Genomic DNA, 144,179 nt, shown 5'->3' with positions numbered 1-144,179 from the left:
TTTTCATATGTACCCGCAATATCTTACATTTATTTACGTTCAGGGTCAACCGCCAGAGCCTGCACGATTCATCGATTCTCTGCTGGTCGTTCTGCATATTCTTATCATCTTCTGGCGTTGCTACTTTGGTATAGACAACTGCATCGATTGCGAATAGCCTTAAAGAGCATCCAACGCTTTCTCCTAGATATATTATATATTTTGTAACCAGCAACGGTCCTATCACACTTCCCTGTGGTACTCCAGATATTACCGTTACATCTGACGAATTAGTTCCGTGAAGAGCGACATGTTAAGTTCTACTTGCAAGAAAGTCTTGAATCCAGTCAACTCCGATACTCCGTAAGCTCTTATCTTTCATTAAACGGCAATGCGGGACGGTGTCAAATGCCTTACTGAACTCAAGGAACACAGCATCAAACTGAGCGCCGTTGTCCATTGCGCTGTGGATTGTATGGAGGAACAGAGCGAACTGAGTTTCGCAGGATCACTCTTTGCGAAATCCATGTTCATTTTTATGGAGGAGATGTTCATTTTCCAAAAACATCCTTGTTCTTGAACGCAAAAAGTTTGCCATAATTCTACAACAAATTGACGTCAATGATACAGGACTATGACTTTGAGGATCTGTCTTATGGCCTTTCATAAAAACGGGAATAACGCTTTCTTCCAGTCACTGTCTACCTTTCGTTGCTCAAGCGATCTACAATAAATTACAGCTAGAAGAGGAGAAAGTTCTTTCGCATAATATTTATAGAATCTGATAGGTATCTCATCTATTCCTGACGCCTTTCCGCTACTAAGCGACTTTAGATGCTTTTCAATTTCGCGATCGGTTATCTCAATATCTGCCAGGGACAGTGTTACGACCTTTCGCTTTGAAACAACTTGGAGAGACCGAATTCGTATTTCGGTCTTCTCTCGTTTATCTTAAGATTCGGTGCCAGGGTGCTCGCTGAGAGAGTTAATAAATGATTATGGCCGATTTATTGATTTTACATACGCCAAACCTTCTTAGGGTTTTTACTGAGGTCGGTTGACAACGTCTTAGTTTCCAAATCATTGAAGGCTTCTCTCATTGCTCTCCTTACGCTCATTATCGCTTCGTTCAGCTTTTGTTTGGCAGCTAGGTTTTTACTTCTCTTTAATCTGAGGTAAGGTTCTCTTTGTTTATGTAGCCCTTTTCTAACACGACTCTTAAACCATGGTGGATCTTTCCCATTCTTTAAAATCTTGCTCACGACATACTTGTCTAGGTAATATTGAACGATGCATTTTAATTTTTACCATTTGTTCTCCACATCTTCGTCCATCACCGAATATTTAATGCTGACTGCTGAGATATTCTGAAATTTTTATCCTGTCACCCATGCTGAGCAAATGTCTTCCTTTCTTAAGTTTCCTTGTAGGATCTGTCGACATAGATGCTGTCACTGCCTTATGATCACTCATACCTTCCTCTGAGTTGACCGATTCGATAAGTTCAGGTCTGTTTGTTATCAGGAGGTCTAAGACGATACCTCACTAGTTGGTTCTGTAACTATCTGCTCAAACTAATTTTCGGACAAGACATTCAGAACAATGCCACACGAATCCCTGTCTCTGGCACCAGTTTTGATGGCATAACACTCCCAGTCTATACCTGGCAAGTTGAAGTCACCCACTATTACAACGGCATGAACAGGAGAATTACTAATGATATTCTGCAAGTACTATCTGAAGCGCTCTACAACCAGAAATCCTGAGACAGGTGGTCTATAATAGCATCCGATCACCATTTTTGACAGTCCTTTGATGCTCAGTTTCATCCAGATTAATTCACATTCAGAATCCGTGATAACCTCGTTATATTTTTTCGAAATTTTTTCTGCAATAAACAAGCCTCCACCATTGGCGACCAATTTATCCTTACGATAAACATTCCAATCTGAACTTAGGATTTCGTCCTCATTGACGTCTGGTTTCAACCAGCTTTCTGTTCCCAATACTACCTGCGCATTATAACCTTCAGTAAGCGATACTAATTCTGGGACTTTTCCTTGGATGCTACTGTAGTTTACTAAAATCATATTAATCTTTTCTATATCTGATCTGCGGGGACCAAGACTCTCTGAGGTCACTGTGGCTAATTTAACGGACAAATCCAATTTGATCCCAAGGGAGAGTTTCTCTAACCCAAAAATGCCCCCTGCGCATGCCACACGTATTTTGCTAGCTGCGTGCTGTGCAAGCCTGACCTTTTAAGTGGAACCTTTCAATTCTTCATCACACAGCGGAGGTCAAGAAATTCTCATCCGATGTCGTAGCAGAGTCGTTTCAGGCTCTGATTTAGACCTGCCACTCTGCTCCAAACCAGATGACCGCGATCATTCCTGGATGCGATGCTACAAATAGACAGCTTCGTCTGCACCCCGCTTGCGATCTTTATTGCCTTCACCAAAATCAGTCAGTCGAGGAAAGGAGCCTACGATGGCCTCAAAACCCAAGCGGCAGGCGTTATTCGCGCCGACATGTGCCACTTCATGCAGCCAGTTGAAGCCAGTGCGCTCGATGGCCGCCGGCAGGGCGTCCTCCATATCACGGATGAGACCTCCCAGCTTTCATTCGGAATGCACATTGGACTTCCCCCTCCCACCCCCGACCCCCCCGTGCCTGCTATATCCCTGATGGGCTACATCGTCCGCCTAACATCGGACCTCCCAATGACAAGCTTACCCACCCTCTGTACTTGTCCGCTGTCTCATCAGGAGAGGCATCCCGTGCGGTAGCACCTCGTATATGTTGCTAAGACGTAGGGACCCAGCTGCACGGCCTGTTCCCTCATTCGCCTTTGCCCAGTGACACGTGAACCCACCATTGCTGCCATCCGCCCTGGAGGGAGGACGGACCCATTCCAGTGGCACCAGAAGTGTCTCAGGTCTCGTCACTGCCGCCACCACGTCACCGCAACTTTGAGCATTAGCTAGAAGCTCGTCGACGGTAGCCAATGCAGCTTCCAGCGGTTTACTGACAGCAGCTAACTCTCCTTGTGTCCGCTCACAACAATCAGTCCGTAGCCATATCTTACTGTATACAATAGACATAACGTCTGAAATGGCGCTACTGAATTTGAAACGTATACAAAATATACCAAAGGAGAATAAAGTAATACTAAAAATTGCTGTGCATATGTCTAACTGCACTATGAGACGGCAAGCTATTAAAGAGAAATAAATGTCTCTACTGAAGTTGATGTATTTACAGATGCCAGTTATTAGAAACCCTATTTACCGAAAAGTTACTGCATCAGATAAATATTCAAAGTAGAATGATCAAAACTGTATGCTGTATACTAGCACAAAAATAACACTTTGTGGCTTGATGGAGTTTATGGCGACGGGAAAATTTACACTAAGAAGCTGCCCTACGGAAGGATATTCACAAGACTTGCGCAAAAACAAAAACCACGATTAATTTTCTAACCACTAGTCTATAAAGTAAATTACACACCTATAATTCACTTATCTGCAAGAGTACGTGAAGAAAATAGACTAAATTAATTTACTGTTCATCAGACAACTGCTGCAGTTTGCGGCGCTGCTGCGCGCCCTCTCGGCTTGGTGGCTGCCGCTACACTATGCCACTGACTGTTCCTGAGGTCATGCAAAAAAAAAGGCTCAGAGCAATATGGGACTTAACACCTGAGGTCATCATAACTACTTAAACCTAACCAACTTAAGGACATCACTGAACAGTGAATTTACTTTCAAAACTTTTCTTAAGAATTTACTTTATTTACTAGCGATTCATCAAGAACATAAACACATTTAATCACATTATGAAGGGTCGAAGTAGTTGCCAGTGGGTAACTGAAGAAAACAAATCAAATTTCTTTCAACAAATGGAAATTTTATTCCTGAAGCCTTTTCTTTAGAAACAGATTTAAAAGTATAATCAGAAAGCAACCTCTAAATATCAAGTTACAATTTATTCAGAGGCAGAAAGAACAAATTCTTGACTGTATTAGCTTTCGGGCTGAGAACCTTTCCGCTCCCTTTTGACACGACCGCTCACAACAACCTCTGAATGACTACACTGGTGCAAATCTGCAACACACCAGATTACTTTCAACTAAAAATTTTAACAACTCACTCAAGCACATAAACTATTTACCCCGTAGGAGGGATGGAAATGGTAAAAAACACTAACATTAAAAGATTAACTTGCCGCCGAAGGTGCAACTTGATTTTAAAAAGTCTTACAGTGGAAGGGTAGCAACTTTATATATTAAAATTACCATTTAAATAAAACTCCATGAAATGCAGTCTTCTAATAAACTGCGATGCCTGGCGAAGACCTGGCGCAGCATCCCCCGATACGCTCTCCCGAACCGTCCGCTGCCAGCCCCTTCAACGGACGTAGGAAGGCGCGCCGATCTCCCGTCTCACGGCGTCGCATCTCGCACCGGCCAGACCGATGTCGTGGGTTGGCTCCTGTAGCTCTCGTGTCGGCCGCGAAGCCGCTACCTCCCGCTGTACGGCGCGGCCCACTGGACTGAAGTGGCGACCTCACATGCGCCGTCGCTAAAGACGGACAAGTCATCTTGTGTCCCAGTGCGTGACCGACCAACCGATCGATCCAACCGCCAATGACCATTGCCTGAGCAAACTCGAGCACACTGGCGGCCTAACACATACTAGCACTCCGGACGACAGAGAGAAACTGACTGCCCCACACTGACTCGGCTGACCAACTGACCACACTCTCCACCTAGCGAGCTCATAGCGCCCCTTAGATGCACGTGGACAGGCTACCTTTCCCCTTTCCCACCAGAGGGACCGGGGGGACAATGCAGGAGCCTCCACGAAGATTGCGTTCACCACACGAACAAAAAGCAATCGGGCGTCCCCGGGAAACGACCTAGTCGGCCAATCCTGCAAACACCGGAGTACCAAAACCAAAGATGCCAAAACAGCTCTTCGAAGAGCCTCAAAAGAGGCCTTTATCCAGACCATCACTAGTGACAACTTCCTGCAATATTGAAGGCTTATCTGCAAATAAAGAAATTTTATTGTTTGACATGTGCAAACGAAACAACTGTGATGTTTTAGTGTTACAAGAAACACACAGAGCACCAACAAGCCATAGACCAAAAATACAGGGCATGAAATTAGTTCTTGAGAGACCACACGAAATGTACTTGCTATATTTGTGAAACCGAACTTAGACGTATGCTCCTGTGCTTTGACCTGCGAAGAAAATACAGAAATTTTAACTATTGATCTGCATTTATGTACTGTAACATCCGTGTACAAACCACCCAGTGCGAGGTTAAAATTTACGAAGCCTGGGAATTTCCATTCAAAAAACATTAAAGTTGTGTTAGGAGATTTTAACTGTCATGGTCTCGCATCGGGCTATAAAGAGACAAATGACGATGGCGAAATGCTGGAGATCTGTGCAGACCTGGCTAAACTGAAATTGATACATGACCCGAGAAAATCTCTCGACGGCGCATACCTAGAGGGTGCCGCACTCAGTATATTTCTGGACTCAATGGTAGCAGCAAGGAAGCTCTGAAAAAGTATGAATAACTTTACAATGAGGACCCCTTCTCAGAGGAAACGATCGAGGCAGGTGAGGTACTGATGTCTGGCATCTCCGAAGCAAGAAAGGAAAAGTGGTGCAACCTCCTACAAGAGACGGACATGAAGCACAGCAATAGGAAGGCATGGAAACTGCTCAAAAGTGTCAGCAACGACTCAACGAACGACAACCAAATTACGGTGAAGTTACACCTGATCAGATAGCTCACCAACTACTCATGAACGGAAAAACTAAAAGGAATTTCAGGAATGGCAAAATCAAAAGAAAACTGAACGAGGAGATTAGCTTTCTAGCTCGCCTGTTCTTCATTCAGGAGCTACAAGACGCCATCAACGATTTGAAAAACAATAAGGCCACTGGCCTCGACTATCTGAGATCTGAGGAAATTACACGTTTAGGACCGAGAGTACAAGCATGGATCCTAGAGCTAATGAATAACTGTATTATAACAATGCAAATTCCTAAACTGTGGAGGAAAGCTAGGGGTGGTTGTGTTACTGAAACCAGGGAAAGACCCAGCTAAAGCTAAAAATTTCCGGCCTGTCTCACTACTTTGTCATCTATTTAAGGTGCTGGAGCGAATGATCCTCAAACGCATAGCTGATTATGTGGACAAAGCCCTCATTAACGAACAAGCTGGATTTCGACCAGGAAAATCAGGCTGTGGCCAAATCCTTAATTTCACACAGTACATCGAAGACGGTTATCAGAGAGAAGTAACTGGGGTCACATTCCTGGATCTCAGTGCCGCATATGACACAGTTAACCATAAGTTGCTTACCCAGAAAGTGTATAATGTCACTAAGGACTTCACCCTTTCTATGTTCGTGCAATGCATGCTACAGAACAGACGCTACTATGTAACCTTACAGTCTAAAAACAACCTATGGAAGACACAGAAAAATGGACTTGCACAGGGTAGTGTCTTGGCTCCAATATTATGTAACATATATACGAATGACCTTCCCATCAGCCACCAGATACGAATGTTCATTTATGCCGATGATGCAGCAGTGGCCACACAGGATAAAACCTTTGAACAAGTGGAGGAGAATCTCACAGGAGCCTTAACAGAACTTGCTACCTCTTACGAAGGCAATAATTTCAAACCAAACCCAAGTAAATCTCAAGTATCCGCTTTCCATCTTAGAACAAACAAGCCAAACGGAAACTCCGAGTCATGTGGCAAGGGGAAGAGCTGAAACATACAAACAGCCCAAAATACCTAGGAGTAACAATGGACAGAGCGCTTACTTTTAAGCAGCACTAAAAAAAAAATGGCTCTGAGCACTATGGGACTTAACATCTATGGTCATCAGTCCACGAGAACTTAGAACTACTTAAACCTAACTAAGGACATCACACAACACCCAGCCATCACGAGGCAGAGAAAATCCCTGACCCCGCCGGGAATCGAGCCCGGGAACCCGGGCGTGGGAAGCGAGAACGCTACCGCACGACCACGAGATGCGGGCTTAAGCAGCACTGTCACAACACTAAAAAAAGGTCTGTGCCAGGAACAACATACTACGGAAGCTAACAGGTTCATCGTGGGGAGCTCAACCACACGTTTTGCGCACCACGGGTCGGCGGTCTGGCATTGAGTATCTCAGCAGCGGAATACGCGGCGCTAGTTTGGAGGAACTCTGCTCACACTAAGCACGTTGACGTCGCTGTAAACGAGACTGTACGTATTGCCACATGATGCCTCAAACCAACTCCTAAAGACAAAATTTATCCCATCATAGGCATAGCACCACCCAGTATCCGCAGACTAGTAGCCGCCGAGATCGAAAGATCAAAACAAAAGAATGATCGTCGACACCCGATGCATATGCACCGAAAACAACGTGTACCGCTGAAATCCTGCTGGAGTTTCATTGAAACTACTGAAGAGCTTGCCACCAAGCCCGTCCAAAGACGGATATCTCTTTGGGAAGAATGGTGCCACACTCCACAATGGAACTACTTGAGGAGGAATCTGCAGGATTCCAACTACCTTTTACAACTTGGAGGTCATTAAACCGGCTGCGCACTGGAGTAACTGGGTGCAAATTAAACGTATTTAAATGTGGCTACAGTGATAGCAATAGGTATGAATGCGGAGCAATACAGGACTTGGACCACCTATTGATTTGCCCAGATATGTCTATAACATGCACTAAACACGATATTTTGAAAGTTATTAACAAAGCAACCTACGTTGCTAATAACTGGAGAGGGAAGGTATAATTGGTGCATCCGGATACGGAAGAAGAAGAAGAAGAACCAGAGGGAGACACCAAAGCTGTGATTGCTGCAGCGGCGCCACCGCCAGAAGCGAAGGGCGACTGCTTCACACTACGCGCTGCGGCGCGCTCTTCAAAACAGCAGTTTTTACCACGGCTCAATCACACACATCCATGTCCGAGGCAGGGTTCGAACCTGCGTGAGGTCATGCAGCTCCGCTGTATGTGTCAATGATGATGGCACCTTATAGGGTGCAATTTTCTAACGGTAAAATGAGCACCCACTTGAAGCTCCGGGTATGGACAACTCAGGAGGATAGTGACATTAGAAGAAAGAAAACGAGCATTCCACAGACTGGACCATGGAATATTACAACTCTTATTGGTCATTTAGAAATTTTAAGGAGAAAAGAGGATGGTCCGAAGTTAGATACAGTGCAAATTTGTGATTGTCGTTGCCAGGGTTATAAGTACAAAATTAATTTGGGTAATACTGGAGTAGGTTTTATATTGAATAAAAATGTGGGAACATACTGCTATGAAGAGAATAGTGAACACATTATTGTAGCCAAGACAGACATAAAGTGATCATCTACAGCAATAAATCACATTTACATGCCTATTAGTTCTGCACCTGAAATCTTTGAAGAAATATTTTGAGCTGTGTTACATTTTATCGATGATGTGCTAGTTACACTCTTTGGCTTTACCCAGCTATAGCCCCGTGCGTGGTACCTGTGAAGTAGTGCGCTGCGTCTTCCGAAGCTTTTACAGGAGTACTACTCTCACCTGGAGGATCCTTTGACTGGCTGTCAAGAAGGTTTGATCCAGGTGCCAACATGGGCACTGAGTCCATTGCGAGCAGAGCTGTATGGACCCCTTCAAAGTAGTGCGTGGCCAAGAACACGACACCAGCTTCGTTGCCTATGTGAGCGTGTGGAGGTGCAAAGGGCGGTTGTACATTGGGCAAAGTTATCGAAAAGTTATACGTCATGGCAAAGGAAGACTGGTGTATCTGTAACTGTGCTCCTTTGCTGAGGAGCTGACTTTAAGATACAGTCCTCTCTGTTAGTTGCTATTTGCAATAACTTCAATCCCCGATTGTCTGCAGTCGGTTTCTTACTTGATATTTGTCACTGCTTCCGATAAACCTGAGAAACAGTTCGTTATTGATTCTTTGCTGTAAAATTGCTTCTTCCTGTTTTGTTATTATCTTGGGATTAAATGTTATTTGCCCTAAGCTCAAAAAACTCATTCATTCCTTTGTGTAATGGGGTGTATGTGGAGGACCGATTTGAGTGTTAGTAGTGATCTGATCACGCTCAGTGAGTGCGTCCAATTTTTAAGACCTGTATTATGTGAATATTGTAACTCGCTGTAGTCGATACTACACGTTCGCGTAGTCCCGTTAGATTAGGCTTCCGTCATCAGCACTGTCAAGTTTCCACCATGGTTTATTATGCTTGTACTATGTTTACCATGATTTTAAGTTGTTGGTATATCATTCAAGAGTTAATAGCTACTGCCATTAGATAGAAGCACTATTGTTTTCAGTTATTCTTATTTAGGAGCTTTAAGCTTTTTATTTGTATTTTGACAGGTTATTTTAAATATATTGTAATGGGTGCTTTGTCAAATGTATTCTGTCTGTATGTTTTAGAGGTATCAGCGACTGTGCTTCTTGGGAAATGTCCTACAGAATGGCGCGTCCAGTGCTGTGAACTAGTGTTGGGTTTGAGTCTTGCCCACATTCGGCTGATTGTAAAATTAAGACATACATATCTGTATGTATTGCAAACCTTTGGCCAACGTTTTGTAATTTGTTACTCATGAACACAGTGCTGGTTTATTTTCATGACCTCGTTATTTTGTGAATGATGTTTATTTGGTGGCCAAGCTCTACTGCTCCCTAAGCGCACAGCTTACTGGCCATTCAAATCGTAGTAGAGTGTAGCTCTCTGGGATTTAGGCAAATTAACAAATTCCCTTGTGAGGTTTGCTAGTTCCGCCATCGGGCGCCTCCCCAGGTGGCGGATAGGGGACTGCTCTCTAGATATAGAGGGTACAGGGGAAATAAAATAACCGGGGTGGACCAAAACTAGCACGGGCAGGAGAGGCTCGCTCAGCTGCGGTGAAGGCAACCCTCCTAGGGGTAGAGTAACCCAAAATCAAGAATCCTGGTCCTCCAGGTTTGGGGGTTGTGCAGAAGGCTACCAACCCACTCACGTAAAAAAAAAGAAAAAATAAAAAACGGTCAGGATACTCAATGCCAGCCTCGCAAACAGGACAGGACTTACTGGAATAAAAACTGGCAAAACTACAAGGATTTCTCGTTCTTATCATGGGATATTAGGAGACTGTATCGTCCTGGAACCGCCCAAATACTAGCAAACGAATTAAGAAAATATAGAGTGCAACTGGTAGCTCTCCAAGATGGCAGGGAACAGGTTCACTGAAAATAAAAGACGGAACAATAATTTATGGAGACTGTGGTCAGCGCCATGAATTTGGAACCGGTTTCTACATTCATAAATCATTAGATGACTCAGTAAGGGAGTTCAAACATGTTAATAACCGTATATCATACATCACTATTCAGACGCAGTGGTTAGACGTAACATTTCTAAATGCACACGCACCCACAGAAAATAAGGATGACAACACGAAAGATGAATTCTACAGACAACTGGAACAAACGTACAACTAATTAAGTAACCACAATGTGAAAATAGTGTTAGGAGATTTTAACGCCAAAGTAGGAAACGAAGAAATCTACAAGCCAACCATCGGAAATTTTAGCTTACACGAGGAGTGTTCAGAGAATGCTGTTCGACTTATAAACTTTGCAATGGCAAATGGCCTCTCGATAAGGAGCGCAAAATTTCAACATAAACGCATTCATATAGGAACATGGATATCACCAGATGGAAAGGTAGTCAATCAAATAGATCATGTAGCTATCCAGAAACGATTCCAAAACAGCATTAAAGATGTCAGAACCTTTAGAGGAGCGGACTGTGACCCATACCAGACGTTAATTGATGTGTTGGCAAATGTGCCAACACCTTGTAGATAGAGGAGGCCGAAATGCACGCTATCTAACGCAGACGGGCGTGAATTCTGGAACAGGATAAGTAGTGAATTCTAATAAGAAAAGTATGCAGCTCCTCGAATACTTAACTTTATTCCATCCTTGTGGTACATCGCTCTTGATAATACAAATAAGACTATCTTCAGATATGGTTAATGACGCCTTCCTAGGTAGTAGTCATGGACTTAGTTGAAGGCTATTCTTACTGTCTCTCGGCAACCGAGAAAAAGGCTTCGTCAGTGTAGTCGCTAGCAAAGTCGTCGTGCAACTGGGGGGCGAGTGCTAGTCCGTATCTCGAGACCTGCCTTGTGGTGGCGCTCAGTCTGCGATCTCACAGTGGCGACACGCGGGTCCGACATGTACTAAATGGACCGCGGCCGATTTAAGCTACCACCTAGCAAGTGTGGTGTCTGGCGGTGACACCACATTCCTCCCCCGCAAATCGGCGAACGGTCGTGTGATAAGGCTTCCGCCCGCCGTGGGGAGGACCCCATGTTGACGTATGCGATGAGGTGGGGAGCCTAACAACAGGCGAGGCTGTGCCACCCGCACCCGGCCATTCGGTCCGAGGGGAGCTAGGAAACGCCTGAAAACCTAGTCCAGGGTGCACGTCAACGTGCGGTGTATGCGCCCGTAAAGAGACAGGAGGGGCCGAAGGGTCGACCTCCATTGCGTCGGGGTACCCGACGCACGATGACGTCATGTGGTCCGGAGCGGGCAAGAGTTCCATGGCGGAGGACAGCTGGTCACAGGAAGCGATCGGCGGCGCGTGACCCAGGGAGGCGCTAGGCGGCTGCAGCGAGGCGTCCACTGCGGGCGGCGCCGGCGGGAGAACAGGCGGCTGCGGCGGCGCGTCGCCATGGGGCAAAATGGAAGGCATCGTCGGTAACACCTGGGGATGAGGCGAGCCAGTAGATGGGTCCCCAGGGCGCTGACCGGATGGCACCGTCGCTGAAAGCAGACGGGGAGCGGCAGAACCCGTGCGACGACAGAGGCGCAGCTGATTGAGATGCCGAAGCACCTCACCAGAGGCCCCCAAAACCAAATACATCGCGCGGCCGAGGCAGCGAAGAATGCGCCCTGCGAGCCAACGCCGTGAACCTCGATAGTTGCGATAAAATACAACGTCGCCTGGAGCAAAAGCAGGAGTCTGCCGCTGCACAGGAACCTGATGCGGCGGATGCAGCAAAGACATCAAGGTTCGATGAGGACGACCGTGGAGCAACTCAGCCAGCGAGCGACCATCTCGGGGCTGAGAGCGATACGAAGACAAAAAGAGCAACAACGCGTCCTCCCGAGAATGCGACTCTTTCAACTTCAACATCTGTGACTTGAAAGTCCGGACCAATCGTTCAGCGGCACCGTTCGACTGAGGCGAAAAAGGCGCGGATGTCAGATGTTGAATACCATTGGCCTTGCAGAATGACTGAAATTCTGCGGACATGAATTGTGGGCCATTGTCGGAAACAATAGTCTGCGGAAGACCTTCAATGCAAAAGATAGCAGACAACGCTTGGATGGTGGCAGATGACGTCGTGGAAGACATCCGGACAACAAAAGGAAAATTTCTGAAGGCATCTACCAGAACCAACCATTTAGCATTCCAGAATGGACCAGCAAAATCGATGTGCAAGCGTTGCCAAGGGGAAGTGGCTTTTGGCCATGCAAAGACTTTCCGCGGTGGTGCGGATTGTCGTTCGGCACACGCCATGCAAGAAGAACACATATTCGTAATCGCAGCATCGATTCCGAACCAAGTACAGTGCTGACGAGCAAGTTGTTTCGTTCGCACTATACCCCAATGTCCTTGGTGAAGAAGCCGTAAAACAGAGGACTGTAACGAACGTGGGACCACGACTCTGGACTGATCATTATCAGAACGCAACAACAAAACACCACGTCGAACAAAAAGTCTCTCCTTATGAGCAAAAAATCGGCGAACCAACGGATCCTCGATCCGAGACTTTGACAAAGGCCATTGTGTAGCAACAAAACGCAAAACGGTAGCAAGGACAGGGTCAGCAGCTGGGGCTGTAGCTACACGACTAAAATCAATCGGAAACGATTCGACCACTTCATCGGTTTCCGCATCAATGAACATGCAAGCAAGTTCGGAAGAATCGAATGCTTTATCCTCAGCAACAGGCAAACGGGACAATGCATCGGCGTTTCCGTGCTTAGCAGTGGACCGATACAAGATATCGTAGCGGTACTGCGAGAGGAAAATAGACCAGCGAATGAATTTCTGCGCTGTAGGCGGAGGTACATGCTTGTTCGGAGGAAAAAGCGACGTCAAAGGTTTGTGGTCTGTGATGATGGTAAAGTGACGACCATACAAGAAATCATGAAACTTAGTAACACCAAACACGAGAGCCAAAGCTTCTTTCTCTATCTGTGAGTAATGTCTTTGCGCAGACGAAAGCAATTTTGACGCAAAGGCAATAGGGCGATCATGCAATCCATCTTTGTGTGCAAGCAGAGCACCGATCCCGAAATCCGATGCATCTACCATAAACAAAAGGGGTTTCTGGGGATCGAATGGCGTAAGGCAAGTATTAGAAAGCAACGCCGATTTCAACTGGTGAAAGGCGCGTTCGCATTCCGTCGTCCAGACGAACGGAGCACCCTTACGGCGTAAGCTATGAAGCGGAGCTGAAATGGAAAAGGCATTGCGCACATTCACTCACACCTTGTGATGCTAAATCGTGTAATGTTCTTGCGACCTCATCACGCAATGCGTGAGGAACATTGCGCGCTCTGAAAAATTTCGGTTGCGCGTTTACTTTCAGTTCCAAACGTGCTTCATAGTTTTTAGTGCAACCTAAGCCCGGTGCTAAAATGTCTGCAAATTCTTCACATAGACGAGAAACACTGTCGGAAGGCACAGTCTGATTCACTGATAGGACTTGATGTACTATAGACATGTTAAACATTTGAAATAAATCTAAACCAAACAAGTTCACTGCAGTAAAAGAACGAAGAACGTAAAATGACACAAGTTTTGTTTGTCCCTTGTATGTTGCAAGAAGAGTGCACTGTCCTAACACAGGGATCTGCTGTCCTGAATATGTTTTTAACTGAACATTTGCGGCACGCAACGGAGGTTTGCCCGGTTGTTTGTACGTGTCATGAGTGAGCAATGAAACTGCAGCTCCGGTATCGAGCTGGAATGGTATGACCTTGCCATTAAAGTCCAAATCTACAAAATGTTTATTGTCCTGCTGACGACAAGAGCGACTGTCTCGTGCAATTCGAACTGATACAGGTACAGCATCACTTGCTAATTGACGTGATTTCCGGCGACGTCGACGCACACTTTTTGTGGGATGAACACTGTCACTGTGTGAGAAAGAGGCACTGGACGAAGTGGAATTAACTACATGAATGTCCATGGGCGAAGGTCCACGAGCCTGAGTGTCCTTGGTTCGGTTCCGGCGCGAAGCAAAAGGCCTGGAATGATTGTGATTGTCTGATCAGAGCTTTTTCTGGCAAACACTTTGAACATGTCCTTTCTTATTACAGAAAAAGCAAATAGCTTGGCGTGACGGGCAATTGTCATGCGAATGTCTAGTAGCACACCGCGGGCATGATTTCACAGCATTTGGATGCTGGCGCGGCACACCTGGTTTAGAGAGTGGCGGCAGCTGCACAGACGTGCGCAAGGGCAGTTTACCGGGCCGCGCAGCGCGCCCGGCCGGCCGGTTAATGTTACACACTGCTGGCGAAGTTTCAAAAGATTCCTGAGCACAGTCAAGTGTGTCCTGTCTATCTAATATGTCTATCACTTGTTGAACGGAGGGATTAACTAGTTTCAAAATTTGCTCCCATATGCGAACATCAGAAACGTTCTGTGCAATTGCATCACGTACCATAGTATCTGAATAAGGAAGGCCACAGTCACATTCAAACGCACAATCCCTAGTAAGGCCTTGCAAAGTTGCAACCCACTCCCTATTAGTTTGACCGGCCATACGTTTTGTACGAAAAAACGTATACCTTTTGGCAACTACATTTACTGTTTCTTTGAAATAGGCGTCCACTGCCGACAAAATTTCTTCGTAGGGCAGAGTTGCTACGTCGCGTTGGGGAAACAATTTCACTATCACACGGTACGTTTGCACCCCTACACACTACAATAAATGAGGCTCCCACTCGTTACCTTGAATTCCGTAGGCGGCGAGATGAAATCCAAACTGGCGTGACCACTCAGTCCATGTCTCGAGGGCCTCATTAAAGTATCGAAACGGCGGTGCAACTGCATGTTGTGGCTGCGGTAGCGGTGAAGCGGCGGCTGCCGCATCGGTTTGAATGGCACGTTGACCCTGGACGAACTGTCCAAGGGCATCCAATAACGCCTGCGTCTGCTGATTCTGCAAGCTATAAAATTCGGACAGTACATCTGGCGAAGCCATGACACAAGTAAATGCAAGCAATTAGAAAGAACACGTTTCCCTCGTCGCCAATGATGTGTTGGCAAATGTGCCAATACCTTGTAGATAGAGGAGGCCGAAATGCACACTATCTAATGCAGATGGGTGTGAATTCTGGAACAGGATAAGTAGTGAATTCTAATAAGAAAAGTATGCAGCTCCTCGAATACTTAACTTTATTCCATCCTTGTGGTACATCGCATTTAATAATACAAATAAGACTATCTTCAGATACGGTTAATGACGCCTTCCTAGGTAGTAATATCAAAAATGAATGTGAAACTCAAGAGGAAAGTAAATATAAATAGAGAAGAAATTACAAGATGTAACATAGTAAACCTGGTGAAAGTAGATATAAATGAAAACTTTACAAAAGAAATTAAAAGCAACCTAACAAAACCGAGACTGACCAATGCAGAAACACAGGATGTCAAAAGCAGATAGAGACACCTGAAGAGCTGTATTCAAGAAGCAGCTTAGAAAATCATAGGTGAAAGAAAACGACCTAATAAAATTTGGTTTAACACAAAGTGCCAAGAAAAGTGCTGGAAGGAGGAAATGCGAGGAATGCATGTATTAAAGAAAGGGACAATATGACATTGAAGGAAAGACACTATAAACTCCGCCAAGAAACGCAAAGAACCCTAAGACAAGAGAAAAGGGAATACTATAACAATATGATCAGAGAAGCAGAGGATGATTTCCAAAATCACAGGACAAGGCTGATGTATCAAAATATTAAAAAAAATTCTTTGGTAAATTCAATAAAAGGGAACAGTTTATAAAGGATCAGTATGGGAAAATATTGACCAACAAAAGTGACATACAAAACAGATGGATGACATACTTTTCACAACTCCTCAACTGCAATGACCCGCATTCATACTTTAAATTGGAAGAACCTGATGCAGTTGATACAGCTGATACAGTTACTACAACATCAGTAAATGAAATACAGCAAGCAATAAAGAAATTAAAGAATAACAAGGCTTGTGGCGAGGACAAGATATACGCTGAGTTATTAAAGAATGGAGGCCCACAACTGGAATTAGAAATACACACGTTAATAGAAACAATTTGGGAGACGGTAACCATTCTACAGATTGGAAAACAGCAATTGTGTGCCCCATATTTAAGAAGAATGATCCACTAGTTTGTGGTAACTACAGAAGAGTTGCCTTACTGGATGTCACCTACAAAATCTTATTAAGCTGCATATTAAACAGGCTGATACTAATAACAGAAGAACTGATTGGGGGCTACCAATGCGGTTTCTGCAGAAACAGGTCCACATTAGATCACTTATTCACCCGAAGACGAGTAACTCAGAAGGCGTGGGAATTCAACGTAAATGTCCACATATTATTCGTAGATTTTAAAAAGGCCTATGATAGCATACACCGACAGACACTCCAAAATATAATGTAGGAATTTAAAATACCATCAAAATTAATCAGATTAGTTAAAATGTGTATCTATGAAACTTTATGTCGCATAAAGACACCGGTAGGAGAAACTGAAGATTTTAAGGTGTTACTGGACTGAGACAAGGGGATGCCATTTCACATATTTTATTTAACCTTGTCCTAGAGAAGATTGATAGAGAATTTTCTAAAACCAGTCCACAAGGGATACAGCTACGGGATGTGAACATTATAAGACTTGCTTATGTAGATGATGTAGCACTAATAAGTAGTTCCAAAAGAGAATTAATCAGAATCATGCAAAAGTACTACAAAATTGCTGAGAAAACAGGATTACATGTTAATAAAGAAAAGAGAGAATACTTGCCCGTAAGTAAGAAAACCAGAAAAGATGCACCTCTGACTGTAGATGGACTCAATTTCAAGACTGTTGAGCACTTCAAGTACTAAGGAACTATGTTTAGTAATAACAACAGAACAGATATAGAAATAGATGCCCGTTTATCAACAGCAAGTAAGACACTTTCTAGTTTCATCAAAATTCTAACAAAAAGATCACTTAGCAGTAACTTCAAAATCCGCTTATATCATTCGACCAATATACTTGTGATATGATATGGATGTGAAACATTAATATTTAGAAAGAAAGATGAAGAAAAACTGTTAATATTCGAAAGAAAAGTACTAAGGAAAATTTTTGGACCTGTATACGACGAAAATAACATGGAATGAAGGATATGAAGAAATGATGAATTAATAGGGTTGTACAAACACCGTAACATCGTCGAAGTGTTCAAGAGGAGAAGGTTGAATTGGGCAGGCAATACAGCAAGAGTGACAGAGAATAGACTACCTAGAATGGCAGTCAGCAGAACAATAGAAGGAACGAAAAAAAGAGGGAGACCAAGAATCAGACGGCGGGATAACATTCTGGAGGACACAATGAGGATGAACAGTAGCAGCAACTGGACAAACCGGGCTCTCAACAGACAGAAGCGGAAGAGGCTCATGGAGCAGGTGTATGGTCGATAAGGCCCTTGACACAAGTAAAGTAAAGTAAACAATTTCAATTAAGCTTCAGTCATCTAGTTTTGTTTTATTTCATTTTATATTTTTTGAGAAAGAAACTAAAAATTTTCCAATATTTGTGTGGAGAGTCTGTTTGTTGTTCTGTGTGCTTTATGTGTACTCTAGTTCCCTATGGAATCAAGTGGTGACCTGGTCATAATGCAATTAAAGACAGATCAGTTGCAATGTGAGCTTGTGGATACGGAGCCAGTCGGGAGAGGGAAGCATGTCTGAGCCGAGTGTGTGGCTGTGTGGTAGCCCAATGGCCTGTTCGCTGAGAGTGACCGCGGCCAATATTGGCGAAGTGAGTACCGCTCTGTTTGCTTGAGCAGCCTCTCCCATGAGCGTAGGGAAACACGTTCAGTTCATGGAATGCAGTAATCCGTCCTGTTCACTGATTTGTTTAATGTAAGTGATAAATAGCCATTACTATAATCATATAAAGACTTGTCAGAATTTAATGCTAATCAGCAATAGGCTGCAACTATTAATGAGTTGCAGGTTACGGTTACGGAATTACAAATGAAGTTGAATGCGTTGGAATGGGGTGTGCCTATATTTGGCCACAAGGAAGATGTCACTCTCTCTCATGAGAATGCGAGTGAGATTAACAGTGGGATGAAAGGGATTAATAGTGAGTGTACGGGGCACCACTTTACCCAACCTAATAATGCCCATGGTGCTGATAATCTCTAAATAATATCTGTATTTTCGGACGTGTCTGAAACAAGAGACATCACGCGGGATCCGCAGCTCTACACACTGTGTAAATTGAAAGGGAACGGACATGTCCGATACTACAGGCTCTAAGCATTCATATAACAGATTCGTCTCGATGTGCATTCAATCCACGAGCCTCAGTGAAATTACACATTTACGTTCGACCTCCGGCGGGTATCTAAAATCAGCGAGCATGAAGGACATGGAGGGTTGCTGTCGGTAGGCGGCGCTTCGTGGCAATGTGAGTCGACCGGCGGACATGCCGAGTCCATGCGTTTGCTATAAACGCTGTGTCCGGGCGCCGCCGTGATTAACGCTAGTGCCAAGTAAATAAAAGGTCCCAGGTTCGAGTCCCAATCCGACCCGCATTTTCACTCGTCGGTGCCTATTCCGTCCGGAGTCCCAGTGCAGCTGATACATTAGTTGCTTCCCTTTCCTTTACTTCCTCCTCCTTGCTCCTCAGTTCACTCAATCTCTCAATCGTTAGTGTTGGACAAATAGTCATATTTAGTCGTTTTGTGCTACCCTGGGAACTAAAGAAAGTGTTCTAAAGATATTTCATTCAATCACTTTTCTAATTTCAGATTTTATATTCCTTGACTCGTGCTTTAAGCAGAATGACCTTGACACAGTGAGAGGATTGTATGGGTGAGACTATCAGCTGTTAGGGATGACTTAATTAATCGCCATATTTCGTGTGCCGGTGCCTAATGAGACGTTGGAAGAGTACACGCAACAAATTCCAATGGCCAGTTTGGCTCTACAGATTTGGAACATGAATGGTGTGGCTGAAAATATTTAAGAAAGGATTCAACCGGATAAGCGTTCGTGGATATTATTTTCTGAGAATCGGGTGAACTTTGATGATTTGGATAAGGTGCTCGCAGGCATAGAAAGTATCAGATTTGCTGATAAAAGATATCCCTCTGGGAACGTTCAGCGTGACACAAGGTCTCTCTAAGCCTAATGAGAGTGGTGCCTGGGGCAGGGGAGCTTGTTACCACTGCGGTGGGTCTTGGCATTTTTCACGTTATTGCCTTTCACGGAAAGAGAAACTGGCTGGTAGCTGACGCTAGGGGAACATGTGGTGGCCTCTATCTGACGTCCTGCGAGAGGCTGTAATAAGGTGAAGGCGGTGAGAAGACGCACACTTCCATTTGTCTGTTTGTTCCTTATTGGATTCTGGAACGAACGTCTCTATTCTCAATTATACCTGTGATCTGAGGAATCGTGGCGTATGCAGATTTTCTTCGCTGCAACCTGTGTGTGAGAATATCGCACCATGAATGGACTTACACAATGCGATCCTGACACCATCAAGAACATACATTTATCGTTTTAGGTGTATTGTGCTGCCACCTACTGCCAGGTACTCCGTAAGAGCGACCTCAATAGTCATTAGATATCGTGAGAGAGCAGAAATGGGCGCTCCGCGGAACTCACGGACTCCGAACGTGGTCAGGTGATTGGGTGTCACTTGTGCCATAAATCCCTAGGTCCACTGTTTCCGATGTGGTAGTGAAGTGAAAACGTGGAAGGACACGTACAGCACAAAAGCCTATAGGCCGACCTCGTCAGTTGACTGACAGTGACTGCCGACACTTGACACTTGAAGAGGGTCGTAATGTGTAATAGTCAGATGTCTGTCTAGACCATCACATAAATTCCAAAGTGCATCAAAACCCTCTGCAAGTACTCTGACAGTTAGGCGGGAGGTGAGAAAACTGGGATTTCTTGGTCGAGCGGCTGCTCGTAAGCCACACAACATGGCGTTAAATACCAAACGACGCCTCACTTGGTATAAAGAACGTAAAAATTGGACGATTGAACAGTGGAGAAAGGTTGTGTGGAGTGATGAATCACGGTACACAATGTGGCGATCCGAATGCCCGGTAAACGTAATCTGCCAGCGTTCGTCGTACCAACATAAAAATTTTAAGACGGTGGTGTTACGGTGTGGTCGTGTTTTTCATGGAGGGTGCTTGCACTCCCCGTAGTTTAGCGTGGCACTATCACAGCACAGACCTACATTGATTTTTTGAGCACCTTCTTGTTTACCACAGTTCAAGAGCAATTCGGGATCGCGACTGCATCTTTCAACAGGATCGAGCACCTGTTCATAATGCACGTCCTGCGGCGTAGTGGTTACACGACAGTAACATCCGTGTAATGGACTGGCCTGCACAGAGACCCGACCGAAATCCTATAGAACACCTTTGGGATGTTTTGGAACGCCGACTTCGAGCCAGGCCTCACCAACCGACATCGACACCCCTCCTCAGTACAGCATTCCGTGAAGAATGGGCTGTCATTCCCTAGAAACCTTCCAGCACCTGATTTAACGTATGCTTGTTGAGTGGAAGGTGTCATCAAGGCTAAGGCTGGGCAAACATCATACTGAATTCCAGAATTACCGATCGAGGGTGCCACGAACTTGTAAGTCATTTTTAGCCAGGTGTCCGGATACATTTGACCACATAGTGCATATTAGCATTAGTTGTTTTGGAAAGAGCCTAGCGTAAAATTGATGGCTTTTCGTTGCCAGTCACGTTACTCGTGCCTGTGTGACTATGTACGGTTTGCTGATGCGCTACGCTTTTATTCAGGGTATTGCATTGGTTTTAAATTAACCTAATAGCCCGTTTCCTTTTAAATTCCGGCCCGATAAGTTGTATTAGATGTGTGAAACTGCGATATTCAAGGCGCGTGTAATACGATCATTTGAAATTGGTTATTAAATCCCAGTGAGGCACAGGTGCCACTGAAAGCGCTTGGGGAGTTTCCCAATGTTTGGCTACTGAGCTTGTTGTTGTTTTTGTGGTCTTCAGTCCTGAGACTGGTTTGATGCAGCTCTCCATAATACTCTATCCTGTGCAACCATCTTCATCTCCCAGTACTTACTGCAACCTACATTCTTCTGAATCTGCTTAGTGTATTCATCTCTTGGTCTCCCTCTACGATTTTTACCCTCCATGCTGCCCTCTAATCCTAAATTTTTGATCCCTTGATGCCTCAGAACATGTCCTACAACCGGTCCCTTCTTCTTGTCAAGTTGTGCCACAAACTCCTCTTCTCCCCAATTCTATTCAGTACCTCCTCATTAGTTATGTGATCTACCCATCTAATCTTCAGCATTCTTCTGTAGAACCATATTTCGAAAGCTTCTATTCTCTTGTTGTCTAAACTAATTATCGTCCACGTTTCACTTCCATACTTGGCTACAGTCCATACAAATACTTTCAGAAACGACTTCCTGACACTTAAATCTACACTCGATTATAACAAATTTCTCTTCTTCAGAAATGCGTCGCTTCCCATTGCCAGTCTACATTTTATATCCTCTCTACTTCGACCATCATCATTTATTTTGCTCCCCAAATATCAAAACTCGTTTACTACTTTAAGTGTCTAATTTCCTAATCTAATTCCCGCAGCATCACACGACTTAATTCGACTACATTCCATTATCCTCGTTTTGCTTTTGTTGATATTCATCTTATATCCTCCTTTCAAGACACTATCCATTCCGTTCAACTGCTCTTCCAAGTCCTTTGCTGTCTCTCACAGAATTACAATGTCATCGGCGAACCTCAAAGTTTTTATTTTTTCTCCATGGATTTTAATACCTACTCCAAAATTTTCTTTTGTTTCCTTTACTGCTTGCTCAATATACAGATTAAATAACATCGGGGAGAGGCTACAACCCTGTCTCATTCCCTTCCCAACCGCTGCTTCCCTTTCATGTCTCTCAACTCTTATAACTGCCATCTGGTTCCTGTACAAATTGTAAATAGCCTTTCGCTCCCTGAATTATACCCCTGCCACATTTAGAACTTGAAAGAGAGTATTCCAGTCAACATTGTCATAAGCATTCTCTAAGTCTACAAATGCTACAAACGTAGGTTTGCTTTTCCTTAATCTTTCTTCTAAGATAAGTCGTAGGGTCAGTATGGCCTCACGTGCTCCAATATTTCTACGGAATCCAAACTGATCTGCCCCAAGGTTGGCTTCTACTAGTTATTCCATTCGTCTGTAAAGAATTTGCGTTAGTATTTTGCAGCTGTGGCTTATTAAACTGATTGTTCGGCAATTTTCACATCTGTCAACACCTGCTTTCTTTGGGATTGGAATTATTATATTCTTCTTGAAGTCTGAGGGTATTTCGCCTGTCTCATACGTCTTGCTCACTAGATGGTAGAGTTCTGTCAGGACTGGTTCTCCCTAGGCCGTCTGTAGTTCTCATGGAATGTTGTCTACTCCCGGGGCCTTGTTTCGACTCAGGTCTTTCAGTGCTCTGTCAAACTCTTCACTCAGTACTGTATCTCCCATTTCGTCTTCATCTACATTCTCTTCCATTTCCATAATATTGTCCTCAAGTACGTCGCTCTTGTATAGACCATCTATATTCTCGTTCCACCTTTTTGCTTTCCCTTCTTCGCTTAGAACTGGGTTTCCTTCTGAGCTCTTGATACTCATTCAAGTGGTTCTCTTTTCTCCAAAGGTCTCTTTAATTTTCCTGTAGGCAGTATCTATCTTACACCTAGTGAGATAAGCCTCTACATCCTTAAATTTGTCCTCTTTCCTTTCCTGCTTAGCCATTTTGCACTTGTTGTCGATCTCATTTTTGGGACGTTTGTATTCCTTTTTGCGTGCTTCATTTACTCCATTTTTATATTTTCTCCTTTCATCAATTCAATATTTCTTCTGTTACCCGAGAAGTTCTACTAGCCCTCGTCTTTTTACCTCCTTGATCCTCTGCTGCCTTCACTACTTCATCCCTCAGAGCTACCCATTATTTCTCTACTGTATTTTCCCCCCCATTTCTGTCAATTGTTCCCTTATGCTCTGCCTGAAACGCTGTACAAACTCTGGTTTAATCATTTTGTCCAGGTCCCATCTCCTTAAATTCCCACCTTTGTGCAGTTTCTTCAGTTTTAATCTGCAGCTCATAACCAATAGATTGTGGTCAGAGTCCACATCTGCCCCTGGAAACGTCTTACAATCTAATACCTGGTTCCTAAATGTCTGTCCTACCATTACATAATCTATCTGATAACTTTCACTATTTCGAGGATTCTTCCATGTGTACAACCTTATTTTATGATTCTTGAACCAAGTGTTAGCTATGATTAAGTTAAGCTCTGTGCAAAATTCTACCAGACGGCTTCCTCTTTCATTTCTTCCCCCCAATCCATATTCACCTACTATGTTTCCTTCTCTCCCTTTTCCTACTCTCGAATTCCAGTCACCCATGACCATTAAATTTTCGTCTCCCTTCCCTACCTGAATAATTTCTTTTATCTCATCATACATTTCTTCAATTTCTTCATCTGCAGAGCTAGTTGACATATAAACTTGTAATACTGTAGTAGGCATGGGCTTCGTGTCTATCTTGGCCACAATAATGCGTTCACTATGCTGTTTGTAGTAGCTTACCTACACTCCTATTCTTTTATTCATTATTAAACCTACTCCTGCATTACCCCTATTTGATTTTGTATTTATAATCTTGTATTCGGTTGACCAAAATTCTTGTTCTTCCTGCCACCGAACTTCACTAATTCCCACTATATCTAACCTTAACCTATTCATTTCCCTTTTTAAGTTTTCTAATCTACCTTTCCGATTAAGGGATCTGACATTCCACGCTCCGATCCGCAGAACGCCAGTTTTCTTTCTCCTGATAACGCCGTCCTCTTGAGTAGTCCCCGCCCGGAGATCCGAATGGGGGATTATTTTACCTCCGGAATATTTTACCCAAGAGGACGCCATCATCATTTAACCATACAGTAAAGCTGCATGCCCTCGGGAAAAATTACGGCTGTAGTTTCCCCTTTCTTTCAGCCGTTCGCAGTACCAGCACAGCAAGGCCGTTTTGGTTAGTGTTACAAGGCCAGAGCAGTCAATCATCCAGACTGTTGCCGCTGCAACTACTGAAAAGGCTGCTGCCCCTCTCCAGGAACCACACGTTTGTCTGGCCTCTCAACAGATACCCCTCCGTTGTGGTTGCACCTACGGTACGGCCATCTGTATCGCTGAGGCACGCAAGCCTTCCCACCAACGGCAAGGTCCATGGTTCCTGTGGGGCGGGGGGGGGGGGGGGGAGGACTGAGCTTGTGGTAACTGAAAAAATAAACAGATACAGCTGTTAGACCAGGACCTCATCTGCTGTCACCACCGAAAATGAAGATTCTGTTCAGCCTGACTAACATAATGTTGCGTGTCGGGGTAATCAGGCCATCTACCTCGCCTTACGCATCGACAATTTCCCTAATTCCTAAGCTAATCGCGCAGGCTATGGTCCAGTGTGAGTAAAGGACTAAGTGAAAATTTCTTTTTCGAATCGGTTCCCTCGTCCGACCTCTACAACTGCTTTACTGAGTCGTAGGAGCTTATCACCAAATTCTTTTGACTGAGGATTCGAAACCTGTTGCTGGCTTTTTCTACTGGTTGGAACTTACATCTGCATCCTGTAGAAGCTGTAACAAGGCGAAGGTGTATGGTGAGTATGAGGTATGGGAGAGGGTACTCTGTACCATTACTATAATTTTTATTTCCTATTCCACTCGCAAACAGAACGAGAGAATAACGATTTCGCATGGCCCCGCAGGCATTAGCTGGGATAGATACCGGGGAAAACATCAGGCAACGCCCGAAGGCCAATGCTTTCAATACGTTGAAGTTGTGGGGGGTACGGGCAGGCACCGTTTCTCTAATAAAAGACTTTTCTTACTTTTAAAATTTTACAACTTTATTAACTTGATTTTAAAATAGTAAGTGAACATTCGCTATCATGAACAGCAAGATCCTCATTATAGATTGTTAATGAAAGTTCCTGAAGTATTAGTTTGACAGATCGAAGAACCGCTCTCAGAATCAATTTACAACTCTTAAAACTCAAAATCCCTCTCCAAGAAAGGAAAAAGAATAGAAATAGCATAATGCAAGGTTAAATAAAAGATTCTAACGCCACATGGCAATACCAAAATTATCGTAGATATCACATGTGATCACTAAAGGAAATAAAATATTGATCACAGAACCTTTAATTAAAACAACTTAAATGCAATAAAATCTGATTACTATCAACGCACACTCATACCCCGTAGCGTCTACGACGAGCACAATATCACAAAATATTTTCGTTCCTTTTAAACACTTTACACCATAAACCTACCTACATAAGATGCATACTACACCCTTCGGACTATGACAATTAAGCATAAATGTTATAATTAACCAGATATGTAATCTGTTCCTTTCAAAATAAATAAAAATACACACAAATAAACTCTTACATCCGTTACAAAATTTACAATACATATCTTTTGATTTCGTCGTGGCTATGCGCTGTTGTGCACCGTGCTCTCGTTCAGGATCACATGCGCAAAGGAAAGATTTTCTACGATGTACAAAACATGAACAGAGCGCAACCAACTTACACAAATTGAATACTGGGATGATATGTCGATGTAGATGCGGCTCGCAAATTTTAAAGCGTGCGAGGGAGTAGATGCGGTACTATTCAACACCTCGACTATATCGCGCCGCACCGAACAGCAGTACGGTGGGGTAGACAAGAGACAAATCAACAACTGTTGCAAGGCAACCTCCGCAGGGCAGTAAGAAAATATCTGGGGCCCTAAACTCTTGTGAGCGCCCCTCCAAACCACAGAATGACGTCCCAAACTAAATTTTGAAAATACTACGGCGATTTCGCCACGACGAGTACAACCGTAAAAAACCGTAAGAACTGAATTGCAATTAACACGACTCATATGCGTCCGACAGAGAAGCTCCACAGTCAATCTTTCCCTTACTAAAACACTTCACAGTACAACCAAATTTCACTCGTGGACTCTACCAGAGAGTCAATTACTCGTTATAACTGTAGGTAACAGAGTTTAAGACGCTGGGGTCGACTTAGGTTTCTTAATAGAACAAGCAATGATTTGGTGCTTCATATAGTTCCACCATCGATTCAAAACAGTCATTTACCATAAAACAGCTAAATAGATGACAATGCCGATGTCAACGCTATCCTCCCAACATAGCGCTCTGACTGGAGACAGCAGTACCGAAGCAAAGCTTAGACCACTCAGAAGTCTGATATACGTGCCACCAACGTACACCATTTTAGAATTCTTATGTTCACCTCATACACCAAACTTGAAGTAATTCTTCGTAGGAATTCAAGGGGAGAACCAAGATATCACTTTTCTGCGCTTGAATGACCACACGATGGGTGCAACACCGACCCTCTACACTGGGATCTTCGAACCCACAGCGTTCCGTCTCCAACCGACTGCTTCTGCGGGGCCCACCGACGAAGTGGCCTTGGCCTCCGACACCGACATCGCTCCTCATGCGCAGTCCAGAGCTAACTTCCAGCAAGCTCCTGCTGCTTCCTTCTGTCCTCATCGCGGAATGCGGGAAGCCAACTCGTCAAAGATATGCGGCGACCAGAGACTCCAATCCGATTTCGATATTGACGTCGCGGCGAGTACTGAGAAGGAGGGTGCTTTCAAAAAACAAAAAAATTTAAATAGCGAGCCGTACCGGCTCACGACTATCTATAGGCCTGTTTATAGACATTATCGCTATAATATTATCTTCGTGATCTTCACGCGAAATGTACTTCGGCTCCAGTATAATCGTTCTGCAATCAGCCTCAAATACGGTTTTCTACTCTTAAATTTTCACAGTTTAGTTCATCGGAAAGAACTTCGACTTGCCTCCACTGATACCCATTTCAGCTCCCAAAACTCCTCCTTAATACTTGTGTTGTTCAAACCCACGGGTAACAAATCTGGCAGTCCGCCTCAAAATCGCTTTTATGTCTTCCTTTAATCCGACCTGGTGCGGATCCATCCATGCAAAACACTCTGATAGTACTCAACAATGGGTCGTACTAGTTTTCTATGTGTGGCCTCCTTTACAGACGAACCATACTTTCCTGAAACTCTGCCAATAAATCGAAATCGACCATTCACTTTCCCAACAACAATCCTCACATTCTCATTCTATTTAATTTAACGTAGCAGCTTTACGCCTTGATATTTAATCGATGTCGCTGTGTCAAGCAGCATATTACTAATGCTGTATTTGAACTTTATGGCATTGATTTTCCTACGCTTGTGCATTACCTTACTTTTTTTTTTTACATTTGCAGCTAGCTATAATTCATCACACCAACCAGAAATTTCGTCTAAGTCATGCCGTATCCTTCTACAATCACTACACTTTCCCCGCGCAACACAGCATCATCAGCATACAGCCGCAGACTGCGGCTTACCCTGTTCGCCACATCGTTTAATTACATAGGAAATAACAACGCTACTATCATATTTCTCTGGGGCCATCCTGACGATAGACTGTTTCTGATGAACACTCGCGGTCGAGGGCAATACACTGGATTCTGTTACTTAAGAAGTCTTCAACCACCAGTCGGCAGTGTGTTACCGTGTCAAATGCTTGTTTAATCTGGTTCTCTTTGGGTTATCTGCTAGAGCGGCTGTACTTTCTAAGAATTTGGATTCTGTTTTGGGAATCTGATATTTAAATTTGTTTATAATGCCCTGGACCACTTTATGATATATATTGGCCCATTCTCTGAGAATTTTCCAGCATGTCCGCCAAGTATTATCGCGTTTGAGTTTGCTGGTCTCACGGAAAGGCAGTCTAAGTTAATCTGGCCCGACAGGAAATCTTTTTTTTAAATCATTTAGTGGAGACCAGTGGTGTTAAAACAGATGAGAAGCGAATTAAGGGGTTCCGGAGGTTTCGACCACCAAAAAACAAGAGATTGCCGATTTCGTAGAGAAGGTGAATCTATGAGAAGGTTCGTACATAAATTTGAACAGCGAGTCGCACTTTCTAACAAGTTGTATAAGAAACGGAAGGCTGATATTCGTCTCAAGTAACGTCCCTATTCTGGCTATCCCGGATTTTGGTGAGACATTCGTAGTCCAGACCGATGCCTCTAATTCAGTCGTTGCGGCAGTTTTGCTGCAGGAACAGGACGGTGACAGACATACTTTTGCGCATGCTTCAAGGTATTCGCCTCTCGATGAGGTAAAATATTCGAACAATTTTAATAAACATTTTGGAACAGCGATAAAAAGATTTTAAAAAAATTTTCTTTTTAAAATTCAGTCTTTATCGCACCACAAATGCTACAAGAACATAGGTGACTGGTTTCGGTCATTTCACATGACCATCATCAGACCTGTAAATTAATGTAGGAAGTAATAGAAACCTTACTAGATTGACAATAAAACATGACAAAATGCTTATAAGGATGAAATACAATACCCATGGCATCCCTCGAAGATGGAAAGTAGATCACTCTTCTCAGCTGCTGTGATGTCAACTGGTGCCAGCAAGTGAAGGGCATACGCTTAAATACGAAGATGCTCGGCTTACCTCCTCTACCTCACGTCAACTTATCAGTATAAAACGGGTTCACATAATCGTCAAAACGTAAAAAAAAGTACAATAATAACATAAAAATAGTTATCTATAAAATATCTCTTTACAACCATGGAACTACTTAAATATTGTATATAGATATTTTATACAATATTTCAGTAGTTCCATGGTTGTAAAGAGATATTTTATACATTTGGACAGCGTCTTGTAAAATGGCGCGTCCAGTAACGAGAACTAGCGCCGGATTTGAGTCCTGCCTACTTTCTATTCATTGTAAAATAAAGCTAATTCGACACATGCTGGCACTTAGTACTACATTTTAAACCTTACATGACAGTTAGTAATTTTCATCTCGGGTATTAATATATCGCTTCATCTATATTTAGACCTTTATTTGTATATCACTACTGGTTCCAAGACACTAAGAGCCATATCTTAAGGTGAAAATCTGGATAACAATAAATCAAGAAGGAGTAACACTCCTGAGACATCCATTGAAGATTTTTAAATTTTTTTAAACTTTTACGTAAAAATACTAAAAAATTACATCTAAACAGCCGGAATTTTGTACCCAACAGTCGTTGTCCGTCAGAATAAAACACCACTTAAAGGGTGCAAGTGATTGAATAAAACAGCCCGAAGCATGGCTTTGAATTCAACGGTGGATAGTGAAAGGGCGCGGCCAAATTCCTTCCACATCCTTCCACAATCCGATCGGACCCATGACGTCGCTGTTTAGTCTCCTTCCCCGAATCAACCAACCAACCAATGGGAACAATCTAATCATGCACGTCGAAGCTGTGGCGTGAGTGGGAGGCTAGCTAGATGTGTGTATGACCGTAGTGCCACTGCTAATAACCTGTTCACATTTCTTGTTGACACGTCTGGGCTCACAGGCCCTCTTATCTGTGTTGTGGTAGCTGTACGATCTGCGACTTCATCTCTTACAGTACGACGATCCTGGCGAGCGTCTGTGCTGCGTGGACGTACAGAAACTAGTGTACGGGTGTGACAATTTTCAACTGACGACTGGCACCAGATATGTTGCACAAGTGACTGAGCACGTCAAATCTGTGCGAAAATTTTCCGAAAGGACCTTCCTGCCACTCGGGAGGCCCCAATTTGACCCCTTGTGAACTCGCCTATTTAGTTGTAGAAAGGACGAATGCGACTCCGTGGCATAGTTGCCTCTTGCTTCAACGTCTGCGCCACATTGAGTCTTCTGTCTGTTGGCACTCCCTATTAAAGGACAGTAAGTGATAGCGTGCTATCTGTTGACGGACGAGCCGGCCGATGTGGCCGAGCGATTCTAGGCGCTACAGTCTGGAACCGCGTCACCGCTACGGTCGCAGGTTCGAATCCTGCCTCGGGCATGGATGTGTGTGATGTCCTTAGGTTAGTTAGGTTTAAGTAGTTCTAAGTTCTAGGGGACTGATGACCTGAGCAGTTAAGACCCATAGTGCTCAGAGCCATTTGAACCATCTGACGGACGACGCTGAAACCATGCTATTCCACTGGTGGCATACGCATCGGATTACTACTGATGTCGACTTTCTGGTGTACTAATTTTTGTTCTGGTAGTGTAAATAGCAAGAAAAGGAAGAGAAGGAGAAATAGGAGGTGTCAACTTACTGGTGAAAAGTAATTATGGGAAGCCGTTTGGCAGAATTTTGTACAGAGCACAATTTAATCATTCCTAACGGTTGATGAATCGTGAAACAAGATTCTATATATGGAAGAGACAGTACACGCCGGAATGTTTCAGACTGATTAAGTAATGCTAAGACAGAGATTCTATAACCAGATTTTAAACTTTAAGACATTTCCAGGGGTGGAAGTGGACCCTGACCACAGTTTATTAGTTACGATCTACAGATTAAAACTGAAGAGATTGCAAAAGAGTTGGAAATTAAGGAGATGTGACCTGGATAAGACGAAAGAACCTGAGGTTCTTGAGATTTTCAGGGGGGGCATTAGTGGAGGATAACTGCGACTAGGGTGGTGGATAAAGTGGAAGACAAATGGGTAGCTCGGAGAGATAAAATAGGGAAGGCAGCAAAGGATGAGGTAGATAAAAATACAAGGCCTAGTAAAACACAGGAAATCATGAGTTTAATTAATGAAATGAGAAAATATGAATGTGGAAGCAGATTCAAAAGGATATAAATTGTAGTACTTATTTGGAGATGAAGTAGTTCGCACATAGAGTGGCATAGACAGCTCTATCAAATCAGACTGAATACCACAACAACAACATCAACAGCAACAACAAAGAAACAGCAAAATAAGATTGCCTTATGACAAACTTCAAACAACTATAAATCAGTCTTCAACCATTCCAAAGCTCATGGATTCATATAATAACTGCTCAAAATGTAAACCTTATAATGGATTGTTCATTGTTACCGGATTGTTTGTTTCCAAGGGACACTATGCTCAGAGGGGAAATGGACAAAATTTATAATGACAATTTTTTAAAGTAAATACAGTCATCCGAAGGTTTCAGACAAAGTTTATAGATTTGTATCACCGTTTAGGGACTGCAGTCCCTCATCTCATTTTTCTACTTCCATAATTTCTCATCACACACCTGAAAGCTTGTCCGAACGAAAATATCTGACTATATATCCAGGTGCATGCGCTACCATCGTGAAATGGAAGAAATGTGACTGGGCAGAGTGTTTCCGACACAAGCGTGCAGGCTCTCACCTTATAGTGTCCGAGCAGAGGGACACGGCTCGAAGAAGTGCACCTCCCCAGCGTAAAGCCGGCATTGCCACGTACCTGTCGCCTCCGCGCCTCGCGCCGGCAGCTCCCCTCGCCACTGAATTATTCAGAGGCGGCGCCGTGCCACCGTCACGTAAATTCTGACAAGCCTCACCTCTGCTCTCGAGAAATACCAGCCTAGCCACCAGAGCGCCGACGATGTAGGGCAACGCGCCACACACTGTTTCCCGAGAGCTGTATTCGGGTTGCCAGAACGCCCGAAACGGGTCCCATCCAGACAAAAACGGGAAAGGAGAAACGAAGCTCGTATCTTTGTTGTTTGTAGTCACCCTCTCGAGCGAAAAGATTATTGAAAGTGATATTGGACCGACGAACGATACCTCTGCATGCACTTGTTTTACCTCGGAAGTCTAAAGAGGAACAGGCGGGCAGATGAACAATCAGATCTGCTGGTGAAATGGAAACCAAGTGAGAGAAATTAAGAGCCCGCTGCACCTGAAAGAGGAGATTTCGCGTACAAAACTTATTCTTCAGTGCGATGCAGCAGCGTATGCAGATAAACCAAGCACAATACGCTGGTGGGTTCCATACTATGTTCTCGGCTGCTGGATATATTCAGTTTTCAGTTCTGTTTATTTCATCTTACTCCAAATGACGGTCTTGACGTAAAATTTGAAATATTTATTGAAGAACAGGAAACGCAGCATAATTTTTACCTTCGACGAATCGGATTGCAATCATTTATTCATATCAGTTTTTGTTTTCTAGAAGTGAAATTCGTGTTCCTGGTCACTTCATGAATTAACTTCATCTTACATGTTCATTTAACACATAATTTTTAAATACAGTTGTTCGTTATTTATCACATAAGAACCAAAGCTGTCAAATCACATAATATCCAGCTTCGTGAAACACCAGCTCTTAACTTTCGCATCTGCACCCTTATGACTACATAATAGAATTCGGTCGTCTCTTCGGTACAGGAACATGCTAAAGCCTTATACAGATATTTAGATATATCGTTTCGTAATTAAGACTGTACATGCTGCCGCACTGTATATGTCAATCTTTGCCGGCCGGTGTGGCCGAGCGCTTCTAGGCTCTTCAGTCTGGAACCGCGCGACCGCTACGGTCGCAAGTTCGAATCCTGCCTCGGAGATGGATGTGTCTGATGTCCTTACGTTGGTAGGGTTTAAGTAGTTCTAAGTTCTAGGGGACTGATGACCTCAGATGTTAAGTCCTATAGTGCTCAGAGCCATTTGAACCATTTTTGTTAATCTTTAAATAATTTGTTTACAGTCTACAATTTTCAGCTGTTTCGAACATGACAGAAACAGACGCTTAAGCATTGATTGTACTAAAGTTACTTCAAAGGAAATTTATAATGACTTTCCTGAACTCTACGTACAAAAATAGCAAAATTAAGTAAGTGGTACAGCTTGACAGTGACAGAAAGAGGGAGCGATACCCAACAAACTTTTCCATGTCTCTAAAAAAACTAAATGACATGTATGTACATTTCTGAGGATAGGAAAATTTTTGTACCCTACTTCACACAAACCAATATGTATAAAGCTATCGCTACCGCTATGTCGTTGGTATAATAAAACGCTCGATAATTGATGTAGAAATTTATCACGTATCAGCTTTTGTGGAGCTACATATATTAACTTTTTCAAGAAGCTGCTCCGTCTAAAGCTTTAAACAACTATAGCTGTCACAAAGTCCACGAAAGTTTTCTGCAGTGAATTAAGTTAAAGAGGGCTGCAGTTTTGGAAAAACTGTCTATTAGCGCTGCCTGGAGAATTTTCTTTTAGCAAAATGTGGCTTACTTTACCGTGTACGTACCGCAGCGTGTAGCAAAATGTGGCTTCCTTCAGCGTGTATGTACCGCAGCGTGATGCAACCTCCGCATAATGTGTACTTTCGGGTGGCGACATTTCTTTATGAATCGGAACCTTCTACCTTTTTCCCTTTTTATGAAGAGAACCAAACAAAGTAGTCATAATTTTTGATAAACACGAGGAACGGAAAAATAAATCCGACTTCGCTTATTTGTATCCCCCCACATACTTTCAGAACAGCTACTGACTGTTGGTAATGCTTATGAAAAAGTTACTCTTCAGAATGGCTATATGATATTCTCCTCTATTCGTAATAAAAGATCCACAAAATTCTCAAACATGGCAGTTACGAATAAGTTTCAAAATGAACCCTCATGTTAAAAGAGGCGAATAAAAAGTTTCCGTTCGAAGGCAATACAGTTCAGAATCGCTAAGCCAATACGAAAAAATTGCCGTCATTATTGAGGCAAATCATCCCACCCACGCACCAGGTTTAAGACAGCCATTTTGTAAAACACAGTGTCCTGTTACATGTAGGAATCCGTAGCTTTCTGCTGCACATCCCCGTCAGACAGGAGTCGGAGTCGTCTACAGTTCAAGGCCGTTTTAAAGGACCGAAGACGTGATAACAGCAGGGGGGATCACGAGTATAGGGCAGGTGTTCAAGTGTCTTGCACTTGAATTGGCGTTACTTACGAGTTACGACATTTGTCATATGGGGACGTGGGTTATCATGAAGCAGCAGCACCCCTTGCTTCAGTTTCCAAGAAAGGTCATTTTCGATAGATGTTGCAAGGCGGTTATGTCGTTTTGACTTTTGTATGTCATCTATGTACTCATCATAGAGAGAGAGCAAGTTACGTTACCTTTAACAATTTTTGATCTTGTCGTGGCACAGTCTTTGCCTCTTCGCAATCTGATACATTCTTAGTTGAAATGTAATAGACGATGAACGTATTTGGTAGAGCTGTGTGGACTTTGATTGTACCTTTTACATGAAGAAATGACAGCGAGGGGGAATATACTGCACACATCGAAAAAAGTTTTGCGTCAACTCGGTTCCGAGAGTTCCCGAGCCTGTACAGAAAATGGGAATAGAGGTCAACATAAACACCATTTCCCCCTTTTTATTGCTCATGAGAACCATATATTGCACGTTGTGCCACCATACAGTAAGACCTCCAGAGGTGGTGGTCCAGACTTCTGTACACACCGGTACCTCTAATACTCAGTAGCACGTCCTCTTGCATTGATGCATGCCTGTATTCGTCGTGGCATACTGTCCACAAGTTCATCAAGTCACTGTTGGTCCAGATTGCCGCATTCCTCAACGGCGATTCGGCGTAGAAACCTCAGAGTGGTTGGTGGATCACGTCGTCCGTAAACAGCTTTTTTCAATGCATCCCAGGGAAGTTCGATAGGGTTCATGTCCGGAATACATGCTGGACACTCTCGTAGAGCGATGTCATTATCCTGAAGGAAGTTATTCACAAGATGTGCACGATAGGGACGCGAATTGTCGTCCATCAAGACGAATACCTCGCCAGTATGCTGCCGATATGGTTGCACTATCGGTCGGAGGATGGAATTCAAGTATCATACAGCCATTACGGCGCCATCCATGACCACATAATGCCACCCAAAAACAGGAGGGAACCTCCACCTTGCTGCACTCACTGGGCAGTGTGTGTAAGGCGTTTAGCCTGACAAAGTTGCCTCAAAACACGTCTCCGATGACTGTCCGGTTGAAGGCATATGCAACACTCATCGCTGAAGAGAACGTGGTGCCAGTCCTGAGTGCTCCAGTCGGAATGATGTTGGTGTCTTGGTTGCAAAGATGGACCTCGTCATGGACGTCGGAAGTGAACTTACGCATCATGTAGCGGATTGCGCATGGTTTTAGTCGTAACACGATGTCGTGTGGTGGCACAATTAGCGTTATTTAACATGGTGTCGTTGCTGTCAGGGTTGCTCAGAGCCCTAATCCGTAGGAAGTGAACATCCACTGCAGTAGTAGCCCTAGGGCGGCCTGAGCGAGACATGTAAACGATAGTTCCTTTCTCTTTGTATCTCCTCCATGCCCGAGAAACATCGCTTTGGTTCACTCCGGGGCGCCTGGACACGCCCCTTGTTGAGAGCCCTTCCTGGCACAAAGTAACAATGCGGACGCGATCGACCGCAGTATTGACCGTCTAGGCACAGTTGAATTACGAACAACATGAGCCGTGTGCCTCCTTCCTGGTGGAATGACTGGAACTGATTGGCTGTCTGACCCCCTCCGTCTAGTAGGCGCTGTTCCTGCATGGTTGTTTACATTCTGGGCGGGTTTAGTGACATCTCTGAACAGTTAACGAGACTGTGTCTGCGGTACATTATCCAAAGTCAAAGTCTGTCTTCAGGAATTCTGGGATCGACCAAAGGCATCCTCTGCCCGGAACACGTGTAGCAGGTGGACGCAGTCTGTGGCTCGCTCTTCCGTCTCGGTCTCTGGTTGCAACGGTTTTCCACGTAGCTGGCTCCGCCCGCCGCTCATGGCAGTCGGCAGAGGGCGACACCTGAGTGGGGCTGGTCTCCCCACACTGTAGTACCGGCGCGGGAAGGTTGCGCGCGTCATTCAAAGACGTCGGACATGTGGCGATGATACCATCGGCACAACACACGTCAAAAAATGTTTTGCATCGTAACTGAGGTAATCATCCACGATAAAGAAAAAATATTGCTCTCTCCAATTCTTTGTATATAGGCATGCAGAATATGCCTTTCTACTAATTACTGTTCACTATGGTAGGACAGCGGTGATAGATTACGGAAGCACCCCTATGTAATAAGCAACTGATAGCTTACGAAACTCTTAATTAATGTAAAAATCACCATCAGTTGAATAACAACACAAGACGTTTCCCCCCGCTAGCGAAGTGACTCCTCTGTTATTAAGAGTGGAGAAGGGGGATTGATTCGTTGACCCTTAAGTGACTAACTATAACCTCCCACACCCGCCCGTCCTAATATTTTACCCTTGTACGAGCCTGTCTCATCTGATGTCTACCACCACGCTATCTAGACTCAGAGGGGAGAGATTTCTTGGGTATGAAATGTCCAACCACCCTCTTGCTCCAGCCTTCACTTTTTTATCCTCCTCATGGTGTGTTTACTTCTCTGTCGTGTCTAAAATGACTTTGACTAGAGGACTACTCCTCGTTTGATAAATGGAAAGAGAATACTTGAGATTGAAAATCGCTCTTTAACTTTTATGGCCTCTTTCCTTCTCAGTCCATTTCAAGTTAATTTTCAAACATCTACACAATCTTCCGGTGACAAGCACTACTGGAATACACGATAAAATAATACAGCTTCCATAGGAATGAATGAAATGAAACTCTTATCTTATTCCATCTTCTCTCCAGAGGGACAGTGCCTGTGGCCAAGGTAAAATTTAGCGTCGCAGATTCGATAACAATGCCAACAGACATGACGTGCAAATGACAAATTTCTCATAAATCACCTTACATGAAACAAACCGACGGGCATGTTTCATTATTCGACACATCATGGGAAGAAAATGGCAGCAAATATCTTTCAGATAGAAAGGAATTCCCTAACTTTTGTTGTGTGTATTAAACGAGGAGGGGACGCTGTACACCTCTACTAATATTTGTCAATAGATACAAAGACAAACCTCCATTACAAATACTATCATAATGAAAACAGAAGTAAATGAAAATGACACTCTCTGGCGAGTACGTGGCGTGTATGTGCACAATTTATATATCAAATCAACTGACAGCTAACAATAACAAAATAAACACACATTGGTTTACTCTGAAGACATTTATGATCATTATATAAGCATGCGTGTGTCGTGCAAATTTTTTGTAAAATTACATACAGTAGTGTTTGTGAAATGACATCTTTTGATAGTCTCAAATAATCGTTAAGATTTGCAAAACTGTGCAGGGTTATTTTAAATTATACGAAAAATACACATAATGCTAACTCGAAAAGAATACCTTGATTATTGAATAACTTATTCTTTCTATAACAATATGAAGACGTACATACATTTTAAAATAAATACTGTGATTTTCAAAAAATAGGACTCGTACAAAATGGGACGCAAGCAACACAAAGGAAACTAAAATCCTCAAAATTAAGATATGTATGACGATAGAAGAAAAAAAATTAATGTTGAGTTTTAAAAAATCTATGATTTGCAACACGCAATGACACGTTAAGTCACATAGGTCACAGAGCAAATTTATCGTTTTTTATTCAACAAATTTTAAACGATATTGAATCACAGCCTGATTATAAGTAAGCTGTTCACTTATGGAATTATTGATGATGAAATACATCGTTACATTAAATGCAATTCAAGAGACAAAACCGTCGCAAAGTAACGTAACATTTAGTTAAGTCGACATGTCAACCAGTCTGGTGAATGTCGGCGTAGGTGTGCACTCATCATACAAAAGGAACAATGTAAAGGCTAGATTGTTTTGTCACGCAAACCATATGGCCTTTTTATACTCCCACGTCACTCACAGCTCAGTCCGACACAAAATAAGTTGCTCTTGGACAATGTGTCAGAGCAATCTTCTCACGATCGCTTGGAGGACAGCTGAAATATTAATTGTGTTGAAAGGTCTTGATGACGAACCTGTGTTCATCTCTGACAGCCCAGTCGGCTCCTATACTCATTTACTTTTCACCTTCTGCTCATCGTCAGTAAATCTCGTTCCTCTCGGCCAACTATATATATATATATATATATATATATATATATATATATATATATATATATATATATACTGGCAAACCATGACGCTCCCAATGGCACTATCCGCAATAATCCGTAGCGCTCCCAAGGCGAAAAACACATGAACTGTATGATTAGTATGAAGTTACTCGTCAAACCCTATTCATGAATCGTCCGTAATCAGAGTTTTACTTACGAAACGATCGTCTCTTACTACTGACATACATCTCTCTCCAAAGTGCACATTCTAAATACAGCCGGCCGAAGTGGCCGTGCGGTTAAAGGCGCTGCAGTCTGGAACCGCAAAACCGCTACGGTCGCAGGTTCGAATCCTGCCTCGGGCATGGATGTTTGTGATGTCCTTAGGTTTATTTAGGTTTAACTAGTTCTAAGTTCTAGGGGACTAATGACCTCAGCAGTTGAGTCCCATAGTGCTCAGAGCCATTTGAACCATTTTTCTAAATACAGAAAGCGCCAACGAGTACGTTTCAGACTAAGACTCATAAAACCTACGCACCACGAAGGAAGTATCGAACTGTCTGAAATCTGAATGGGACGGAAATTGGTAGGCGGTATGTAAATGTAGAGCAAACTGATGCAGAGCGATGATTACAATTACAAAAGAATTTGGTGATTTATTTACGAGAAGGAGCTTCACAAAGTGAGAAAGTCAATGATGCGATAATTTACCCTCTGATTCTTATACAAGCAGTTTTTCGGTTTGGCACTGATTAACAGAGAAGTGGGATGTTATCCTGAGGGATGTCGTGCCGTATTCTGTCCGGTTGGTGCTTTAAATCGTTAAAACCCCGAGCTGATTTGAGGGTCCTACCCATAGCGCTCAAAAAGTTCTTATTTGCCATGATAGAGTTTGCCAAGCTCGAAGACAGGCGTAAAAACTTTCGCTTTGTGCACGCAGGCATTATTTTGCTGAAATGTAAGCCCAGGGTGGCTTGTCATCAAAGGTAGCAAAACGATGCCTACAATGGTGTCGGCGCACCGCTGTGCTGTGTGGGCATCGCTCATGACAACCAATGGGGTCCTGCTTCCCGAGACCATCACTACTGCTCGGACTGTATAGAGGGCGGCCGTTAGGTTGGTCTGTGGCGCCCACAGACAAGTTTTGGGCCTGGAACCTCATCGACTGGAATAGAATTGTCTTCAGTGATATGACCCGCTTCGAACTGTGGAGAGTCCCTTGACGGCAGTGGGTTAACTACCTTACTGTCGGCCGCCATACAGCCCGACAACGACGAGTGATGATCTGGGATGCCCTTTCTCTTTATGGGACGACCCCATTGCTTGTCATCCGCCGCACCTGTACGGTACAGTGCCGACGATAATCTACACCCCGTTTTGTTGCCCTTCATGGCAAGTGATCCTGGACTCACACTGCAGCATGATAATGACCGCCCGCACACAGCGAGAGTTTCTACTGCTTGTCTTCATGCTTGCCAAACCCTGCCTTGATCAGCAAGATCGCCGGATATCTCCCCAAACGAGAATGTTTGGAGCCTTCCGACCAGCTAGGGATTTTGGTGTTCTAACGCGCCAATTGGACAGGATTTGGCACAATATCCCTCAGGAAGATATACAACAACTGTATCAATCAATGCCAAAAAAGATAACTGCTTGCATAAGGACCAGAAGTAGGCCAAGTTAATGAATCTCTTTCTCTTGAATAAATCATTCAGCTTTTCCTCACAGTGTTGTCATTTTTGTCTGTATATGTTTATCACACCTACTATTGTCCATCGCATGAGCGTAATTCCTTCATGCGGCGTAGTTTTTTGTGTCTTACGGCCTATTAACTGAATGTGAAAGCATTACCTGTTAGGGGAGCACGTGTAGAAGTGAATAGTTTTGTTGCGGTAACGGAGTATGTTGAACCATGTGACCTTCTTATAAGATATAAACGATTGCCATTGTAAATAATGGAATCAGTTCTTTATTTCTTCATAAAAATCAGAACACTTCCAAGGCTTTCCCTGTACCACAGCTTGTATAATGAGAAAGTGTACGAGAGATTGTACGGTAAGTCCCTTCAATATTTAGCCAGCAGTAACTGATTTATGCGGAACAAATCAGAAAGCTATAAGCCCTGAATTAAGCCACTTTCTGATACCAGTTTGCTTATAAGTAGTTATTCCATAGAGTGAATTTAAATTACCATTTTCATTGCGACTTGATTTATGTATTTTTATCCTAATCACTACAGCAACAGACAGGGAAGCAGATGTGAGAGGGTAAAGCAAAAACAGTGAGATAGCACCAAGTTAACAGAAGTGTTCAATTGGTAACCCTGAAAAGGGTGTCGTAATCACGAGAGATTTTTGTAAAGTAGTAATTTCCTCTCTGCCTCGACACGGTTCTACTTAGGTCAAGAATCAGGTGTTGCACAACAGCTCTATTAACAACATTGTCTGTTTTCTCTTTAGGAGGGTTTTTTCTCAAGACTGTCATGTTTGCGTGAGAGTTATTTAGTAAGTTTTCAGGTTTGTAGTTAACAATAAGGGACTTTTTATTTTGTTGTTTTTAACTGATCGGTATATTTTAAGATGTGCGACAAAAATAAGTGAAGGTCGCGTCAGGAGGAAAATAGTAATGAATGATAGAATGACATCAAGAGCTAAGTTTTGAACTAAATGGTAAAAAAACGGCCAGCTGTAGTGAAACATAGTGTTTCATATTTCGTTGATGCAGAAAATGTGTTACTCTGAGCAACGCTAGAAGCCATGTTGTACAGTTACAGGTAGGGAAGTAACCGGTATTATACCAGGAAAATGAGGTGGAGCCAGAAGGCGCAGTGGCAACAGTATATGGGCGAGAAAGCCTAGAGACATGCTATAACACAAGAGCGGAATCTGTCGTGATGAAACCAGCCGCTTTCGCCGAGCAGTTCTAGGCGCTTCTGTCCGTAACAGCGCTGCTGCTGCGGCCGCAGGTTCGAATCCTGCCTCGGGCATGGATGTGTGTGATGTCCTTAGGTTACTCAGGTTTAAGCAGCTCAAGTCTAGGGGACTGATGACGTCAGATCATAAGTCCCATAGTGCTTAGAGCCATTTGAATTTGTTGCCGTGATGGAGGCTCCAGGGGCCGTTACAACAGTTACTTTGGGACACACACTCGTTGAAATGCTCTTGCTACTATTACAGGTACAAAAAACAAGAAAAAAAGCTTAATGATGAACACAAACGTTAGGCTAAAGAAACGTGATGATAAAGCTGGATAATTAGGAATTAGGTGTGACTCAGAAAGGCCGTCGCAGAATCCATGCACCAGGAAATCAGTGAAGAGGGACGAACGTAGTGTGATCTCTCAGCGGTAAGACGGAAAGTGGCGAAAGTTTATGAACGTCAAGGGAAACAACAAGAGGTTTCAAAAGGCATTGAAAGTGGCATATCGGTAATCGAGTGGGAACTGAGCGTGAGGCCTAGTTACAAAACTACAGACAGCTATCAGGCCAGAGAGGTTATTTTGGAGGTTTATAGCGAACACCGCGAGACTCCCGAACGTTCCAGCAAGTCACCAAACAGGAGGTCTTGTTGCGAAAACATGAGATTAAGGCTGCCAGACAGTCAAAATGTTGACTAACTGGCACCGAAAACATACCTAGTTATGGACTGAAGGAGACTCAAATCGAATGCAGCCATTGGTAGTAGCAGTAGTAGTATGGTATCCGGCATTGCGGCAGATCTTGCCATAGTTTAAGCCTCGTCCACTTTTGTCTGTCCATAGCCATTTTGATCATTTTTGAATATTTGTCTCCTTTGATATTGCCCAGTATTTGATACCCTCTTTTTCCTCTTTCCTTTTTTTTCCTCCACCATTCCTTCTATTCCTTCCTTCAATAAACAGTCCCTCCTCAAGCAATGTCCCATCCAGTTCCGTTTTCTCTTTCTAATGGGTTTCAGATGTTTCTCTCTTCCCCAACTACTTAATACTTCTTCATTTCTTACTCGGTCTTCCCTTTTCACTTTTTCCATTCTTCTCCATATCCACATCTCTAGTGCTTCCAATCTCTTCCATCTTCCTTCCTCAATGTCCAGGTCCCCACACCATACAGTGCAACTCTCCAGATTTAACATTTGGCACGTATTCTCCTCAGATCTTCGTTTAGTGGTCCGCAAAGTAATTTCTATTTCCTCTTGAATCTTTCTTTTGCCATTGCAATTCCTTTCCTAATTTCTGTTGAGCAATACATATCATCCATTATTAGACTTCCCTAGTATTTGAAGTTATCGTTGGCTCTATTACCTCTCCCAATATTTTCAAAAGCTATTTTCTCCCCTTTCCTGCTGTTACCATGCTTTTCGTTTTCTTCTTGTTCATCTTCATTCTATTTTCCTCTAATTTTGTGTTTACATCTTCTAACATTTTCTCCATCTCTCTTGCAGTCTCTGCCATAACAAACATGTCATCTGCAAATCTTATACACTACACTCTCCGACCCCCTATACAAACTCTTTTCTTTCCATCAAAACATTCATTAATAATATCCTCCAGATAGATATACAGCAGTGTTGGTGATAAACAACAACCTTATCTTACACCTCTTATCTATTCAATTACTTCACTCATCACACTCCCTCTTCTTGCTCTTGCTCTCGGGTTCAAAACGTAAATTTCTAATTAGCTGTCTACCCCTTCAGTCAACTCCACGTTTCCTTAGGATTTCCATCAGTTTGTCCCATCTGACACAGTCTAAAGCCTTCTCAGAATTAATGAACGCAACAGACACATTCCTTTTCTTCTCCATGTACCTCTTCCCCATCACTCTCAGTAGCCCAATGTCATCTCATTTTCCCACTCCTTGCCTGAAACCAAATTGTTCATCTTCTGTTACAAAGTTCAGCTTTCCATAAAGCCTTCTGTTGAGCGTCCTCAGCAAGACTTTGGCTGCATTCGGTATGAGGCTCACTGTTCTAGGTTCTTCACGCTTTTTGTTGTTCTTTTTCTCTTTTATAAAGTCCTTTGGCTATTTTCCTGTCATGTATATTTGATTACACAATTCAATCAACTACCTTCTCCCTTCTTTCTCCAATGACTTTAACAGTTCCGCAGGAATGTCATCAATGCTCACTGGTTTCCATTTTTCATCCCATTCATATATTCTTCAATCTCACTAGTTAGTGTTGTATTTCCTTTGTCATCATCTACAACTTTATCTTCTTCTTCTATTCCAAGCTCTTCTTCACTTACTCAGCTGTCTGCAGCGTATAGCCATTCTATATATTCTTCCCATCTTTTCATTATTTCTTGGGGTTCACTCACCATTTTATCGTCTGCTGCCTCTAATTCCTTCAGTCCACTGTTGTTTCTGATACCTTGAATATCAAATCCATCGCTTCTTTGTACATCAAATCATATTTACCTTCTTTCTCTAATTTTTTTATCTTGTCACACTTTTCTGTCAGCCATTACTCCTTTGCTTTCTCTGTGTCTCCTGTAGTTGCTCTTCCCTTCTTCTGTGTTTACGGTTTACCATTTCCTGCGGTGATTCATCTTGGTTACCACATCTGGAGTTACCCACTCTTTCTTTACTTTTCTCGTTTCCTTGACTCAAAGCGTTTCGTTAGCTGCCCTTTTGATGCCATTTTAAAACGATCCCATCTTCCTTCTGTGCATTGCATTTCCTGACCATGCATCGTGATTTCACAATATGCATTCTCGAATTTTTGACAATTGTCTTACCATTACAGTTTCTCAAAGATAATGTGCTCTCTCTTCTGTCTTTTGAAGGTTCTTTTCAATTTAACTAGAACCTCAGCTACTACTAATATATGATCTGAATAAACTTCTGCCCATTAATAACTTTTGACGCCCCTTAGGCAATTTCAGTATCTTTGTTGTATCATTATGTCATCAGTTTGATATCTTTTGTTGTCAAATCGAAATATCCAAGTATATCGTCGTCTTTTGTGGTTATTAAATAGAGTACGTCCAACTACCATGAAATTTTCATTGCACTGTTCCAACAATCTTTGCCCTTTCTCATTTCTTTCTCCTAGTCCAACATTTTCCAGAGCTTTTCCTTCTGGCCCTTCACCAACTACAGCATTCCAGTCACCCATTATAACAATTCTTGCATTTCATTTCTCTCTCTCTCTCTCTCTGCTAATTTTTCTGTCTTCTCATAACATTCTTCTACCTCTTCATCTGCAGATTACTTGTTGGCATATAGGCTTGGATGATTACTATGTCTTTCTTTTTCCCTTTCATCATTATTTTTCCACTGACATACTCAACCTTGATAACCCTGTCCTTCAGTCTTTTATCTATCTAACTTCCAACCCCATAAATTCCATTTTTATTTTCACCGGAATAGTACAATCGGAAGTCGGCGCTTTCCAGTTCGCCACAACCACCCCATCTCACCTCACACATTCCGAGTACATCTAATTTGTTTCTGGACATTTCACATATGGCCTTTTCTAATTACCATTTCCAGAGAAGGATTAAAGCAGTCCAAGTCCCAATCGTCAATAAGTCTTTCTTCTTCTTCTCCTTGCTTCCTTTCCCATCTGCCATAATAGCAGGAGTCCTCGTGGGTTTGTTCTCCCGGAGATGCGATTCAGAGGAAGCTTTGCGTCCAGAATATTGTACAAAGAGATACATTCCTTCAACGTCGAGGAAAGTAATTCCAGTGGTGGTTCTCCGTTGCCTTCCACTTTCCTCCACATCCTATCGGCTAGATGACCCAGTTTCCCGGTGGGGTTGGTTACCCAACCTTCCACTGGGTTGCTCAGCTTAATAGGAGCAACACGTGTAGGTGTTATTGTAGAGGACTGAGGTGAGAGAAGCTAAGAGAACTTTCCTGTTGAGGTCTTATGTTCGCATCTCACCACCAGTTTTAGCCAGAGTCGCAGGATTGTAGCAGCGACTCCCGCAGGTCATCTCCCGGGCCCATTAGTAGTAGGAGACAGTGAAAAGATGCTTACATTGCTACATTTCAACCAAGAGCAATCTGAGATCGGCAGGCAGAACTGGAGACGTTCGATCGATTGCAACGAAAGCCATCAGATGAGGATGACGTGTGTACAGATGGAGTACTTGTTGAGGGTTGTATTACTGAGAACCATAAGTGTAAATGAGACATAGGATGTTGAAGGTCTCAATAAAGGTTATAAGATATTCGACGTTCTCCATGACTTATGAATCCACCTGACCGAAACGAGAGAGTAAATGACGTTGATGATGAATGCCCGTAAGCATTTGTGTCAGTGTAAAGTTATTTACCTTTCCCTAATGCCATCGATGATCAACACCTGCAGGTAAGGTTGGATCAATTTGTACATCCGTTACGTCCATTCTGCGGTCCTGCATTAGAAACTACATTCGTATGGAAACCCCCAAGAATAGGAAAAGAATTGGAATTCATCGTGTAAGACTGACCATCTATTATAACATCATTCATTATTACTCACTATTTGAATTTTTTTAGGACATAATGACAACTGAAAGATGGCTAATTTGTCCTAGAAAATTTTAACTATTGTATAACAGTTAATAACATAACAACTTCAGATACTGTGCTTCACAATTCAAATTTATAAAAAAAAGGGGAGCTCCAAAAATGTATAATTCTAAGTTGAGGCAGTGTTGAATTATAACTCGTATAGATTTGACATATAACTCCTATAGATTTGACATATAACTCCTATAGATTTTACATATACATGGAAGAAGCCTGGAGATACTGCCAGGTTTCAGATAGATTATATAAAGGTAAGATAGAGATATAGGAACCAGGTTTTAAATTGTAAGACATTTCCAGGGGCAGATGTGTACTGTGACCACAATCTATTAACTATGAACTGTAGATTAAACCCGAAGAAACTGCAAAAAGGTGGGAATTTAAGGAGATGGGACCTGAATAAACTGACTAAACCAGAGGTTGCACAGAGTTTCAGGGAGAGCATAAGGGAACAGTTGATAGGAATGGGTGAAAGAAATACAGTAGAAGGAGAATGGGTAGCATTGAGGGATGAAGTAGTAAAGGCAGCGGAGGATAAAGTAGGTAAAAAGATGAGGGGTAGTAGAAATCCTTGGGTAACAGAAAAAATATTGAATCTAGTTGATGAAAGGAGAAAATATAAAAATTCAGTAAATGAAGCAGGCAAAATGGAATACAAACGTCTCAAAAATAAGATTGACAGGAAGTGCAAAATGGCTAAGCAGGGGTGGCTAGAGGACAAATGTGAGGATGTGGTGGCTTATCTCACTAGGGGTAAGATAGATACTGCCTACAGGAAAATTAAAAGAGACCTTTGGAGAAAGGAGAACCACTTGTATGAATATCTAGAGCGCAGATGGTAGCCCAGTTCTAAGCAAAGAAGGGAAAGTAGAAAGGTGAAAGGAGCATATAGAGGGTCTATACAAGGGCGATGTACTTGAGGACAATATTATGGAAATGGAAGAGGATGTAGATGAAGACGAAATGGGAGATACGATACTGCGTGAAGAGTCTGATAGAGCCCTGAAAGACCTTAGTCGAAACAAGGCCCCGGGAATAGACCACATTCCATCATAACTACTGACGGCCTTGGGAGAGACAGTCCTGATAATAGTCTACCATCTGGTGAGCAAGATGTATGAGATAGGCGAAATACCCTCATACTTCAAGAAGAATATAATAATTGCAATCCCAAAGAAAGCAGGTGCTGACAGATGTGAAAATTAGCGAACAATCAGTTTAATAAGACACAGCTGCAAAATACTAACGCGAATTCTTTACAGACGAATGGGAAAACTAGCAGTAGCCGACCTCGGGGAAGATCAGTTTGGATTCCGTAGAAATGTTGGAACACGTGAGGCAATACTGACCTTACGACTTATCTTAGAAGAAAGATTAAGGAAAGGCAAACCTAAATATCTAGCATTTGTAGACTTAGAGAAAGCTTTTGACAATGTTGACTGGAATACTCTCTTTCGAATCCTAAAAGTGGCAGGGGTAAAATACGGGGAGCGAATGGTTATTTACAATTTGTACAGAAACCAGATGGCAGTTGTAAGAGTCGAAGGACATGAAAGGAAAGCAGTGGTTGGGAAGGGAGTGAGACAGGGTTGTAGCCTCTCCCCGATGTTATTCAATCTGTATATTGAGCAAGCAGTAAAGGATCAAAAGAAAAGTTTGGAGTAGGTATTAAAATCCATGGAGAAGAAATAAAAACTTTGATGCTCGCCGATGACATTGCAATTCTGTCAGGGACAGCAAAGGACTTGGAAGAGCAGTTGAATGGAATGGACAGTGTCTTGATAGGAGGGTATAAGATGAACATCAACAAAAGCAAAAGGAGGATAATGGAATGTAGTCGAATTAAGCCGGGTGATGCTGGGGGAATTAGATTAGGAAATGAAACACTTAAAGTAGTAAAGGAGTTTTGCTATTTGGGGAGCAAAATAACTGATGATGGTCGAAGTAGAGAGGATATAAAATGTAGACTGGCAATGGCAAGGAATGAGTTTCTGAAGAAGAGAAATTTCTTAACATCGAGTTTAGATTTAATTGTCAGGAAGTCGTTTCTGAAAATATTTGTATGGAGTGTAGCCATGTATGGAAGTGAAACATGGACGATAACTAGTTTGGACAAGAAGATAATAGAAGTCTTCGAAAAGTGATGCTACAGAAGAATGCTGAAGATTAGATGGGTAGATCACATAACTAATGAGGAAGTATTGAATAGAATTGGGGAGAAGGTAAATTTGTGACACAATTTGACCAGAAGGAAGGATCGGCTGGTAGGACATGTTCTGAGGCATCAAGGGTCACCAATTTGCTATTGGAGAGTAGCGTGGAGGGTAAAAATCGTAAAGGGAGACCAAGAGATGAATACACTAAACAGATACAAAAGGATGTAGGTTGCAGTAGGTACTGGGAGATGAAGAAGCTTGCACAGGATAGAGTAGCATGGAGAGCTGCATCAAACGAGTCTCAGGACTGAAGACCACAACAACAACAACAGATTTGACATATATAGTGCTGGAAAATTTTTTAGTACTGAACAACTTGTGAATTTAACAAAACCCTACAGGGAAAAAACTTACAATTGTATTTAAGGCAATACCGAGTTCACAGTGGGCCCTGAATCAAATTCAGAGCAGCAATCTCTATGAAAGGTCCCATTTAAGAGACTGAATTAATTAGTATAACTACAAATGAATAAGAAGTGTTTGAGCCAAGGGCAGTAAGTCCCTAATATCACAAGATCGCACCAGCACTAACGATAAATTAGGCTAGACAGAATCTCAGTACGTGATGCACTGAGGAATAAGCTGCTAAAGATCACAGAAGTAACGGGGAACTCAACTTAGGGAGCTGACGTAGCTGCATGAAAGGTGACCTCATAGATAGTTCACGGTGTCAGACCTCGTGCTGCCCGACAAACAGCACGCCGGAGTCGCGCCGCGCCGAACAGACGCACCCGGCAATACACAGCGAATGCAGTACCGGGTCCCCGCATTGGCCGCACCCAAGGCGAGAAACGCTGCCAGGTAGAAAACTGCGCAACGGTGGAATCGCTTAAGCAAGACGGGAAGCGCAATTAGGTGCAATTAAATGACAAATTTTAATAAACAAACTGAATCTAGGATTTGAGTATCCATTAAATTATGTATTAAAGAAATTCATTAAGTAAAAGCTGTAGGAGGGACTAAATTTAATGCAATTTCCAACAACAATTTTATTCTATTATATTGAAATGGGGACCAAGAAACGACGGAGAGGCTTCGTCCCCTCCGTAGCCGTCAGTGGTTCACAACGCCACAACGCCACAACAGGCTACAGCGGTCCACTCACCCCAGCGCCGCCCCACACAGAACCCAGGGTTATTGTGCGGTTCGGTCCCCAGTGGACCCCCGGGATCGTCTCACACTAGACTAGTGTAACCCTAAATGTTTGCATGGTAGAGAAATAATTGTGTACGTGTACGTGAAGACAGTGTCTGCGCAGCAATCGCCGACATAGTGTAACTGAGGCGTAATAAGGGAAACCAACCCGCATTCGCCGAGGCAGATGGAAAACCGCCTTAAAAACCATCCACAGACTGGCTGGCACACCGGACCTCGACACTAATCCGCCGGGCGGATTCGTGCCTGGGACCGGCACGCCTTCCCGCCCAGAGAGCAGTGCGTTAGGCCGCACGGCTAAACGGGCGGGCTAAACTGAAAGTAGTTATTGTTACTTGAGAAAGGTCAAATAGTACCTCCAAAAATTTTTGGGCGTTGAGGCATTAACGCAGGAACCGAGACAGATACAGTGAAATAAGAAATACCAAACAAGACCTTGCTTTAGGATCAGACAGGGCAATGGCGAGCAACTAACGAATTTCTCCTTATTGCAGGCCTGAATAAAGCATCTTGAAGACAGGACAAACATCTAAAACATAACTAAAACAGTAAATATTAAAACGTGGACATATATTAAATGAATAACCAGTATTAATCACAAACGAGCTGAAACTCGTATGATCGGCTACTAGCACCAAGTTACGGGAGAATAACAAACACTTATAAAGGCACATTTGCATGCCGAGCGTGAGTTTCCTCGGAAACGCGAGATATTAATTAAATAAATAATCAGTGACAAATAAATAAAGCCTATGGCACACAACTGCAGCGCTGTGTCGCTGATAAAACAAAAGCACAATTACGTTACTCGTATGTTTGATTAAGAAAGGAGAGCTCTGGTTGAAGTGGTGCGAGAAGCACGTATTTTAGTTTATTGTCTGGCACACCGCCATATTTCATGTTATAGAAAATTACTGCGAGTTGCAACCATACTAGGCTTTCGATTCTGAAAAGAATTTATATTTATAAAAGTAAGTAGGATTGTGAACTGTAGGCTTATTCATTGAATATATCTGATTTAACTAACTGTGTAATTTTTTTGTTTAGTAGACAATCACCTCTGTACGACGTTTTGGCATGGCTGGCAAATTATTGTAATATTGAGCTGTAGTTTATGAGTCCGCACCTACCGCAGCAGTCTTTGAAAACGATTTAATTACGAAGTCCGATTATTTCAGTTTTATTTCACGGTCAACTACGAGTAACATTGCCTTTACGAAAAAGCCATTGTCAAGCGTCTGATACCGAATAATTAAAACCTGACGACTCATAGGAGAGACAATCATACAGATAAAATAATTAATGTTTTATTTAATTTAATTTATTTTATTAATTTTATATTGGCGACTGCGTGTCGGACTTGTTATTTTGTCATTTGTTACATTGTTCTCTTTGTTTCATGTGAAAAATCAACTTTCTGGACCTGGACTTGACTATATGAGTAATAACAAAAATCAGAAGATATTTGCCAATTATAAAATTTTGCGGGAAGACGCAAAGAAGCTTCCAGCAAAATAAGGTAAGACGCAGCATCTTTGCATTAGCAGGCTTGACCAGACGTATAATTCAGTGTATTAGCTTTTCAGTAAAATTCTGTAGTGTTTCTTTTCCGCATAACAGTTTCAGTGATAAATTCCATTCTCAGTATTTTTCCTTAAACAATAACGTATGCAACAATACCAATACACGAGTGTACAATATGGCCGACTTCTGTACGATATCATGTAACATGGCCAGCAGCCATTACCAATAATCTCAAATTCAGTTTATATTTTTAAATTAACAGACAGCCATTGTTGCTACGACCGATTCATGCTCAACTGCATTTTATTTTAAAATCAGTGTCAAATATTTTCTTGAAACATATATCACGTGTGGCATGGTAATAACTAGAAAACAATACGCAAAAATGGAACAGCAAAGACGTACTATTCAGACGCAATCCGACTCGGACGAGAGACAAATGTTAGAAAATGACTTTACGACAGCAACCGGTAGTGACGATTCATCAAACATTGACGCAAGTGTTGACGAAAATTTTGACAATAGGCCTTCCACCACAAAAATTTCAAAGTCTCAATCAGAGCCCATGTTAATGCATGACGTCACGTCTAATGACGCGGCGGGGGCAGAGACCTTGCAAACGGCAAACATTGCCGACTTGTTACAAATGCTAATGAAACAAAACGTAGAAAATATGGCAACCTTACAGACGCAAAATGAACAGTTAAAGACACAAAATGACGGAATCAAATCTGATCCCATAGCACTCAAGACAGGTAATGACACTTTATGTAAGCGTGTGGAACTTATAGACGCTACACTGACCAAACAGATGACTGAACTCAGTGCTAAATTTTCCCAGCTTAATACGAGACAAGAAAAGACTACAACTGACGTAGCACTTTTACAGACACAAGTAAAAAACCTTAATGTCACGTGTGAAGTTCTTACTGAACAAATTCAAACATATTCTTCAGTACATGACAACCTTGAAAAACGAATTACTGACGTACAGAATAAATTTGACAATGTTGAACAACACCTGACTGACATCTTACAATCTGATGCCACAGCTCATTTTCAAAATATTAACAAAGAATTTCATGATTGGGTAGTCAACAAAGACAAACATTTTGATAGATGCTTACGTGAAAATTTACCAACAATTGTGCACGACTCCGTAGCGCAATACATTACTAATTACAAACAGCTGATCAGTGACGCAATACAATCCGTCACTGCACCCATGAGACAATTCACCGATCGACCACAGTCTGAATGTAACGAAAATATCAGTCAAAATGCACAGTTCAGGAACCAATATACATTCGAGTATGACACACACATACCGCACACGACAAATACACAAGAACAAAACACACCACGACTACAACACATACCACGATGTGGAAACACAAACACAAGCTATTATCATGGTAAACCACAGCAACATTATCGTAATTACTCGCCAGCTGGACATAGCAGTAATTACAGTGGGACAAATCCATATCATAATGCAAAGGAAGACGAAAGCTTAATGAAACACAGGCAATTTCAGATTTTTATCCCAGAAAAACGAACCATTCATCCGGTGATTTTTCTCAAATCTTTTAGTAACGCATTTCCACGCACTTGGAGTGACCGGAAAAACATTTCATATATTGTCGGTTACATCCAAGGCGATGCAGCTGTCTGGGCATACAGTCAAGCTGACGTATGTACCACGTACAGTGAGTTTGAGCGTGCTTTTCTGAACAAATTCTGGTCGCAATCCGTTCAGGAGCGACTCAGAAGACAAATTTTAGAACCTGAAACTTTTAGCAGTAAAAATGGTAACTTACGCAGATGTTTTGAAAAATACTTGAACATGGGACACTTTTTAGACGAACCAGTCGCAACGCGAGATATACTCCGTGCGTTGAAGGCCAAATTGCCTTTCAACATTAAAGAAAAACTCCTACATATCCCGGATGACGATTCAGATTATTTTTAACAGCTTTAGATTCGGTTGACACGTTACTTGAAGATCAGCGCTTCGCGCGGCAAAACAGCAGCCACAATGTTTACACTAGTGGTATGCAAAACATGCAGGCTTGCCAACACAATTCTGGCGCGCCCACAGTTGGATACGCGGTACAACAAAAACAGCAAACTCACATGCCGTCTCAGTACGGAAATCAAAATCAACACGCGTATTCCAATACAAACAATAGTTACAACAGTAATAACATTTCATGCGGCAATCCATACAAATGGCACCGCGGTAATAACTACAACGGTAACAACGGATACAAAGGTAATAACAAAAACACAAACAGAAATAGAAATAATAATAACTACGAGCCAAGACAGCATCAAGGTTGGACTCGTAACGATCAGTACTTTCATTCAAACTCTGCTTTACCACAGCAGTCACCACGTCAAAATTGGAGCATACCTTACGACCGACAGGTAAGTTATAATGCGCAACAGCAACAACAACCGCAAAAGTTTGGAGATCATAATAGGCAATATCCGAATGTGAATATAATAGAAATGACACCTGATGCACGACCTCAATCTGTGTCAGTACCTAGTATAAATGCTAATCCAACAAACTAGAAACAGTCATTACTTTGCCCCAGGTCGTGGCTGAAGAATCCTTGGGGGGCGGCTTCAATGTTAATCAGTTATTTGACACCACACTTGAACAACAGAATAATGATATGCCGAATAATTCTAAACAAAAACTACCTGTTTTATTTATAAGATACAACCACAATAGCAATATATCAGATGAACTTTTACAAGACAGTACACAATGTCGTTTAAACACAAATGAAATTGTTTTAGCATCCACTACTGGTGTAGTAGGTGGGATTCCAACTACTATTATCCTATATACAGGTGCAGCTATGAGCGTTTTATCTTTTAATTTTTATAAAAAGATGTGTGAATTGGAACCTGTGCCTGAGTTTCCTGCCCAAAACTGTAAAATAACTACTGCACTAGGTAATAAGTCATGTAGGGTTACGAAGCAAGTTTTTGTAAACGTTAAAATAGGTAATGGAACCGTACAAGGGCCATTCCTGGTTGTACAAAACCTTGTGACTAATTGCATATTAGGAATAGATATTATGAGCGAGAAGGACTGCATTATAGACTTCTCCAAAGGTAAATGTATTTTAAATGATAAAAGCAGGGTAATTATTATTGATTTGGACAGGAGAACTCTAAAGCATGACAAACACTGTACAGGGTACAAGGTTCAGTTAGTACTTGACAAAGACATTCAAGACATGCAAACACGCTCATCTGACGCAGAGCTAATGGACTTGAAAACATTGCTTGATCATAAGATAAGTGAAGCTACAGCTCTCAGTGTACATGAACGTATAAAACTACAGGAAGTGTTATCCAAATATTTACAAGTTTTTACCAAACGATTAGGTGTTATCAACACGTATGTGTACAAGATTGAAGTTAAGCCTCACAAGATCTTCTACCATAAGACTTATAACGTACCGTTATCTCAACGACCTGCTGTGTGGCAAGAATTAAAACAAATGTTAGACTGGAAGGTCATTGAACCATCCACCTCACCTTACTGTAGTCCTCTACTTGTTGTCAAAAAATCAAATGGAAGGATTAGGTTAGTGTTAGACGCACGAGCTATTAATGAAATAATTTTACTGGTTCACACAAAACCTGAAAATTTAGAAGAGCAATTACAGAAATTTCTAGATGCAAAATATTTTTCCACAATAGATCTCGCTACTTCGTTTTGGCAGGTGGGTATCACTCCTGATTCTCGGAAATATACTGCATTTATGTTCGGGGGGCGAACCTATCAGTTTTGTGTTCTACCCTTCGGACTGAATGTCAGCTCTGGGGTATTCATTACAGCCCTGGATACCGTGTTTGGCGACGATTTAGTTGAGACAGTCACACACTATGTAGATGATATACTGATAGCTACACAATCTTGGAATGAACACGTTGACACACTTCAAGGAATTTTAGAAAAATTTGCACAAGCTGAAGTCACAGCCAATCTTAGAAAATCAAAGTTTGGTTGGAGTGAGATAAAGTATTTAGGACATATCATTAATTCACAGGGCATACGTCCGGATCCCAGTAAATTAGATGCTATCAGAAACTTTCCTAGCCCTCGAACTAAAAAGCAGTTAAAATCATTCCTTGGGCTATGTTCATTTTTCAGACGTTTTTTGCCACAACCACTTTTGAACAGTAAACATCTGCTAAATCTACTCAGAAAGAATCTAATTTGGATCTGGTCGGAACAGTGCCAGAATGACTTTAATACAATTAAACATGCTTTAGTGAATGCTAACATATTGAGCCATCCAGATTTCAATTTAGATTTTTGTATGACTTGTGACGCTTCACGTACTGGCTTGGGCTGTTGCTTATTTCAAGTTGTAAAGAATAAAGAGGAGGAACAGATAAGAATTATTGGGTTTGCGAGTCGCACTCTAACTGAATGTGAGCGTACATACTCCACTACTGAGTTAGAAACACTTTCCATAGTATGGGCATTCAAGAAATTCAATTATTATTTATTTGGAAAACATACAGTAATTTACACCGATCACCAGGCCCTGACATTTTTGTTAACTTGTAAGCTTGTACATCCTAGACAATCACGATGGGCAGTTACACTTCAGAACTACTCTTTTGAAATTAAGTACATAAGAGGTAAGGACAACACCATTGCAGACACTTTGTCTAGACTTCCACAAGGTATGAATGATACCAACAGTGACTTAGAAAATATAAATGACTACAGGATTCTCTTAATGCAAGACAAGCAGTATCACCAATATTATATGGATATGTGCAGAAACATGGCTGAATTACAAAAATCTGATCCTCACTGGTATAAAATAATAACATTACTGGTAGAAAAACACAATCATCCTTTGACTAAGTATTACAAGTTACACAATGATGTGCTATTTTACCGCCGACATCCAAATGCTACTAACTGGTGTGTATGCATTCCCAAAGAGTCTGAACGTAATTTAATTTGGCACACACACTTAGTTTGGGGTCATTATGGGACAAAAAAGTGTTTAGCGAAGCTCAGTACATACTGTTATTTTAGCAATATGAGAAGAAAAATTTACAGGGAACTGAAAACATGTGTCATATGTCAAAAATCAAAACCTCAGAATTTATCCACAAAAACAGATTTACACTCTATTTTACCTAGTAAACCCATGGAAATTCTGTGTACTGACATCAGTGGACCGCATCCAGCAAGCTCTGGAGGCGTCAAATATATCTTAGCTTTTTACGATATATTTTCTAAACATGTTAAACTTTATGCTTTAAAATCCGCCACTGCAAGTGCTATAATACGAAGATTCTCAAGTGATTACCTGACGCACGTGGGAAAACCTAAAGCAATTCTATCAGATAATGCAGCATACTATTCTGGGTACAAATGGAGAAATTTCTTGAAGGACAATAACATTAAAAGTATATTTATTTCGAGGTTTAGTCCACAATGTAACGCGACCGAGAGACTTTTCCGAGAATTAAACCGTTTCATGAGGACCTATATTTCATCAAAACATACTAATTGGGTGTCCTACCTAAGTCTTTTCGAAGACGTACACAATAACTTAAATATTTACGATACAAATTACACACCTAACGAGATCATGTTCAATTGCAAACAGAACGATCAGTGGATAGAACCATTACCTAAGTTGTCAGACAAGGAAATCACACCTGAACAGAAAATAAAAGAAGTATTGAGTACGCTGACACATCACGCACAGATACGAAACAAACATCACAGAAACATAATAAAAAGAAAACAAAAATTCGAGGTAGGAATGCTTGTACTACTTCGTACTCATCATAAATCTGTTGCACTCAAACGACGCAACGCTAAGTGGCGTCTGCTATATGAAGGACCTTATATAATTGTTAACATACCGCACCCTGGTGCGTATCTGTTACAACATCGTAGAACTAACAAAATTATTGGGCTATACGCACACCGAGATCTTAGAGCATTTCATGCTGAATAATGTCAAAGACATACCCATCAAAATATTGCTAAGTAACTCGAAAAACTCTGTTGCTGTATTGCGAATACATAGAAAGAAGGATCCTTTATTGTATGATTATAAGATAGCGGAACAAACACTGGTAGCAGTTACTTCTGTAAAATATCTGGGAGTATGCGTACGGAACGATTTGAAGTGGAATGATCATATAAAATTAATTGTTGGTAAGGCGGGTACCAGGTTGAGATTCATTGGGAGAGTGCTTAGAAAATGTAGTCCATCAACAAAGGAGGTGGCTTACAAAACACTCGTTCGACCTATACTTGAGTATTGCTCATCAGTGTGGGATCCGTACCAGGTCGGGTTGACGGAGGAGATAGAAAAGATCCAAAGAAGAGTGGCGCGTTTCGTCACCGGGTTATTTGGTAACCGTGATAGCGTTACGGAGATGTTTAATAAACTCAAGTGGCAGGCTCTGCAAGAGAGGCGCTCTGCATCGCGGTGTAGCTTGCTGTCCAGGTTTCGAGAGGGTGCGTTTCTGGATGAGGTATCGAATATATTGCTTCCCCCTACTTATACCTCCCGAGGAGATCACGAATGTAAAATTAGAGAGATTAGAGCGCGCACGGAGGCTTTCAGACAGTCGTTCTTCCCGCGAACCATACGCGACTGGAACAGGAAAGGGAGGTAATGACAGTGGCACGTAAAGTGCCCTCCGCCACACACCGTTGGGTGGCTTGCGGAGTATCAATGTAGATGTAGATGTAGATGTAGATAATAAGTAGTATAGAAATTTTCATTTCAGCGTTCCAGAGTCGCAGTTGAAGACAGAAGAACTTTTCTTTCAACGCCGCGGCTCCACCGAGGAGACTGAATATTAAAGTAAAATTTATGATTACGTAGCAGTGAATGATATATTAATTTTTCACGGAACATTTGTTATTGTAGGTACTACTGACTTGGTATGACACCTGACGAACCGACAGACGTCATCTGTGAAGCGATCTTTTACTTTGAGAAATAGATTAGACACACATCTCTCAACACGAAAAGCATCTATCAGTAGTCAAGGCCACACAGACACTCTACACACACGCACAAAACGCGAGGAATCGAACATTTTCTCTCTCTTACTATTTTGAATATTTATTGAGTAGTGAAAACGCCTGGTCTTGCCTACTGATGTAATGAATGTTGTGTCTAACCTATCTTAATTTCAGATGACATCACAAAAAACATCGATAATATCCCAGCAAAACCGCTAAAGAGGATGTAAATATCTGCAATTCATGTAATCAAATGTGACACAATGTAATAACCTATAGCTATGTAATGATGATGTAAACATGTTTATGTGCAACTGTATTATGTTTATGCTAAGAAAATATGTGACGTGTGTATGTATAATTACTTATTTTTTTAACTGATGTATCATGTAAAAATTTGAACAAAACGAGTGCCAAAAAGACATTGCATAGTGAACCTCTGTTCACGGACATTAACGAACATTACTAACTCTGCAACTACGCAGAAACCTATGTGAAGGAAACGGTTAATGCCATTCATTATGCACCGTACCTATGTAAACGCGATGAACGATTTCCTTGATTAATAACTACGAACATTTAGGTGAGCTATATTCAGCAAAAAACTGAAAATGTGAAGTGAATAATTCGTGCATCGTGTAGTGACATTACTACAGTACCTAACTTCAAGATGTTAACTGGATTAAATGGACACAAAGTGCCTGACCAGAAAACAACACGACGGGTGGAAGAATTTTGGTTGGAACTTCAGGGAATGAAATGTTCTCGAAATGTGACGGACTCTCTTACCTGGACTGTCCAAGGATCGACGCCAGCTATGTGCCGTCCGAGGTTCTGCAACCAAGCTTCCACGGAATGTAAAAAACGAACTGCACGTGGACCAATTACTCGACGGGTCACGTCTGATCTGTAATAAGCAATGCTTTTACTTACAACGAACTGCATCACAACGACTATAATGGAAATGGGAAATGGACACGCTTATGTATTAATCACGTTGTTATACAACGATGTTACTGTGATCAAAAAACTTTACCACGACGATACTGACCTGTAAAAAATTATTGTGCAGCAGATGAATATGAACTGTGATAACGACACGATGTGTATAGGTCAACGCACCTGAAACATACGGACATTTTTCTTTGAAGTATTTCAAAACAATACTATGTAACTAAGAACATTCAACAATCTAAGTTGTATTGTGCTATAACGAATATTGTAAATTTAAAACTAAGTTACCTGTCATAGAATGTAGTCTTCATATGTAATCTTGGTTGAATATTTTCCCGGGTTCCCGGGTTCGATTCCCGGCGGGGTCAGGGATTTTCTCTGCCTCGTGATGGCTGGGTGTTGTGTGATGTCCTTAGGTTAGTTAGGTTTAAGTAGTTCTAAGTTCTAGGGGACTGATGACCATAGATGTTAAGTCCCATAGTGCTCAGAGCCATTTTTTTGAATATTTTCTTTGTGCAACGACTGAGAAACGCGCGCACACGAACAATATGAACTGCAATACTGTGCCGCGTGATCTAACTGTACGACATAACGGCAGTCACACAGACCCTTCTACGCATGCGCGCACTCTATCTGCCAACATAAGAACTTTTACGGCGCACCCGCGTCATTCAAAGTTGTATATAATGTGTATAATGTAGGTCATGTAAATAGTTGTAGATAACTTAGATTTTCTTGTGCCTTTAGGTGAATTGCTCGCCTGCAGGTGTGTCCTTTCGCCTCGCAATTCAGGGGGCAATATAAAGGCACATTTGCATGCCGAGCGTGAGTTTCCTCGGAAACGCGAGATATTAAATAAATAAATAATCAGTGACAAATAAATAAAGCCTATGGCACACAACTGCAGCGCTGTGTTGCTGATAAAACAAAAGCACAATTACGTTACTCGTATGTTTGATTAAGAAAGGAGAGCTCTGGTTGAAGTGGTGCGAGAAGCACGTATTTTAGTTTATTGTCTGGCACACCGCCATATTTCATGTTATAGAAAATTACTGCGAGTTGCAACCATACTAGGCACTCGATTCTGAAAAGAATTTATATTTATAAAAGTAAGTAGGATTGTGAACTGTAGGCTTATTCATTGAATATATCTGATTTAACTAACTGTGTAATTTTTTTGTTTAGTAGACAATCACCTCTGTACGACGTTTTGGCATGGCTGGCAAATTATTGTAATATTGAGCTTTAGTTTATGAGTCCGCACCTACCGCAGCAGTCTTTGGAAACGATTTAATTACGAAGTCCGATTATTTCAGTTTTATTTCACGGTCAACTACGAGTAACATTGCCTTTACGAAAAAGCCATTGTCAAGCGTCTGATACCGAATAATTAAAACCTGACGACTCATAGGAGAGACAATCATACAGATAAAATAATTAATATTTTATTTTATTTTATTTATTTTATTAATTTTATACACTGACGTGTCCCAAAACCTTCACTTCGAACATTAACCTTAAACATATTATGAGGTCACTATGAAGGTCGTTGATCAAGACTTCCAGAGGAATTTTTTCAAATTATTTGGTAAGAGTGACAAAGATCTTAACTGGGGAAGAGTTACATATGGAAAACCTTAAGGCTATACTGAAACAAACACGCTCACAGCAACGTTAATAAAGTGCCGGAGAGTAATACGACACTAGAGGAAGGCAGAGGCGGTCCGCCCCTAAACAACTCGCGGCATCAGCAACCATGCGATTGAGCGACTCGCCAAACGCACGAGGAATCTGTAGACTCTCGCAGGAGGCGCACGGAGCCCACGTTAATGCAGGATAAACCGCCAGGAATGCGGTGGGGTGATCTAGTTAACCCTCGAACGAAATGCATCAGCAAAACACCTTTCCAAAGACCGAACTTTTTAGGTTTTCAATACAACAGCCTTCCACCGTACAGGTTTCTGCGTACAACACAACACACTATTTCAACACAAGAACCACCTCGTTCCCCCAACGGCAGCGTCTTACTCTCTCCCTCTCCCCGGACAGACTGGCCTTGCACCTCGTGAAAATTTTCTCAAAGTTCTTTATATGCATCAGTGTTGTTTTTCTTTAAACAGTAAATTTGGAACAATTTAAGTAAAAAGATTCTGTGAACAAATGAGGAACATTTCACGCACTGTGATTTACCTTTACTCTCTGACATATAAAAACTCCGCCCAAACCAAGCAAACATTTTGTGATTACAGAATGTTATACCACGTGAACTTTTACGTATTTTGGGTCACTGAAGCTAGTAAGGATTTTTACTGAGTGATCAACAAAACCGCTTCGAATTCAGGTAACAAACCTTAAATTCTAGACAGAATAAAAATGTAATAACATCTAGTGGAACATAAAACACGAACTGATTTCTCTGGAATAACAAAGTTACGTTTTCAGACAGGCAGAGTGAAAGAGTAATCCAGACAAGGATTTGAAAGGCAACTGACGGAAACTCAATTTAGTTGAAAGCTCCAGAGTAGAAGTCAACGCAGATAAACGTTTCCTGCTTTATTGTTCTGTCTGCCCCTACAGAGAAAGAATCCGTTTTATAGGAAATCAATACTACTGCTACTCAGTTACGTGAATTAAGAGATATGAAAATGTTTAGAAAACTACCAAATACGATTACGTGATACAGTCAATGTTACACTGTACTCATGTATTTACTTTTCTGCTTTGTTCTGGTGTGTGATTCAAACATTAATAAATGCATATGAAATGCTGTTTATTCCATTACACAGGGACTGGATTAGTGCCCTCCTGTTCTTCCTCAGCAAGCAGTTTCCGAAGTCCGTTTAGTGAGCAGACAGTTAAAGAACCTTTAGAAATAATATCTTTGGGGTACGCGTAGTTTACAGAGCATGTCACCAACACCAAACCAGAAGAGTTACGTGACGTTGGTATTGAGCTATTGACAGTGAATTATTATTCTTATAGGAGTCCGCAGAGAGGCACTTCGGTAACTGTCACAACAGTTGCAACTTCTTTGGCCAGTGATATCTGATCAGGCGCCGTTGGAGAAGCCTCGCTGTCTGACTGGGATACCTCAATTTGGAAAAGTCAGAGAGCAGTACTGACGCGTTGGCCCTAACGCCGAGACGGCATACACTGCCAACGAGTGTGCGCCTCGTCTGGCTGTTTTGTACAGAGCGTCGCGGCAGAGATTTCCCTAGAGTCCAAGCCCCGTCAAGTCAACAGGAGTTGTCAGTTGAATGTTCCATGAATCATTTGCACCATAAATCTTAATGACGTGGAACGACTCGTTCCACATTCACATCACTAATTAATTTGTAAATATGACAACATGCTGAACATTTGTAACCGCCTTTTTATAGTTTTTACATTTTTACATCTTTATTTAATATTCAGATGTTAGTTAGTAGCACATAGCCACCATCTTTTACACATTACAATAACAAAAAAAAATTCTGTGAAATACAAAATGGTCAAGGAGATACATTTTCTGTTTTTTTTTTTTTTTTAATTTTACTTTCCTGTCTGGCAGACATTTTATATTACTGGGTCTGTTATCAAGAATTATATCTGCGCATTGTTCATCCCTTTCCTGTGCTAAATATAACTTTAATGTGCAGTACTGAGTGTCTTATTTCCTGGTGGTATTGTAATTCTGTGCAGCATTCTTCCTTCTGAGCTGCAATGGACTACTTACCGAGTGGCTAAGATTAAAGTGCATCCACTCAGGGGCATTCAGTGTGGGCTGTAATTATAGTATGGCAGCGAAATTTGATAGACATGCTGATGTGTTAATGTGAAACCGATTTTCGCTGTAAAAGAACTTATTGCAATATTTTAAACCAGGTACAAATCTGTCACTGTACAGCGTTTGTATGACAGTATGGAATCGACGCTGACATTTGACAAACCATAACGTGAGTCGACAATACGGTTATCGAGAAGTGAGGCCGTGTGCAGTTAGTGGAAAATGGAAGTTCGGCCGCCAAGTGAAAGTCTTATTGAATGTGACGCCACATTGAGCGACTTCCGCGTCGGCAGTGGAGATGAAATGATGATGGTGACAGCACAAACGCCCAGTCCCTGAGGGGAGAAAATCTCCCTCCCCATCCCGTGACACCGTGCGCGACATTCCAAGGCGCTGACCGTTCTGCTAATGGAGCGGACTGTGCAGTTGGTGGAACTGTTTTATGCGAGCGGCGGTAATTATAGTGCTGCATTGAGAGAATATCGCCGACTGAAAAGTCTGCAGAGAGGTTCGATGTCCTTATACGGTTTAAAGAAGATAATAACGAAATTGGAAAACACGGGTGAGACTTTTGTGTCACCTGGAAGAGGCAGGCGTTCTACCCCGGTGAAAGTTGTTGACGAAGATCCTGCTGCTGTAATACCCAACAAGTGTCCCAGGTAATTGTAGGGCTCGTGCAGTACCACGAGATCTGTATATCCTATGGTCAACAGTACGGAAAATTTTATGGTTTATTTTACACTGCTACCCGTACAAGACCCAGACGGTGCAGCAACTGAAAACACACGATTTACAACAACGTTCTGAATTTGCTTTTCAGTGACTGACATGTATCAACGTTGTTGACACGTCGCCAAGCCGTAATCTATCGAGTGAAGTGGCACATTTTACACTATAGGGTAACACACGGAACTACCGAATTTCAATTACCGGCAAACCACGCCTTGCGCACAAAAAGCCATTGCACTAGCCGTACGCGACTGTGTGGTGCGGATGCAGAAGCATCTTTATTCTCGCCCGATTCTTCTTTCAAGAGAAGACACCCAGAGGCCGTGTCAGGTGTACCGTGACGTGTGTTCGTTACCGAAACCGACTTGCACAGCGTGTGATTCCTACTTTGCAAGAGAGCAGCTGAGTCTAAATCACTGTTTTTATGTAAGATGGGGCAATAGCTCATGACGCTCGTCCAGCGAAAGATCTGCAGAATGCTACCTTCACGAATGTGTTATCTCCGGTGATTTTCCATGTGTGTTGCCTCAAAGATAACCTCATGTAAATCCATTTGACTTTTGGCTTTGGGGGTAAACCTAAAAGAACGGATTTAACAAGGAGACCTTCGGTCTCTGCTTCATCTTAAGGATGGTGTACAGGAACACGTAGCCCATATTACAGCAGAACAGCTGCGAGCGGCTGTTGATCACGTGAGCATCTCGCTGACGTCTATGGAGCTCATATTGAACAAATTGTGTAAGCGGCAGTTAATAAGAAAATAAAAATAATACTTTTCTCACTTTTGAGACCTTTTGTTCTCATGTTCTAGCATTAACAGTGCCAAATGAGCACCTGGTGGTCAAAATTAGGAGTCTTCTTTCAATATTTTTAATTCTTTTTGTCAATGTAGTTTAAGCATCAACACTACGGAATATCTACCAAGCTTCGCTGCCATACGATAATTACAGCCCACACTGAATTCCTGTGAGCAGGTGGGCTTCAATGATAACAACCCGGTACAACAAACTTCATGAGGTAATAAATGTACTGAGAACGTCAGACACCCAACTCATTAAACAGATGTCTACAAGACGATTGTGGGTGAACACTACATGCTATTCCCGCAGCACATTTTTCAGCATATTGAGGATCAGTTACCCCAGAACATTAAGTTGTAGTCTGCATGCCAGTACTTGGAGCCGTGTGCGCAAAAGCAATAACAGCTATAATACGAATGGTTTTGAAAAAGTAATGCCACACATTCCTTTTCTCAGATGATTTCGGGTGAAAAAATGCTAAATTTGTTGTGGAACATCGTGTAATAATCTCGCCTCAGCCCCTATAGTTGCATGAAGTTCCGTTAAGTGGCGACATTATACATAGCCTTCGAAGTGGCTTCCGTAACAGAGGTGCCTTCCAAGTAGAGAGCTGCCATTGAGTTCCTTTTAGTGGAAAACCAGAGCACCTCAGATATTCATAGGCACTTGCAGAATGTCTACGGTGACATGTCAGTAAAAAAAATGCACGGTCAGTCTTTGGACGAGGCGTCTGTCGCGCCAACTTATCCGATCTCCAATGAGACGGCTGACCGCACACAGCTGTGACTCCTCCAATGTAGAAACGTACGCATACGTTCATTCGAGCTGATCGGGAGACACCATCTAATACCTAGCTGCTCTGGATATCTCTTTTGGAAGTGTTGATACGTTAGTCCAGCATTTGGAGTATGGTTCAAAATGGTTCAAATGGCTCAGAGCACTATGGGACTCAACTGCTGAGGTCATTAGTCCCCTAGAACTTAGATCTAGTTAAACTTAACTAACCTAAGGACAACACAAACATCCATGCCCGAGGCAGGATTCGAACCTGCGACCGTAGCGGTCTTACGGTTCCAGACTGCAGCGCCTTTAACCGCACGGCCACTTCGGCCGGCATTTGGAGTACTCAAAGGCGTGTGTCTGCTGATTTCCTCGCCGGCTAACGGAAGACCACAATGAGCAGCGAAAGACCATCCGTGCGGAATTTCTTGAGCTCTACGAAACTGATCGTGACAATTTTTTGTCAAACATCGTCACAGGCGATGCGACATGGGTTCATCACTCAGAACTATACCTAAGAGCCAATGAAACTGCTACACCTGCCTAATATCGGCTAGGGCCCCCACGAGCGGGCAGAAGAGCGGCACCACAAGGTGCCATGGACTCGACTAATGTTTGAAGTAATGCTAGAAGCACTTGACACCATGAATCCTTCAGGGCTGTCCATAAATCCATAAAAGTGCGAAGGGTGGAGTGAACAGCATGGCGCAAGGTATCCTGGATATACTCAATAATGTCCATGTCTGGGGAGTTTGGTGGTTAGCCTAAGTGTTTAAACACAGAAGAGTGTTCCTGGAGCCTCTCTGTATCAATTCTGAATTTGTGAGGTGTCGCACTGTCCTGCTGAAATTTCCCAAATCCGTCGGAAAGCACAAAGGACATGAATGGATGCAGGTGATCAGAGTGGATGCTTACTTACATGTCGCCTGTCAGAGTCGTCTCCGACCAGGCAACATGTTTCCAGTCATCAACAGCCCAATGTTGGAGTTGACGGGTCCGGGCGAGACGGTAAAGTAATGCGTCTTGCAGTCATCAAGGATACACGAACGAGCCTTTGGCTCCGAAAGCCCATATCGATGATGTTTCGTTGAATGGTTCTCACGGTGACAGTTTTGATGGCCCAGCACTGAAAGCTGTAGCAATTTGCGGAAGGGTTGCAATTCTGTCACGCTAAACGAATCCCTTCCGTCGTCATTGGTTCCGTTCTCGCACGATTTTTTTTCGGCCCCATCGATGTTGGAGATGTTTTACGGATATCTGATTTTCAAGGTACACTCGTGAAATGGTCGTACGAGAATATCTCCACTTCATCACTGCCTCGTAGATGCTGTGTCTCATCGCTCCTGGGCCGACTATAACACCACGTTCAAACTCACTCAAACCTTGATAATCTGCCATTGTAGCAGCGGTAACCGATCTAGCAACTGAGCCATACTGTTGCTGTTTTATGATGGCGCTGCTGACCGCAGAGCCATATTCTGCCTGATTACATATCTCTGTATTTGAATACCCATGCCTATACTAGTTTCTTTGGTACTTCAGTGTAGAAAAAATTAATTTCTTCTTCTGCGTAGCAACGGAAGGTCTTACACAAGACTGCGCACCCAAAAGCAGCTCAAAGAACTTCACTGGTATGTTCTTCTTGATCCATCCTACAGCCCAGATCTCACACCTTCCGGCTTCCATCTGTTAGACCTAGTGAAGGATATACTCCACCGGAAGCAATACGTGGATGACGTAGTGGTTATTAATGCGGTAAGTCGTCGGTTCGATATCGACCAGCAGAGTGGTACAATGCCGGCGTACGGGCCCTCCCAGTAAAGTGGCGTAAGGCCGTCACATCGAACGGAGATTATGTCGAAAAATAGGGTGTGTAAGCACAAGAGGTGTGAATAATAAAGTTTATTGGAATCTTGAATAAAACCAACCTGCTTTCAGATTAAAAAAAAACTTCTTTCCTAATTGGAAACGCCTCGTAAATTATACAAATAAGAAAGGGGTTCGTTTCGTATTGTTTCAACACCAACTGGTGTGCTGTTAACGGCAGGTATACGACATGCTTTGAAGGCAATATAACAATATCAGGCTAGTGACGAAAAGATCTGTATCGTTTGTTTTGTATGCTCTACTGTCCTTGTCTCTTACGATGTGGTTGTTTCGATGGTCTCTTAACAACGCGACGGTGTAACAGGTTCAATGAAATACTTCTTGTTGTTTTTCATGGAGTTGGTTTCTGTTTCCTCCTAGAATAAGATTAAATAAATCCAGCCGTCACTTCATTCTAGTATAACAGTAAAATTCCTGTAGGATTTAAAGAATCATATATGGAACATATTAGTAAAAGACTGATTCATTCTTATGAGGTATTGGTCCATATTTAAGCACGAGTTAAATTTCGCTAATTTTATTTTTCGCTTGCAAAATATAGTTTTATTCATCAGTCAAGGTCTTTTTTATAAGCATATGATGAATATTTAATCACCTTTTAAGGATTTATTAAGCTTCAGTAATTGTCTTTTACATTGGTAATTTATATTTGCTTCTTAAAAATTTAATTGTCAGGCTTTTAAGTTTTGTGTTGTTCAGATGTTAACTTTTTAAACTAATTCAGGCCAAGATAATTTTTAATGAAACTGCTGTACTGCGTCCAATAATTTCTACTAATTATTGTGAATAAATAATTGTTGCTGCTTTTTGCATTTGAAGTTCAAACCAGCATGCCCCTTTTCACAAGCACGTGCTCCCTACTGTTTCATTGGTCGCAGAGCATTGTTGAATTTGGCTGCTGAACGGAATTGTTAAATGTTTTTGGTATAGCAATTTTAAAAACTTTATTCTCTGAGTAAAGCGTTACAGCCTGTCTCGCATCATATTACCATAAGTTACACGTTCAATACACGCGACCATCCAGACAGAAGGGAACCACAGGGACCAAAAACGCAGACTACAAGCAGTTTTGACCATCCAGTGGCTGTTACTGCGGGGGAGTCGGACGAGGTGAGTTGCAGTTATTGCTATTTCTGTAGCTGTCTCCGGCTTGGCTCTGGCTCTGAGCACTATGGGACTTAACTGCTGAGGTCAACAGTCCCCTAGAACTTAGAACTACTTAAACCTAACTAAGCTAAGGACATCACGCACATCCATGCCCGAGGCAGGATTCGAACCTGCGACCGTAGCGGTCGCGCAGTTCCAGACTGTAGCGCCTAGAACCGCTCGGCCACTCAGGCCGGCTCTCCGGTTTGGTTTTTATGTTTACCTTTATAGAATCAGCTGAACGATCTACGTCCCAAGAAGTAAATTTTGCACTTTGACACGCAGTTTATTCACTATTCTATTCAAGACCTCAGGACTCTGAAATTAGAACCAGAAGAGTTACTATAGGTTAACGAGCTAGAAGACTGCATAGTTGAATATTATGATAGAGTACGGGAACTGATAGATTATTCCGGGGATCAACAATATACAGAAGAATGTGGGCGATATAGTAGAATTAATGTACCATTGAAATCGGGATTAGTACACATTGCCTCTTCTTCCGTTCAGCAAATGGCAAACATGTTAAGGTTCCTGGCGGATATATAAGAACAAATGAATTTTCAAACTGGCTATACCCAAAGTATTCGTCGAGAAAGATCCTGAACTGTATTGATTTTAAAACCATTCTCATTTATTGTTCCTTCTCAGTTGCACGCCATTAATACGCCATAGTTTAAATTTTAAATTCTTTTCGGCCTGCAACTTATAAATGTCACGTAAAGATAATACGTGTATAATATTTTAAAATGCTGCGTTATACAAAAGGTTTTACTAAGATGTTATTTTCTCGTGCTATAAGCTTATTTCGGTTCATTTCCACTGACAAGTTGTCTCCAAACATATGCAGTTGTTAGTATATCTATTTGTGTGTGTACTCGTAACTAATCTACATGTTGTAGTACTTAGTTTCATAAAACATCGTCAACGTTCACGCTGTCTAATACGTTATATTGCTACGTGTCGTATGTGTAGCGCAGACGAATTTCTTATTCTCTCGATACGTAACGTCCCAGCAGTGACATTTGTAGCTGAGTGGTATTCGCTAAGGCCTGTTTAATATTTTCGCAAGTTTGACACCTTCAGTTGACAGGTAAACCAATAGAGTTATATGGTTACGTAATTGGTTTATTCATCGACCGGCTTCCATGTAGTGGTGGTAAATAATTTGCTAATTTTTGTTGTTGTTGTCTTTGTCTCTAAATTTGTTTTATTCGTTATCGTGTTCTATCGCGTTTCAGTAAAGTTTTCACTATAATTTTTATATTATAAGTTCACTTTTTTCGTTAAGAACTTTGTCTACATATTTGCGCGCGCGCGTGTGTGTGTGTGTGTGTGTGTGTGTGTAGACTTTTATTCCTTATGAACAGTTCATTATTGGGCTTCGGTGTTATGTGCAAAATTTGCATCGCGTTTTCGATCTGGGTTACGTTGTTGTTTCTGTTTACATGTAGTTGAAGACTTTGGATGGATTTGTCTCACTGTTTCTGGTACGTTCTCGGTATCTGATTTTGAAATCTCTGTCCGTTTTGCCTATATAGTGTCCTATATAGTGTAGTAGTCATTACGATTAATTTTGTATACTGTTTGGTCCTTGCGCACTGGTGGTTTCGTTTTCCGGAAGTGGATTTTTGTTCTTATGTTGTCTGCAGTGCCTATGTAAATCATAATGTAGTTTCCATTGGTAACGTGTTCAGTTTGTTTGAAATATTTCATGTTTATGTTTTTGGTGTGTACATTAGTTTCCGTATCATCTTCAAATCTGTGTTCTTGACACAGAAACCTATCGTGTTTGCGTCAGAAACTCTTAGTACTCCCATTATTTCAGAGTGGTGATAAACAGTTGCTTAGGTTGCTGCATCCTTTGGCAAAAGAAGGACTAAATCACAGTTTTAGTGAGGCTATTGCGAGAGACAGTAATTTAGATCAATTCGTAAGGACGTATGTGATTATTATGTGCCAGATAGCCTTATTTGTGCAATGTGAAAACGAGTAATTTTGTTATTACTAGTACATAACGGAAATTTTGATTAGTCTCAAGACACTACAAATAAAAGTTAGGGTGTACAAATTTATTGATAACGCATTAAAAGTCATGAGAGCAGCATGTACTTCCAGGATGATTATTTTGTCTCTTCCGCAGACCGTTAGTGAGTTAGATAAAGTCATTACACATAGTGAGAGCATTACGTTGAATGATGCAAAGTGATATCATGAGGGTTTGGATCTGTGGAATAAAAGCAATTCTAGTGAAACAGAAATGGGGCTACATGCAACTGTTAGATGTCATCGGTGCAGTGGCAACGCCATGCTATTAAAATTCATTTTTCCCTGAACAACAGGTAAGGTATTGAAGCGCGGACAAGTGAACGCAAAACGGAAAGTTTCTTTCAATCGGTGTAGTCCACTTAGGGGCGCAGCTATGACCGTACTAAATTATGTGATGCGTTTGCGAGAAGACTGTTAGAAGCAAAGAAAAGAACAATAAACACAGCGAAGTGGATACATATTAAGGTACCACCAATTACATTTTCTGTCCCTATTCCCCTAACATCCTGTGTATACCGTTTCTAAGAATCATAAAATTGAGGGCTTCTCGAAAACCGACTCTAATTGTACAATTTGTTGTACAATATGACGGTATACATCGTATTTGTAGTTAGAGAATTATTGTAACTTGCTTATTCAGAAAGTACGTCGCTTCAGGGAAAAGGTACACTGAGGACCCATTATAAATGTGTTTTTCTTTGTACAATTCGTTATAGTTAGATGTCAATTAATGATGTACGTACTATTAAATCTTTCATGAGATGGTAAGATGCCTACTTTGATCATACACTCCTGGAAATTGAAATAAGAACACCGTGAATTCATTGTCCCACGAAGGGGAAACTTTATTGACACATTCCTGGGGTCAGATACATCACATAATCACACTGACAGAACCACAGGCACATAGACACAGGCAACAGAGCATGCACAATGTCGGCACTAGTACAGTGTATATCCACCTTTCGCAGCAATGCAGGCTGCTATTCTCCATGGAGACGATCGTAGATATGCTGGATGTAGTCCTGTGGAACGGCTTGCCATGCCATTTCCACCTGGCGCCTCAGTTGGACCAGCGTTCGTGCTGGACGTGCAGACCGCGTGAGACGACGCTTCATTCAGTGCCAAACATGCTCAATGGGGGACAGATCCGGAGATCTTGCTGGCCAGGGTAGTTGACTTACACCTTCTAGAGCACGTTGGGTGGCACGGGATACATGCGGACGTGCATTGTCCTGTTGGAACAGCAAGTTCCCTTGCCGGTCTAGGAATGGTAGAACGATGGGTTCGATGACGGTTTGGATGTACCGTGCACTATTCAGTGTCCCATCGACGATCACCAGTGGTGTACGGCCAGTGTAGGAGATCGCTCCCCACACCATGATGCCGGGTGTTGGCCCTGTGACGGTTTGGATGTACCGTGCACTATTCAGTGTCCCCTCGACGATCACCAGTGGTGTACGGCCAGTGTAGGAGATCGCTCCCCACACCATGATGCCGGGTGTTGGCCCTGTGTGCCTCGGTCGTATGCAGTCCTGATTGTGGCGCTCACCTGCACGGCGCCAAACACGCATACGACCATCATTGGCACCAAGGCAGAAGCGACTCTCATCGCTGAAGACGACACGTCTCCATTCGTCCCTCCATTCACGCCTGTCGCGACACCACTGGAGGCGGGCTGCACGATGTTGGGGCGTGAGCGGAAGACGGCCTAACGGTGTGCGGGACCGTAGCCCAGTTCATGGAGACGGTTGCGAATGGTCCTCGCCGATACCCCAGGAGCAACAGTGTCCCTAATTTGCTGGGAAGTGGCGGTGCGGTCCCCTACGGCACTGCGTAGGATCCTACGGTCATGGCGTGCATCCGTGCGTCGCTGCGGTCCGGTCCCAGGTCGACGGGCACGTGCACCTTCCGCCGACCACTGGCGACAACATCGATGTACTGTGGAGACCTCACGCCCCACGTGTTGAGCAATTCGGCGGTACGTCCACCCGGCCTCCCACATGCCCACTATACGCCCTCGCTCAAAGTCCGTCAACTGCACATACGGTTCACGTCCACGCTGTCGCGGCATGCTACTAGTGTTAAAGACTGCGATGGAGCTCCGTATGCCACGGCAAACTGGCTGACACTGACGGCGGCGGTGCACAAATGCTGCGCAGCTAGCGCCATTCGACGGCCAACACCGCGGTTCCTGGTGTGTCCGCTGTGCCGTGCGTGTGTTCATTGCTTGTACAGCCCTCTCGCAGTGTCCGGAGCAAGTATGGTGGGTCTGACCGTAGCGGTCACGCGGTTCCAGACTGAAGCGCCTTTAACCGCACGGCCACACCGGCCGGCATAGAATTTTGCTTTCGAATTCACTGAACGCTTCACGCATAGCCCTCCTTACGCTAACTTTGACATCGTTTAGCTTTGTCTGAGAAGTTTTGGCTGCGTTTAAACTTGGAGTGAAGCTCTCTTTGCTTTTGTAGTAGTTTCCTAACTTTGTTGTTGTACCATGGTGTGTTTTTCCCGTCCCCCACAGTTTCACTCGGCACGTACCTGTCTGAAACGCATTTTACGGTTGCCTTGAACGTTTTCCATAAACACTCAACATTGTCAGAGTCGGAACAGAAATTTTCGTTTTGATCTGTTAGGTATTACTCTTGCTAAACAGATAAACCTTCCTCCCTCTTTTTTATATTCCTATTAACTTCCATATTCAGGGATGCTGCAACGGCCTTATGATCACTGATTCCCTGTTCTGCACTTACAGAGTCGAAAAGTTTGGGTCTGTGTGTTATCAGTAGGTCCACGATGTTATCTCCACGAGTCGGTTCTCTGTTTAATTGGTCGAGGTAATTTTCGGATAGTGCACTCAGTATAATGTCACTCGATGCCCTACCCACCGTCCTAAACATCTGAGTGTCCCAGTCTATATCTGGTAAATTGAAATCCCCACCTAAGAGTATAACATGCTGAGAAAATTTATGTGAAATGTATTCCAAATTTTCTCTCAGTTGTTCTGCCACTAATGCTGCTGAGTCGGGAGGTCGGTAAAGGCAGCCAACTATTAACCTAGCTCGGTTGTTGAGTGTAACCTCCACCCATAATAATTCACAGGAACTATGCACTTCTACTTCACTACAGGATAAACTACTACTAACAGCGACAAACGCGCCACCACCGGTTGCATGCAATCTATCCTTTCTAAACATCGTCTGTGCCTTCGTAAAAATTTCGGTAGAATTTATCTCTGGCTTCAGCCTGCTTTCTGTACCTATAACGATTTCAGCTTCGGTGCTTTCTATCAGCGCTTGAAGTTCCGGTACTTTACCAATGCAGCTTTGACAGTTTACAATTACAATACCGATTGCTGCTTGGTCCCCGCATGTCCTGACTTTACCCCACACCCTTTGAGGCTGTTGCCCTTTCTGTACTTGCCCGAGGCCATCTAACCTAAAAAAAAACGCCCAGTCCACACCACACAACCCCTGCTACCCGTGTAGCCGCTTGCTGCGTGTAGTGGACTCCTGACCTATCCAGCGGAACCCGAAACCCCACCACCCTATGGCGCAAGTCGAGGAATCTGCAGCCCACACGGTCGCAAAACCGTCTCAGCCTCTGATTCAGACCCTCCACTCGGCTCTGTACCAAAGGTCCGCAGTTAGTCCTGTCGACGATGCTGCAGATGGTGAGCTCTGATTTCATCCCACTAGCGAGACTGGCAGTCTTCACCAAATCAGGTAGCCGCCGGAAGCCAGAGAGGATTTCCTCCGATCCATAGAGACACACATCATTGGTGCCGACATGAGCGACCACCTGCAGATGGGTGCACCCTGTACCCCTCATGGCATCCGGAAGGACCCTTTACACGTCTGGAATGACTGCCCCCGGTATGCACACGGAGTGCACATTGGTTTTCTTCCCCTCTCTTGCTGCCATATGCCTAAGGGGCCCCCTTACGTGCCTGACGTTGGAGCTCCAAACTACCAGCAAGCCCACCCTCTGCGACCGCCCGGATCTTGCAGACTGAGGGGCAACCTCTGGAATAGGACAAGCAGCCATGTCCGGCCGAAGATCAGTATCAGCCTGAGACAGAGCCTGAAACCGGTTCGTCAGACAAACTGGAGAGGCCTTCCGTTCAGCCCTCCAGAATGTCTTTCGCGCCCTGACACACCTCGAGACGACCTCCCACTCTACCACAGGTGTGGGATCAGCCTCAATTTGGGCAGTATCCCGGGCAGCCACAGTCGTAGTCCGATCGGGGGATGCGTGGGACGAGCAGGCCGTCCCCGACAAACCCCCATCCGGACCCCACAGTGATGCCCATTGTCAACAGCCTCAAGCTGTGTGACCAAAGCCAACACTGCCTGAAGCTGGGAGCGAAGGGATGCCAACTCAGCCTGGATCCGAACACAGCAGTTTCAGTCCCTATTCATGCTAAAAACTATTGTGCAAAGAACGTCTGAACTAATCTACAGAGAGCACAAACAATTCGACACAAAATTTAAACGGTTATTAAAATACAAGATTGCCTAATGGATGCAGTAATGCTGCTACTTGCGCACTGCTGACACACTGATCGGCGGCGGAAGGAGACTACGCGATTTTACACTATTCAGGTACTAAAACGCGATGCTACAACTCTCAAATACTATAATACGCCTGAAATTTATGAATTAAACAATGCAAATACCAAAAACACGCAAAGAAATTAAGATTTAAACTATGTAACAAATAAGTGAGCTAAGAGTATACGACTTGCTGCTGCAGCTGCTTATCCAACGGCGGCAGGGAGCACAGTGGCTGTGACCAACCGACACTGGCCGTTCAAAACAAAAACAGAAGACCGACGACTGCCCGAATTTACACTATTAAGGTACTAAAACGCGACGCTACATTCTCAAATACAATAATACGCCCGAAATTTATGAATTAAACAATGCAAGAGCCAACAAAAATACCCCACCCTTCTTGACAGATTACTTGATGAGTGCTGATGACAGACTGCCCATTGCGCAGCCTTGTGTCAGATCCAAAGGGGGGGGAGGGGGAGGGAGGCAATGGAGATCGACGTAGAAAATTGAAAATTTGTGTTAATTTCCCATGGGACCAAGCATCGGAAGTCATCGGTCACCAGACCTACAAACTACTTACTCTGACTTAAACTAACTTACGCTAAGGACAAAACACACAAACCTATGCCCGAGGGAGGACTCGAACCTCTGACGGGGGGAGCCGCTCGAACCGTGGTAAGGCGCCCAAGACCGAGCGGCTACCCCGGGTTGCGAATGCGTCTGGAAGGACGCTGCTGCTACCAACAGCACTGCCAACACCTGAGGTCCCACTGATGGGGCGTGGGGACAGCCATCATCCTATAGGCCTGCTTTAGGCCTTAACTGCGTGACATGGACGCTGCCTGGTATTCGCCTTCGAGTGTGTTGGCGCTGCTTCTGCTAATCCAGTGCCTGTGCGGAAATCAGTACTGCTGACTCCTGTATCCAAAAAAGGGGCTGAGAGCTGAACCTCGTGTGCCAGCGAGTACTTCAGGTGGACCTGGAGTGTATCTCATGGCTGTAAAAATTCGACGTGATGTAATGCACTTCGCGGGTCGACGGCCGCCCCATGACGAAACAGCTGTCTTCCGACGCCTTGCTGTGCTGGCGGAACTGTGAGTCGATGACACTGCTGTCCAGGCGCTAATTCGCCAGCCCGCTCGTGGCACCGCGCTTTGGAAGTCAATCCTGTATTTCTGCCTAATAAATGTGTTATTTACAATAATGTTTTCTTAGTGCTCTTGAGAGTATTTAGGTCTCACCACAGCATCACGCCTGACTCTTTCCTGAGGACTGTAGGGATATGGGACTGGTCACGTGTACTGTGCTCCAGTGGCATTTATCCCCACACATGGCGAACATATTTCTGGCTCCCTCTATTGGACTCAAACGGAAGGATACGCAGAAAATTTTCTGATATCTATTTTTGGCGGTCCATTTTATATCAACCATAGCTACTCTCACTATGTCCAAATGACAAATGACAGTATGTAAATTCCATCAGCGACAATGAATTACAAATATAAAATGATAGTCGGTATATAAACCCATAGCAACCGGAATACCAAGTACCAAGATGCAAAAGAAAAACTCTACGAACTTATGCACCAACAAAATAAAATAACGTGTCCGAAAGAATAGTCACCATGCGTTCATGTAGCTGATTTGCTGCAGTGGGCAACTAATCCACTACCTTCGGCGGGAATTTAAAATTAGCGATCATAGAGGACATGGACACAGACTGCAGATTGGTGGCGCTAGGTGAAAATATGGATCGACCAAGAGGAATCACGAGATACTGTGATTGCGGTAAACACTGTGTCCGAATGGCACAGCGGTTAACCCAGCTGCCTAGCAAGCGAAAGATCCAGGTTCGAATCCCGGACCAGTATACATCTTCATTCAACGATGCTGATTCCGCGTTAAGTCCAGATGCAGGTGACATCAAGAAATCGTTCCATTTCCTTTCCTTTCGCCTCCCCATTTTGTATTTACATAATATAAAATGTAGTGACTCACCCTCGTACGCCAAAGCACGCCGAAATAAGAAGTTCGGAGAGTCTGGTCTCTCCTTAAAAGACGTCGTTCCTCACTCTGCTGGTTGAGTTTGCTACGGCCAGTGCACGGCAACTGGACGTCCGCACGTCGTCACTACTCCGGGATAGCGTCTTGTTTGCCAGTAAAGCAGTCATTTGTTGGCTGCGAGTGCCGGCTGGCTCATCACGCCGCGCAAGCTGGGCACTATTAAAACGGGGGTGCAGAGGGGTGGGGGGAAGCCGCTAAATTGCAGCCGCCGTCGCTGTCGCCGTTACTCCAATTAGGGCGCGAGCCGTCGCCGGCCCACGACACAATTGGGAGGCGCCAGGCCGGCGTTGCGCGCGCGTCGCGCCGGCCGATAGGCTGCAGGGCCAGTCCGCCTCCCACTTTGCCTCCGACGCCCGGGCGGCGAAACGAAATTACGAAGCCCGAGGTTCGCCGCGCGATGAGGCCGTTCGTCTCTGGAAAGCTGCTCCGTCCCATTACGGGGCGCAATTACGCCAGACAGGCGCACGGGATGAAGCAAATCCTCCCCTCAGACTAGAGACATTTTGTCCGTATTATGCGACACGTTGCTGTCCCACCCACCCTGGTAATTCCGTTCTCTCTTCTTACGGAGTACGATATTTCCCGTTACTGTGCCTCCGCTCGTGTTCATTTACACTCATTCATAGCACTCAGTACAGTAACGCTGTTGAACCTAACACGAGCGTCTTAAGGCAGAGCTAGGCGGCAGCCGTAAGCCTCACTGTGCTGAATATGCTATAAAGTAGGTTTCTGTCTGGGACAGGAATAACATTGACGCCAAGGACACAGTTATGTCGAGACAGGTTGTAGCATTACAATGTGCTCTAAAAATGTGATTCATCATGTATTCTCAGCGTAGTTGATCATTGGTGTACTTCTGGGTGTTCAGCGGGCTTGTTGTTTCCATATAAAGCAAGAAATACAAGCGACAAACTTGACTATAAGAACCAAGAAAATTAGCTGTCCCAGAGCACTGCGTCTAATACGTAGAGATTTAAGAAAGTAAACCTAGTGTCACTGTAAGACCTTAGTGCAACGAAACTTTCACCCTGTTAGAAGAGAGTACACGCTCCAGTTTTTTTGCAGACTAATTTCCGTGGCGGTACAGATAACAGGTGCACCACAGTGTGCCAATGCAATGGCGCAGAAACTGGAAACCAACTCCAAAGCTGAACGACTTGGGACAAGAGTTGTAAAATTACCGTAGGCTACCGTAGAGTGACGTAAGTAAGTGTAGACTACATTCTAAGATCCTACCAGCGTTATCAGTACATTAGGTACGTTGCACACCTCCTGGTGAGTTACCTCATTTCGATCGTGGCAGCGTTTCTTGAATCTCCCATTAATTTTCTTAATCCATTGTTTTTGTGTTGAAAATAATTGCATAAATCAAAATTAACATCTCCAAAATACTTGCTTTGAATAATTATAAAAATCGTTCTATTGTGTACAAACGACGACAATTATCATACATTTTTATGTTTATGCATGTAAACTGTACTTTGCATCAAAATTGATTGCTTTGGTTGCATGTAAGCGCAGACATTATGCGCTCAACTTGTTTTTATTACTTATAAAGTGCAGTTTATATTCTATATCGATATAAATTACACACTGGACTAACAATGGACGATGTTCTGTTCTAAATATGAGCAAAACAGACAAACCGCCACAAAAAGGACTGAGTGAAGTCGTCGGTGCCCAGTATCTCTCTTATACATTCATTTATGTTTATTTCCCTACCAATGCAACCAATACTGCCGGTAATCCTACCAACTACTGCGTCATTTGTGTACTATATTAAAACAAGCTATCAGTAGTTTAACTACAGCACAGCTTTATGTGGGACAGTACGATTCTTGGGGCTAAACATCTAAAGTGCATATACACTATCTGATCGAAAGTATCTGGACATCCACAAAAACACATTTTTAATATTAGGTGCACTGTGCTGCCACCTACTGCCAGGTACTCCACATCAGCGACCTCAGTAGTCATTGGATATCGTGCGAGAGCAGAATCGAAAGCTCAGCGGAACACGCGGACGTCGAACGTGGTCAGGTGACTGGTTGTCACTTGTGTCATACGTCTGTACGCGAGATTTCCACACTACTAAACATCCCTAAGTCCACGGTTTCCGATGTGATAGTGGAGTGGAAACGTAAAGGGACACGAACAGAACAAAACCGTAGAGACCGACTTTGGCTCTTGACTGATAGAGACCGCCGACAGTTGAAGTGGATCATAATGTGTAATAGGCAGACATCTATCCGGACCATCACACAGGAATTCCAAACAGCATCAGGATCTACTGCAAGTACTAAGACAGTAAAGCGGGAGGTGATAAAACTTCGATTTAGGGGTCTAGCGACTGATCATAAAGCCACGCATCAAGCTAGTAAATACCAAACGACACCTGGCTTGGTATAAGGAGCGTAAACATTGGATGACTGAACAGTGGAAAAACGTTGCGTGAAGTGACGAATCTCGGTACGCAATGTGGCGATCCGATAGCAGGGTGTGGGTATGGCGAATGCCCGGTGAACGTAATCTACTACCGTGTGTAGTGCCAACAGTAGAATTCGGAGGTGGTGGTGTTATGTTGTGATCGTGTTTTTCATGGAGGGGGCTCCCACCCCTTGGTGTTTCGCGTGTCACTATCGCAGCACAGGCCTACAATGATGTTTTAAGCACCTTCTTGCTTCCCACTGTTGAAGAGAAATTCGGGGATTGCCTCTTTCAACACGATCGAAAACCTGTTCATAATTCATGGCCTGTGGCAGAGTGTAACACGACAATAACACAACTGTAATGGACTGGCCTGCGCAGAGTCCTGACCTGAAACCTAAAGAGCACCTTTGGGATGTTTTGGAACGCCGACTTCGCGCCAGGCCTCACCGACCGACATAGAATCTCTCCTCAGGCAGCACTCCGTGAAGAATGGGCCGCCATTTCTCAAGAAGCCTTCCAACACTAGATTGAACGTATGAGAGTGGAAGCTGTCATCAAGGCTAAGGGCGGGCCAACACCATATTGAGTTCCATCATTACAGATGGAGGGCGCCACGAACTTGTAAGTCATTTTCAGCCAGGTGTCCGGATACTTTTGATCACATAGTGAACATTCCCTGTGAGATTCTGGCGATATCTTTATCAAATGCATGGTAGTGAAGTGGTGGCAACAATTCTACCAAGGCCGCTACAACGTGGGTGATGATAATTGAGAGAGATTTCCATCTACGTCTATCACGCAGGACAATGTCCAGGAAACCTATGGGCGAAATGATGTGAACGTTCAGACAGTGGATCTGGAGTGGCTCCATGACCAAGGGGCGTATTTCTATCGTCGAAGATCTGAACGATTGGTAGAACCATGAAATGAAATGTCGTAAGACTAGTATCGTATTGCAAAGCAATGTTTTTGGAACAGCTTAGTTAAGGAATCCCTCGAAATAAATCCGTCTAAAATGTAAAAAACATGAGCGGAGACTTCAAATTAAAAGAGCCCGTCTCATCAGCCAGGTATCGGAAATCATGAGAAAATGTTCAGTTGGAGTAAAATCAGTGTATGAAAGGGCATTGTGCGCGTCGGGAGTTGATCTCACAATCGTCTGTAAAGAGCGGCGCGGGATGAACAACACATTTTGGTTGGAGTCTATGCCAGGGTTGCACTTAACAAAGCATATCGCAGCATTTGAAGAAGACAGCCCCAACTGTAGTCGAAGTATCGTGGGAAGGTATGAACAACAGTTGCCCTAATATACGGAAGTGCATCAATGCTCAAAAAATGTTTTGTCTGTCGTCTTCAAAGTATATTTTCATTTTCGGAAACTTTTCACTCAGTACTCTCCTGACAACACAAGAGCGAATGCCGAAGTACTTGCGTAAGAAGGGTAAGAGTAAACCGGCGTTCTCAACGTAGTTTAGTAAATCACAATATGATTCCAGTCGTGGGCGGGGCAATGAGGTTTGTGTGCATTGTTGTGTCTGATATGTCTCTAAAGGTTTTTCCATGATCCAACAGTGTGTGCCTCGATACTTTAGGGCAAGAAGAGTTGTCAGAGGGTTCGGCTGTTCGCTGAGTCGGAGTGGACACAGTGACATCTTCGTAGCCTCCTGCCATTATTGTGAGACACCGGATAATGTTTATCTACATCGCAGTGATCGCCTGAGCTAATCAACGCCAGCTAATGATCGCAACTTACAAATTACAGCACATAGAACTCTGAGGAAAATGCAATAATTTTGTGAGCTGCTTCTTGGAGACAAATGGGAAACTTTGTCGACCCAGGCAATACGAAAACGTCCCCACACTATCAGTTCGGCTTCTGGGCAGCCATAACGAACAACAGTATAACCTCCTCCCCCCAATCATCACGGTACACAAATAGGGTGAACAAAAAACACTTGTCAGTGACACTGGTCTCTCTTCAATAATGCTTTCAGAGTTTGTCGACACCTGATGATCGTCGTAGATGTGTGTGAATGCAGCTAGCTATCCTTTATCGATACGTCGCGCTTCTGGCGCCAGTACTCCTTCCTTTGCCTTTGCCATCGATTTTGCTGTGGCCAGCTGCGAGTCGATTGATCACCGCGGGTTCGGCTACTGAGGTCTGCAGCGTCGTGGCAGCGGTCTCACTCTGTGATCTGCCGGTTGCGGTTACAGCACGGTCGGGAGGCTGGTCCTTACTTGGTGCGCATGCTCATTGTCCGTGGTATTACTGGAGTGCTAAGGCCGTAGACGGCGGAAAGGCTTTGGGTTCCGGCACGAGGCGTGGTGTCTGACACGCAGTGCAAGTTGAGAAGAGCTTGCCGAAGCGTCGGCTGGCATTAACTGTCAGCCAGGGCATATGGTGTGTGTTCGGTTTAAACAGGTGCAATTATGTGCTTATGTATGCTGTTAATGGTTAACTAGTGTTGTCTTCAGTGAGGGGTCTGATATTTCACAGTTATGTCACACCTGACATAACGGGGCTTGGGCTTTCCATCCTAGTTTGCTATCACTTGATGACGGATCTGCACCCAGCGTAAGGAAACCCGGTGAGCTCTAAAATTGTGGTGATTATATACCAAAATTTGCACCTTAATTAACGGGTAACAAAATACTATTCCATGAAAGTGTAGTACTGGTCGACTCTTGCCCGTTTGAGGTAACACCCAGCTGCTGCTATTACGTTCCAAGGAACAATCATATTTACGCGTGTATTGCAGTATTCAAATGAATTTTTAATTGTCGAGTTAAAAAAAGTTGACGAGCCTTCCTGTTTCAGTGTTATGTTTTATTCCTTTATGTAATTTCAATGTGCAGTCTTAAGTGTGCTGTTGTAATTGATTTACGTTTCAGCTGGGCGGAGCTCTCTGTAGTACTCCTTCGAGTACGGTGGGACGTGGCACCGGGGCTGGACGACTTGGCCGTTGCCGGTGGAACTGTGTTTCGTTAGACCGGGCTCCATGTTGCTGGCCTCCTGTCTCGATCTCCTCCTTAAGTTGAGTACTGCTGTTCTCTTTTTTCTTGGCTCTGTCAGGTCGTTAAGCTTTGTAGCTCGTTCCTCCGCCTCCTTGATGGATGCTCCTTTCGCTCGAAAAGGAACTTGTAAAAGTAAGTCACTCTTTAATTAGTACCCGATCAGATTGCTGGAGCCTCCGCCTTATTAATTCTGTATTCCCTTATGAGCCATTTTTATCATATTTGTATCCTGATAGTGAAGTTTAATTCTTATAAACGGGGGTTTCAAGTGCATATGTTCTCAGGATATGTTTAGATTCCGAGGCGCTCTTTTTTTAGTAATTGTTTGTTATTTAATGAACCGCCTGTCTGCACTGACCTCACTTGGATTATTGTTTAGTCAGGATCTCGTGTGTCCAGTGTCTTCATTGACGAGCGTTCAAATTTTGGAAGTTGCCTTATGGTTACTTGTGTGCACTATTTGATGCCTTAATTTTGTACCTTGGTATGAGTTTGTATTGCAGAAGAGACGTCATTGTACAGGAGAGTTTTGTGGGTACAGAGTTTTGAAAGATTTGATTGTCTTACGTATTTACATCAACAAATATTTTCTTTATGTTTTATGCATTTGTTATGCACATTTTAACAGGTAGTTGAGAAAAATTTTTATTTTGCTTGGTTCATTGATCGATTTTATTGTATTTACATTGTGCAAGTTAAAGACCATTGTTTGACACCATCTGTGTATGTTTGATAATTATGGCCCTACTGTTTCCTGTAGTATTATTGGACGCAAATAATACGTTCCACATATGACTTCCTTTGGACGCTGTGTGGTTCGTTAGTGGGTACTTGAGCGAGGAACAGGTGCCGTTCATGAACAGTCAAAATAGATTTTAACTTATTTGACACCTAATATTAAATAATAAAAATTACACATTACTTTGTCGGTGCAGTTGTAGCGTCAGTTGCTGAGAGTGGTTTCACAGAAGATACAGATACAAAACATACAGATACAAAAGGTTTGTTAACCTGCCACTCTTTCAATACAATATATAGGCAGAAGGTGTCGAGCCCTGGCTACTATGAAAGTCTGTAAATGTTATCAAAATAGGCTCAGTACATAAATGTTGGAAGTACTCCCCCCCCCCCCCCCCCCCCCTCCGCGATACCACAGTATCAATGCATATCTCATAACTCGAGCCCCACAGATCTGCAGAGAAGTGCATGAGCCAGTTTTGTACTAGTAATGAGTATAGGCGTCTTGTATCTTCCTTAACTGTTAGTATTGTTGTGGTATTCGAATCAAAGATTGATTTGATTCATTTCTCCACGCTACACTACGTACTGCAAGCTAATCACTCTCTGTATTATTATTGCCACAGATACCCATTTGATCCTTGGTCTCCTTTTACAATTTTTCTAGAAGATGCTATATCATACCTGAAGACGTCACTTACCAAACTGCACGAAATAAAGGACAGCTGAAGGTTTCCTCCCTCCCCCCCCCCCTTCCACCTTCGTTCGGCAACATCCTCGGTGCCACTCACGCAGCTTTGTTGATCACGTTAGCAACGTACTTGTCAGAAACTTAGGCACCAAATCAGTCTGGAGGCTGCTGTTGCATCTAATAGTACGCAAAACGCACCCAAGAGCTGCGAAAGGCGTGCTTAAACCTCGGACACTAGATCAGCCGCCAGGCTGATTTAGTGTAGAAGTTTCTGACTCATACATTTGCAGCGTGCTCAGCAGAGGTATATATGGATTCCAAGTCCTACACGAGAGTAAAAATTACGGTCGCACTGCACTTCAGATGGATCCGATCACGTTCAATGGGGATGCAGTATCATGGTGTCCTTAAAGGATTGAAAATTCCGAGGGTGTTGGCAGTGTCAAATGTTCTCAACATCTTCCTGTTACTCTCATCGCAGTGTGAACTGCCGTTTCCGATGCGAAATATGTGGATACGACTACCTCGGAGAAAGGGTTTGGCGCACTTTATGCCACCGTCCTACGTCTTTCCAAGTCGATTCTGCGTTACGGTGTGTGTTAAGTTTTCCTCAGCCCGGCATAAGAAAAGTTTGTTATTTCAACCATGGGTTTCGCGGTACTGACCTCCATCGCAACGACTTAAGAACACGGGGGAAACGTGGGTATGGGCTGGGACTACCATCTCATCGTGTCACACGTCCACGGTGGCACTGGGTAGAATTTTGTAGAAATTTCGTGCGAATACGACGTCATTAAACGTATGATGGCGTCCCAGAGAGCAGCATTTTTGCACCTTTACAGAAGAAGGTTGTAGGCACCTTTGACCCAAGGTCAAAATTCTGAAGGTAACAGATCAAGATACAGGGACCTAAAGGCAATTTTCAACTTCTACGGAAGCCAGACGGCAGTAATGAGAGTCGAGGGACACGATAGGAAAGCAGTAGTTGACAAGGGAATGGGAGAGGATGGAAGTCTATCCACGAGGTTATTCAAACTTCGCAGTGAACAAGCAGTAAAGGAAAATAAAGAAAACATTAGAATAGGAAATAAAGTTCTGGGAATAAAAACTTTGACGTTTGCCGATGACATTGTAATTCTGTCAGAACAGCGAAGCACTTGAACGGAAAGGACACTGTCTTGAAACGAGGATATAAGATGAACATCAACCAAATCAAAACACAGATAATGGAATGAAGTCGGATTAAAGCAGGTGATGCGAAGAGAATAAGATTACGAAAATGAGATACTTACAGTAGTAGATAATTTTCTATTTGGGCAACAAAATAATGATGATGACCAAATAGAGAGGATAATACTGAAGAGTGACAGTGAAAAGAAAGGCATTTCTGGAGAAGAGAAATTTGTAATCGCATAATATAGATATAAGGATTAGGAAATGTTTTCTGAAAGTATTTGTGTAGAATGTAGCCATGTATAGAAGTGAAACATGGACGAAAAACAGTTTAAACAAAAAGAGAATAGAAGCTTGCGAGATGTGTGGCCGCAGAAGAATGTTAAAGATTAGATAGGTGGATCACGTAAGTAATGAGCAGGTACTGATTAGAAATCTGGAGACAAGAAATTTGTGGCATAACTCGGCCAAAATAAGGAATCTCTTGATAGGACACAATTTGAGACATCAAGGAACCACCAGTTTAGTTCTGGAGGGAAGTGTGTATATGCGTGTGTGATTGGGAGGGGGGGGGGGGGGGAGGCAGCGGGGTTGGAAGTGGTAGAAGGAAACCAAGAAGTGAATATAGAAAGCACATTCAGAAGAATGTAGGTTGCAGTAGTTATTTAGAGACGCAGAGACGAGCACAAGATGGAGCAGCATGAAGAGCTGCATGAGACCAGTCTCTGAATTGAAGACAACAGCAACAACAGGGACTGACATAACTACAGAAATAGAGAGGTTGTAAATCGCAGACTTCCAATAGTAAGAAAATCTTTTCTGAGCATGAGAGATATATTAACATCTAATGTAGACTGTGAGCCGTGAGTGGCTCGCGTTCCCGCCATCATGTATTTTACACCCTGTTTTTAACGCATTTCCGCCTCAGTACGTTTAATTAAATTACTACTGTCACTGAGCTGCTGCTTCGCCTGACCGTGACAGGCGCTAACAACGCGTATCGGTATATCCCCTCTCGTAGTATGTTTGCTCGACAGCTATTACTTCCCGGTCGTTGTCTGTCGGATGAGTGAGCTCGGGTCACGAGTTCTGGCTGCCAGTCGGTTGGAGCGCGTCTGGAGCGCAGTCCGCACCTGCCAGTCGGGGAGTTGCAATGCGGCACTAGTGTAGTCTGGTTGGAGCAGCAGTGAGGTCTGCGTCGACTTGGCTCGTCCGACCGTTGCTGCCACGTATCACTTGAGCCAGGCCACGGTCTTGGCAGATCGTCGGTCGGCCGTCCTACAAGACGACGCGTTTTGGCTCGCCGATCGTTCTTGAGTCGGCTATGTGTGTGTGTGCATCTACTCCCGATTTATCTTCGTGCGTGCTTAGTTACTGTTGTGTATCGTTCAGGTCTTCGTGCAAGTGTTTGTCAGGTTGTGTGTGTAGTTGGCGTGATTTACTTTGAAAAGTTATTTTAAATGCTGTCAGCATACTGGATCTGAGAGGTCGGACGTCTCATGGGGCGACGTGTAACTGGTTTTCTGAGCGCTCCTGGGCCCCTTCAGTTACCATCTTGTGGAACTGGGGACGGTCCTTTCCTGGTGCAGGGATGTCGTTTAGCCAGTGGGTGTGTTTTCTCTGCATGGTCGGATCCGAGCCAGTATTTCCGCCGTCTTGTGTCTGGAAGTGAGTGGGAGACGCACCGGCAGTGCAGTCGCCACGAAGCAGCAGTCGCGGACGGACCAGCGGGCAGTCGGTCGATTGCTGCGGACCAGGGAAGTCATCTCCGCTCGGTGTAGTCGGCTGGGTCCTCTGGCGGTCCCTGCGTAGTGTCGGAGCGTGTATGGAGCTGTCAGATCGCTATGAGCTTCGTGGTACAACGACCCAGGACGTCGAAGTTCAGTAGTGGTTCCAACTACCCAAGCCACGTCCATTCATGTTGTGTGGTTCGTTTCGGTGGTTCGCTGTTGGGGTGGTTTTCCTGTGAGCAACAACGAGTGTTTGTTTCTATTGCTGAAATTTAGCAGCCATGCGATGCAATTAACTGTACTGGTTGACTACAATTCGAGTGCACCAGCGGAATTTTATGCCTTGTGGCCGTTAGTGTTCCGGTTACCTGCCCTGGACACTGACGTAAATTCAGTCAGTGTTCCTTTTGGGTTAACTATATTAACGTATTTCAAATTCAAGTGTACCAGCGAAATTTTCTACCTTGCGGCCGTTAGTGTTCCGGTTACCTGCCCTGGCCACTAACGTAATTTCAGACAGCGTCCTTTCCTCACCCGTTGTCGCTGTCCAACATGGTGTGTAGTCTTGACAGCTAATTCATATTTCATTGTGGATAATCACGCTCGTAACTTTTGGTGTTTTAGTTCTCATGGTGGCAAGCAAGTCGTTGTGTCGGTCGGTCTGTGGCTGTCCCCCGGTTGGGTTCCCATGGATCAAGTATAGCTGGGCTCACCACCTGTCTCACGTAAGTGAACGAGGGCAGACCCATCTCCCTTGAGGCTTCTGATTGCCGTTTTCTTTATTGTCCTCACCGAAGTTTAATTGTTTGTTTATAACTAGCAAATCCAATGATTTAAAAATCCTTATTTTCACTAGACTTCTTGTATTTTTTGAATTTTGGAAAATCAGTTGTGGGTCTTAAGCCGCTTAAAACTTATTCTTGCAATTACCCTTTAAGCAAAAACATTGCGGCCTTCTGCCTTAAAAGATTGTAAGAATATATTAAAAAATTTTCAAATTCAATTGTGGCCCTCAGGTGCTTGCATTGCACCTTGCGTATATCTCTTGTATCTGCTTTTTCCTTGAGGCTTTCCAGCCTAGCTGTGATACCAATATATATTTTAATTGTTTTATTTGCTATTTCAACTGCATTTTTATTTTGTTGACTTTTAAGGTTTCTTGTTTGGATACCTTCAGCCGTGAAATCATTGCCTTTTGAAACTCGTAGTTCTAAAGGTGTCATTAAATTATAATAAATTACAAATTTAAGTGAACTTGACCGACACCTTATTTGGCCCTTTCCACCATCCTAATCACCTGTTTTGCCCTTCGGGCTTAGCGGGGGTCTCAGACTGTACAAAAAAAAAAGGGATCACTTTTTTTCGAAACCCTGTAATTACATCCCATTGCAACACGTAGGGTTCTTGAAGTCTGAGGGTATTAAGTCTGTCTCACACATCTTGCACATCAGATAGAAGAGTTTCATCACGGCTGGCTCTCCCTAATACATGGGTAGGTCTGACGGATTACCGTATACTCCCAGAGCCTTGTTTCGACTTAATCTTACAGAGCCTTGGCAAATCATCTCGCAGTATAGTATGTGATATCTTAACTTAAACTACGTCCATTTCCCTTTCTATAACGTTGCTTTAAAATTTATCTGCCTTGTAAAGACCCCCTTATACTCCTTCCACTTTTTAGCTTTCCCTTTCCCGCCCGGCGGATTCACAACGAGGGTCTACGTGCCGACCAGCCTGGATGTGGTTTTTAGGCGGTTTTCCACATCCCGGTAGGTGAATACCGGGCTGGTCCCCATGTTCCGCCTCAGTTACACGGCTCGCTGACATCTGAACACTTTCGCACTGTTCCACGGATTACAATCGACGCAGACAGTTTCCACCCCTTCCTGGTAACCGGAGGCTGGAGATTCAATTGAGGATCAATTTACGTCTGGAACATCATTATTTTATTATACAGTAGGGCTACATGCCATTGGTAAATGCTAACAAACTGAAATTAACCACAGCTGATCCCTGAATTAAATTGACCCGCTAAGGAAACGCCAGAGGTTGAAACGAGTATTTGCCTCTAGAAGCCGGGAAGTACCGTTGCCTACACCCTGATCACAAATCACCGATGTAAGGACTTTTCTTACTGCCATTTGTAGTAGATACCGAGCTTCTTTTAACATAAGTAATTTATCTCATGATTAAGATAGGGTGTGTGTGAACACTGCTGCTCTGTGCCTAGTGCAGGCAACAGAAATACGCGTCTTACCTCCAATAGCTAGATCACGCACTTTTGAGCTCTTACTTGGTCGTTCCCCGTTGCTGATCTCTCTGTTTGTCTCCAATTCCCACTATGAATTTATCGACGCTTAGTAGACCTTCTCACCTCTCAGTGATACACAACGCTTCTCTTTAGTCGCCTGCCCTGGATTTTGGTGAAAATGCTCTCGCGTTCAGACAACTTACCGTGACGAAACGCGCCGCTATTCGTTGTTCCTTCACATTCTCCCTCTCTTTTGTTAATGTAACTTGGTGTTGGCATCAAATTGAACAACAACACATAAGTACCGGTCGAAGAAGTGTTTTGTAAATCACTCAATTCGCGGATGAATTACATTTACTTATTATTTGACAGTTGGTATCAGCTGATATCTGCTTTTCCTAAATTTTTATTATTTAGCGGTCGCTCTTTTAAGTCATTCCGGACGTCAATTTTACATAAATTCTGAATAATTTCAGGGGTATACCGTCATATCTCAATAGCTTTTCACTACTGATCGATTTCAGTCGATGTTCTGTTCCACGATCATTTATCGCTACACTTGCCATTTTGGCATTTGTCCCGTGAAAAACTGTATCATGAAATTCCTCGCAGAAACCATTTCGGAGTCCTGAATTCCATACGTCGGCCTTCTCTCTGCTACCTTATGTCTCAGTGCAATTATGCTCGCTGACTTACCGTAAAGATGATTACGATCCAGTTATTGACTTCAGGTAAGGCCAAAATTTTTTGAATTTATACTCAGATCTGTTGTCAACATTTTACGTTTCAACTCAATGAAAGATTCTCGTATTGCTCTCCTTAAGCTCATTCTTTGCTTCGTTCGTCATTTGTTTGTGAACTACGTTTCGGCTAAATATATGGTTCAAATGGCTCTGAGCACTATGGGTCTTGGTATCTGAGGTCATCAGTCCCCTAGAACTTAGAACTACTTAAACCTAAATAACCTAAGGACATCACACACAGTCATGCCCGAGGCAGGATTCGAACGTGCAACCGTAGCGGTCGCGCGGTTCCAGACTGAAGCGCCTAGAACCCCTCGGCCACACTGACCGGCCTAAATATATGATGAAGCTCTCTTTGCTTTTGTGGTAACTGTATAACACGGCTATTACACTTATGTGACAAAGGTCATGGGATATCTCTTAATATCGTGTCGGATCACCTTTTCCCCTGCATAGTGCAGCATCTCGACCTGACATGGACTCAACATGTCGTTGGAAGTTCTCTGCAGAAATACAGAGGCATGCTGTCTCTATAACCATCCATAACTACGAAAGTGTTGACAGTGCAGGATTTTATGCACGAACCGATCTCTTGACTATGTCCCACAAATGCCCGATGGGATTCTCGTCGGGAAATACAGGTGGTCAGATCATTCTCTCGAACTGTCCAGAATGTTCTTGAAGCTAATCGCAAACAATTGTGGCCCGGTGACATTCTGTACTGTCATTCATAAAAATTCCATCGTTGTCTGAGAGCAGAAAGTCCGTGAATCGCTGAAAATGGTCTGCAAGTAGCTGAACATAAAAATTTCAAATCAGTGACCAGTTCAGCTCGACCAGAGGACAGCCTACACCATTATGGGGCCACCGCCAGCTTTGCATTGTGTCTTATTGACATCTTGGGTCCTTGGGTACATGGGGTCTGCGACACACCCGAACCCTACCATCAGCCATTACCAACTGAAATCGGGGCTCTTCTGACCTGGTCGCTGTTCTCCAGCCATCTAAGGTCCAACCGATATGGCCACAAGCCCGGGAGAGGCACTACGAGGCGATGTGCTGTTAACAAGGGCACTCCCAACGGTCGCCATAGCCAATTGACGCCAAATTTCGCCGCACTGTTCTAACGGACACGTTCGTTGTATGTTCTACATTGATTTCTGCTATTATTTCACACAATGTTGCTCGTCTATTACAACTGGCAACCCTAGGCACAAGCCGCTGCTCTCGGTCGTTAAATGGAGGTCTTCTGTCACTGCGTTGCTAGTGGTGAAAAGTGTAGCTTGAAATCTGGTAGGCCTATGCCCGGCACACTCTTGACACCGAGGATCTCGGAGTATTAAGGTCCCCAACGATTTCGGAAATGGAATGAACCGTGCGTCTAGCTCCAACTACTATGTCGCGACCAAAGTTAATTTTCGTCATGCGCCCATAATACGTCGGAAAGCTGTTCACATCAGTCACTTGATTATAAATGACACTCCGTCAATGCACTGCCCTTATGTGCATTGTTTACGCGATACTACTGCCATCTCTGTACGCGAAAATCGCTGTTCCATGACTTTTGTCACTTCATTGTACATCATGGTGGGCCTATACAATCCAGCACTAGTAGCTCGATGCATGTTGATCAAAGGCGTATTGTACAGTGTCCTGAAGAGCCATGCTACTGTTCCACTCAAGCTCATAAATCCAGATTTTTTACATCTGGAGCATTTTTATGTAAGTCCGCGACCTAAAGAGGTGGCTAGTCGTGAAATGTGCCTAGAAAATTACTTTACAAGCAGTAAAGTAACCACAATAACTAGTACGTTCTAAAAGCATATGGTATCCAGCCAGTACAGACAATCAGAACCGAATCAGTAGAGTTACATCAAAACAGAAATCAAAAAGCACTTACTGTCAGCTGAGTGTGTTGATATAATTGTCATTTTGTTCTTACACGTTGTTCGGGACATGACTCAATAACATGCACTCACAAATGCTTAGTATATTAGAAGTACTGAAAACAGATAAAAAAAATATTACTTTACAGTTGTTGAATCGACCATCAGTAAGCTGCGGTCGCAGGTTCGAATTCTGCCTCGGGCACGGATGTGTGTGATGTCCTTAGGTTAGTTAGGTTTAAGTAATTCTAAGTCTAGGGGACTCATGACCTCACATGTTAAGTCCCATAGAGCTCAGAGCAATTTTTGACCATCAGTGAGGGGGTGCAATACGTTGATACGTTACAGGAAAATGGAGAAACCATGTTCGATTTTTGGAGTGATTATTATAAAAGAGTACAAGGGACGAGTAATTTCCGAACCTGAACAAGAACGGACCTACCATAACAGTTCAGTCATTAACAAAAATATTGCCTTCCAGATCTCAAAGATCCATTACAAGTATGAAATTACACGATCAACAGTTCGGAATGACTGTTCTCAAAAATATTATACCATCTCTCCCAAAAATCCCTTAACCTAAAGTGGACGTTCCGGACAAAAAATGTTATTCTTACAGTTTGTAGGCAAAAACTTGTGTAATTTTTATGTTAATTGCTCCTTTTTTATCAATAAATTAATGACTGAGATGCAGTTGTATGTTGCTTTTTACGCCGTTCTCCAAATTCCCGCTTGTTTTGGTTGATTATTGTCTGTCGTAGATTTGGATGTTGAAATCGAAATCAGCATCGAATATTTGCCAGCATCGTACATACCTGAACGTAATGTGTCACTTCCTTGCGATACGAGTTGACTTCATCAAGAATTGTGCCAACTATGTCGATACAATTCCTCGAAATATCTATAGTTTCCGAGAGTTCTGTGATTCGTTGAACGTAGCGACAGCAGAAAGATTTTAATGGTTGGTTGATTTGGGGGAGGAGACCAGATACCGAGGTCATCGGTCCCATCGGATCGGGGAAGGGTGGGGAAGCAAGTCAGCAGTGCCCTTTCAAATGAAACCATCCTGGGATTTGCCCAACGCGATTTAGTGAAATCGCAGAAAACCTAAATCAGGATGGCTGAACGTGGATGAGATTTTAACGTTGTGTGTCACTTCAAGTAGTCTGTGTTGTAAAGGACCATCATCGTAAGTGGGGAAAGTTTACTTTATTCACACCCATTTCCCACGCTATGTGTGAGCGTCGTTTTAAGTGTGACTGTAGCTTGTAGATTCGACTCACGAGGTCGTATAGGGTGTACTACCTGTTTACGTTGTCGATGACGGAGTGACCGACAGTGGTGAGTGTGAGTATAAATTTATTTATCGGTCCTGGTTGTAGTGCTGATAGAGTAAGTCACGAAAAGTGAGCAAATTCTCAGCGTCCAGTAAGTAAGCGAGATCCCAGAAGTGACTGGTCCACACCGTCTATAGCCCGCGCATCGTCCTTTCTGCGTCTGTGCCAGGACAGGTCCCATGACTTGTTGTCTGTCTCAATCGTTTATTCATTCTTTCGTCAGTCGCAGTCGGGTATCCTGACTCTAGGAAGAACATATAGGCATGCGGAAGAAGTTACTCATTCTGGTAAGAAGGACAATCAACTGCCAGAAATCAAAATGGCGGGTTGTATTAAATATTAAATTTCGAGTGAAGACGCTATAACAAGAAAGTTTATTATTTGTTGCACGAATCTTTCAGTGTAGTTTACTGCATGATTCAAGTACTGCTACTGTTTTTCTTGTTTTGCTTCAGATGCCACATCTCCTTTACAGCATCATTCGGTAAATTTTCAGATATTTAGAAACGATACGTTCGCTCATCTTATAGGTAAGTTTGATTTAACAAAAATCGGTAGGGTTCCCGATTAGGTGGACAAACTTTGACCCATCGGTTCATTGGTCAACAATGCAAATTCTCAGCTAGTTAAGTGATCAAATGAATTATTAGTTTGTCTAATTACTTAAATTGTAAGTGAGTTTTTTGGTGTCTGTTGATGCTTCATGCATCTTGTCTTCAAATCCCTGGATGTCGAAGAGCCAGCATCTCCTATCACATTGTTGACGGCAGTTCGAGGTTCATCATAAACATTGTTTCACATTTGATATTGGCAGATTGTAGCTTCGTCTGTGTGTGATTTCATACTATTTCATCCAGTGGTTGGTCACATGGTTCTTATGAATTACTTTGCAACGACGTTTAAGAAGCACAATAATGAATACTCTCATGCTGCTGCTAGATTAGGGGAACGTCTTACGGGTTCAGACGCCACTTGACAAGTGACCTTTCTTAACAGCAGTATCTGGACAGGAAGTAATCCGCAAAAGTTTTGAAGCTGCTTCTTTTTTGTGGAACTACTCTACGTTTTTATGAGCACTGTAAGTTTATCTACGTAATATGGTCGTATCGTAAGCTTATGTATGTAATATATACTATTTACGCACACTATTATCATACGCTTTCCACAGTATTTATTAATTCGTTCGATATCGTATTTGTGTTTGTCATTCTTTCCTGCACTGAAGTAAGTACTTGAATTTAAAACTAAAACAAAAATACCTTCCGCAGTACGTGACTTTGAAGTGTTGATAGGGCTTGTCTACCCTGGGAAGCAGTACGCTGTACTGGACAGGTTCGAACATACCCAAGTAAATAAAACCTACATTGGTTTGCGAGTTTATCATGATCTAATGTCAAAATTACTGTGGAGTAAAAGTTCCTGCTTTTACATCCCTAAATCTGCCCAGAAAATATTCATCTTTTCTGTCCTATGATAGGAGCGTTTATTGATCTGGTGCCTTTAGGTACGGTTTCCATCTGGATTTCTTCAGTTCGTCAGCAATTACTTGCTGTCCTTCATATATTTCAGTTATATCGTCGCATAAATATTTGATAATGTCCTGAATTTGTGAGTATTTTTTAACTACAGTACTTGCTAAGCATCATAAAAGTCTCGTTCCCTTTACGATCAGTTGTGGCAGTTCTTGCATTTTGTGGAGTTGTTTGTGCAACTGCATAAAGATTAATGAAAAATCATCGCCATATTTATACGACTGATGAAAACACATCTCAGTACCTGTTACTGATCATGGTCCAGATGCCTACCTAATTAGAGCAAAATGTCGAGTAGGGGAAGGTGTTGTATATGGAGAATAGTGTACCCAGAATAAACGATTTTTCATCCTTGGTGTTTCAATCTAGTGAGTGATTTTAAAATCAGGCCGCAGTAGAAACTGCCATAAGGATTTTCCGGCATTTTATACAGTTTTGTTGTTGTGAGTCTTGAGCTTCCGACTTGTGCAGAGTTTGTAAACATTAATAGTTCTACATTTTTACGTTCTGTGTAATACATTAAAATTATTTGGAAGAAGCTAATTCGTCACTTACAGATTTTGACCGTGAGTAAAATTCTGCGTATTTTTAGAAAGTAGTTACGTAACGTGTGGACGGTAAGACCACACTCCGTTAATTGTGCACCGCTTTGTACTTTTAAACGGAAGAAGGTCTTCTATGTATACGTGATAATTTTAAATCGAGCGACTTTCTTTAATGCCTTAATAATTTGTCTGTTTTGGAAACGTAAATTTATGTTACTTACTCACTGCTTCTGCTGCAGAATGTTTTTAACTTGTAACTGGTATTTTAAAATACTTTTTATTAATCTGATTTCCCTTACTGATTATTGGTGTGCAACATGGTAGTATTGTAGCGCATAGACTATATTATTCGTTGTAACACTTTTAATTGTGAATAGAAGTTTGTCCCCAGGTACATATGTTGTACCTTGGAACCGGTTTTCACAGTTGAAATAATTGGGATTTCTGAAATAATATTTGTAATTTCAGAAAAAAACTGCAGCATATGTAAAGTAAATGCTATCATTTCGAAACAGAAGTGTAAAATATATTTAACTTCTAATACAGTGACGGCTAGAGGCCAAAATATAACAATTTTCCCAAGGTACAGCTCTCTCCTCTACCTAAACGACGTCTTTTAATTTGCAGAGAATTGCGGACTATAAATAACAAAAGGGAAATTAATTGGAGGTCTCTGTCTTTCTCTGTGTGTGTGTGTGTGTGTGTGTGTGTGTGTGTGTGTGTGTGTGTGTGTGTGTGTGTGTGTGAATGACGGAAGAGAGAGACAAGGAGAGAGATGTTCGGGAAGAGTAGAGAGCCAGTCACCGAAGACCACTACGTGTGTCCCTGTATTGATTCCACTTCCGTGGCTCACGTAATTGGACGCGGAGTCTGAAAAACGTCCCTGTAGCTTTCTGTCCAACGAGTGGTTTCGGTCCTTTGATGAATTGTGCGCTGACTCTACTGCTTCCGGTCAGCTAGCCACCCTTCCAGCATCTTCACTGTGTCCAACAGAAGTTCGCGTGCTACGACTCTGTCCTGCGGAGGCTAAACATAACGATAGATGTTTTGTACAAATGTGCAATCTGACTGCTATCAAAAGTTTTCGTTCCACAAAAGAGACTGAAATTTTACGTCAAATAGATAATTACAGATTCATATCAAAGAAATACGTATCTCTTCAACTACCCATGCCCTTTTTATTACGCTAGTGGTTTCCGATATTCATACATTCTCCATTTGCAGGTGATTGGCAGGTCTATTCACTCTTACGTACATTAACATTTGCATACGCACTTGTTTGCGCTAACTGAGGATCAGAGGGTTCCTAGGTCAGCTTCGCCCTACGTCGTTCAAAAACACGCAAGAGAGTGTTGTGTATCGTAAACGTCAAATACAGGAGGAACGAAATGTCTCGAATTCCAAAAAATGGCTCTGAGCACTATGGGACTTAACATCTATGGTCATCAGTCCCCTAGAACTTAGAACTACTTAAACCTAACTAACCTAAGGACAGCACACAACACCCAGCCATCACGAGGCAGAGAAAATCCCTGACCCCGCCGGGAATCGAACCCGGGAACCCGGGCGTGCGAAGCGAGAACGCTACCGCACGACCACGAGATGCGGGCTCTCGAATTCCAAGTAATTGTTTGAATGGACAGGGTGTAGAAGTATGAAACCGGAATTTGGTTGCAATAATTACAGGTCTATTGCTTGAAACTGAACAACAATATTTTATTTAAAATAATCTTCATTGCTATTTGTATATTTCTCCTACCTCTCCGGCAGGCTATGAAAGCCACGCCAAGAAAACTGTTCTTCTTTTGAAGCGAACCAGTCAGCAAGCAGTTTTCGCACATTTTCATAAGAAGCATTGTTCAGCGAGAGCTTGTCCCAGCGATGCAAACAGATGGCAATCGGGCGGAGCCAAGTATGAGAGTAAGCCGCATGCCCTTTTATTTACCAACTGAACGCCTTGATCGTTTTTCTGACTCCATTCCGGTCGTTTTTCACGTAACGCTCGATTTAAATTGACCATTTCGTTTGGTAGAGATCAGTGTCATGGGTTTCACCAGGTTGAAGCAGCTCATAATAGACGACACACTTCTCATACAACCAAACACAGAGCATTGTCTTCTTTCAATGACGATTTGGTCTTGAAGTGGATGGCGATGGTTTGCTTCGATTCACTCATGATTTACGACTCTTAGGATTCTCAAAATATATCAATTTTTCCTCACCTATCAATATTCGATTCAGAAACGACTATCTTTTGTATCCGGCGAGCAGCATTTCACAAGTGGTCTTTCGATTTGCTTGCTATCTTTCATTCAGTTCACGTGGAACCCATTTTCCTACTTTCTGTACGTTTCCCACAGCTTTCAACGGACGAGAAACGCCTTTCTTTGTCACATTCAATTATTCCACAAGTTCCTGTAGAGTCTGAGTATCATCTTCATCGAATAAGGCATGCAATTCGTTTGGTAGTTTCGCGCGCTCATTGTTTCTCACGCCAAAATCATCACCTTTGATTTTTTTGACCCACTCGATACATTGCGTTTTTCCAAGAGCACGTTCGCAGAAAACTTCGACAAGCATTCGATGCGATTCTGCAGCAGTTTCCTTCAAAAGATAACAGAAAACAAATCTGCCCGGAAATCGTAGTTCGTAGGTACAAAATTCGACATTTTTACGGATTTGAAGCAAATAGCGATACATGGATTACCGCGTGTTGCATTCGTCGTCAGCCGTTACAGAAAGCAGATGGCGCTGCAGACGTGGTCGCACAGGACCTACACTGACGGTTAGCACCTTTTATAGGGAAATTCCTGTTTCAGACTTCTACACCTGGTGTTACTTCAAGACTGTTTCTCTATCTCGAACTCCACCTTTAGGCTGTGACTGATATTAACTTTATCTCAAATTGATTCATTCACCGTATTTGTCACGAAGTCTTTCGAATCTGCCCACATGGAGGATATTCGAAATCTTTGTGGGCTAAATTATACAGATTGAAGATTCTCCTAACCTACATAGTTTTGTATGTGGAGCTAATGGTATGAAATTAATGGGAGCTTCACTTGTTAATATAAACTACTCAAATTTAAGAGCAACAACTTGTATTTCGAAGTAATGGTCCCAAGCCTCAATGTATTGATTATAACCATTCGCAGAACAAAACAGTCTCGGACTATTGCTTATGCATTAGAGCATTTGCACATCTGAAAATCTGCCTATTTCACTGGCAGGTTTACAATGTTCCTTGTAACTTTTAACACGCAATTATTAATAATTACTGGTCGTCGTAGTAACTGACCGTGATGGTATTTTACCTGCTGAAATCATAAGGTTCATTTAGTACCGTTACATACATGAGGATGGAAATCAGCACGGATAATCAGTGTGTCTCTTACATCTACATCTACATCGTTACTCTGCAGTTTACATGTAAGTGCCTTACAGAGGGTTCATCGAACCAATTTTAAGCTATTTTCTCTACCATTCCACTCTCTCAGATCTTGCAGGAAAAATAAACACGTAAATCTTTCTGTGTGAGCTCTGATTTCTCTCAATTCACTGTGGTGATCGGTTATTCCTGTGTAGCTGGACAGTAACAAAATACTTTCACACTCTGAGAAGAAAGTTGGTGATTAAAATTTCATGAGAATGTGCTGCTGATGCGAAAATTACCTATGTTTTAATGACTGACACCAAACTTGTGTATAACATCCCTAGCACTTTCTCCCTTATTTCGCGATAATACAAAACGAGCTTTCCGCATTTGAACTTTTTCGATGTCTTCCGGCAGTCCTATCTAATGCGTATTGCAAACCGTAAGATAGGGCGAATGTTAAGCCAAAGACTAGTGCCACTTGTTTTCAACCTCTTGCTCGAGAATAGGATGGCCAAGTGTAGAGTAAGTAGCCCCTCTAGTAGATCTAACTCATTTTCTTTACATAAAAATTATTATGTAGTATAAACACAAACAATTACATAACATTGTCTGCCTTAAACATAGGCCATGAAACCACCGTACCGATCATCCAACAATTGCAGTAACAAATCTGGTAATCTAATAATATAGGAAGATCTGAGTCTCTGAATACCTAATAGCATGAATGATAATAATGCGAATGAGTCTTTGAATACCTAAGTGAGTGAAACTCTGAGAATAGACTAGAACAGAACAGACAAAATGTGTATGGGACTGCACCTTAGATAGTCTTTCAAGGAAGATCTATACCTCACTAGGAATAAATAATCGTTCATCACTGGTCAAAATTTTTTATCTATACTGTGTGAAAGACTTACTATTATGTACTAATACTAAAAATCAACGTGTCATGCTGCCCGCTCTTGGATGACCTTACCTTGGAGTTTCCATATCTAAGAGTTCTAGTAGGATTTGATTTCTGAAACTTAAATAAAATTTGTCTAGTTGCTCAGTTAAAAAAATACCTTTCTGTTAATATATCTTGATGTTGCTTGACAGTTCAAGTTTATCTCAGTATCACAATCTATGTTCGCCATTACATTTTCATTTAAGTATGTTTAAATTTCAGATTAAAGTCTCTTCCTAATTCAACACAAGATAATAACCTTCAATTAATGTTTCTATCATTCACAACCACTCGCAAACTATTTGTGTTATAACTAGTCTACTGTCTTCAGCGAACATGTTAAAACAATTGTTCTCAGAACAATATCAATTGGCTCTCCCATTTCAGCAAGCCAGACGTAAAGTTGAGCTTAAAACCTGGGCAGAGCTACGACATGTTCCTCACATTTATAAGCACTATTAATTTACAATCACATTTACACAAATATATTTTCAGCTGCAATATTAACATAATTTTTCATTCAGAAATTAGATTGTTAACTATACAATTTTAACTGTGATAATAATTTCGTATAAATATTAGTTTTTATGAAGATGTCAAAAATGTAGTTTCAAATAATCAAGTTGTTCACTATTCAGTTAGTTACATGACACTGAAAAATAATGAAATTTTGGGCATAGCTTAATAAAGGGCGTATCAAAATGAATCATCCCTTTTGGCACGTCTATATCTCTGAAACTAATAAACGTACACAATGAATTTAGTTTTTGATGAATGGGAAACTCAAAAATTTTTTTCGTACCTCTTCATAGGTATTCAATACGCCCACTTGAGATGCACGACATATGTCAGTTCGGTATTCAAATTGTTCCCACACTGCAGTGAGCACATCTTGAGTTACAGCTTCCATAGCTGCTGTTACGCGATGTCTCAGTTCATTCATTGTTTTTGTTAACGAGGCACCTAAAGTCTTTTATACCGCCTCATTCCCCCCCCCCCCCCCCCCCCCCCCCCCCCCCGAGGGAAATACTCACATACAGTCACGTCCGATTGCCTTGGAGGTCAGAATTCAGAAATGCAAGGCTGAATCATTTGGTCCCCCTGCCACAGGAAATACTCACATACAGTCACGTCCGATGACCTTGGAGGTCAGAAATGCAAGCTGAATCATTTGCTCCAATGTGAACGATAAATAGTTCAGTAATCCTTTGATTTTCAAATTCCCGCACTTTCAGATAGCAGTGCGGCGGTGCCCCATCCTGTTGGTTAATGAAGTCGTTCGAATCAGTCTCCAAGCGTAGGAAAAGAAAGTTCTCAAGCTTATCGAGATATATATTTCCTGTAGCAGTTTCTCGGCAAAGATAAATTAACCATACACCATTTCCCGTGAAAGTGCACCAAATTCATTAAATTATGGAGAGTCTCTTTCATGTTGTACGATTTCATGTGGTTATTCCGTACCTCATATTTCCACATTACGACGGTTCACCTCTCCATCTAAATGGAATGTTGCCTCGTCACTAAGCACCTAGCGTGGAAGACAACTGTCTTCATTTTTCCATGAACTAAATTACAGAACTCCACAGGTTGTTATTTGTTACCCTCACGAAGAGATTGCAGTAGCTGAATTTTGTATGGTTCCGTGCGTAAACCTCGACGCAACACACGCCACACGGATATGGGGGGGAATGTTGAGCTGTTGAAGCGAACGGATTTATGCTGATTCCTTGTGAAACTATAACGGATGCGTTCGACGTCTGCGTCACACACTCGGGGATGGTTCGACTATTTGCATTTAGATAAACTACCTGTTTCTCGAAATTCTTCATGCCATGGTCTAATTCTTTGCACTGTAGGAATATCAACACCATACCTAGTACGAAAGCCACGCTGAATAGTTATTACTGACCAGCGCTGTGCAAAATGTAGAACTTAAAACGCTTTCTGTTGTCCCGAAAGCAGTTTTCCTATAACTGAAGTGGGCGCACACTTATGCTACCTGGTGGGAACCATGTAAAATTCGCGAGTTTGCTCTTTCCAACAGTACGTTGTTTACGCACAGATCTCAAGTAACATAATGGTTATAATTTTTTCGCAATCGGATGAGTCTTTTTAACAGACCCTGTAACAATAATCTGGTTGATGAATGTCTTTCAATATTCGATTAAAATTTCAATTATTACAAAAATGTCGTTTTCATATTCAAGACGTGGATGTTGTTGACCTAGCAGCTGAGTCGGCGATGGGATGTGCGATGACGTCAGGCCGCGTATCAGCTGACTCGTCGGTCGGCCGGCGCCCCTTCAGTTGCTGCAGTGTCGAAGGCTGCAGGTGACTGCTTCGATGAGATCACTGCGTCAGGCAGCTCACCGTCTTTCCCTGAGTTTGACAAGAAAGCGTCTAAGTGTCCACTCCCGACATTCATCATATACACACCAATTTTACACTCAGATGACTATGTGTAGAATTATTGCTACAGTGAAACGCCAAAGAAACTGATATAGGAAAGCATTTTCAAATATGGAGATATGTAAACAGGCAGAATACGGCGCAGCGGTCGGAACGCTTATGTAAAACAAGTGTCTGGCGCAGTTGTTATATATAGCAGGTTACCAAGATTTAAGCGAGTTTGAACGTGATGTTATAGCCTGCGCGCGAGCGATGGAACACAGCATCTCTGAGGTAGAGATGAACAGGGAATTTTTCCGTACGACAATTTCACGAGTGTATCATGAATATCAGGAACCGGGTGAAAATGAAATCTCAGACATCGTTGCGGCCAGATGAAGATCCTGCTAGAATAGGACCAACGACGACTGCAGGGAATCGTTCACAGTGACTGTAGTGGTACCCTTCCGCAAATTGCTGCAGATTTCAGTGCTGCGCTATCAACAAGTGTCAGCGTGCGAAACATTCAACCAAACATCATCTACATGGGGTTTCGGAGCAGAAGGCTCATTCTTGTACCACACGACACAAAGCTTTTTCTCCTTGCCTGGATCCATTAACACTGACATTAAACAGTTGATAACTGGAAGCATGTTGTCTGGTCGGACGAGTCTCGTTTCAAACTGTATCGATCGGATAGACGTGTAAAGGCGAGGAGACAACCTCATGAATCCATGGACTCTACATGTCAGCAGGGGACTGTTCAAGCTGGCGGTGGCTCTGTAATGGTGAGGGGCGTGTGCAGTTGGTGTGATACGATACGACACTGACAAGTGACACGTACGTAAGCATCCTAAGCATCGTATCACCTGCATCCATTCATGTCCATTGTGCATTCCGACAGAGATGGGCAATTCCAACAGGACAATTCGACACCTCACACGTCCAGAATTGCTAGAGAGTGGCTTCGTGAACACTCTTCTGAGTTTAAGCACTTCCGCTGGTCACCAAATTCCCCGGACATGACTGTTATTGAGCATATCAGGGATGCCTTGAAATTTGCTGTTCAGATGAGATCTCAACCCCCTCGTACTCTTACCGATGTATTCTCTAAACCACTACTTCAGACTTTAGTCGAGTACATACCACGTTGTGTTGCGACACTTACGCCTGCTCGCGGGTGTTCAAGTGGCTATGAGCACTATGGGACTTAACATCTGAGGTCATCAGTCCCCTAAACTTAGAACTACTTAAATCTAACCTAAGGACATCACACACATCCATATCCGAGGGAGGATTCGAACCTGTGATCGTAGCAGCAGCGCAGTTCCAGATTGGAGAGCCTAGAAACTTAGGCCACAGCGGCCGGCGCTCGCGGGAGACCTACACGAAATTAGGCATGTGCGTCAGTTCCTTTGGCTTTTCAGTGTATTTGTCAGGGCAAGTTTTCCAATCTGTTTGTGTTCAAAAATGTGTGTTTAATCTTATGGGACTTTGTCAGGGCAAGTTTTCCAATCTGTGTGTGTTCAAAAATGTGTGTGAAATCTTATTCGAATTGACTGCTATGGTTATCAGTCCCAAAGCTTACGCACTACTTAACGTAAATTATCCAAATGACAAACACACACCCATGCTCGAGGGAGGACTCGAACCTCCGCCGGGATCAGCCGCACAGTTCATGACTGCATCGCCCGAGACCGCTCGGCTAATCCCGCGCGGCTTTTACAGTCTGTATCTTGTGTGTGGTGTCGAGTTTGTTGATAATGTATTATTACTTTATAATTGAAAAAAAATGATCATTGCAGCTATGCGTGATTATGTATTTGATATAGTCTATTGTCTGTAGGTCAACGTCGTATTTTGCTCAGAATATGTTAAACGTGTGTTAATAGTTTCCTCGTCACACGAACTCCACTCAGAACAGTTATACTTTCCAAGAATAGCAGTTGGCTGCTGCATAAAGTACATTAAACAGCTGATTGATTGTAGTTCTTATGGTTGTGCTGCTAATGTCGAGTCCATTTCACTCGTTGCGCTGCCAATCTAACACTCTCACGTCACTGCTGTTACGTGCGGAGTCCACCTGGCTACTTCCAGAGTCTATTTCCTCTATGAAATCCACCTTGTGTGGAATGTTTCGCACTTTTACACTGACAGTGGATTTACACACTTTACACTAACCTTTTTTTGTACATTGTCTTTCCGATGAATGGTTTTCGCTCGAAAGAGCATCTCTATAGTAATAACTGAATAGGCGTCCTTGAAACTTCGAGCTATCCTAAGCTCTTCCAATGAACTTTAAAACTGTTAGACACTTCCTTCGTTTTCCAGTAGAACATATTTTAGTCTTGATTCCAGTACTACGTGTAAAAGATATTTAGTCATGAAATGGTACGAAACTACACTTTTTCAGTAACAGTTAAGTAAAATTTGTGCCATACGCATTTACATACAGCGGTTACTTGCGATTGCACCTTTTCCTCTTTACAAATTCTCTTACAAAATACCGTTTTCCTCTCTATCAAGTGGCAGTAAATAGATTAACATTAACTTGAGCTAACAGACTACCATAGACCAACCGTTAAATTAACTTCGAATGTAAGTGTCGTGATTTTTTATTCACTCTTGTGGAGATCGTGGTTGAGATCTCCGCTACGTAAAAACATTTCCTGTGGCCAGCTGTTTATGTCAGTATTTAACCTGACTGCAAAATATTAAGCATGTTCAAGCATTAAGAGTGGTGAAATAGCTCTTGCGCTAATCTATAATTTGCGTTACGAGTTGACACAGAATTCTCTCTTCTGTAACCATTTGCTGCGGAATATGATACATGCCTCTAATTCATTTTAAAATGTTCATTGAACAGCATCCCTTGGTGCCTCATAGTGAGCTGTTTAGTGCTACCTAAGAAAATTTTTAAGACTGTAGTCTCTTCCTATTGAAGTTCATAGTGAAAATTCCGACATTATACTCAGTTACTCGTTCCTCAGCACTCTTGACTACAATGTCAAATTATGCTACAGTAAGAAATAGTCTGCAGGCTACATTCTATCTGTTTGCATCACATCTTTCATAGTAACTCGTTGGTTACAGTCTCTAGTATGTTATAAACTAATGACCTTCGGTTAAAAATAAGTTTTTCCAATACTTAAAACTACATTACTTAGAGACTACGCAGTATTAAATACATGTATACACGTTTTCCCTTAATTTTTCACTATAGTTATCTGATATGAAATATGCTGTAGAAAGGAGCCTGCCTGTCATACCTGTAATCACTATAATATCTCTAGGTTTCCTTCTTCCTGTATTTCTCAATATCATTATGGTCATATAAAAATTTTGGCTTCCATTTTTCGGAGTAGGTTAGAAAATATCTTCCCTCATATGGAATACTCTATATTATAAAAGGTCCCACGTATAAAAGTTGCCACTTCTTACTTCTTTCTTGAGCAGGGAAAGTTTTGGAAATGCCATTTTTCGCAACTCAGAACATCTGCACACTCTTCACATATTTATCATACATTCATTTCCTAGCCTGGGCGTTCCTTCCTAGGCATGAAAAAGCATCTTGTAGCTTTTCATCGTAACGTACCTCTATCCCTGAGCCATTCATTGTCTTCTTTCGTTTTTAATAACAACACACTGGTAGACGCTATGGGGTATAATTCAAGTTAACTGCCGATATTGATGGGTTTACTCATTTGACATAGGAGCCAAGTTCTTGTAATACCTTTCTTTTCATACTGAGGAAGTAACAATACTGTCCTACCTTTCTTGTCGATTTTGAAGAGCCAAAGTGCCCGAAAGTTATAAGTTTTTCGAATAAATCACCAGCAGTACACACTTCACACTGTTCAGATGTGGGAGTACTTCGGAAGAATAATACATCTTTACACAATGATCATGTTCTGACAGCTTACGTAATGGATTTTGAACTATATCGTGTCTAATCTTTTGCTATCTTGGATCGTTCTCTTGTAAAATCTTCATATTTCTGCACATCTAAAGAAATGATTGTCAGAACAATCGGCCCTTCATGAGCAAAGTCAGTAGTCTTTTCTACCAACTCAATATGCTTTGGGAACCCAACTGTCAATCTTGACAACCTGTGAGCACTTACACTATCCTTGCCTTGAACGAGCGCAATCTCATAATTAAAATCCTAAAGTGTCGGTATTCATTGGGTGAGACTTCTGTGAAATTATTTGCCTCTTTTCAAAAAATTAATGTTTTATGCACATAAGGCAATTTTTTCAGCACCCACAGTTAAGGCCTCTAGCTTTGTTGTGTAATATGCATGCTCGCACTGTGACAAGGCATAGCTCGTAAAGCCATTCATTCAGATACTCAAAACGTCATTCTCATCTTACATCGGGAAGAGACAAGAACATAATTCATATGAAGATGAGTCCGTCACCAGACAGAAATCCTTAGACACGTCAGGACGAAGCAAGATTTTAGCTTGTTCGATTTTATCAAACGCTTAATCACATTCTGGTATCGAAATCCATGGGACATTTTCCCTCAGTAGATTTAACAGTGGTTCATTGTTTAATATCTGGTTAAGCATGAAACTACGGAAGAAAGATATTAGGCCTAAAACTGCTTTTCGTTGTTTCTTTATTCTAGGATAAGGACAGTCCCAGATGGCTGCTAACTTGCCCGGTTCAAGCGCTACCTCCTGGTCAGGTGTACTGTGCCCAAGGAATGTGATTGATGTTCTTCCCGACTTTGTCAGACTGGGAGTGACTTCTGCTACAACGTATTCTCTTAAAACTGTCTCCTTAAGCTCTAAATGTTTCTCAAATTAGCAGGTCATCAACATATACAATTACTCTCTCACGCAGGTCAGTCCCTAAATACAGTATCCAATTATAAATACTCCTGCACCAACATTTAGTTTGAATGGTAAAACACAGACGAGATAGCTCCCACCTACGAAAATAAACTCAGTATACTTTCTTGATTCAGGTGAGCACAACTTTCTAGTATCACCATCTGAACTCCAGGCTTGTTAAGTATTTAGTGGCATGGAATCTTTGAATCTGCTTCTCAAGATTCTCTGAAGTAGTACACACTGATGGAATTCTTTGATTTATTTCTCATGCATCTAACACTAGGGGCATATTATCATCTGCCTTCGCAATGGCAAGATAATAGCTACTCTATGAGGACAATGATGGTTCAGTTACCTACCAATCTAATGTCCTTTGTATTTATTTGCTACCTGCTGCCCTCTTGACCACACATCAGCATAGGTGGCATGACATTACGTTTTGTGTCGAACCATATCCATGTTGTATACATAGTCACGTACGATACCAATTTTTTTAAAACACTTGAGCATACTGTGCAAGAAGAGCATACAATGTGTCTGTTCATCCATGCTTAAACATTCCGACTATCTGATTTTGTCTTGAATGTCATTTACATTCGTCCCTGAGTCACAGTTCGATACACAATCCCCCACAGCTACTGCTTCTGGATACTGTTCCCACATCTGTGAAAGCTTACACTTTAGAAGTTTAATCCCTACTCCTGTTCAATATTTACCATTATCAGTTTTTGCTGTAATTAAGTCCGCAACCATTTCCTTTCCGTTTCCCCTAAATACACATTTACTATTGCTAAAGTCAAATTTATCACCCTTTCTCTTAGGAATTGCAAACTGAGGATACAGATAACTGATGGGTTCTTTACTACCAGGAATATGCAACTATAGGCTCCATTTCCTATATCAACAACAACCTGTATCTGTTCCTTTCATAAAGAATCCGTAACATCAGTGTGGCCTTATTGTAAAATTGTTTTTGTAATGACATTTAGCCTGAAGATGAGGTATCCCCTCGAAACATGTCGCTAAATAAATAAGTAACACAGTAGTTAACAAAATTTGTGACTGGTAGCGGTAATTTAAAAAACCTTTACATATTTCTTGAGACAAGCACAGTTGAAAAATAGTCGAAATGGCTTCAAATTCCGTTTCAGGTTTGTTCGTAAGAACTTGATCTTGTGTAATTATTTCTATGTCTCTACAATAAGTGTAGAGACTGTTAGTGTTCAGTTTCAAACACGTAACATAGTTACGCTGGTTACATTCTTGGTTGTGGTTCCCATACACGTTCACAACCGACAGCCAATGGTGCAATGCAATTGATCTTAGTTTGTCAGACTTGAGGTAGATGGGAGTGGCTCAGTTTGGACATCCACTACTACTGTTCATGAAATTATTGTTGTTGCCGCTGATTTGGTATGATCTTGGGTACAAAGCTATTCCGTGTGGCGCTTCCATTATACATTCCATCCGGAGGAGATCCATTATTTGCTGGTCATTTGCCTGAGTGTTGGTTCAGATTCTTGGTATTCCCCCAGAAAATCTAATTACAATTTTTACCTTGATAATAATTTCTGCTTTAATTCTGTGGGTGACTTTCATCAGTTCATTGGTTGGTTGTTGACTTGGGGAGAGCATCAAGTAGTGAGGTCATTGGTCTCATCGGATTATGGAAGGATGGGGAAGTAAGTTGGACAGGTGCTTTCAATGGAACCATTCTGGCATTTGCCTGGAGCGTTTTCGGGGAAGTCATGTGAACCCTAACTCAGGATGGCCAGACGTGAGTTTGAGCTGTTCTCTCCCAAGTGAGAGTCCAGTGTGCTAACCACTGTGCCACCTCACTCATTGATTTTAATTCCTACACCTGTTGTTGTGATAGAAATGGTTCTGGTTGAAACTATCAAAGGTTGAAATTATTCGTTTCCATTTGCTCTCATTTTTGGAGAGGAATTCAGTTTGAAACCTCCTGTCAGATTGAAAATGTGTGCCGGACTGAGACTCCAACTTGGGAACTTTGCCATTCATGGGCAAGTGCTGTACCGTCTGAGCCATTCAAGCACAACTCACGACCCGTCCTCACAGCTTCAGTTCCACCAGTGCCTTGTCTCCTACCTTCCAAACTTCACAGAAGCTCTCCCGTAAATTTTGCAGAACTAGCACTCCTGGAAGATAGGAGTTTATTCATGTACACTGATTACTGTGTGGGTATTGTCTATCCTGTGTCTGCCATCCCAAACATTGAAGGTATTGTAGTGGCACAACCGTTTGGGATGGGAAAAGTCAGTTTTAGTGCAATGTTTCTGAGTGTGCAAATTAACAGACAGGCGTGGGCCTGTTAAGAGTGAGTTACGCTCACCAGCAGTTGCGAAGTAAAGCAGAGGCCACAGGGGCGTAGAACCGCCGAAAAAGTACATGCAGCGGTTTGCATGGTGTAAGTCACAGGCAGAAGGCGCCCACTGGCCAACTTAAGTGTTATGAGTATGTGATGCGGAGTGGCTTGTTTAGCAAAACAGGTGTGCACAGCCACATACAAATATGTGCCAATTCACTAACATAAACCATTGAACTGTGGCAGCTCTCATGTACGGAGGGCATGTCACACCAATGGCTACACACAGCAGCAGATGGGGCGCCAGCATTCCAGTCCATGGCGGGTCCCTGGTTCGACCCTCTGAGGCTGACACTGAGTCCATAGCCCGCCAGCAGCGGGCCACTTCATGGGTCACTACCATAGGCAGTCGTCTTGGCTCCCAACACATGCCAGAGACATGCAGAGTGAGGGCCACAGATTCAGCTGCCAGATCGTGGGCGTTTGTTGTTGCTGTGACCCAAGCCATGCCAGCGGTGTCGCACGGCGTGGGCCACCTTGCAGTTGTCAGTCGGTAGCACTGAGGCAGTGCAGGACGAAGGCTGCTAAGTCGCTTGCCGGCGCAGCCCTGATGTCGTCATATCACCACGGCTGTACAAGGCCGACACAGTAGCAGAGTGCTTGATGGGTCGCTGAGGTGGCATCCTGAGCATTGCGGGACCCAGTGATGCAGACTGAGGGGAACATGGCACAGTAGTTGGAAACAATAAATCACTAGGAAAGCTCGGTTGAGTCTTAATGCGGTGCCTTCTACCTCTTCATGTATCATGGTTCTGCTTACAATTCCCGTTATGGGAGTTACCTTTTGCCGAATCCAGACTGTTTGTTCTGATTATCTTGTGTCACCTTCATTCATTCTTGCATAAGGTCTTCGGAATTAATGCTGGACAGGAACTTATCCATTATTTTGTCTTATTAAGATATCCCGCAAAGTATTAATGCAAAAAAACCTTTCTTTAGCGGGTATGACAATGGGTTGTAGACATCCTTGCATAAACATTCCTCCACAATGGTAGACTAATATTTGTTTAAAGCTGCATGCTCCAATCGTTCAAATGTATCACACTGCTTTGCTGTCTCTGTAGCCTGTAATGCTATCTTTTGACCTTCACAATCTAGGGAGCACACTCTTAAATTATTTGATGAAACTGAATGAAGTGATCTTTTGACCTTCACATTCTAGGAGCACACTCTTAAATGATTTGATGAAACCGAATGATGTGATGTTGAGTAAAACTGGGAGTCACAAAGATGTTCGCCTGTTGATTAGCTCTGTTATTCGCAGCTGGCGAATAACCATTCGATGTGCTGGATTGTGGCACATGTACCTGGCCCAGTGAGGTAATGGAATTATTCGCTAAGCATTTCCGAATACAAACTACAGGTGTATACCACCATCTTACTACGAATCTTATTTTAGCGCAAACATACCGTAGTTTACACACTTTTTCAGCAAAACTCCCACAAAAAAAGGATCGTGAGACACTACAGTTTCCGAAATACGATATCTTGTGCTATAACTCGAAGTTGATCCCCTGAAGACGAATTCAGCGTTAAGTCAGATTGATTTTTGTGTTCTGTCTCATTTTAGGTTACTTTATAGTTTCCCGTTCCATAAATTTAAATCAAAAGTAACGAAGAATCACCAACAGTTTTCATAAATATAGATTTTACATAGACAAATACATGCAGACGAGCAGTCGACGCTTACACTCCATCAGACGTCCCATTAAATATTGAGAGTGAGAAAGACCTCTGTAGATAAGTGACCTGAAGTCTAATAATGTTCATCAAAGCCAGCACTTGAACTTAATAAAGTCTTACAATTACTATGCAAATGAAATTGTTACCCTCTATGTTTCTGTGAAATTACATAAAAATGATCTAATTATTTTGTCTGTGTTCCTGTGAAATTACATAAAAATGCTCTAATTATTTTGTCTGTAAAGAGAAAAGATGTAATTAAAGCTTTACAACACTGAAAAATGAATGCTTCCTATTTCGAGCTGAGATTAATTTCTTATATATTCTGATGTGAATGTACAATAAAAATAACTTTCTTCGTCTTTTTGATATTACACCCAGGGTTACTCAAGCCAATGTTAAACTGAGCTGAGGCTAATGTGTTTTCAGGGTACGAAATTAATCTAACACTCAAATATAAAACTTGTCCAGGAAATATTTTAGCTGTAGGACTTTGTAAAACACAAATTACTTCTCGCAAGCTCAATGATTAGGGGTTGGTATTTAGTATAAAATTGCATTCTGAATAACTAAAAAAAAAAAAATCACCAAACTGCATAAGCATTTGGCCACACAAGTAGTGGCCATATTTACTAAGGATGAGAAAAAATTTCTGAAATGCGTAGACTTTAAATAACAATCGTTACGAGGTAATAAACATTAACACATAAGTAAGATTGTCTACCTTCCACATTGGCAATGAAACTATCATACCGATAATCCAGCTAATGCAGTAATATATCTGATATTACAATCTAGAAACATGATAAATGGAATATCTGAGTGTCTGAATATCTGGTAACATGAATATGTGATAATAATGCGAATAAGTCTCTGAACATCTAAGTGACTGAGAAAAGATAAGAATAGAATAGACAAAATGAATATGGGATTCTGCCATAAATAGTCGTTCAAGGAGGTTCTATATCTCACTAAAAATAAACAATCATTGAGCACTGGTCCACAGTTTTCACATACACTGCTTGAAATAGTTAGTCTTATTAACACTGTAAAATGAGGTTTCACACAGAGGATGCTGGAACAGGGAGTTATCGAACCGTTAGTGTCCTCAAACAACCTCTTGAGAGTTGTTGACAATATAAATGGTACAACTCCTCTGGTATTAGACACCACACAAATTAATTCAGTAATTGCAATCGAGAATGATGCATAGGAAAATGTATGAGAGTTCTCCGAAGTTTCATGACATATTTGTTTTCTCTTCCCTGGATATGAGGATAGTTACTAGCAGACTGAAAGAGAACCATCATGTCGACTGTATACCAAATTTCTGGCTTTTGTTCGCTGTTTCCAGCTTAGACGACTCCATTTTGCAACCACGTTTATTTCAGTGCTAGCCGGCATATTAGATACACATTACGGTGCCATATAACAAGGTACTTAAAATACGTATCAGCAGCTGAATTTTCAGAGGAAGAGTACAATGATACATAAAAAACCTTCTCACAATGTTCAGCTTCCACTGAATAACAGCAAATATGTAATATTCATATTTTGGTGCTACCAGAGCCAAATTACTAAAGCATGTAATAGATCACATAGACAACTCTCCTGATCCAAAAAAGTCTTATGCAATTCCATGAGACAAGCGACATCTAGAGGGATGCCTCGACATAGTGAACTTCTACAAGTGATCCATGCACATTGGGAACCTGGCATCTTCGAGACAGTATGAACTGACAGGAAAAAGACGACTAACATATGGGATGCAAACGCTGAGAAATAGTTCCAAGTAACGAGGGATGCAATCGTTGCGGCACTGATATTAACGCAGCTCGACTGGTCCAAGGATATTTGCTTGAAAACGGGCAGCGCAAAGACGGGTTTGGGTGTGTTATCTTCCAAGAAAGCAAAGAATGAGAAGACACAGTCCAGATGATAATACCATTCAGCAGTTGTGTACTTACAAAAGAAAAGACTTATTATCAGAACCGGAGGCCCTTGCCTTTGTGTGAGGTTTCAAAAATTCAGGTATTTTCTCTATGGAAGGAAGATATTTGTTTTCTCAGATCACAAAGCATTACATTTTTTAATGATGGAAAAATTAAAGTATAGACGACTAGTGTGATAGGTACTCCATTTAGCAGAGCTTTAATTCCCAATTTCATGTGTCCAGATGAATGACTATTTTGGCAGATCCATTGCCTTGCGCCCAGTAGGATTAATAAAAGCTAAAGAAGAAGTGTTAGAAGAGAATCAGTAAGTTCTGGATTATGTGAAACAGGCACCATTCGGGAATTTTGTTTCAGCATGTGTAGAAGATAATTGGAAGGAGTAGGAGAACGACCCAGCACTACAGGAGATAAAAGAGATACATACAGCAATGCGAAAGATCTACCTGTGGAAGAAAGGAGCACTACTTAGGCCTCAGACCATCGATGGACTCAGAATTTGGATATGAAAGGACATAAGAAATAAAATATTATGGTGCACTCATGTGAGTCATGTACATTGAGGGCTGAGGAGATGTTACTTGAAATTAAGAGCGTCTTGCTACTTCAATAGTATGGGAAGAAGAATCAAAAAGTTGCTACCTATTTTCAAGCCACGCCAAAAGTCAAAACATCTAACAACCTCTCACCAAGTGTCTCTGTATTCCATGGTACTTAACAGGTTAAGGCAACTAGCAGCAGCACATTTAATGGGACCATTACCTCAAGAGAGGAGAAGTAATTACATTTTAGTGACCGTAGAACAAACCTGAAAATACGTGACCGTGGTGTCATTGCGGAGAACAACAGCCAGGACTTTTTTGGACGTGTTCCAGAAGAGATTCGTGAAGCAGATTGAAGGAGGGAAAGAGTGTATCTGATTGCGGGACACAACTGGAGTCGAGAAGACGGACAAATTATTATCGCTCCGATAACTGCAGTGAAGAATAATCCAGAATTACAGAAGGTTAAAGAGACAATAGAGTTCCTGCGCTCGCAACACCAGGGGCATACAGACTTGATTGCATCGGCAATAAAGAAAATAAGAGTAATGACGCAAAGACGAACGAAAGAATCAATACCAACACAAACATGGAGCTATGAAATAGGTCAGAAGATTTGGGTATGGTCACGTAGATTGGCAAGCTGACAGAAGGCCTTGTGACATAAATTCTTCCTGCTATATTATCGACCAGTGAATATTCGGTGTATTATTCCTGGCAATTTCGTTGAAGCGGAGACTCTTAAGACAGATAAATATGAGCAAAAACACCATATTTGCAATATTAAAACTTGTAGGGAATGAATATCTGAGCAAGGCCTTTGGGGTTGGAACAGATGGTGGAATCGAGCAGGCTCAAGTAAAATCAAGGAATGTTAGCAAAATGAGTGGTAATTCAAATTACGATTTAGGGGGTGTACGAAATGTAGCCGTTTGAAAAGGAGGGACCAATTTGGGAACACAGTGCGTAATTTCGGATTATGATAAGGGTGGGATTGATATTAATGACTACGATGAATATTAGTCTAGCGTGTACGTTTTGCTAGGATCCTTATAAGACGCAATTTAAGGGAAGAAGGTACATATTGAGATGGTATATAATACGAGCATGTGTAGAGTGCATGCCACATTCGGAAAACCTGAATTTTGTTTTCACTTCAAAGAGAAAATGAACAGTTGTGAGGGGAATAGGAGATGATTTTTTTTTTTGTGTGTGTGTTTGACCTCGCCGGGCATCATCAGGTGTGAGGTTGACATGATTGCCCATGTACAGAATGTGTTTAGTACTTTTTTACATATAGTGGAAGAACGAGGTGATGTTATTTGCATATTTGTTGAAGATTAAGGCACAAGTGTTTTCTCATAAAAGTAATCGAGGGAAGTGAAAGACGAGATGATAAGTGAACTATTGATGACGCGTGTGAGCATCTGACTGCCTGAATAAACGTTGTAGTAACGAAGGAGTCTTGCTACACAAATATAGAAAATTTCTTTTCCTCCGTGTAAGTAGAGAGTGGCAAGGCCCACTGTCTGGAGAGAACGGAAAGTTAAATGTTGAGGAACCGTATTCACTGTCTACAGCTCCATGAACAACAATGGAGAAATGTAAGCAAAACGACAATAACTGAACGTGGAGGCTGCACTGTCCATTTGACACAGTGAAGGAAACAAGTCGATATGCCACAAATCTACACAGCGTGATGGCAACATATGGTGAGGTCCATTAAAATATTATGCTGTGTTGTTGTTTTCTTTAGTAAGATGTTCACGTAAATGAGGTAGTTCCACAGGAATAATTCGTCGAGAAGCAGACAATATCTTACATGGTATCGTTGATAGAGTGAGAACTGCTGAATGATGAAATGGATGAAAATATATTAAGACGATGCGGAAGTACAGACACGAACATGCAGCAGAGCAATGTGAAGTTTGGATATGCGTGGTAGGTCATGGTGCTGATGGTAATCTTCTTTTGTCTTACGAAATAGGCTGTCATACAAGGCGGAATTATTGGCAGTCGGGAGTCCAATGTTACGCATGCTATGGGGACCCTAAGGGACATGGTTGCCAATGAGGACAATAAAGCCAGTGTGTACACTGGGTGGGGCCAGTGGATCGGATCCTTCCAGCTGCCATGAAGAGCACAGGGTGTAGTCAACTACTGGTGGTTGCTCATGCCATTACCAATGATGTGTGTCGTCTTAGATCGGAAGAGATTCTCTCTGGTTTCGAGTGGGTATCAGAAGCGGTAAATGCTCACCAGGACCAAATCGGACCTCTGGTACAGAGCCGAGTGGAGGAACTGAATCCAAAGGTCAGACGGTTCTGCGACCATGTAGGCTGCAGATACCTCTGTTTGTGCCATAGTGTGGTGGGGTTTCGGGTCACGCTAAATAGGTCAGGAGTCCAGCACACGCAGGAGGCGGCTACAAGGATTGTAGAGGCTATGGGACATGGACTGAGTGGTTTTCTTTACCTTAGTGGGCCTCGGGCTAACACAGAAGGGATGCAGGTCGAACAAAGGGAGAATGTAGATCTATGAACCATAGGTATAACAGCTGTAAATTGTCGTAGCTGTGTTGAGTAACTACCAGAGCTCCAAGTGCCAATAGAAAGCAGTCATGCTCAAATGCTTATAGACACTGAAAGTTAGCTAAACCAGATTATAAGTGCAGGCGAAATTTTTGTGAAATAACTAACGGTGTTCAGAAAGAACTGGCTAAATACGGTTGGTGGCGATGTGCGTGTCGCTGTCAGAAGTAGTTTATATTGTGGCGAAACTGAAGTAAATAGTTCCGTGACTTAATACGGATAGAGCTCATTCTTGGCAACTGGAATAAAATGATAACTGGACCCTTCGTCGACCTCCCAACTCAGTTATTACAATTCCTGGAAGGTTCTAAGAAAACTTGAGTCTAATTTCTAACACGTACGGGTACATACAATTAAAGTTTGTGGTGACTTCAGTTTATCCTCGATATTCTGACGCAAGTAGATGTTTCAATTCGGAGGTACGCATAAAACATCATACGAAACTTTGTTAAACACATTTAGACCGATTAATTCATGAGCCCAATCGAATAGTAAATGGTTATGAAAATACACTTGACCTCTTAGTCATTAATAATCGTGAGCTAATGACGTGTATCAAATCGAGTACAAGGATTAGTGAACACAGGGTTGTCGTAGCGAGACTGAATATCGTGCCTCCCAAACCCTCAAAAAATAAGCGGAAAACAAATCTATTCACAAAATCACATAAAGTTCTCATGACACCTTCCTGAGAGACCATCACCACTCCTTATAAATTAACAATGTAAGTGCAGACCTTATGTGGCTTGAATTCGAAGAAATACTATTGACAGCAGTTGAAAGATTTATACCAAAAAAATAAGAAACGAAGGAGCTGACCCCTCGTGGTACAAAATAGAGGTCAGAACACCGTACCAGACGCAACGAAAAAAGCATGCCAAATTTAAACGAACTCAAAACCCCCAAGAAGGGCGAACTTTTACACAAGCTCGAAATTTTGCGCGGGTTTCAATGCTTGTAAAATCTTCCACAACAAAACTTTGTCCCGAAACCTGAAAGAAAATCCAATGAGAGACTAGTCGTATGTAAAGTATGCTATCAGGAAGACACGATCATTGCTGTCTCTGCCCCATAGCAATGGAAATACTGTCGATGACAGTGCTGCTAAGGTAAAGTTACTAAACACAGCGTCCCAAAGATCCTTCTCCAAAGAAGTCGAAGTAAATATTCCAGAATTCAGATCAAAAACAGCTGCCAACAGTAACTAAGAAGTAGATATCCTCGGAGTAGTGAATCAACTTAAGTCACTTAATAAAATCAAGTCTTCCGTTTGAGACTGTATACCAATTAGGTTCCGCTCTTTTTACGAGAGATCCTGACCCATAGACAGGGAAGATGGACAGGTCGCATCGACATTCAAAAACGGCAAGAGGGTAACCCAATACGTTACAGGCCCATATCATTAACGTCGATATGCAGCAGGATTTAGAAACATTTATTATGTTCGAACATTATGAATTACCGGGAAGAGAATGGTCTACTGACATACTGTCAACATGGATTTACAAAACTCCTTTCTTACGAAACAATTAGATATTTACTCATTCGAAGTGTTGAGTGCTATCGGCAAGGGATCTCAAATTGATTCTGACACTGTACCTTCCAAATGGCTCGTAATCAAACTGCGTGGTCATGAAATATCCTCCCATTTATGCGAGTGGATTCGTGATTTCCTTTCAAAAAGGTCTCAGTTCATAGTAACTGACGGAAAGTAATCGAATAAAAGAGAATTGACTTGTGGCGTTCCCCTAGATAACGTTATAGGCCCTCTGTTGCTTCTTATCTATATAAACTATTTAGGAGACACTCTGATCAGCCGCCTTGGGTTCTTTGCAGAAGATGCCGTCCTTTATCGCCTAATAAAGTCATCAGAAGATCAAAACCAATTGCAAAACGATTTAGATATCTGTATGGAGCGAAAGCTGCCAATTGACCCTAAATAATTAAATGAGTGAGATCAACCACATGAGTACTGAAAGGAGTTCGTTGAACCTCGGTTAAACGATAAATCAGTCTAATCTAAAGATCGTAAATTCAATTGAATGCCTAGGAATTACAATTACGAACAATTTCAATTGCAAAGAACACATAGAAAAAGTTGTGGGGAAGGCTAACCAAAGACTGCGTTTTACTCGCAGAACATTTAGAAGATGCAACAGATAACCTAAGGATACTGCCAACAATAGACTTGTCCGTCCTATTTTGGGTTACTTCTGCGCTGTGTGGGGTCCTTACTAGATTGGGTTAACGGATTACATCAAGAAAGTTCAAAGAAGGGCAGCACGTTCTGTATTATCGAGAAATAGAGAAGAGAGGATTTGGGGGTGGACGTCATTCAAACAAAAGGCTTTCCCGTTGCGACGTGATCTTCCAAAGAAATTGCAGTCATCAACTTTCTCCTCCGAATGCGAAAATATTTTGTTAACACCGACCTACAAAGGGAGAAACGATCCACACAATAAAATTAGGGTATTCAGAGCTCACACGGAAATATACTGTGCTGTTCGATACTGGCATAATAGAGAATTATTGTGGAGATTGTTCGACGAACCCACTGCCAGACACTTAAGTGTGATTTGCAGAATACCCTTGTAGATGCAGATGCAGATGAATTAGTGTGTAGAGGAAATAACGTAGGAAGCAGAAAGGAGAGGTTGCATATATGTCATGGAACCATCTTACACAACCACAAATTTTTCTCACTGTAAGTAGGTTCCCGTTGAAAAGTGTAATCCCTCTATCATTTTGAAGTACCATAACAGTCTACATCTTCACGGAATTTGTATTAATGCTAATATATATTTTCTTTTGGACTGAATGGAAGTAATAGTTGCTTTGGTAGGTAATATGATGTAGGTAAATACCATCATTATTTCCAATGATTCCATGCCATACATATCCCTGTTTATCTTAGCACAATCTTTTATTGTCCACAAACTTATATACGACATCTCCATAACCTGTTTTACAAATTCTCATCACGGTTTTGTACTATGATTTTTACGTATTTCTGTATACTGCAGAAGATGCACACTCTTATCCTTTAACTTTGTATCTTTCGCTTCCAGTACTTCATTTTTCGCAGATTTCCTGTGCGCATTTCTAATGTAATGGAATCATAAGAAATTAAGTAACATTTAAATTAGGAATTGTACAAACAATAAAAGACGAAAGAAGGGGCATATGAAAAATCTTTACCAGAAGATGGTACAGAACGTTGGGCATGTACACTTTGGAATCTAGATACATCTCTTTCTCCTATCTCCCCACCACCTTCAACTCCCCCTCTCTGTCCATCTCCTTCTCCTCCATGTCCATTTCCTCCTCCTACTTCTCTCCATAGCTCGTCTTCCTCCCTCTCCTTGACGTTGAGATGTTATTGTTGTTTCGAACGAAATGTTGAATGGGACTTGTTTAAAATGAGTTGGTAGATCGGTTGGTATGGAATTAGTGACAGCTCCTGCAGCTGTATCTGTGTGGATAGTATCTTGAATGACAATATTATTTATATTTTTAATATGCAAACATTTCGGATTACAAACTTTCGGTCGACTGAGATTGCGTACTAGTAGCAGTAGTAGTCTTATCACTTCACTCTGCTTCAACGGGTGAGTTTCTGACCACATCCTATGGCAAGTTAAGCACCAAAGTACTATTCCTGCATTTGGTAAGTGGGTGAAGAGGTGGTACCTAGCGTTACGGATTGGCCTGGGATTGTGTGTATATGTGTGTTGTCTGGAGGGGGGGGGGGAAATTATCTTATATCTTTGCAGAGAACATTACTCACGTAGAAGGTACGACCAATGTGTTGTTGGCCGGTGACGATGTTGGTGGTCTAAACTGCTAATGAACTGGTTGCGGCTGAGTCTCACGTTCTCGTGCAACTCACAGGCGGAGTGGCGGAATCCGTCGCGTAGCAGCACGCGGTCTGCATCCGTTTGGAGCTGACGCATGGGGTACGGCCTGGGAAGGCACAGCGTAAATTTTAAGGCCCAATTTTGTACCCGTTACAGGACGGAAATGTGGGAGCCGCGCTGTGTACTTAGGCACTGGATGGACCAGTGTGAGGTAGAACGTGATGCAGTGGCGTGGGAGAAGCGTCGACTCGTCCCTATTGCGCACCTCATGGATATGTGGGGGCCAGGTGGGCCACTGGTCAAGTTTGAGCCCGAGGCAGGTGGCAGTCTTGGTCCATAGTATGGGGGGACTTGTGAGGGACAAGGCAATCCCCTTGCTCTTTGCAGGGTTGAACTTGAGCCACCAATTGGTGGGCCAAGCACCAAGAACGTCACAGCCTAACTGAAGGCGGTTGCCCACGTTGCACACGTTTATGCTGCTGGTGAGCAGCACTGTCATGTCGGCACAGAGAGCCAGCTTAGGCATCCCACCTGTGGAGCATCTGCAAAGTAGAGGGAATACAACATGGAACTCAGCGCCGACCCTGTAGCACCCTGGTCCGCATTGGCCTCAGAGTGGGCGTGCCTTCATCCACTCACACATGAAAGGTACTGCTGGAGGAGGACAACAAGTGACATCGTGACTACGTGCAGAAAGAGTTTGTAAGAGACTGTTGAACCACACTCAGTCAAAGGCCTGAGATACATCCATGAGTACTGCCCCAAGATAATCTTGGGCCACCAGCGCCCTCATACTGGGCTCCACCAAATGTAGCAGCTGAGGGGAAGATGACATGGCCCTGTCAGGAGCCAAACTTCTCATCTGGCAGAAGGTGTTCCCCTGTGACATGTGTCATGATGCACTGTAAGTGGAGCTTCTCTAAGACTTCTGAGAGGGATAGCGGGAGAATAACGGGCCAATAATTTGACGCCAGCCAGGGTACTTATTGGTCTTTGGGATGACGATAACTTCCACTTGCTTCCATGCGGAAGGGTAGAGTCTCGGAAGGTGGATGTGATTGAAGACATCAGCCAGGAACTGATGGAGTCTTATGACATAATCTTCAAAAAAACATTGGTGAGACCATCAGGACCCCCCGCCAGTCAGGTGTCAAAGGATTGGAGCTGCAGGACCATCATACGCCGACAACCATAAATACAAGTTTCCTGTGTTCTGTTAAAACCGACTGTCATGAACAAAACAGCATGTAGTTCTGTCTAAAAATTCTGTTAAAAATTATATATAAGGAGAACAATACATACATTATCAGATCAAAAGTATCCAGACACACATAAAAAAACACACGTTTTTCATATTAGGTGCATTGTGCTGCCGCCTTTTGCCAGGTACTTCATTTGAGCGACCTCAGTATTCTTGAGACATCGTGAGAGAACAGAATGGGGAGCTCCGTGGAACTCACTGACTTCCAACGTGATCAGGTGACTGGGTGTCACTTGTGTCATATGTCTGCATGTGAGATTTCCACACTACTAAACATCTCTAGGCCCATTGTTTCCGATTTGATAGCGAGGTCGAGTCGTGAAAGGACATGTACAGCACAGAAGAGTACAGTCCGAACTCGTCTGTTGACTGACAGAGACCGCTGACAGTTTTAGAGGGTCGTAACGTGTAGTGGGCAGACATCTAGCCAGACAGTGACACAGTAAATTGCAAACTGCTTCGGGATCCACTGCAAGTACTATGGCAATTAGGTGGGAGGTTAGAAAATTTGGATTTCATGGTCGAGCAGCTGTTCATAAGCCACACATCATGGCAGTAAATGCCAAACCACACATCATTTCGCGTAAGTAGCGTAAACATTGGACGATTGAAAAAACTTTGTGTGGGGAGACGAATCGCGGTACACAATGTGGCGATCCGATGGATGGGTGTAGATAAGGCGAATGCCAGGTGAACGTCACCTGCTAGCGTGCGTACTGCCAACAGTAAAATTCGGAGGCGGTGGTATTATGGTGTGATCGTGTTTTTCATGGAGGGGGCCTGCACCCCCTGTAGTTTGGCGTGGCACTATCACATCACAGGAATGCATTGATGTTTTAAGCCCCTTTTTACTTCCTGCTGTTGAAGCGCAATTCGGGGATAACAATTGCGTCTTTCAACACGATCGAGCACCTGTTTATCATGCACGGCATGTGGCGGAGTGTTTACGCGGCAGTGATGTCCCTGTAATGGACTGACCTGCACAGAGTCCTGACCTGAACGCTGACTTCGTGCCAGGCCTCACACATTGACATCGATACCTCTCCTCAGCGCAGTACTCCGTGAGGAATGGGCTGCCATTCCGCAAAAAACCTTCCAGCACCAGATTGAACGTATGCCTGCGAGAGTGGAAGCTGTCATTAAGGCTAAGGGTGGGCAAACACCATATTGAATTCCAGGATTAACGATGGAGGACGCCACGAACTTGTAGTCATTTTCAGCCAGGTGTCCGGATACTTATGATCACATACCGTATGAGAGAAAAAACTGTCTAGATTTCCGTGCCCTGTAAAAACTGGCTATGAGAAAGAGGATGAAGCCACACGTTTTCACAGCACAGCGTAGCACAGTGTTTTCAGTCTCTCAGACTTTTAACAAAATATGTGATTGTGTATTAGAATATCAAATAAAGATTTGAAGTAAGTTGTGCACGAACTTCTAAAGAATACTGCTCTTTTCGATGTTACGTGTTAGACGTATTTAGATTAGAAATTATGTAGCCTATGTGCATCCCAACGTTTCTTAGAGCATCGTGAAAGCATTGGTAGTTACTCGGTGGAGACCTTTTCGAGATTTTTACTAACGATCTTTCTGATATTCTTTTTTTAGTCGTCAGTCTTGTGACTGGTTTGATGCAGCCCGCCACTAAATCTTCTCCTGCACCAACCGCTTCGTCTCAGAGTAACACACCCAGACTACGTCCTCAACTATTTGCTGGACGTATTTCAATCTCGGTCTTCCTCTACTGTTTTTGCCCTGTATGGCGACCTCTAGCAGCATGGACGTCATAACCTGATGTCTTAATAGATGTCCTATCATCGTATCCCTTCTCCTTGTGTGTGTTTTCTACATATTTCTTTCCTCTCCGAACCTCCTCAGACCACAAAATTTTCAACATTCGTCTACACCACAACATCTCAAATGTCTCGATTCTCTTTTGTTCCGGTTTTCTCACGGGCCATATTACACTACCATGCAATGTGTGCTTCAAATGTACAATCTCAGAAATTTTTTCCTCAAATTAAAATGTATGTGAGTTTAAGCAGGTAAGTGAAGCAACTGTGATTATAAAACGTAAAATCTTTTAACACAAGAGATTATAATAACTGAAGCAAAGGAAAACGGGATACGTGAATAACAGGGACAATTTACAACATGGCCTGGGTCAGATTATGAGTAGTATCTAGAGTTAGAAGTGGCAACTAAGAGAACTATGTCTGGTTATTCACTACTAAGCTTAGGATGGTGGATGTATACTTCACATTTCCATTATTTCGAGATAGTTCATCTAACTTAATTTACGGATGTGATGTTATGCTTCATGTTTCACCGTGTAAGTATGGCCTTCTTTAAGCAGGTAATCTGCAAAAGTAGAATCCTCTTTTGTAAGTTTCCAACTTCTGTGATGTTCCTTCAAGTGGGTGCATATTGCCCTGTCAGATTTACCTGTGCAGAATTTTCAACAATTAAATGTGTTTTGATATATTTTACTCTCTTCCAAAGCTGGAGTGCTGCCTTCTTTTCTGGACCAGGAATGCCCTTTTAGCCAGTGCTTTTTTGCTTTTGGTCCCACCCTTTCTCCGTCTGTCATTGGTTATTTTGCTGCCAAGGTAGCAGAATTCTTATCTTCACCTACTTAGTGACCAACAATGCTGATGTTAAGTTTCTCGTTGTTCTTATTTCTGCTACTTCTCATTACGTTCATCTTTCTACGATTTACTCTCAGTCCATACTCTGTGCTCATTACACTGTTTATTCCATTCAGCAGATCATGTAATTCTTCTTCGCTTTCACTCAGGATAGCAATATGAACAGCGAATCGTATCACTGATATCCTTTTGTATTAAATTTTAACTCCACTCCTGAAACTTCCTTCTGTTTCCGTCATTGCTGCTTCGATGTTCAGACAGAACAGTAGGGGTAAAGACGGCATCCCTGTCTTACACTCTTTTTAATGCGAGTACTTCGTTCTTGGTCTTCCACTCGTATTATTTCCTCTTAATTCTTGTACATATTGTATATTACCTGTCTCCCCCTGTAGCTTACCCCTATAGTTCCGAGGACTCCTAACATCTTGCACCATTTTACAGTGTCGAACGCTTTTCCAGGTCGACATATCCTATGAACGTTAGTTGACTTTCTTTAGTCTTGCTTCCGTTGTCAACCATAACGTGAGAATTGCCTCTCTCGTGCATTCACCTTTACTAAAGCCGAAATGACCGTCATGTAACACATAGTCAATTTTCTTTTCCTTTACTGTGTATATTATTCTTGACAGCAACTTCGATGTATTAGCTGTTAAGCTGGTTGTGCAATACTTCTCGCACTTGTCAGCTCTTGCAGTCTTTGGAACTATCTGGATGGCATTTTTTTCCTAAAGTCAGATGGTATGTCGCCAGGCTCATACATTCTACACACGAGACTGATTAGTCTTTAATTGGCAATTCCCTCAATGACTTTAGAAATTCCAATTTAATGTTCTCTATTTCTTACGTCTTATTTGTTCTTAAGCCCTGAAAATCGCTTTCGAATTCTGGTTCTAATACTGGATACCCTATCTCCCCTAAATAAGCTCCTGTTGCTTCTTCTATCACATCAGACCAGTCTTCCTCCTCATCGAACGTTCAATGTACTTCTTCCACCTACCCGCTCTCTCTTCTTCGTTTAACTGTTGCACTCTTAATGTTACCACCCTTGCTTTCCATTCCACTGAAGGCTGTTTTGATTACTTTTATGCTGAGTCAGTCACTCCGACAACAATTTCTTTTTCAAGTTCTTCAAATTTTTCATGCAGCCATTTCGTTTTAGCTTCCCTTCACTCCCTATTTATTTCATTTTTAACGACTAGTTTTTTTTATAATCTTGATTTGCCTTGAACATTTTTGTACCTCCTTCTTTCGTCGAACAACTGAAGTACCTCCTCTGTAACCCATGTTTTCTCGCAGTTACGTTCTTTGTACCTTTCTTTTCTTATCAACTTCTGTGTTCTTTTTTGTAGACGTCCACTCCACCTCAACTGTACTGGCTACTGAGCTATTCCTTGTTACTGTGTCTGTAGCCTTAGAGAACATGAAGCTTATCTCGTCATTCCTCAGTACTTCCATATGCCACTCTTTGTGTTTTGATTCTTCCTTACAATTCTCTTTAACTTCAGCCTCCTCTTCATCGCTACTACGTTGGATCTGAGTCTATAGCTGCTACTCGGTACGCCTTTCAATCCAGTACCAGATTTCGGAATCTCTGTCTGACCATGATGTAATCGAAATGAAATCTTCCCGTGTCACCTGACCTTGTCCCAGTATACCTGCTCCTCTTGTGATTCTATAATTGAGTATTAGCTATTACTAGCTGGAAGCTATTACAGAACTCAGTAACTCTTCCTCCTCTCTTGTTCCTTGTCACAAGCCGACATTCTCCTGTAACCTTTTCTTCTACTCCTTTCCCTACAACTGAATTCCAGCCCTCCATGACTATTAGATTCTTATCTCCTTTTACGTACTGAAGTTAGTCGTTCTATACCCTCATATGCTTTCTCTGTCTCTTTATCTTCAGCCTCCGATGTCGGCATGTATACCTCAACCATCGTTGTCGTTGCTGGTTTTTTGTCGATTCAGGTAAGAACAGCCGTATCACTGAACAACGCGTTCTCCGCTCTACCTTCCTATTCGTAACGAATCCTACTTCCGTTATGCCATTTTCTGCTGCTGTTGATATTACCTCTTACTGATCTTACCAGAAATCTTTGCCTTCTTTCCATGTCTACTCACTGACCCCTACTGTATCCAAACTGAGGCTTTGTATTTGGCTTCTCAGGTTTTCCAGCTTCCCTATCACATTCAAGCTTTTGACATTCCACGCCTACCTACACTATTAGAGATGATCGTAGTAGTTAATCCACTTTTCATATAACCGGCAACGGCTCTTAGATTGGTTTTTAAAGTATAACTCAAAGAGAGTTTTAGGTGCGTGGCCTGTTATTAATTTCTACTCTACATTTTTACACATGCAGAGTGGAAATGAATGGCAGGTCACGTACCAAAAGTTTCGTTTGAGCTAGACCCAAGAATCCAAGGTAAGAGCCGTTACTAACAACATGAAAAGTGGGTTAACTGCTTCGATCATCTCTAGTACTGCATGTGAGTCCCAAAAGATGGCATGAGTGGTATGTACCAGTTCACTGGTGAGGCTAAAGAGGGCGTAGTGCCTGAAATCTCTGCGAGAATCGTCTGAAAAAATACTGTGCCGCCACACTCTGAAGGTAAAGTACCTAAGGACTTTACAAAGAAAAAAAATGGAGAACGTGACATCTAACATTTAATCTGTGGTTCGTGTGCTCCAGCCTCAAGACTGTTTTGATTTTTAAAGAAGCATCCGATATACGTACAACACAAAAGAATAGATATATTCAAATTAACTCATTTCAAGTGCAAAAAAATATCACCTCTCGTCAAGACGAGAATAATGTTCAAGTAACATGAAGACTGGAGCACCTACAAGATTTTCAAGAAGGGGGCTACCACTGACACAAGAAAGAACTTTGTTTCACCACCAGGACAACATAAAAACAACTTGTCAGCTGAAAAGAAAACAGATCTGCAACAGATGATATCATACTTGAAAGTAGCTAATAGAACATTTTACGAACAATTAATCAATAAAATTTGCTTTCGCTCTACAAAATTGAAGGATGTATCAAAAATAATTTAATCACAATACAGTGTATCTGTAAAATGAATCTCTAAATGGTTCTTATTTAAGAAAGTGATAAACGCTTGAGACTGCTTTCGTTTTGGCCGAAAACTGTATGGAATTTAGCATGTTCTGCACTTTTCACAATAAAATATTTAATTACATTGGTAAAATTAGGGCCACTTGAGAAATTTGCAACAGTGAGGTGACTTACTGCAGACGGTTAATAAAAAGCATTGTTCAGGTTTCTTCAATAAAATATTTTTCTCGAAACGAATATAAGGGATTAACTTGGAATGAGTCGTTTGGCTCTTAGCCTGTTACTGATTACCTCTTTACATATTGCGCAAATATTAAAGAATATATAGCCTGTGTTACTCCGAAAGAATTTAAAGTAAACCGGTTAACCAGATTTCTGGTATCAACTACTCCCTTTATGTAGTATATATAATGTATGCATTTATATACCATATATAATAAAACATATAGCCTACGTCCATCCCAAAGTTTGTCTGAGTAGGGTGTGAAACTTTGAAGTCAATTGGTGAAATGCGTTTCAAGGTTTTTGGTTTGATGCAGCTCTCCATGCTACTCTATACTGTGCGAGCTTCTTCATCTCCCAGTACCTACTGAAACCAACATCCTTCTGCATCAGCTTAGTGTATTAATCTCTAGGTCTCTCTCTACGATTTTTACCCTCCTCGCTGCTCTCCAATAGTAAACTGGTGATCCCTTGATGCCTCAGAATATGTGCTACCATTCGATCCCTTCTTCTAGTCAAGGTTTGCCACAAACTCATCTTCTCCCCAATTCTATTCAATACCTCCTCATTAGTTATGTGATCTACCCATCTAATCTTCAGCATTCTCCTGTAGCACCACATTTCGAAAGCTTCTACTCTCTTCTGGTCCAAACTATTTGTCGTCCATGTTTCACTTCCATACGTGGCTACACTCCATACAAATACTTTCAGAAAAGACTTCCTGGCATTTAAATCTATACTCGATGTTAACAAATTTCTCTTCCCCAGAAACGCTATTCTTGCCATTGTTAGTCTACATTTTAGAACCTCTCTACTTCGACCATTATCAGTTATTTTGTTCACCAAATAGGAAAACTCCTTTACTATTTTAAGTGTCTCCTTTCCTAATCTAATTCCCTCAGCATCAGCCGACTTAATTTCACTACATTCCATTATCCTCGTTTTGCTTTTGTTGATGTTCATGTTATATCCTCCTTTCAAGACACTGTCCATTCCGTTCAACTGCTCTTCCAAGTTCTTTGCTGGCTCTGACAGAATTACAATGTCACCGGCGAACCTCAAACTTTTTATTTCTTCTCCATGGATTTTAATACCTACTCCGAATTTTTCTTTTGTTTCCCTTTGGTAATGACGTTAAGCAACGACTTGTCTTAATGTAGTAGTATATATATATATATATATATATATATATATATATATATATATATATATATATATATTAGATAGTGCTTTGGGATTAAAGTGGTACTAACCTAGACCTACATCATAAATCTCTCACACTTTGTTTCCAGAGAGCAGCAAATAATCAGACTGACAAGGACAGAAAATGCGACCGCTCTGAAGAATACCAGCTGAGCCACATCCGTATATCTCGGGTTCAAACGCCCTCCTGGGGCACTCCGCCCCGGGGCGAAGCCCAGCTCCCAGCTGCCTCTTCACCCACACGCGCTCGCGGCCTCCTCGCCCGGGGCGCTCATTTGTCACGACGAACGGCGCCGCTTGTCGCAGATGTTCCTCGGAACGCTGCGAGGATTTCCCTGCTGATTGATCTTCCTCGGCGACTCCGTCCTTGGCACGATATATTCACACTCTCCGTCTCTGACAACACCAGAGCGCTCTCCTCTGCTCGGTTTCTCCGTAAGTAAAAACTGTGTATTAAGGATTAAAATATTATTAACTGGCCTGTAAGAGCAGAATAACATACACGAGTTGCAGAGAAGAACTTCTTATTACGCTATATTGATAACTGTTACTCTCAAACCATCTAACCGCAACTGAATAAAATACAATTTTTGTGCGACATCCGTTTCTCCTCCATTTTTTGCAGGGCATCATCAGCGGCCTGTAGTATGCACGTATTACTGTTTGTACTGTTTAATTTACATTGAGGGGTTGCATATAGGTTATAAACAGGTCTGACACTTGTTCTATCATGTAGTAATAATTTAAAGTTCTAGTCATAGATTTCGTGGTTGTTGATATGATTGTAATTCGAATTCTTTTTTTTTTTGGGGGGGGGGGGGGCTTCACAGCATTAGGAATTGATCACACGACTTGATGTTACGTGTGTATGTGTGTATGTGTGTGTGTGTGTGTGTGTGTGTGTGTGTGTGCAAAATGGTGTTTACATGTTGAATGTTCAAATACAGAGATGTGTAAGCCCGCATCTCGTGGTCGTGCGGTAGCGTTCTCGCTTCCGACGCCCGGGTTCCCGGGTTCGATTCCCGGTGGGGTCAGGGATTTTCTCTGCCTCGTGATGGCTCGGTGTTGTGTGCTGTCCTTAGGTTAGTTAGGTTTAAGTAGTTCTAAGTTCTATTGGACTGATGACCATAGCTGTTAAGTCCCATAGTACTCAGAGCCAGAAATGTGTAAACAGGTAGAATATGACGTTGCAGCGTGGTGTTCAACAGAGATCTGCACCTCCTCGTACTCTTATGAATGTATGGACAACCCTGCAGCATTTAAGGTGTCTATTCCGTCCAGCGCTGCTTTAGACGTTAGTGAACTCCATACCACGTCGTGATTGAGGCACTTATGCGTGAAAGCGTGGGCCCTACACCACATACTGTGGTGAACTAGTTTCTTTCGCCCTTCGCCGGCCGGTGTGGCCGAGCGGTTCTACGCGTTTCAGTCTGGAACCGTGTGACCGCTATGGTCGCAGGTTCGAATCCTGCTTCGGGCATGGATGCTCGTGATGTCCTTAGGTTTGTTAGGTTTAAGTAATTCTAAGTTCTAGGGGACTGATGACCTCAAGATGTTAAGTCCCATAGAGCTCAGAGCCATTTGAACCATTTTTCGCCTTCAATGTAAGTTCCTTCGAACTTGCATGATCGATTTGGTTGGAATGAACCATTTCACAGACTGAGCCTCTGCTTGCATCGCTGTCATTTTGCTTCACTCACAACAACGTGGAAAACACACAAAAAGATTTTACTCTGTCTGTCTTCATATTAACCAAACATGGAGTGGGTATCTTAATTAGCCTTGGTGCTATGACACACTGAAGTTCCTGCGTATATTTTGAGACAGATCCGTACTTCAGTATATGAATGCAACCTAACTTAGTCGTGTAAGCAGGTCAACTGAACACGTCGAATAACGTATCCATCAGGACTGTCTTTGAATCTGACGTGTGTAATCTTTAGGTTGTGTCAGTATGTTTTTGTTTTCACTGGATAAAACTGCAGTTTCATTTCTGGATTTCTTCTGTTGATAGGACTTTGCCGGCCGGATTGGCCGAGCGGCTCTAGGCGCTACAGTCTGGAGCTTCGCGACCGCTACGGTCGCAGGTTCGAATCCTGCCTCGGGCATGGATGTGTGTGATGTCCTTAGGTTAGGTAGGTTTAAGTAGTTTTAAGTTCCAGGGGACTGATGAGCTCAGAAGTTAAGTCCGATAGTGCTCAGAGCCATTTTTACATTATCCTTGAGAGATAAATATATTTAATATGACTCTGCATTCATTCTTTTTTATCGCTTAAAGCCCGGGAGGTAACATTAAGGGTGCAACGGTAATTCCAATTTTAAATGCAGAGGAGGGAGCGGATGGGTAGAAAGAGTACATTGAAGGCCCCTATGACGGGGAGGATTAGTCTGATGAGATAGAAGAAAAAGCAAGAGTCGAATTGGTGGAGATAGGGGATCCAGTATTAGAACCTGAATCCGAAAGCGCTTTGGAGGACTTAAGATCAAATAAGGCAGAAGGGATAGAGAACATTTCATCAGAATTTGTAAAATAATTAAGGGGAATGACCATAAAACGACTATTCACGTTGGTATGTAAAATGTATGAGTCTAGCGACATTCGAAAAAAGAAGAAAGTCATCCACACAATTCCGAACACTGAAAGAGCAAAAAAGGTGCGACAGTTATAGCAAAACCAGCTTAACAGCTCATGTAACCAGGTGCTGACAAGAATAATGTACAGAAGGATGGAAAAGGAAACTGAAGATCTATTACATGACGATCAGGTTGGCTTCAGGAAAGGTAAAGGGACGAGAGAGCCAATTCTGACTTTGCGGTTGATAACGGAAGCAAGACTAAAGAAAAATCAAGACACGTTCATAGGATTTGTCGACCTGGAAAAAGCGTTCGACAATGTAAAACGTTGCAAGGTGTTACAAATTCTGAGAAAAGTAGTAGTAAGCTATAGGAAAAGACGGGTAACAACAATAGATACAGGAGTCAAGACGAAATAAGAAGAGAGCAAGACCAAGAACGAAGTGCTCGGATTAAAAAGGGTGCCGAACAGGGATGCAATCCTTCGTCCCTACTATTCAATCTATTTCATCGAAGAAGCAATGGTAGAAATAAAAGAAAGTTTCAGGAGTGGAATTAGAATTCAAGATAAAAGGATATCAATGATACAATTCGCTGATGACGTGGCTATCCTCAGTGAAAGTGAACACGAAGTACATCATCTATTGAATGAAATGAACAGTCTAATGAGTATATAACATGGACCGAGAGTAAATCGAAGATAGACGAAAGTAATGAGAAGTAGCAGAAATGAGAACAGCGAGAAACTTAACATCACCATTGCTGGTCACGAAGTAGGTGAAGTTAATGAATTTTGCTGCCTAGGCAGCAAAGTAACCTTTGATAGACACAGCAAGGGGGACATCAAAAGAAGACTAGCACTGGAAAAAAGGGCATTCCTGTCCAAGAGAAGTGTACTAGTGTCAGACATAGGCCATAATTTCAGGAAGAAATTTAAGAGAATATACGTTCGGAGTACAGCAGTGGATGGTAATGAAACATGGCCTGTGAGAAAACCAGAACAAAAGAGAATCGAAGCGTTTGAAATGGGGTGCTACAAAAGAATGTTGAAAGTTAGGTGGACTAAGAGGTAAGAAACGAGGAGGTTCTGCGCAGATTTGGAGAGGAAAGGAATGTGTGGAAAACACTGACAAGGAGAAGGGACAGGGTGATAGGAATCTCTTAAGACATCAGGGATTGGCTTCCATGGTACTAGAATTCTCTGTAGAGGGAAGAACTGTAGAGGAAGAGAGAGCTGGAAATACATTCAGCAAATAACTGAGGACGTAGGTTGGAAGTGCTGCCCTGAGATAAAGAGGTAGGCACAGGAGATGAATTCGTAGCGGGGTGCATCAAACCAGTCAGAAAACTGATGACTCAAAAGAAAACCTATCATGCCAATGTATCTTTCAATAAAATGTTGTTCCTACAATAGTCCGCAGAAGTGGAAGGATAAACCACGCGTATCGAAATTTTCGAAGTGGCCTTTCTTCCAGTTAGCCGCATAATTTCGGAATATGGCACACTATAACAGCCTTATTCTGTACAGAAAATAAGTTGAACTGGAGTATTTACCTTTCATATGCATGGTGTGGTTTGCACGATTTTGTCATTGTGTGTATATTACACCACTTTGTTATTCCGATATTCGGCAGATAGGTTTGTCCATAGCATCAACTGATCCATGGTCTTATTTTTCTAGTCTAGTTTGTCCGTGAACAGGGCATCATTCTAAGTTCGATTCTGTTAATGTTCCACCATTTAATATTCAGAGCACGTATAGTGCCCGAATATCTCAGTTAGTGAGAGCATTACCCACCTGATGTTCCTTTCTAGATTTGTGTGTCAGTCGGGCTTATAGTTGTAAGGTTAAAATCATACCTGACTCGTTAAGTGTAATTTCGACTCTCAGTAACCGAGGAACACGGAGTCACAGCGTCGTTTATGTTATGAACACATAGCTGAAAATGGATGAGCTACAGCGGTTTAGAAATTCAGATAATTTTATTCCGATATCAGTGCAATAAGACGTCAAATGTTATGACTATAAGGGCCTCATTGCTAAGGACGTGGCGATTAGCGGACAGTTAAATACCAATTCAATGCATTTGGCCATAGCCTTAAAGCGAGAGCATATGCCTGACGAAGAGAGGGAAAGCCACTACGTGACTGAAGCAGCAAGTATTATAATGTGCAACCAGCGCCCCTCAGAACATACAGGTTTATGGAAGGATTTTTGGTAGTAGGCACCCATCGCCCGTCGTAATTATGCTCTTCTATCGCGGTAGTTTCCTTTCTCTTCACCACAGGAGAGGGAATCACCATGAGAAGGTGATTTAAATCATCTATTCTTAACGTGTCGTAGGTACCGCTATCAGCATGTCACATTGACTCAGAAACTAAGATAGTTGCGCACGTTTTTCTTTTGCCATTATCACCATTATCATCGCATTACGTAATACAAAAACAATGGTCATGTACTTCTGGAGAGAACGTTCCCTGGCGATAAAACAACGCAATCTCACGCAGTGCAACTATACGATTCTGTCACACGATGGTGCTATGTTTCCTTATCGGTTAATCTCTGCTTCATGGAATCCAAGGAATAACTAATGGTTTAGACCTGTCTATAATTTCAGAACACGTGAGTGCTTTTGCGTTAATGCTGAATTATAATGAATTTTCCCCTAATTTCTAACGTTTTTCTGTATGTGCCTACCATGCACCCTTAATTATCTTATATTTTGATATACGGAGAATAAGTGCAATGAAAATTTCGACGAAGATAAGGTTACAATTCTGTACCACCCCTATATGTTGCAGGATCCTCTGCCTCAAGGTCTGTGGGCAGCTTGTAAGAACCCGGAAAGTTGTAAATATATACAAAAAAAATTCACTTCCTTTGCAGCTAAATTTAAAATTATGTTTTGTATGTTTTGTATTGTCAGAGGTTTCAGAGTATAAACTTTTATTGTCTTCTTCAAAATGTTTACGGAAGTATGTCTGAATGCCATTAACTCCATGTACAGGAACGTGCGCAAAAGGTTTATAGAAGCGTAGAGCTGTAATTCAGAAAAAAAGAATTTTCTTTGAAGATTTCATTACAAATAATGACAGAATCCGAAAGAATTCTCAATACAAGGCTACATCGGCGATAAAGAAAGGTGAACAGTTATTGTGATATTTGTTTGGAAGTAGATTTTTCACCCTAACTCGAAAACGTTTGAAAAAGTAATTTATCACACATTGCAAATTGATCAGTTCCTACCCAAACTACTTGTCACGTACTTTTTATAAGTCTGTAAATAAGTGCAGGTATTTCAATAGGTTTAGACAAATATCATATCCAGTATAATTATCCGGACTATTATGCCGGCCTGCCGGTGTGGCCATGCGGTTCTAGGCACTTCAGTCTGGAACCGCGCGACCGCTACGGTCGCAGGTTCGAATCCTGCCTCGGGAATGGATGTGTGCGATGTCCTTAGGTTAATTAGGTTTAAGTAGTTCTAAGTTCTAGGGGACTGATGACTTCAGATGTTATATCCATAGTTCTCAGAGCCAGTTTCTTTCTTTTTTTTTTTTTTTTTTTTTTGTTATGCCATGGTCGGTTGATGAATTCTGTGTCAATTCCCAACGTTTCGTCCCCGTCTGCGGAGGACATCTTCAAGTGGGTCTGTAGCTTGATGGATGGTCCAACACACCCACTGGCTCGCTACTGACTGCTGCTAAATTCCGTGTCCGCGCGCTCCGCGCCGAGGCGTGACGTCACGTGTTTCGAAAACGTCAGTGCAATTGGCCGCCGTCCGATCGCCGTTGCCATCACCCAGTGGAGGACGGGTGGTTCACATCTTCTTCAACCCCGGCATCCATATACCGTTTAATTTTCAAACCACGTAACGTCACGCCTCGGCGTGGGAGCGCGCGGACACGGAATTTAGCGGCAGTCAGTAGCGAGTCAGTGGGTGTGTTGGATCTTCCGTCTAGCTACAGACCCCCTTGAAGATGTCCTCCGCAGACGGGGACGAAACGTTGGGGATTGACAGAGAATTCATTAATCGACCACGGCATAACAACGCGGATAATTATAATGGACATCACATTTCCCGCCGTGAAAGTCTACTTTTTAGTATTTAGAAAAATGTTTTGTCTATTTTAAAGACGCGAAAATAACTAATAACTCTTCATAATCTTCTGGGCTTCAGGTTACGTGCTCAGATGTGTAGAACAATGAAAAGAAAAACATTTTGCATATGAAGCGAAATTTTAATAGTGCTATTGTGTTGCAAGCTCGGCAGTTGTAAAATGTAGAGGGTATACAGAAAGTGTTTACAAGGCTACTTATTCATTCTGCCTAATATCGTGTAGGGCCCTCGCGAGCACGCAGAAATGCGTCAACACTACGTGGCATCAACTCGACTAATGTCTGATGTAGTGGCTCTGAGCACTATGGGACTTAACATCTGAGGTAATCCGTCCCCTAGAACTTAGAACTACTTAAACCTACTAACCTAAGGACATCACACACACCTATGTCCGAGGCAGGATTAGAACCTGCGACCGTAGCGGTCGCGCGGTTCCAGACTGTAGCCCCTAGAACCGCTCGGCCACTCTGATGTAGTGCTGGAGGGAACTAACACCATGAGTCCTGAAGAGTACGAAACGGTGGAGACCTCTTCTGAACAGCACGTTGCAGGGCATGCCAGAAATGTTCAATAATTTTCATCTCTGGGGTGTGCGGTAGCCAGCGGAAGTTTTTAAACTCAGGAGTGTGTTCTCGGAGCCACTCTGTAGCAATTCTGCACCTGTGGGGTGTCGGCATGTCCTGCTGGAATCGCTCAAGTCTGTCGGAATGCACAATGGACATTAATGGATTTAGGTAATCAGACAGTATGCGTTCCACGTTCAAACTCACTTGAATATTGATCTGCCATTGTAGCAGGAGTAAGCCATCTAACAATTGCGCTATTTGTATAGGTGTTACCGACTTCAGCGTCTTATTCTGCCTGTTTACGTGTCTCTGCATTTGAATACGCATGCCTTTACCAGTTTCTTGGGCGCTTCGGTGTATAACCACGGTCCAGGAAGCACCCATCCTTTTGGTCGTCGATTCACCGGTGGGACAGGCATTTTATGTAGACAAGAAGCTCTGAGTTGAAGTAACTTACTGGACGACCCGAAACAAGCTAAACTAACACAGAACGTATAAGTTTGGCTTTTCGGCTTTTACCGCAGATGTCTGTTAGGTGCGCGTCGCCAGAGCTGCTAGTCTCTAGGGCGACCATGCAGCGCCATCAGAAGCTTTTGCAGATGTAGCCATAACGACTGCAACTGTTGTACGTGTTAAAACTAGACGACCGGCCAAAACACATGCCATTCTATACATTATTTATAATTTAGAGTAGGATGCAAAGCTTCTAAACAATCTAGCATTTTCTGACGAAGGAACATTTCACGCGTGTGGGAAAGTAAACAAGTACAATTTTCGCGTCTTGAAAACATCTCAATCTCTCAATCGCATACTGTGGTGGAAAATGTGGGTGATAGCCCGAAAGCGAATGTGTGGTGTCATTTGATGGTTGGTCGCAAATTGAGGCTACTATTTCCTCTGAGGCAAGAGTTAATTTTTGCAGCTACCTTCATATGCTGCAACTGTTTGCGTTACCGCAACTGAGTGACTGTCGACACATAGCCTTCTTCCAACAGGATGATGCACCATCTAATTGGGCACTGAATGTTCGACGTGATCTATATCAGGTGTTTCTAAAGCGTGAGGTTGGGACAGGTGGTCAAATTCCCTGAGTCTCCTGACATGAGACCGATGAGCCTCTTTCTACGGAGGTATCTCAAGGCTCGTAAATCACATCAATGATTTAAAGAACCCAAACGTTGCCATTATCACAGTTGATGTGGATATGTCGACCCGAGTGTGGATATAGCTAGAAAACAGAGTGGATTTTGTAAGTGACACCAAAGGCGCAAATGGCCAAACTGATTGAATGGACAAAAATATTGTGAGATTGCGTACCACATAAGCCAAACATGGTGTGAATATCGTAACTGGTCTCGATGCTTTAAGTTTCATCCTATCTTTTGAAATATCCTGTGCTATATAAATCATACTCCAGTTTTGCAGATTACATAAATATCAAAATTTCGCGTACCTCCGTAGTGACATCTACATATACGTGACTTCTCTGGAATCCACAATTACGTACCAGGCAGAGGATTCATCTAACCGCCTTTAACCTATTTATCTACCGTTCTATACCGAACAGCGCGCTGCAAAAACGAACACTTAACTTTTCTGGTGCAAGATCCGATTTCTCTCATTTTGCGTTGGCGCCAACAGAATATTTTCACACTCTGAGGAAGAAGATAGTGATCGAAATGCAATGTGAAGGTCTTGCAGCAACAATAAACACCTTTGTTTTAATGGTTCCCACATTTGTTCGCGTATCATATCCGTGGCACTCTTTTCCCTGGTCCGCTTTAGCACAAAGCGAGCTGCCTTCTTCTAGATACGGAAACTGGTGAAAAACGGGTGAACCTGGTCATTTACTGCTCACCAGGGTGTATAATTTGCGAATCGGAATCGCTCTTATTGGTGGAAAGGAAGAAATTCGTACCCAGAGAGCTACAAATTACAAACAGAATTCATGCTTAACAAGTTTCTGGGAGAGCCGAAATTACTGTCTGAACAATCTCGCAGAACTACGAGACATTATAATTGAAAGGACAGCCCTGCGGCCGGAAGAACGTCCCTTGACTCAGGGGCTGTGGCGCTGGAATTTAGTAATGATCAGCAAAGCGAGAGATCCGATTGTCGTAGTTTACAAAGCGGCGCGTGCAACTGGCCCACAACTTCGGCGGCGGAAAATGCGGGAATGCAAAGCAAGGACGGAGCGCGAAAACCCGCAATCGTTCCTGGGTCGAACACGTGGCACCAGTCCCACGCAGTATTGTTAGCTTTGTGGCTTTTTCAACTTACCTCTTTGAGTGACTTCTTTATTTGGAATACGTACGTGCCTTTTTATTTGTCATTTCCTGAAACGCAGAGGTCGTATGAATACTGAGTGCTGCCATTTTTTTTTTTTTTTTTTTTTTTTTTTTTTTGTTTAAAGAGACCTCATTTACATGCCACCGACGAGCATCGGGTACCAGTAGTAACAAGCAAATTGATGTTGCTTATCGTATTTTTTTACATCCGTTTATGATTTTTCGTTCATAATCACAGTAAAACGATGCAAGATCTTTGAAACGTGTCTACTGAAGTTTGTTAACACTTGCAGTGATATGTATGATGGGGAAAAATGACTGAGTGACAATGCATTTAATCGGAAAATATTTACGAAACAGAAATAAATAAATATAAAAAAATTATTTATAAAACTTTTAAGCTGCTCCAAGAGTTACAAATTTCAGCTAAAGGCAGCATGATCAAGTTTTATTAACATATCACAAAAAGGTTTCTTTTGATTTTATTTCTGACGCAGAAGAGGCAGTGAACTATTTTATTGCGTAGTGCACACATATGTGGAATCGGTTTAATCACACGGTGGCTTCCTCCAGCTGTAACAGTAATCATGATATTACCCTAGAAATATGTTCAGTGTGGCCCACTTAGCTAGTATCGTGTGGTGCCTTCTTCCTCCATGACGAGGGTGGAGGTTCCGAAATACGGAAGTATTGGGAAACTGAATTGCCCGATAAATAATGAAAGGCCCCCCACAACTGACGTAGACTAACTGAATTAGGGTTCAAGGCGTGCGTATCTCTCTTAATGCTATAGTGTAGCACTCCTTTCAATATACAATACGATAGCGTTCAGTCACCAACTACTATTTTATTTACCCAACTGTTTCGTCAATTATCGAAGCCCAACCACTTAACATAAACTTTATCTCCTTTCTTTCTCAGAACTTTTTCAACGATGTACAGATCTCGATATTTCATTTTCTGTAGCTCTTGCTCATAAAAATTACATTCGATATCTTTCAGTTTAAACGTGATTGGATTGGAATGAATAACAGATTGTATTTCGAAAATTTCCGTTCACCAATTGGCAGTATATCCTTTTTCAAAAGGTCCTTTAAATTTACTGTTCCTAACTTTATCTCCTTTCTTATATTTAGCCTTATCTTTAGGCACAATGATGCCTGTCTTATAGTTCCTTTCATTAACCTCTGTTGGTTTCATTTTTATAGTTCGGTGAACGGTCTTATTGTATTGGCCAGCTAGTTTCGAGACTAGGTCAGTCCATTTGTAATTTCCTTGAAGAGCAAATTTCCTCCTCATCTTTTCTTTTAGTGTTCTGTTGAATCTTTCAACAACAGATACTTTCAGTTCTGAAAAAGTTGAATAATGATTAATGCTGTATTTCTTTATCAGCTCATGAAATTCTTTGTTATAGAATTCTTTCCCATTGTCTGGCTGCAGATCTTTTGCTCTCCTGGAGTTGAATATTTTTTCAAGAGCATCAGCTACATTCTTAGCTGTTTTATCTTTAACTGGAACAGCTCAAGCAAATTTCGAAATGATATCAATAACAGTCAATAAATATTTCTATCCTCTATTTATCTTCGAAATTTCTTTTCACTTGCCCAAATCCATTTCGACTAAGTCGGCTTGCCATAATTCACCTATACCGAGAAAAATTACATTTCTTCGTGTAAAATTTTTTCTCATTGACTTCTGCAGCTCATAAATGTCTTCTTCATGAATAAAAAGGGGTGATAAATTGCCACTTCCTACACATTTTTTGATGAGTTTACTTTTCTTCTTTTTGCAAACTGTGCAAAGACTTTCACTTCTTTTTCGTCCATTTTTTGTTGTTACTCTGTGTGGATTATGTGCCTCAGTAAATTTTTTACTCTTCAGGCAATAATTGTGATCGCTCTAAAGGACTAAATGCGAAGCGTGGTTGTCCATTTGTAAAGATAAAAAATTTAATCAAGTTCAAATTCATCTAACAACCTCAATACTTCTAGATCTTCACCTACATTGTTGTCTAAGCTTTTATGAATTTGCGAATCTAATAATTTAAGTTTACTTTCTGGTGAATCAATTTTTTCTAATGGATGAAGGAGACTTGTTTTCATTTTGTTTATTTCTCTATAATGATGTTCCATGATACCATTGATAATGCCATTTCTTTGCTTTAAATCTGAGTTAATCTTGTTGTATTCTTCTTTATTGACATAATTACTTTACTGTGTTAGAATGCTTGTGTATTCGAGTTTTGTAACAAAATTTGATAGTTGCTGACTAAGGTCAGTTTCAGCTGATGTGAACTCATTATAGAAATACCGTTTGTTCATTGCATCCTTTGCATCAATTGGAACATTTAGAGTCGCAAGTCTTCTTTCTACCTTTAAAGCCAATACAACTTTTAGTTACTTTAAAAATAGCATTAAATTCTTTCTTAAAAGGTGTAATTACATTAACTATCTTTGGACCAATATCCCTTTTGACTTTTTCTAGATCGAGCACAGGTGCGCTATGCCCTTCAGTTCGGCCTATCTTATTTCCAAAAACATCCATTTATTAAAAGAAAAAAAAATCATTAAAATTATAATTCTCACATAACAGTTCTGAAACAAATACGCATAAATGACCACATATTACTTCCTCAAAATTTTGTATTCTCTGTCTATTGTAGTACAGATCAGTGTTTCATAAATAGTTGACAAGCTGTTTTTGTAAATTACCACCAAAAGGTTCAAAAACAGTTTTTATATTGTTATTCTTATAATAACAAATCCAGTGAGTACCATGATGATCAGATCAGAAATCTAAATGTACTATTCCACATTCATATCCTTTTGGATGATGCAGTAATTCATCAACATGTATACACTACAAAAGTGTTTAATTGGTTGGCAGGTTTTTCCATATAGAAATTACTAAATGCATTAAGATATTTATCAATTACTTTCCTGAATTTTTTTTACATTCTTCAGTCCAGCGCCAGTTCCAGCTTTCTTATCCATTTCCAAATTATGCCGTTTCTGTTGTTCTAACTCTTTATCGGCTTTTTTCTTGTTTATTACTTGCATTTGCGATTGCTACAGATCCGCCTGCTACCAAACCAATAGTTGCTAGGTATGGTAAAACAGCCAAATGTAATGGTAGAAATCCACCTTCGTGTTGTGTTAATCCTTTTCCTTCTTTCTTCTTTGTTAGATATTCAATAATTTTTTTCACAACAGGAAAAGCTAATGTAACAAGTAAATTTCCACCAACTTTGCTTTCTTTCTTTCTCTTTTAAACATCAGTCAAAAACGGTTCAATCGTATTTATTTGTTCATTATTCAACTTTAATTTAATTGATTTTGGTTTAGTCTTGCCACTAGGTAGCAAAGTATAATCAACAGAAAAATTGTTCATTTGTATAGATTAAAAATTCAATAATATAAAATTTTTATACTCCCCATCCATTGTCATCCATGCCTAAGCCCATTCCTAATTTACATTTTGCTTCAAAGTGCAGCTGCAGCTATTTTGTCACCAGTTGAAGCATCACTCGCAGGTATTCTTTCTTTCATAGCAAGCTGAAGTTCTTTATCATTTTCATGTCTTTTTCCTAAACCTTTATGATCACGATAAGCAATATCATGCTGTTTACAAGCTTCATCTAATGGATTTATTCCTGGATCACCACGTGCTAGCCTTAATTCAAGTTTAGTGAAAGGCCTGCAGTAATTAAATCTCGGTAGATGCATCTCAGGCATTGGTACATTATTTAAAATCCAATTGACTAACCATTTATCATGTTTTTCACTCTTCCAAAATGTATGAGGAAAATTATTCAAAACTCTAATCAAATATGGACTGGCTTTTGGATTGTTGACGACGAAATAACTAAATTTATTTGTCATCATTTGCATTATTCCCACTTTTCAATTATGATAATTTTTACTTCCAGGTAGTTCTTCAGCATGAATAACTGCTAACCTATCTATTAATTGCCAAACATCGTCCATCCAAACATATTGAATTGGTTTTACTGTATATTTTTTAACTAAGCCTTTGCCTTTTTTCCTCAGTTGAACAAGAATCTATAGTTAGTCTTCTTAAGTTTGGAAAATTGTCGTCAACAATTGGCTTTATCAGATATTTATATTTATTTCCACAACTTGATCTTCTTTTATTCAGATTACTGTCAGAATACAATGCTCCTGAATTGTATTATGTATCTGCATAATCTGATAAATGTACTCCATCAAACTTTTCTCTCATATCGTCCATAGCAATTTGTTGTTCATTTAAAGACTCATTGCTCCAACAGATCCTTCATATGTCTTTCCTTCAATTTTTAATTTATCTCCTTCAAATGTCACTGGTAATCTTCCATTATATTTAAAGGTACCAACAGGCCTTAATCAAAAATTGTAACATCACTATGGTTTAAAAAGTTTAGCATTCTTTCACTTGTATTTATTTTCTTAAGATCGCTATACTTTATAGTATATTGAGATTTTTTCTCTTTTTCATATTTATTCAATGCATCTTGAATTTCTGATTCACTTTGTGTGTAGTCATATTTTCCTGGAATATCATCAGACCAATCATGTAACTAATACCTCATGGTTATGATATGGAATCATTTTTTTTTCAACTTCTCTGTTTTCTTCAATAACTTTCAGAACATTGCCACCTAATCCTTCAATTCCTTGTTTGACTTGATAACTGGTTGATCTTGTTTTTTAAATTTCTCATACTCTGTCCTTAATTGTTTTTCCCATTTTTAAACTCTTCTTTTAATTGTTCTTTTACTCTCCTGTTCTGTCCAGCTTTTTTAACGATTTCTGGGTTGTATTTTGCAAACATTTATTAAGAACAAAAAACATTAATTAAAATAGTTTTAAGTCATGTTGTTATGATATGCTGTATTTTATTTCTGAGCTTGCCATCATTTGGCTTTCTAGTCATGTCTATCGTGAAAAAATGGAACTTATCATTCCAACATTCACCACACATTTCTTTAAAATCATCAAACTTCAAATCTCCTTCAACAAACTCATGGTAAATATGATTTAAATTTGTATTATCTTGTCTAAAGATATTTAAAAAAATTCAGTTACCCTTACTAGCTGTTTTGGTATCTTCGAGTAGGTCTGAGCTAAGTAATAACTATCTATTCCTTGTGTCTACCTCTAGTAAAATATTCTCCGACTATATCTTGATTTTCGAGAATGAAGTCATCACATACGACAACTGAATTGTCGTGGCACTGATCCAGTGCAACAATTTCATCGTTATTCTCGACAAAGGTGGCTTTCTTTCATTATGCTTATCTTAATTTTTTTCACATCCTTTCATAAATTCCGAGTATTTGGGTTCACCTAAACTTTTTGAGTAAATGTACAAATGATTAATTTTAATCCACTTCAGCCATTCAGGAGCTAGAATATAATTGTCGATCATTAACATTGGTTTTCCACACCTGCTCAGTCCAATTATTCCACATGAAATAGAATTAGGTAAAAGTTTACTGTGTTTATTTTTCGTCTTCTTCTATGGAAGTCTTATTTTTGGTTCTCAAACAGTTTTGATTATTTATTAATAAAAATTTTTAATAGTAAATGAGTAGATTATTTCAACTGAGTGGTAAGTCATCTGTTCTGAGAAAACAATTAACTGTGCCGATAAGAACATCTTTAGTAATGTTGCACTGCTTGGATTTTACTCAACTTTTCTAACTCCAAATATTACATTGAGTAATAATGAACTTTACTCTGATGGAGAAACAATAGAAATTCATGAAGGTCAGTATAGCTTGTAAAACTTGAAAAAATTTATTCATTTGAAGAAGCCAAATATTCACATTACAGAAGATCAAATTTTAAACAGAATTTCTATCGAAAGTGATGTAAAATTGTGCATAGATATAAAAGACAGCATTGGAAGTGTGCTTGGATTTAATAGTCACATTGTTGAGGCTAAAGATAGGACTGTTGCTAAAGATGTTCCTAGAATTATTCCATTTGACTCAATCAATATAAATTTTAATCCTGCTGATGGAATGTTTGTAAAGCATACTGATTATTTTCACAGAGAAACTGATATAATTGCTACATTCAAGCCTAATGCAGAATTTGGTGGACCAATAATTCACGAACCGAATCATCCTACAAATACTTCAATTTTTGATTCAATTCAGGACTTAAAAATTACTGTAACTGATGAAAATGATAATTTTAATTATTTTAATGGTGCTTGTGTAACAGTTATTTTCGAAATTTCTTAATATTTTTTTTATTCTTAAGTTAATGGTGAACAGAGTCTAACCTTATCAGTTTTACTCATTCCCCATGAATGAGAACAATAAAAATACTTTGAATCTCTCTAACAAGAACATGGAGATTAATAAAGGTATTGGTGATGGTTGGGTTCATCCTAATCATGCCCAATTATACATGAACTTCAGTATTATTGGAACTGATGATCTATATTATCCAAGTTATTATGGAAAATCCAGTAAAAATTTAATTGTTAGTTATGTAGCAAAACTGTTCGATGTTATCACCATAAAGAAAGGTAACAGTATTTTGTCTAGAATGGAATTTCCATTTCTTTCTTCATCGGGTCTTCTTCGATTGACTACGACTCTAGCCAATGAGGTAACCATGGAAGGCCATATTCTTAATAATGGGAAGATAAAAAGTAAGAAGAGTGAAGTACTTTATCCATTAGAATTATTTGGTGGATTTTTTAAAAGATTATGAAGAAACAATGTGGTAAGGAGATTAAAAAGTAATTATTATATCGTCACCTAGTGCTGGAGACTCTATTTTTCATTGTTCAGATTGTAACCAAGCTAGAGTTGAAGATGTGACCACGTTTCCAAAAGAGGGAAAAAATGTTTTAGAATCGATGGAAATTCGTGTTCCTGTTATTAAATTTCAACCAGAATATTCGCTTGAATTACAACAAGATAGAGTTAAAAATCCAAAAATTCCCATATCTTTCTTTGAACCGGAAACTATAGGGATTACTGGATTGGAGGAAAAAAGAAATTTTGAGTTGGTATTACAAATTTCTATAACTGCAGAATCTGATATGCTTTACTTCATCCTTGTCGTTTTCCAGACAACAAGGAAATATAACCAGTTAGTTGAC

Source organism: Schistocerca americana, chromosome 7 (assembly GCF_021461395.2).
Source record: "Schistocerca americana isolate TAMUIC-IGC-003095 chromosome 7, iqSchAmer2.1, whole genome shotgun sequence".
Taxonomy (NCBI): domain Eukaryota; kingdom Metazoa; phylum Arthropoda; class Insecta; order Orthoptera; family Acrididae; genus Schistocerca; species Schistocerca americana.
This window is presented reverse-complemented; position numbering follows the sequence as displayed.